Raw genomic sequence first — 106,836 nt, forward strand, 5'->3', positions numbered from 1 at the left:
GGAAGAGGGAGGGGAGGGGGGAGAGGGAGGGGGAGGGGGAGGGGGGAGAGGGAGGGGGAGGGGGGAGAGGGAGGGGGGAGAGGGAGGGGGGAAAGGGAGGGGGGAAAGGGAGGGGGGAGGGGGAGAGGGAGTGGGGGAGATTGAGGGGAGGGGGGAAGAGGGAGGGGGAAGAGGGAGGGGGGAAGAGGGAGGGGGGAAGAGGGAGGGGAAGAGGGAAGAGGGAGGGGAGGGGGGAAGAGGGAAGAGGGAGGGGAGGGGGGAAGAGGGAGGGGGGGAAGAGGGAGGGGGGGAAGAGGGAGGGGGGGAAGAGGGAGGGGAGGGTGGAAAGGGAGGGGGAAGAGGGAGGGGAGGGGAGGGGGGAAGAGGGAGGGGAGGGGGAAGGGGGAGGGGAGGGGGGAAGAGGGAGGGGAGGGGGGAAGAGGGAGGGGAGGGGGGAAGAGGGAGGGGAGGGGGGAAGAGGGAGGGGAGGGGGGAAGAGGGAGGGGAGGGGGGAAGAGGGAGGGGAGGGGGGGGAGGGGGGAAGAGGGAGGGGAGGGGGGAAGAGGGAGGGGAGGGGGGAAGAGGGAGGGGAGGGGGGAAGAGGGAGGGGAGGGGAGGGGGGAAGAGGGAGGGGAGGGGAGGGGGGAAGAGGGAGGGGAGGGGAGGGGGGAAGAGGGAGGGGAGGGGGGAAGAGGGAGGGGAGGGGGGAAGAGGGAGGGGAGGGGGGAAGAGGGAGGGGAGGGGGGAAGAGGGAGGGGAGGGGGGAAGAGGGAGGGGAGGGGGGAAGAGGGAGGGGAGGGGGGAAGAGGGAGGGGAGGGGGGAAGAGGGAGGGGAGGGGGGAAGAGGGAGGGGAGGGGGGAAGAGGGGGGGAAGAGGGAGGGGAGGGGGGAAGAGGGAGGGGAGGGGGGAAGAGGGAGGGGAGGGGGGAAGAGGGAGGGGAGGGGGGAAGAGGGAGGGGAGGGGGGAAGAGGGAGGGGAGGGGGGAAGAGGGAGGGGAGGGGGGAAGAGGGAGGGGAGGGAGGGGAGGGGAGGGAGGGGAGGGGAGGGAGGGGAGGGGGGAAGAGGGAGGGGAGGGAGGGGAGGGGGGAAGAGGGAGGGGAGGGAGGGGAGGGGGGAAGAGGGAGGGGAGGGGGGGGAGGGGGGAAGAGGGAGGGGAGGGGGGGGAGGGGGGAAGAGGGAGGGGAGGGGGGGGGAGGGGGGAAGAGGGAGGGGAGGGGGGGGAGGGGGGAAGGGAGGGGAGGGGGGGGAGGGGGGAAGAGGGAGGGGAGGGGGGGGAGGGGGGAAGAGGGAGGGGAGGGGGGGGAGGGGGGAAGAGGGAGGGGAGGGGGGAAGAGGGAGGGGAGGGGGGGGGAGGGGGGAAGAGGGAGGGGAGGGGGGGGGAGGGGGGAAGAGGGAGGGGAGGGGGGAAGAGGGAGGGGAGGGGGGAAGAGGGAGGGGAGGGGGGAAGAGGGAGGGGAGGGGGGAAGAGGGAGGGGAGGGGGGAAGAGGGAGGGGAGGGGGGAAGAGGGGGGAAGAGGGAGGGGAGGGGGGAAGAGGGAGGGGAGGGAGGGGAGGGGGGAAGAGGGAGGGGAGGGGGGAGGAGGGAGGGGAGGGGGGAGGAGGGAGGGGAGGGGGGAGGAGGGAGGGGAGGGGGGAGGAGGGAGGGGAGGGGGGAGGAGGGAGGGGAGGGGGGAGGAGGGAGGGGAGGGGGGAAGAGGGAGGGGAGGGGGGAGGAGGGGGGAGGGGGGAGGAGGGGGGAGGGGGGGGGAGGGGGGGGGAGGAGGGGGGGGGAGGAGGGGGGAGGAGGGAGGAGGGAGGGGAGGGGGGGGAGGGAGGGGAGGGGGGGGAGGGAGGGGAGGGGGGGGAGGGAGGGGAGGGGGGAGAGGGAGGAGAGGGGGGAAAGGGAGGAGAGGGGGGGGGGGGGAGGGTGTTGGGCGGGAAGGGGGTGTGGGGGAAGGAGCGGGAAGGCGGGGGAAAGGGAGGGGGGTGGGCCAGCAGACCCTCTCCCCTCTGCCAGTGTTGGTCCCCGTCTGGGCCAGAAGCCTGGGACTGGATTTGCACTGCTGTCTGTTGGAGGAGCCTAGGCCTCGGCCTCGGCCTCAGGCCCCTGCACTGATATGGCCCAGCCTACCTTTAAATACCTTGAAACATGAAACTTAAAGTACTTATAAAACATTTTTGGTAAATCTTTCTATAACATACACTTTACAACCTCACCAATCTTTTTATTAAAAAAGGGGTCCTCACCTGTCAGTGTGTTGTATCACAAACAATGGCCACCGCTTGCTTTTCAGTTGGAAAGATTAGGCCCCGCCCACACTGTTGATTGTCTGTCCCGGTCACCAGGACACGATTGGGAGCACTGAAGCCCCGCCCACTCTATGTTCCTGCACTAAGATGGCCGCGCATGCATTCTGTTACACACTGAATCAAAATGGCGTCGCACTGAAACTTTTTGCCCTCCTTGACAAAGATGGCTGCCATTAACCTGGGGCTGTCAGCAGAAGAAATTCCCTCAGCTGCAAACACAGGATCTTCAGATTATTATTCGGAGCTTGCGACATACCCCAGTTGCTTATGAAGCCTCCCCACCCATTGACCCCGTGAATGGAGCTGAGGCAGCACACCCTCTCCCCTCTGCCAGTGTTGGTCCCTGTCTAGGCTGGGAGCCTGGGACTGGAGTTGCGCTGCTGGCAGTTGGAGAAGCCTAGGCCCCGGGCCTGGAAAAACGGTGATAGGTAGGAAAATTAAAGAGCTTAGAGAAAAGATTTACAAATTAATTAACTTTTTAAAAAAACAATTTGTGTTTTAAAAGCAACTTTTTTTTGCTGGAAATGTAGATTTGAAAAGAAACACGTAGAAAGTGGGAAAAAGATATGAACAGTTTGGAATCAAGATGGCGGCCACTCACCTCAGTTCAGAACGATAAGGCCCGCCCACACATTGGTCAACCGTCATGTCACCGCAGCGTAGGATTGGTCAATCATCCTGTCACTCGACTCTAGGAGGGCTCGTCCGCACGCGCGACGAACACGCCCCCACGACGCAGCGATTGTTCGACCATCGGGTCGCTCGACCGTACGATTGGTCGACCTCGACGTCAGTCGATGCTAATGAGTGAATAATGAGTGAAATTTTCAACGTTTTTCGGATACCGCGGGCGCAATTTTTGTCCGACCGAAAAGTAAATATGCTTATGATCATTCAGGAATCGTAAGCTTTCTTTTGATTCGATGCACGTGTAGGTACGCTCAATAGCTTGAGAGTGTATAGCCGGACAGACAGACAGACAGACAGAAGGAAAGACAGATCAACCGCTTTATATATATATATATATATATATATATATATATCTATATATATATATAGATGGATGCTTGCTGGAGTGCCCGGCGGTGCCGAGGGTTTTTTGAGGGCATGCTGTTGTTGGAAGAGAGAGAGAGAGAGAGACTGTGGGAGAGAGAGATAGAGAGACTGGGGGGGAAGAGAGAGAGCAACTAGTGGGGGAAGAGAGTGAGCGACTGAGGTGGAAGAGAGAGAGCGACTGGGGGGGAAGAGAGAGAGTGACTGGGGGGGAAGAGAGAGAGCGACTGGGGGGGAAGAGAGAGAGTGACGGGGGGGAAAAGAGAGAGCGACTGGGGGGAAGAGAGAGAGCGACTGGGGAAGAGAGAGAGCGACTGGGGAAGAGAGAGAGCGACTGGGAAAGAGAGAGAGCGACTGGGGAAGAGAGAGAGCGACTGAGGGGGAAGAGAGAGAGCGACTGGGGGGCAAGAGAGAGAGCGACTGGGGGGCAAGAGAGAGAGCGACTGGGGGGCAAGAGAGAGAGCGACTGGGGGGAAGAGAGCGAGCGACTGGGGGGGAAGAGAGAGAGTGACTGGGGCTGAAGAGAGAGAGCGACTGGTGGGGAAGAGAGAGAGCGACTGGTGGGGAAGACAGTGAGCGACTGGGGTGAAGAGAGTGAGCGACTGGGGGGGAAGAGAGCGAGCGACTGGGGGGGAAGAGAGCGAGCGACTTGGGGGGAAGAGAGCGAGTGACTGGGGGGGAAGAGAGCAAGTGACTGGGGGGGGGAAGAGTGCGAGCGACTGGGGGGGAAGAGAGTGAACGACTGGTGGGGAAGAGAGTGAGCGACTTGGGGGGAAGAGAGCGAGCGACTGGGGGGGATGAGAGCGAGCGACTGGGGGGAAGAGGGAGAGCGACGGGGGAAAGAGAGAGCGACTGGGGGGAAGAGAGAGAGCGACTGGGGGGGAAGAGAGAGCGACTGGGGGGGAAGAGAGAGCAACTGGGGGGAAGAGAGAGCGCGACTGGGGGGAAGAGAGAGAGCAACTGGGGGGAAGAGAGAGAGCGAATGGGGGAAGAGAGAGAGCGACTGGGGGGAACAGACAGAGCGGGGATGGAGTGGGGGAGGGAGGGGGGAGTGAGGGGCGGAGGGAGGGGAGGGGAGGGGAGGGAGGGGAGGGAGAGGGAGGCGGAGGAGGGAGAGGGGAGGGAGGCAGGGGAGGGGAGAGAGAAGGGGGGAGCGGTGGAGAGAAGGGGGCGGGGGTGGAGAGAAGCGGGGGGGGGTGGAGAGAAGGGGGGGTGGAGAGAAGCGGGGGAGGGGGGAGAAAATGGGGAGGGGGGGAGAGAAGGGGGGTGGGAGGAGATAAGCGGGGGAGGGGGCGAGGGGGGAGAGAAGGGAGGTGGAGGGTGAGAGAAGGGGGGGAGGTGGGGAGAGAATGGGGGGAGAGAAGAGGGGAGGGGGGAGAGAAGAGGGGAGGGGGGAGAGAAGAGGGGAGGGGGGAGAGAAGGGGGAAGGGGGGGAGAGAAGGGGGAAGGGGGGGAGAGAAGGGGGGGAGAGAAGGGGGAAGGGGGGGAGAGAAGGGGGAAGGGGGGGAGAGAAGGGGGGGAGAGAAGGGGGAAGGGGGGGAGAGAAGGGGGAAGGGGGGGAGAGGGGGGAGAGAAGGGGGAAGGGGGGGAGAGGGGGGAGAGAAGGGGGGGAGAGGGGGGAGAGAAGGGGGAAGGGGGGGGAGAGGGGGGAGAGAAGGGGGAAGGGGGGGAGAGGGGGGAGAGAAGGGGGAAGGGGGGGAGAGGGGGGAGAGAAGGGGGAAGGGGGGGAGAGGGGGGAGAGAAGGGGGAAGGGGGGAGAGAAGGGGGAAGGGGGGGAGAGAAGGGGGAAGGGGGGGAGAGAAGGGGGAAGGGGGGGAGAGAAGGGGGAAGGGGGGGAGAGGGGGGAGAGAAGGGGGAAGGGGGGGAGAGGGGGGAGAGAAGGGGGAAGGGGGGGAGAGGGGGGAGAGAAGGGGGAAGGGGGGGAGAGGGGGGAGAGAAGGGGGAAGGGGGGGAGAGAAGGGGGAAGGGGGGGAGAGGGGGGAGAGAAGGGGGAAGGGGGGGAGAGAAGGGGGAAGGGGGGGAGAGAAGGGGGAAGGGGGGGAGAGAAGGGGGAAGGGGGGGAGAGAAGGGGGAAGGGGGGGAGAGAAGGGGGAGAGAAGGGGGAAGGGGGGGAGAGAAGGGGGAAGGAGGGGAGAGAAGGGGGAAGGGGGGGAGGGAAGGGGGGGAGGGAAGGGGGGGAGGGAAGGGGGGGGGAAGGGGGGGAGGGAAGGGGGGGAGGGAAGGGGGGGGAAGGGGGGGAGGGAAGGGGGGAAGGGAAGGGGGGGGGAAGGGGGGGAGGGAAGGGGGGGGGGAAGGGGGGGAGGGAAGGGGGGGGGGAGAGGGAAGGGGGGGAGAGGGGGGAGAGAGGGAGGAAGAGAAGGGGGGGAGGAGGGAGGAAGAGAAGGGGAGGAGGGAGGAAGAGAAGGGGAGGAGGGAGGAAGAGAAGGGGGGGAGGGGGGCGAGAGAAGGGTGGAGGTGTGGAGAGAAGGGGGGGAGGGGGGAAGGAGTGAGAGACAGAGGGAAGAAGAGAGAGAGGGTGAGTGGCCCATGGCCGGAAATGGAGCCAAGCCCCGGGAATAGGCATGAGCCAGCATGAGGCTGTGAGAAATGGCTACGCCCGGTTGCCAGGGTAACTCTTCCACCCCTTCTGAGCCCCCATCCTCCCGAGCACCGGCCGCGCCGCCCCATCCCGCACTCCCGATTGCCCCGCTCTCCCAGTTCCGGCCACCCTGCCCCGCACTCCCGAGATCCCCGCTCTCCGAGCCCCGGCCGCCCCGCCCTGCACTCCCGAGAGCCCTACTCTCCGAGCCCGGCCGCCCCGCCCCGCACTCCCGAGAGCCCAGCTCTCCGAGCCCCGCCCCCGCACCCGAGCCGGCTTCAAGTCCTCCAAGCGGGGAAGAGAGTGAGACATCGCATCTCAGCCGCTCCTGCTGCGCGCGCACCCTGTGCATGTCCCGTGACCCTCGCAGCCGACACCGTTGCCCCGGGTAACGTGATGGTGGGGACTGGGGGGTGAGGAGCTTACCAGAAGCCGTGGGACAGTTACCTAGCTCAGGCGTGGCTGGGCAGGAGAGGCCCAGGCTTTGAGGCCTAGGCTTTGAGGCCTTACAAAAACGGGGAATGGTAGGAAAAAGAATCATCAGGTTAGAGAAAATATTTACAAATGAAAGAACTTTTTTTAAAAACAATTTAATAAAAGCAATTTTTTTTGCTGGAAATGTAGATTTGAAAAGAAACACGCAGAAAGCGGGAAAAAGAATGGAATCAAGATGGCTGACACTAACCTCGGTTGGAAAAGATTAGGCCCGCCCACACACACACCGATTGGTCGACCGTCATGTCACCGAAGCGTAGGATTGGTCAATCGTCCTGTCACTCGACTCTAGGAGGGCCCGCTCGCACGCGCGACGAACCCGCCCCCGCTACGCAACGATTGGTCGACCGTCGGGTCGCTCGATCGTACGATTGGTCGACCTTAATGTCACTCTATACTAATGAGCGGATAATGAGCGGAATTTTGAACGTTTTTTGGATACCGCGGGCGCAATTTTTGTCTCGGCGAAACGTAAATATGCTTATGACCATTCCGGAATCGTAAGCTTTCTTTTGATGTGACGCACGTGTAGGTATGCTCTATGACTTTAGAGTGTGTAGCTGGACAGGCAGACGGAAGGACAGACAGACAGACAGACAGACAGAAAGATCGATCCTTTTATATATATAGATAGAAGATAGAAGATAGATAGATAGATAGATAGATAGATAGATAGATAGATAGAAGATACCAGCTGGGGGGGCCCGGCCGTGCCAGGGCAGTTTAGAGGGCCACGCGGTTGACGGCCAGCCGCTGCCGCTACCCCACACTGTGTCTTGGGTCGCGCGGTTGAAAGCCGGCCGCTGCAGCTCCCCCGATCTGTGTCTCGGGCCGAGCGGTTGACATGCCCGGCCCGAGTGATGCTGTGTTGGAGCTGGAGTTCCCAGGATATGGTGAGTGAGCGGGGGACGGAGAATATAAGCAATATAGAGATAAGAGGGGTGGGGGAAGGGGAGGGAGAGGGGTGGGGGAAGGGGAGGGAGAGGGGGTGAGGGGAAGGGAGGGAGAGGGGGTGGGGAAGGGAGGGACAGGGTTGGGGGAAGGGGAGGGAGAGGGGGTGGGGGGAAGGGGAGGGAGAGGGGGTGGGGGGAAGGGGAGTGAGAGGGGGTGGGGAGAAGGGAGGGAGAGCTGGTGGGGGTAAGGGGAGGGAGAGGGGGTGGGGGTAAGGGGAGGGAGAGGGGGTGGGGGGAAGGGGAGGGAGAGTGGGTGGGGGAAGCGGAAGGAGAGGGGGTGGGGGAAGGGGAGGGAGGGGGAAGGGGAGGGACGGGGTGGGGGAAGGGGAGGGAGAGGGGGTGGGGGGAAGCGGAAGGAGAGGGGGTGGGGGAAGGGGAGGGAGGGGGAAGGGGAGGGACGGGGTGGGGGAAGGGGAGGGAGAGGGGGTGGGGGGAAGGGGAGGAAGGGGAGGGAGGGGGTGGGGGGAAGGGGAGGGAGGGGGGTGGGGAGGGAAAGGGGGTGGGGGAAAGGGAGGGAGGCATGGAGGGGAGGGAGGGGTGGAAGGGGAGAGAGGGGGAAGGGGAGGGAGGGGGGCAGGGGAGGGAGGGAGGGTGGAAGTGGAGGGAGGGGGAAGGGAGGGAGGGAGAGGGGCTGGGAGAGTGGGTGGGGGAAGGGGAGGGAGGGAGGAAGGGGGGAGGGGGGGAAGGGGAGGGAGGGGCGAAGGGGAGGGAGGGGGAGGGAGGGGGAGAGAGTGAGGGTGAGGGAGGGGGAGAGAGAAAGGGGGATGGAGGGGGGTGAGAGAGAGGGCGAGGGAGGGGGAGAGAGAGAGGGGGAGGGAGGGGTGAGAGAGAGGGGAAGGAGGTGGAGAGAGAACGGGGGAGGGAGGGGGGAGAGAGCGAGGGGGAGGGAGGGGGAGAGAAAGAGGGGAGGGAGGGGGAGAGAGAACGGGGGAGGGAGGGGGGAGAGAGCGAGGGGGAGGGAGGGGGAGAGAAAGAGGGGCGGGAGGGGGAGAGAGAGCGGGGGAGGGAGGGGGAGAGAGCGAGGGAGGGGGAGGAGGGGGAGAGAAAGAGGGGCGGGAGGGGGAGAGAGAGCGGGGAGGGAGGGGGAGAGAGAGAGGGGGAGGGAGGGTGGAGAGAGAGAGGGGGAGGGAGGGGGGTGAGGGAGGGGGAGAGAGAGAGGGGGATGGAGGGGGGAGAGAGAGACGGGGAGGGAGGGGGAGATAGAGATAATGGGAGGGAGGGGGAGAGGGGGAGGGAGGGGGGAGAGAGAGAGGGGGAGCGAGGGGGGAGTGAGAGGGGGGACGGAGGGGGGAAAGAGAGAGAGGGGGAGGGAGGGGGTGAGAGAGAGGGGAGGGAGGGAGAGAGGGAGAGGGGGAGTGAGGGGGAGAGAGAGAAGGGGGGAGAGAGGGGGAGGGAGGGGGAGAGAGAGAGGGGGAGGGAGGGGGAGAGAGAGAGGGGGAGGGAAGGGGAGAGAGGAGAGGGGAGGAGGGGAGAGAGAGAGGGGGAGGGAGGGGGAGAGAGAGAGGGGGAGGGAGGGGAGAGAGAGAGAGAGTGGGATGGAGGGGGAGGGAGAGCGGGGGAGGAGGTTGGAGAGAGAGAGAATGGGAGGAAGGGAGAGAGAATGGGAGGAATGGGGAGAGAGAGAGAGGGGGAGGCAGGGGGAGAGAGAGGGGGGAGGGAGGGGGGTGAGAGAGAGGGTGAGGGAGGGGGCAGAGGGAGTGGGAGGGAGGTGGGAGAGAGAGGGGGAGGGAGGGGAGAGAGAGGGGGAGGGAGGGGAGAGAGAGTGCGGGAGGGAGGGGAGAGAGAGAGGGGGAGAGAGAGAGGGGGAGGGAGGGGGGAGGGGGAGGGAGGGGGAGAGGAGATGGGGAGGGAGGGGGAGAGAGAGGGGGAGGGAGAGGGGGAGGGAGGGGGAGAGAGAGTGGGGGAGGGAGGGGGACAGAGAGAGGGGCAGGGAGGGGGAGAGAGAGATGGGGAGGGAGGGGGGAGAGAGATGGGGAGGGAGGGGGTACTGAGAGAGGGGGAGAGAGAGGGGGAGGTAGGGGGAGAGAGGGGGAGGGTGAGGGGGGAGAGAGCAGAGAGTGGATGGGGAGGGGGGAGGGAGGGGAGGGGGAGGGGGAGAGGGGAGAGATGGGAAGAGGGGTGGGGGATGGAGGGGGGAGAGGGGGGAGAGGGGAGAGGGCGAGGAGAGAGAATGGAAGGGAGGGGGAGAGAGAAAGCAGGAGGGAGTGGGGAGAGAGAGGGGGGAGGGAGGGGGAGAGAGGGTGAGGGAGGGAGGGGTGAGAGAAAGGGGGAGGGAGGGGGAGAGAGAGAGGGGGAGGGAAGGGGAGAGAGAGAGGGGGAGGGAGGGGGAGAGAGAGAGGGGGAGGGAGGGGGAGAGAGAGAGAGAGTGGGATGGAGGGGGAGGGAGAGCGGGGGAGGGAGGTTGGAGAGAGAGAGAATGGGAGGAAGGGGGAGAGAGAGAGAGGGGGAGGCAGGGGGAGAGAGAGGGGGGAGGGAGGGGGGTGAGAGAGAGGGGGAGGGAGGGGGGTGAGAGAGAGGGTGAGGGAGGGGGAGAGGGTGGGAGGGAGGTGGGAGAGAGAGGGGGAGGGAGGGGAGAGAGAGAGGGGGAGGGAGGGGAGAGAGAGTGCGGGAGGGAGGGGAGAGAGAGAGGGGGAGAGAGAGAGGGGGAGGGAGGGGGGAGTGGGAGGGAGGGGGAGAGAGAGATGGGGAGGGAGGGGGGAGAGAGAGGGGGAGGGAGAGAGGGGGAGGGAGGGGGAGAGAGTGGGGGAGGGAGGGGGACAGAGAGAGGGGCAGGGAGGGGGAGAGAGAGATGGGGAGGGAGGGGGGAGAGAGAGATGGGGAGGGAGGGGGAGAGAGAGGGGGAGGGAGGGGGTACTGAGAGAGGGGGAGAGAGAGAGGGGGAGGTAGGGGGAGAGAGAGGGGGAGGGTGGAGGGGGGAGAGAGCAGAGAGTGGATGGGGAGGGGGGAGAGGGGAGGGGAGGGGGAGGGGGAAGAGAGGGGAGAGGGGATGGAGGATGGAAGGGGGTGGGGGGATAGAGGAGGGGGGAGAGGGGAGAGGGCGAGGAGAGAGAATGGAAGGGAGGGGGAGAGAGAAAGCAGGAGGGAGTGGGGAGAGAGAGGGGGGAGGGAGGGGGAGAGAGGGTGAGGGAGGGAGGGGGTGAGAGAAAGGGGGAGGGAGGGGGGAGAGGGAGAGGGAGAGGGAGGGGGAGAGAGAGAGCGGGAGGGACGTGGGAGAGAGAGGGGGAGGGAGGGGGAGAGAGGGGGAGGGGGGAGAGAGAGAGGGGGAGGGAGGGGGGAGAGAGAGAGAGAGGGGAGGGAGGGGGAGAGAGAGTGGGAGGGAGGGGGAGAGAGAGAGGGGGACGGAGTGGGGAGGGAGAGAGAGAGGGGGAGGGAGGGGGAGAGAGAGGGGGATGGAGTGGGGAGAGAGGGGGAGGGAGGGGGGAAGAGAGAGGGGGTGGGAGGGGGGTGAGAGAGAGGTGGAGGGAGGGGGCAGAGAGAGGGGGAGGGAGGGTGGGGAGAGAGAGGGGGAGGGAGGTGAGAGAGAGTGGGGGAGGGAGGGGAGAGAGAGGGGGAGAGAGAGAGGGGGAGGGAGGCGGGAGAGAGGGGGAGGGAGGGGAGAGAGAGAGGGGGAGGGAGGGAGGGGGTGAGAGAGAGGGGGATGGAGGGGGGACTGAGAGGGGGAGAGAGGCTGAGGCAGGGGGGAGAGAGAGGGGGTGTGGTGAGGGGGGAGTGAGGGGAGAGGGGAGGGGGAGAGGGGAGGGGGAGGGGGGAGAGAGGGGAGAGGGGATGGAGGAGGGGGAGAGGGGAGGGGGGGAGGGGTGAGAAAGAGACGGGAGGGTGGAGAGGGGAGAGGGGGAGGAGAGAGAAACAGAGGGAAGGAGAGAGAGAGGGCGAGTCCCCGGCCCACGACCACAAATGTGACCAGGCGTGAGCCGGCTTGAGGCTGTGAGAGAGGGCCCAGCCCGGTTGCCGGGTTAACCTCCCCGCCTTCCCGCCACTTGCCGGGTTAACCCTCCCCGCCTTCCCGCCCACCTGAGCCCCGCCCCCCACCATATGCCCTCCGCCCTCCCGAGCACCGGCCAGCCCCGCCCTCCCGAGCACTGCCCCCCCCCCCCCACCCTCCCAATCATCGGCCCCCCGCCCAAGCTGGCTTCAAGACCGTCGATTGCGGCTGGGCCTGCGTGCCGCGCAGGAAAAGAGAGAGAGAAGCCGCCACTCAATGGAGCGGGCTCTGTGGGTGGCTGTGAGAGACGGCCAGGCCTGGTTGCCGGGGTAACCCTTCTTTCCCCTTTCCCGCCCTCCCGAGCCCCCACCCCCGCCCTCCCGAGCACCGGCCAGCCCTGCCCCTCTGAGCACCGGCCCCACCCGTGCCCTCCCGAGCATCGGCCCCCCGCCCGAGCCGGATTCAAGACCGCCGATTGTGGCTGGGCCTGCATGCCGCGCGGGAAGAGAGAGAGAGAAAGAGGCCGCTGCTCAACGGAGCATGCTCTGTGGGTGTGGGGGAGAAGCATAAACATCGATTTTAGCTTCTAGTCATTGGCACCAGCTACTCACCGCAGCTTCCAGTCGTAGGCAGCAGTCATTTCGTTTATAGTAAACCCTCCGCCCTCCTGAGCCCCGCGATGGAGCCTGAGCGGGCTTTAGACCGCCGATTGCGGCTGGGCCTGCGGCCTAGTAGAGGGGGGGAAAACCCGAGTACCCCGGCAGCAAAAAAAGAGGGTGAACGATAGGAAAATTAATCAGCTTACAAAAAATCTTTAAAAATTAATTTACTTTAAAAAAAAAACTATTTAATTGTGTACAGTCCGGTCACTGAACTGTAGGATTGGTCAATCGTCATGTCACCCAACTCTAGGATAGCCCGCCCGCATGCAAAATGAACCCGCCCCAGTGATGCAGCGATTGGTCAACCGTCGTGTCGCTCGACTGTATGATTGGTCAACCTTCATGTCACTCAATACTAATGAGTGGATAATGAGCGGAGTTTTGAAAGTTTTTTGGATAACGTTGGCACAATTTTTGTCTGACCAAAAAGTAAATACGCTTATGACCTTTCCGGAATCATAGGCTTCCTTTTGATATAACACATGTGTAGGTATGCTCTATAACTTTTGAGTGTATAGCATACATACAGACAGATAGACAGACAGAAGAGCTATTTTATATATATATATATAAATAACTAGCTAAAGTGCCCGGCGGTGCCGAGGGTTTTTTGAGGGCATGTTGTTGTTGGAAGTGAGAGAGAGAGTGACTGGGGGGAAGAGAGAGAGCGGCTGGGGCGAAGAGAGAGAATGACTGGGGGGGAAGAGAGAGAGCGACTGGGGGGAGAAGAGAGAGACGGGGAGTAGAGAGAGAGCGACTGGGGGGAAGAGAGAGAGCGACTGGGGGGGAAGAGAGAGAGCGACTGGGGGGAACAGAGAGAGACGGGGAGAGAGAGAGAGAGAGGGAAGGAGAAAGAAACAGAGAGGGAAGGAGAGAGAGACAGAGAGGGAAGGAGAGAGAGACAGAGAGGGAAGGAGAAAGAGACAGCGAGCGAATTAGAGAGAGACAGAGAGCGAAGGAGAGAGAGAGAGAGAGGGCATGAGAGAGAGAACGAGAGGGAGTGAGAGAGTGAGGAAAGGAGAGAAAGGAGAAGGGGGGGTAGGGGAAGGGGGTAGGGAAGGGGGGGTGGTGGTACGGGAAAGGGGGGGTGGGGGAAGGGGGGTGGGGGAAGGTGGGGGTGGGGAAGGGGGGTGGAGGTGGGGGTGGGAGAAGTGGGGTGGGGGAAGTGGGAAGGGGGGGTGGGGGTGGTGGAAGGGGAGGTGGGGGATGGGGTTAGGGGTGGGGGTGAGGGAAGAAAGGGGTGGGGGGAAGTGGTGGGGGAGGTGGGGCAGGGGAAGGGGTGGGAAGGGGGTGGGTGGGGGTGGGAAAGGGGTGGGTGGGGGAGGAGAGAGGGGAGGAGAGGGGGGAGGAGGAGGGGAGAGGAGGAGGGAGGGGGAGCGAGGGGGGAGGAGGGAGGGGGAGGGGAGAGGGGAGGGGGAGAGAGGGGGAGAGGGGGGTAGGAGGAGGGGGGAGAAGGGAGATGGGGAGGGGAGGGGGGAGGAAGGGTGGTGGGGGAGGAGAGGAGGAGGAGAGGGGGGGAGGAGGGAGGGGGAGAGCGGGGGAAGAGGGGGAAGAGGGGAGATGGGGGAGGGGTGAATGGAGCGGGGAGGAGGGAGGGGGAGAGGGGAGGAGGGGGGGAGAGGGGGGGAGGGGGAGAGGGGGTGAGGGAGAGGGGGCAGGGAGGGGGGAGATGGGAGAGAGGAGGGAGGGGGGAGAGGGGAGATGGGGGGAGTGGGGAGAGGGGGGAGGGAGGGGGGAGGGGGGGAGGGAGGGGGCAGAGAGAGAGGGGAGGGAGGGGGCAGAGAGAGAGGGGGAGGGAGGGGGCAGAGAGAGAGGGGAGGGGAGGGGGAGAGGGAGGGGATGGGGCAGAGGGAGGGGGAGGGGGGAGAGGGGAGTGGGGGAGGAGAGAGAGACCCCGGGACCGGGCGCGAGCCGGCTTGAGGCTGTGAGAGAGGGCTGGGCCTGGTTGCCGGGATGACACTTCCCCTGCCCCACGCCCTCTCGAGCCCCACCCTCCCGAGCACCGGTGGCACCCCGCCCTCCCGAGCACCGGCCCCCCGCCCGAGCCGGCTTCAAGACCGTCGATTGCAGCTGGGCCTGTGCGCCACATGGGAAGAGAGAGCGAGAGAGATGGCACCGCTCATCTGCTGGCTTCTGTCTCCCTGCGATCTGTGCCTCAGGCTTGTGTTTGTCGCCTGCTGCGCGCGCACCCTGTGCCTGTCCCGTGTCCCTCGCAGCCGACGCTGTTGCCCCGGGTGACATGGTGGGGGAGACGGGGGGGGAGGAGCTTGCCAGAAGCAGAGGGACAATTGCCTAGCTCGAGCATGGCTGGCAATCAGAGGCCCAGGCTTCAAGGCCTGAGGCCTGCATGCATCAGACCTCGAGAAAAAATTACATACTGGACTCATTTATTAAACGCAAATAATATAATGAGCTAGTTGGGCTCCGAAGTACCGAATTTGTGCTGGATAAAATCCCCTCCACACGTACAGAAAGTGGGGAAAAAAATCAACTTATGAATCAAGATGGCTGACACTCACCTCAGTTCAGAATGATTAGGCCTGCCCACACATGCACCGATTGGTCAACCATCAGCTCACTGAACTGTAGCATTGGTCAATCATCATGTCACTCGACTCTAGGATGGCCGGCCCAGACGTGCAATGAACCCGCCCCCGGGACGCAGCGATTGGTCTACCGTCGCGCCGCTTGACTGTATGATTGGTCAACCTTCACGTCACTCGATGCTACTGAGCAGATAATGAGCGGAATTTTGATCGTTTTTTGTATACCGTTGGCACAATTTTTGTCTGACCGAAAAGTAAATACGCTTATGACCATTCTGGAATCGTAAGCTTTCTTTTGATGTAACACACGTGTAGATATGCTCTATAACTTTTGAGTGTATAGAGGACAGACAGAGACAGATGGAAGGAGAGTCAGAAGAGCAATTATATACATACTAGCTGGAGTGCCCGGCGGTGCCGAGGCTTTTTTGAGGGCATGTTGTTGTTGGAAGAGAGAAAGCAACTGGGGGGAAGAGAGGGAGCGACTGGGGGGAAGAGAGAGCGTGACTGGGGGAAGAGAGAGTGCGACTGGGGGGAAGAGAGAGAGCGACTGTGGGGAAGAGAGAGAGCGAATGGGGGGGAAGAGAGAGAGCGACTGGGGGGAAGAGAGGGAGCGACTGGGGGGAAGACAGAGAGCGACTGGGGGGACGAGAGAGAGCGACTGGGGGGAACAGAGAGAGACGGGGGAGAGAGAGAGAGAGAGGGAAGGAGAGAGAGACAGAGAGGGAAGGAGAGAGAGACAGAGAGCGAAGGAGAGAGAGAGAGAGAATGCATGAGAGAGAGAGAGACGGAATGAGAGAGTGAGGGAAGGAGAGAAAGGAGAAGGGGGTAGGGGAAGGGGGCGTAGGGAAGGGGGGCTGGTGGTAGGGGAAGGGGTAGTGGAAGGGGGGGTGGTGAAGTGGGGGTGGGGGAAAGTGGGGGTGGGGGAAAGGGGGGTGAGGGTGTGCGAAGTTGGGGGTGGGGAAGGGGGAGCGGGGGGTGGGGGTGGGGGAAGGGGGGTCGGGGTGGGGGAAGGGGAGGTGGGGGAAGGGGGGGTGGGGGTGAGGGAACGGGGATTGCGGGGGGGGAAGGTGTGGGGGATGAGGGGGAGGGGCAGGGGTGGGAAGGGGGTGGGTGCAAGTGGAAAGGGGATGGGTTGGGGAGGAGAGGGGGGAGGAGGAGGGAGGGGGGAGAGGAGGGAGGGGCTAGAGGGGGAGGAGGAGGGGGGAGGTGGGAGAGGGGGAGGGGGGAGAGGGGGGAGGAGGAGGGAGGGGGGAGGAGGAGGGAGGGGGAGAGGGGGGAGGAGGAGGGAGGGGGAGGAGGAGGGAGGGGGAGGGAGAGGAGGCGGGAGGAGGGAGAGGGAGGGGGGAGGAGGAGGGGGTGGTGGAGGAGAGAGGAGTAGAGGGGGAGGAGGAGGGAGGGGGAGAGCGGGGGCAGAGGGGGAAGAGGGGAGATGGGGGGAGGGGTGTGATGGAGGGGGAAGGAGGGAGTGGGAGAGGGGTGGAGAGGGGTAGGGGGAGGAGGGGGGGGAGGGAGAGGGGGGAGGGAGTGGTGAGAGGGGAGAGTGGAGGGAGGGGGGAGAGGGGAGATGGGGGAGGGGGGAGAGGGGGGAGGGAGGGGGCAGAGAGAGAGGGGGAGGGAGGGGGCAGAGAGAGAGGCGGTGGGAGGGGAGGGGGGAGAGAGTGAGGGAGGGGGAGAGGGAGGGGATGGGAAGGAAGGTGGGAGGGAGGGGGAGGGGGGAGAGGCAGGGGGAGAGTGGAGGGGGGGAGGAGAGAGAGACCCCGGGACCGGGCATGAGCCGGCTTGAGGCTGTGAGAAAGGGCCGGGCCCGTTTGCCGGGGTAACCCTTCCCCCGGCCCCACGCGCTCTCGAGCCCCGCCCTCCCGAGCAAATGCGGCCCCCCACCCTCCCGTGCACCAGCGGCCCCCCGCCCTCCCGAGCACTGGCCCCCCGCATGAGCCGGCTTCAAGACCGCCGATTGCGGCTGGGCCTACACGCCGCACGGGAAGAGAGAGAGAGAGACGCCACCTCTCATCTGCTGGCTTCCCTCTCCCTGTGATCTCTGCCTCGGGCTTGTGTGTCGCCTGCTGTGCGCGCACCTTGTGCCTGTCCCGTGTCCCTCGCGGCCGATGCCGTTGGCCCGGGTAATGTGGTGGGGGAGACTGGGTGGGGGGAGGAGCTTGACAGAAGCAGAGGGACAATTGCCTAGCTCGAGCACGGCTGGCAAACAGAGGCCCAGGCTTCAAGGCCTGAGGCCTGCAGGCATCAGATCTTGAGAACAAATTGACATACTGGACTCATTTATTAAATGCAAATAATATAATGAGCTAGTTGGGCTCCTAAGTACCGAATTTGTGCTGGATATAATCCCCTCCACACATATAGAAAGTGGGAAAAAAAATCAACTTACAAATCAAGATGGCTGACACTCAGCTCACTTCAGAAAGTTTATGCCCGCCCACACAAGCATCGATTGGTCAACCGTCAGCTCACTGAACTGTAGGATTGGTCAATCGTCATGTCACTCGACTCTAGGATGGCCCGCCCGCACGCGCAATGAACCCGCCCACGTGATGCAGCGATTGGTCGACCGTCGCGTCGCTCGACTGTATGATTGGTAAACCTTCACGTCACTCGATGCTAATGAGCGGATATTGAGCGGAATTTTGAATGTTTTTTGTATACCGTCGGCACAATTTTTGTCTGACCGAAAAGTAAATATGCTTATGACCATTCTGGAATCGTAAGCTTTCTTTTGATGTAACACATGTGTAGGTATGATCTATAACAGTTGAGTGTATAGAGGACAGACAGACAGACAGATGGAAGGAGAGACAGAAGAGCAATTATATATGTACTAGCTGGAGTGCCCGGCGGTGCCTGAGGCTTTTTTGAGGGCATGTTGCTGTTGGAAGAGAGAGAGCGACTGGGGGGAAGAGAGAGAGTGACTGGGGGGAAGAGAGAGAGTGACTGGGGGGAAGTGAGAGAGTGACTGGGGGGGAAGAGAGAGCGACTTGGGGGAAGAGAGAGAGCGACTGGGGGGAAGAGAGAGCGTGACTGGGGGAAAGAGAGAGAGCGACTGGGGGGAAGAGAGAGAGCGACTGGGGGGGAAGAGAGAGCGACTGGGGGAAGAGAGAGCGACTGGGGGGAAGAGAGAGAGCGACTGGGGGCAAGAGAGAGAGCGACTGGGGGAAGAGAGAGAGCGACTGGGGGGAGGAGAGAGAGCGACGGGGAAGAGAGAGAGCGACTGGGGGAAGAGTGAGAGCGACTGGGGAAGAGAGAGAGCGACTGGGGGGAAGAGAGAGAGCGACTGGGGAAAGGGGAGGAAGGGAAAGGGGGAGGAGGAGAGGGGGGAGGGGAGGGGGGAGGGAAGGGGAGGGGAGGGAGGGGGGAGGGGAGGGGGGGACCCAGGAATGATATAACATTATTCACAATGTTTCAGTTTATGAGTTGAATAGGGAAATAAAAGATACTATCTCAGTCATTTAGAGGTCAGTTTAGAAATCAATAGTGAACATTTATGCCAATAATAATGTAGAACAATGGAACATTTTACAATATGGTGGAGTTACAACCAAATACAGAGTGAATACGTGTCTGGTGAAGGTTTGCAAGCCCAATGGGTTTGGTACTGTACAGAGTGATTCTTTAATCAATAAAAATGTATTCAACATTACACTGTTAAATCTGTTATCTTGTAGTAAGTATGCAGCCTCTCAGAACTTGTAGAGTGCTGTTGAGTTCTTCAAGTGCCCTCTTGTGGGTCTTTGCACACTCATCCCACACAATGACTTTAGATTTTGGAAGCAGCTCAGCAGTTGCTGTGGTAATGTTACACACTGGGTGTTGTTGTCTATTCAGATGCAGAGGGAGAGGAAAGTTTGAGTGGGCAGTGCGACCTCCTTCGAGAAGAGTTGCAGCGATTCCTGATGAGGCAACAGCCAGTGGAATGAATCCCTTAGAGCGAAGGATGGCCACAAAGAGATGTCGTAGCCTTTTGGGGAGCAAGACAGAGCAGCTTCTGTCATCATTGGATGCCAACGAATGTGATCCTGAAGGAGTCCTCTGTTGCTGCAAGCTTTTACAAAGGAGGCACAGAGATGGCCAGTGAGAGTTTTGAGGTAATTAAATGAGGTTCGGCGTTTAAATGAACAGATTCCTGGATGCACCAACTCTGGAACATGCCACGTACAACTTGCCATGTGAAAAACAGGGCGTGAGTAAGTTAATGCCAGCAACCTTCAAAGTCTGCCCCTGGGCCTTGTTGATTGACATAGCAAAATAAATTCTCAGGAGGAACTGTTGCCTTCTGAATTGAAAGTGTAAGTCAGTTGGTATCATAGGAATTCGTGGAAGGAGAACATCCTCCCCTCTGGCACAGCCTGAGATGATGGTAGCCTCAATGACATGTTGCATGAGCTTTTTGACTGCCAGTCTGGTTCCACTGCACAACTTTGGTGGAGATGAGTTTCTTAGGTGCATGATGGGGGTACCTTCCTTCAGTACCAGTTCGTGAGGAGGCGTTCCTGAAGGCTCCAATGAGTTGAGAAACTCAATGAGGTAATGTACCGCATCAGCACTGTCACAAACAGTATCAATGCTTTTGTAAATGTGCTCTTGGCCAGGGAGTTTTTGAAGAAGGAGCATGTTTATGTCTTTGACAGTCTCATTCCTGGGTGCAAGTATTGACCGTTCACACAACCAGTTGTGATCTTTGAAGTGATTGAGGAGGTTTGGATACACGTTTGAGATCAAGTCATCAACTGTTTTTACTTGACTGACAAAGTCTGGAGGAATTGTGATTTGTCCACTGCTGTCAATGGGCAACTTTCCTTCTCCCAATTGTAGTAAAAGTCACGCAAAGGATTCTGACATCTCGTCACCATGCATATGAACACGCATGTTTCTCGTCAAATGGACTGTTTGCACATGTGGCCACAGATGGGATGCCTTGAGACATGCATTGAGTTCATCCGCTGCTGTTCCTCTGTGGACAACTGGCAGGATTTGACGGAAATCACCTGCCAGCAACAGTGTGATGCCACCCATCAGCATATCGTTGCCTCTCAGATCTTGAAGAGTTCTGTTGAGTGCTTCAAGTGCCCTCTTGTGGGCCATTGTACACTCATCCCACAATCGAGATTTTGAAGCATCTCAGCAGCACCAGTTCCTTTGCTAATGTTACACACTGGTTGTTCTTGTCTTGTCAGATCCAGAGGGAGAGCAAAGGTTGAGTGGGCAGTGCGACCTCCTTGCAGAAGATTTGCAGCGATTCCTGATGAGGCAACAGCCAGTGCAATGAATCCCTTAGAGCAAACCGTGGCCAGCAAAAGATTGGTCAGGAATGTCTTTCCTGTTCCACCAGGGGCATCGAGGAAGATAATGCCAGCAGTGTTGTTTTGCACCATATCGAGAACCAACCTGTAAGTCTGTTTCTGCTCTGGAAGCAATTTAGGCTCAGTGACTGTGACAAAGGAGGTCAGTTCCTCAACATTGTAGGTGGTTTCTCTGAGGACCTCTCTGCTGAGACCTGGAGAAACATTCCTATTGGGAGATGGAAGGTTCAACTGAGTCAGAGATTTGCCAGCCAATGCCAAAGTCTGGTCCTCCAAAAGGATCAATGCCTGATTGTACATCGCATCAGTGTAGTTGAGTGCCATTGTGGGGTTGGCTCTGGCGAGTTGGTGTAAGATGTCTTCTGTGAGGCTGTCTTTGTGATCTTCCCACAATTGCATTGGGTTGGAAGGTCTGCAGAGGGCAATTATAATGGCAAAGAGTTTTCGTAGCCTATTGGCGGAGTAAGACACAGCAGCTTCTGTCATCGTTGCATGCCAATGATTGTCACCCTCAATGAGTCCTCTCCTGCGGCAAGCTTCTTGAAAAGACTCACAGAGCTGGGCATCGACAGTCTTGAGGTCATTAAATGATGTGTGGCCAGCAACCTCATGGAGGAGTAGATGAAGGTGAAAGCACTCTGTGTTGTTTGGATGGACCGTGTAGACTCTACCAAGAGCATCTGATGTGTACACCCCTGTATGACCAGGAACTTCCTTCTGACCTGCTCCAGGGCGCCGAGCCCACCATGTCTTGTTTCGCTGCCATGTGTAGTACTTGGGCACCTGATGATAGAAAAGTGTCTTGGCAAAGTCATTCGTTTGGCACAACTGAATGAATGCTGTAAGTTTTGTCTTTGGAGGTTGCTCGGCACATTGGCTGGCATTTTCAGGTTGGAATAAAACCCTTTTTCCATTTTCCAAGTGAACATCCAATTTAGTGACAGTGGGGTAATGGTTGTGGATATCAAATCCAAAAGTTCGCCAGGCTGCCTCATTGCTGCACATGTAACGGCCCATCAGATGTGTGGTGATCTCATCATTTTGATTCTGCTGTCCAGCTGCTTGAAGATCAAATACAGCTTGGTCACTGCCCTTATGGAGATTTTTGCACACATATTTGATAGACTTAACTGAGTGGCAGTACTCCACATTGATGTGACATTTGAAGAGCCTGGATAGGAGTGGACAGTAAGGAACAATCCAACGGTTGTCAACTTCAAATGTCTGTCTTTGCTGTGTTTTCTGAGTTGACGGACCAGGTTGACTCGAGTGGCTAGATTTTTTAGTTTGCATTCTTATCTCAGTGCTGAAACCTCCACTCTCTTTGTCCCTTCTCCTGTACAAAGGATAGCCATCATCCCCATGCTGAGTTTCTTCGCGGAGTGGCTTTGGGTACCCTTTTGTACATGCATTGTTTTTCATGCAGGGAGAAAAAGGGTTGTGTCGCCCACAAGGACCATGAATCATATGTTTTACAACAACATCAAAGAGGATTGGATTCTGGTCCTTATCGGGTAGCTCTGCAGAAATGAAGGAATCAACTTGATTGGGGCGAATCTTTGCCTGAAGCCAGAGTAACAGATGAACATGAGGAAGTCCTCACTTCTGCCACTCAATGCTGTACATGTAGCAATTGTGTGCACCAAAAAGTTTGCCCACAGTCAGCAGTTTGAGCAGTTTATAACTTTGAGTTTGAAGACCCGTGCTATGAGCTCATGCCTTTCAGTACCAGCTTTGGATGGGAACTCCTGCCATTGGGGATTGCAAGTCATGGTGATGAAGAGGTCAGGTCTGCCATAGTTTCTGACATAGGTCATGGCATCTTGCATGTGCTCATGCATGTACCTAGGACCTCCAACGAAGGTGGATGGTAGGATGACCAGTTGACCAATGTCCTCAGTGTTGCCATCATTGGCCACAGCATCTCGTAAGTGTATATAGTCTGTGACTCTGAAATGATTTTGTTTATTCCAGAACCAATTAAGCCGCTCTCCTATTTTCGCATACATGTCAGTGAGGAACTGGTGGAGAAGTCATCCACAGTGAAGCAGGTGGTTTGAAGCAGTTTGTCGTTCCATCAGCCTGTATGAATAGAATTCCATGGCAGAAACCATCTTTTGCCTTTGGGCTGTAGGTAGCACACCAGTTTCGGGGTCAACATGTTGGATCTTGTTATAGACATCACTTCCATCTTCCCCATGGCAAAACAAAAGCGGGTATTGCAGAGGATCATATGACCTGTGAAGCTCAGAAATTCTTTTCAGTGGACCACCTCTGATATGCAAGACAATGTCCCATTGTTCATATTATTGGCCCACAATGACAATGGCTACCTCATTGGTGGTCGGAGCATTGAAGCGTCGCTCATGTTCACCTGCAGGAGTCTTGTCAGCTTTGATGACAACTTTGAGGTCTTCATTTGTTGTTTTTTCGATGGCTGTTTTGAAAGTCTTAACATATGGGTTTTGGTCAACAAGCATCCGCTGTAACTCAACCAAAGTTGTTTGCTTGATTTGGTGTTGTTGTGTGGGCAGAACAGCAGCTTCCCTGCGGCGATTGGCTTGCTCTTCGTCATCACCCAAGAAGTAGGTTTGCAGAAACTGAGGTCTTTCATTTGGGAGAGGAAGTAGTGAGCCAACTGTTTGGTACACCTGTCCATGAACTTTAAAAGTTGGGCAAAATCCTGATTCACGCACTCTGTTTGCACCAAAAGAGGTCATTGCAAAGCAGTTGTTGAACTTTCTGATGTGAGTGAGGAAATGTGTTGAAGCTGGATTTCAGCTAAAGAGAAGTGAGTGTAGGGGTTCAGGCGGAGCTGTTAGTGTTGGAAGTTTAACCTTTCCTCCATTGCAGCATATCCCAGCAATTTCTCCTTCCCACTTAAGAGCACCACAGTGAGGGCAAATGACGGTCATGTTGCCAATGACAACTGTGTGGTCTGCTTCATAATCGATGGTGGGTGTATAGGAGAAGGCTGCTTCGACCCAATAATTCCAAATGTCAGATGTGGCAATGGCGCTGCGACTACTGTCGGCTTGGCGACATGACTGAGTCTGGTCAGGAGTCTCTGATGCTTTGGCTTGGGTATGGCTCATCCGATCAAAATCTTGACGTGCCTGACACTGCTGAGGAGTCTCGGAGGCAGTGGCTTGGGCATGTCTTGCTCTGTCAATTGTAAGACGTCCCTCAGATTGTTCAGAAGTCTCAGCTGATCTGGCTTGGGCATGTCTTGCTCTGTCAGCTGTACGACATCCCTCAGAATGTTCAGAAGTCTCAGCTGATCTAGCAGCAGCATGTCTGGCCTGGTCAGCCTGAAGGCGAGCCTGTCTCTGCTCCTCAGTTTCAGCAGCTCTCTGTTCCTTTTTCCGGGAAGCATCGGAAAGTTTGCGTCCAAGTCTTGTACGTTTTCTTGGGGGCATTCTGCTATGAAAAAAGAAAAAATAATGTTTCTATATACAAATGAGTGTGTCTGTCTGTCTGTGTGGGAAGGACAGAGAGAGAGAGAGACAGAGAGAGAAGGGGAAAGGGAGGGTGGGGGGGGAAGGGAGGGTGGGGGGAAAGGGGCTGGAGGGAGGAAAGGGGGGTGGAGGGAGGGGGAGGAGGAGGGAGGGGGAGGAGGAGGGAAGGGGGGTGGAGGGAGGAAAGGGGGTGGAGGGAGGGGCAGGAGGAGGGAGAGGGAGGGAGGGAGGGGGAGGAGGGGAGGGAGGGGGAGGAGGACGGAGGGGGGAGGAGGAGGAGGGAGGGAGGGGGGAGGAGGAGGAGCAGGAGGGAGGGTGAGGAGGAGGAGGAGGGAGGGGGAGGGGAACGAGGGGGAGGGAGGGGGAGGGGAGTGAGGGGGAGACGACAGAGGGGGAGAGGACAGAGGAGGATAGGAGGGAGGGGGAGAGGAGGGAGAGGGAGAGGAGGGAGGGGGAGAGGAGGAGAGCAGAGTGAGGGAGGAGGACGGAGGGAGGGAGAGGGTGTGTGTTGTGTGAGGAGATGGAGACTCTGCGCAGCCCCGGTGGACACCATCTGAGGTGAGCCTCTCTGTCTCTCTGCGCTGAGCTAAATGTCTGAGCTCAGGCATTGATGTTGAGGCAGTAGGCCGCGGATCCCCAGCCTCCTCCCCCTCCTCTTTCACACTGAGTCTGACCTGAGCCCAACGCCCCCCCCCCCGGGTGTGTGGGGGGTGTTCTGGCTCCCCCCTGCCTCTCCCTCACCCTCTGTCCCTCTCTCTCCTTCCCCTTCACTCTCTCCCTCCTCCCCCCTTCACTCTCTCCCTCCCTCCCCTTCACTCTCTCCCTCCTTCCCCCCTCACTCTCTCTCTCCCTCCCCCCCTTCACTCTCTCTCTCCCTCCCTCCCCCCTCCCTCCCTCCACTCGCCCTCCCCCCTCCCTCCCCCTCCCTCCCTCCTCCCTCCCCTTTCCCTCCTCCCTCACCCCTCCCCCTCCCTCCCCCCTCCCTCCCCCTCTCTCCTCCCTCCCCTCCTCTCCTCCCTCCCCCCTCTCACTCCCTCCCTTTCTCTATCTCCCTCCCTCCCCCTCTCCCTCCCTCCCCACACTCCTTCCCTCCCTCCCTCTCCACCACTCACTCCTGCCCTCCCTCCCTCTCAGACCCCTCAGTCATTCTGGGCCTACTCTTCCCCCTGTCTCCCCGCTGCAGCCCGATGCTGGCGCCGCTCCTGATATCGCGCTGTGGGCCACCACCCAGGAGACCCCGTGGTCCCGGCCTGAGTCACCGGACGTGCGAGCAACAGGGAGCCGGTGGGGGGGTAAAGAAATAAAAGCTGTCGCCCAGCCTTCAGGGCGGGTGAAGAAGGCGGAGGCCTATTTGTCATGTCGGCTCTCCCACCCCTCAGTTTTCTTGGCCTCCCCCTCCCCCTCTCTCCCCGCTGCGGCCCGACGCCGGCGCCGCACCTGATATCGCGCTGTGGCCACCGCCCAGGAGACCCCGTGGTCCCGGCCTGAGTCACTGGACGCGCAAGCAACGAAAGCCTTCTGAAAGTCCAAATACACCACATCCACTGGTTCTCCCTTATCTATTTTACCAGTTACATCCTCAAAAAATTCCAGTAGATTAGTCAAGCAAGATTTACCTTTTGTAAATCCATGTTGACTTTGTCCGATCCTGTCACTGCTTTCCAAGTGGTCTGCTATTACATCTTTTTAATAGACTCTAGCATTTTCCCCACTACCGATGTCAGGCTTACCGGTCTATAATTCCCCGCTTTTTCTCTACCACCTTTTTTGAATAGTGGGGTAACATTAGCTACCCTCCAATCCATGGGTACCGTTCCAGAGACTATCGAGTTCTGGAAGATGATCAGTAATGCATCTACTAGATCTAGGGCCACTTCCTTAAGTACCCTGGGATGTAGACCATCAGGCCCTGGGGATTTATCGGCCTTCAGCCCCATCAATTTTCCTAACACCATTTTCCTACAAATACTGATTTCTTTCAGTTCCTCGCTTTCATCAGACCCTATGTTCCCCGGCATCTCTGGCAGGTTATTTGTGTCCTCCTTTGTGAAGACAGAACCAAAGTATGCATTTAGTTGGTCTGCCATTTCCTTGTTTCCCATTATAAATTTCCCTGATTCTGACTGTAAGGGACCTACGCTTGACTTCACTAATCTTTTTCTCTTCACATATCTATAAAAGCTTTTACAGTCAGTTTTTATGTTCCCTGCAAGCTTACTCTCATATTCTAATTCCCCTTTCTTAATTAATCCCTTTGTCCTCCTTTGTTGACTCCTAAACTGCTCCCAATCCTCAGGAATATTGCTTTTTCTAGCAAATTTATATGTCCTCTCCTTGGATCTTATGCTATCCCTAATTTCCCTTGTTAGCCACGGTTGAGTCACCTTTTTTGTTTTATTTTTACGCCAAACTGGGATGAACAAATTCTGTAGCTCATCCATTCGGTCTTTGAATGTTTGCCATTGCCTATCCACCGTCAACCCTTTGAGCGCCATTCCCCATTCAATCCTACCCAACTCGCTCCTCAGACCATCGTAGTTTCCTTTATTTAAATTGAGGACCCTTGTCTCTGAGTCAACTACTTCATTCTCCATCTTAATGAAGAATTCGATCATATTATGATCGCGCCAACCCAAGGGGCCTCGTACAACAAGATTGCTAATTAATCTTTTCTCGTTGCATAATACCCAGTCTAAGATGGCCTGATCTCTGGTTGGTTCCTCGACATATTGGTCCAGGAAACCATCCCGTAAACACTCCAGGAAATCCTCCTCCACAGTATTGTTACTAATTTGGTTGTCCCAATCTATATGTAGGTTAAAGTCACCCATGATGACTGCTGTGCCCTTATTGCACGCTTCTTTAATTTCCCTTTTAATGCCATCCCCAACCTCCACCTTACTGTTTGGAGGTCTATATACCACTCGCACTACTGTTTTTTTTTCCCCTTAGTATTTCTCAATTCTACCCATACAGATTCCACATCATCAGAGCTAATATCCTTCATTACAATTGTATTAATCCCTTCTTTAACCAGTAATGCTACGCCACCTCCCTTTCCTTTTTGCCTATCTTTCCTGAATATCGAATACCCCTGGATGTTGAGTTCCCAGTCTTGGCCATCCTTGAGCCACGTTTCTGTAATCCCAACCAAATCGTATTTGTTTACTTCTATTTGCGCAGCCAATTCATCCACCTTATTGCAAATGCTCCTCGCATTAAGACACAAAGCCTTCAGGCTTGTTTTTTTAACGCTCTTAGACCTATTAGAATTATTATTTACTGTGGCCACTTTTGATTTAAACCGTTGATTTCTTTGACTGCCACTTTTGTTTTTCTCCTTCCTATCTTTTGCTTTTATCCCTGTTTTCCTTTCCTCTGTCTCCCTGCTCAGGTTCCAAACCCCCTGCCATTTTAGTTTAAACCCCCCTGAACAGTGCTAGCAAACCTCCCTGCAAGGATATTTATCCCGCTCTGGTTCAGGTGCAACCCGTCCAATTTGTACAAGTCCCACCTTTCCCAGAAGCAGGCCCAGTGATCCAGGAAACTAAAGCACTCCCTCCTGCACCAACTCTTTAGCCACGCATTCATCTGCTCTATCCTCCTATTCCTATATTCACTAGCACGTGGCACCAGGAGTAATCCAGAGATTACAACCTTTGAGGTCCTGCTCTTTAATCTGCTACCTAGCTCCCTAAATTCTTGTTGCAGGACCTCATCCCTCTTCCTACCTATGTCGTTGGTCCCAATGTGAACCACGACCTCTGCCTGTTCACCCTCCCCCTTCAGTATGCCCTGCAGCCATTCAGTGACATCCTTGACCCTGGCACCAGGGAGGCAACAAACCATCCTGGAGTCACGTCTATGGCCACAGAACCGTCTATCTGTTCCCTTACGATAGAATCCCCTACCACTATTGCTCTCCCACTCTTTTTCCTCCCTTCCTGGGCAGCAGCAACACCCCCGGTGCCAGGAAGTTGGCTGCTGCTGCCTTCCTCTGGTGAGTCATCCCCCTCAACAGTATCCAAATTGTTATACCTGTTTGAAAGGGGATGGCCACAGGGGACTCCTGCACTACCTGCCTGCTTCTACTGCTCCGCCTGCTGGTCACCCATTTCCCTCCTGCCTGTGCAGCCCTAACCTGCGGCGGGACCAACTCATCAAATGTGTAATCCACGACCCTCTCAGCATCGTGAATGCTCCACAACCCATCCATCCGCAGATTCAGAGTGAACCCGTTCTTCCAGTGTGGAAATTGACAGGTATAAAGGAAAACCCACACTCATGCATCAGTAACTGACTGGTACTGAATAAAACCACTACTAGCATACCAGATATCGATGGGTACAGAATAGAACCCACATTCACAAACCAAAGACTGATTGATGCAGAGTAAAACTCACAATCACAAATCAGAAACAACCAGTTATAGCAGAAAACCCAGAATCACATTTCAGACACTGATAGATAGAGAATAAAAAATGCATTCAAATATCATAGACAGACAGACTAAAACCCACATTCACAAACCAAAGACTGACAGAAACAGAGTAAAATCCATTGTCACAGAACGGAAATTGAAAGATGCAGAATAAAACCCACACTCACATATCAGAGACTGACTTGTAGAGTAAAACCTAAAATTCACACAGCAGAAACTGACAGGCACAGGGTAAAACCCACATTTATGTACCAGGGACTGACAGGTATAGGTTGATTCAAACACTGACACAAAGTATCGGAGGGTGACAGAATCATAATGAATCCCACACACACATGCAGAACCAGAAAGTGATAGAGACACAATGAATCCCTCACTGACACTGATTATTAAAGACTGATTGCTACAGAATGAATCTCACTCTCACACAAAATCCAGAGGCTAACAGAGAATGCGCCTCACTGTCACATACAGTACTAGACACTGACAAATACAGAATCAATCACACAATGACAAGGGTTTCAGAGACAGATATACAGAATTATTCTCACTCTCACATAAAGTACTAGAGACTGAAAGACACAGAATTAATCTAATTCCAAGACAGACTACAAGAGACTAACATATATAGCATAAATCCCACTCATACATACAGTATCAGAGAATGACACATACATAGAATCGTAGAAATTTACAGCACGGAAGGAGGCCATTTTGGCCCATTGTGTCCGCGCTGGCCAACAAAGAGCTATCAACCTAATCCCACTTCCCAGCTCTTGGTCCGTAGCCGTGCAGGTTAGAGTATCCCAATTGCACATCCAAGTACTTTTTAAATGTGGTTAGGGTTCCTGCCTCTACCACCATTTCAGGCAGTGAGTTCCAGACCACAATAACCCTCTGGGTGAAGAAATTTCCCCTCAAATCCCGTCTAAACCTTCCCCTAAATACTTTAAACCTGTGCCCCTGGTTTTTGACCTCACTGCTAAGGGAAATTGGTCCTTTCTATCCACTTTATCTATGCACCTCATAATTTTACACACCTCAATAAGGACTCCCTTCAACGTCCTCTGTTCCAAGGAAAACAGACCAAGCCTATCCAGTCTATCCACATAGCTAAGATTCTCTACTCCTGGCAAGATCCTTGTACATCTGCTCTGTACCCTCTCTAGTGCAATCACATCTTTCCTGTAATGTGGTGACCAGAATTGCACGCAGTACTCTAGCTGAGGCCTAACTAGTGTTTTATACAGTTGAAGCATAACCCCCCTGCTCTTGCGTTCTATGCCACGGCTAATAAAGGCAACCATTTCTTATGCCTTCTTAACCACCTTATATACTTGGCCTGCTACCTTCAGGGACCAGTAGAAATGCATTCCAAGGTCCCTTTGTTTCTCTACACTGCTCAGTGTCCTACCATTTAATGTGTATTCCCTTTCCTTTTTACCCCTCCCTGAATGCATTACCTCACACTTCTCCGGATTGAATTCCATTTGCCACTGTTCTGCCCACCTGACCAATTTATTGATGTCTTCCTGCAGTCTACAGCTTCTTTCTTCAGTGTCAACCACACAGCCGATTTTAGTATCAACTGCATACTTCTTAATCATACCCCCTATATTCAAGACAAGATCGTTGATATATACCACAAAAAGCAAGGGACCTAGTGCTGAGCCCTGCAGTATGACTCCCACACTCACACACAGTACCAGAGATTGACAGATACAGAATTAATTTAACTCTCACACATAGTATCAGGGAGTGAAATATACAGAATGAATCCCACACTTTCATACAACACCAGAGACTGACAGATACTGAATTAATCTAACTCTCACATAGAGAATCATAGGCTGACAAAGAAAAAATGAATCACACACTAACTCAGAGAATCAGAGACAGACAGGCACATAATGAATCCCACACTCATATACAGTACCAGAAAATGATAGGGACAAAATGAATCCCAATCTGATACAGAGTATTAAAGACTGACTGATACAGAATGAATCTCACTCTCAAACATAATACCAGAGACTGACAGACACAGAATGTACCTCACTGTCACATTGAGTATTTGACACTGAGTAATACAGAATCAATCCACACTAACACAGATTATCAGAGACTGACAGGTACAGATAAATCTCACGCTCACATACTGTATCAGAGACGGTCAGATACACATAATTAATCTCACACTCAATTACATTACCAGATAGTGAGAGACAGAATTAAACTGACACTCACATGCAGTATCAGAGATGACAGATACACAGAATGAATCTCACACTCTGAAACAGTACCAAATAGTGACAGAGACAACATTAATATAAGTCACACATACAGTATCAGAGACTGAAAGGTACAGAATAAATCCTAAACTCACATGCCATAGCAGGAACTAACAGATATAGAATAAATCTCAGTCTCACATACAGTATTAGAGATTGTCAGAGAAAGAGAATTAATCTCACACTGACACAGCGTATCAGAAGGTAACAGACCCATGATTAATACACACTCGTAAACAGTACCAGTAAATGAGACACTGTTAACCCCACATTAAATACTGATTGGTGCAGAATGAATCTCACAGTAAAACAGTGCATCAGAGGGCTTGGCAGATACAGAATGAGTACACAATCACAGGCAGTACAATTAATTTGCAGAGAGGTTCATTCCCACACTCACATACAGTACCAGATGCTAGCAGAGATGGAAAGAATCTCAAACTAACATCAAGTAACAGAGACCGATAGATGTAGTACGAATCCTACTTTCATAAACCGAGTGAGTAGCATATTCATGCGGAAACCGTCGCTGAAATACAGTACGAGAGACAGACTGATTCAGAGCTAATTCGACACTAATGTACATTACCAGAGACTAACAGTTGCAGAATGAATCTCAGACTCGCATACCGTCCCAGTGACTGACAGATACAGAATGAAACACAGACTCGCACGTCTCAATGACTAAAAGATGCAGAATGAATCTCAGACTCGCACATCCCAGTGACAGACAGATACTGAATTAATATCACACACACGTACACTACCAGAGAATGAAAGATTCCGAATGAATCCCAACACTGACACACGGTACCAGAGTCTGACGGATACAGATGGAATCCCACCCTGACACATGTAACAGAGACTGAGATTGAGAATGATTCCAACAGTTACATAAATAACCAGAGACTGAGACAGAACTATTCACACACACACACACACACACACACACAGTACTAGGGACTGGCATTACTGAACTACAGTGGCACAGACCACCCCGCAAGGCTTGAATATAGAGCACAGTTTGGACATTTAAATTGCAGACCCGTGCAGCAGAAGTGCTTGGGGCCTCTTTAATGTTCTGGGAAATGGAGAATGGGAAGATGATAATTCCTCTGCGCTTGCAATGACCTTTCTGACTGTAGGGGGCGTGCTTGTGATAGAGATTCAATCTGATTGGATACATAGAGCAGCCAATCAGAGAAATACAGAACAATGGAAAAAACATCACTCTTCAGCAGCCAATCACAACCATTGCCTTCACCCATCCCTCATTAGCATAGGGCTGTGGGGGCAGCCTATTTAAGCCGGGCCCCGAGTAGGATTGCATCATTTTGTGTCTGAAATCGAGTTTGAGAATGGTTGATGAAAAGAAAACAGCGGCCAAGAAGGGCGTCAAGAAAACCGTCACTAAACCGGCAGCGAAGGGCGGCAAAAAGCGCAGAAAGTCGAGGAAGGAGAGTTACTCCATCTACATCTACAAAGTGATGAAGCAGGTTCACCCCGACACCGGCATCTCCTCCAAGGCCATGGGCATCATGAACTCGTTTGTGAAAGATATTTTCGAGCGCATCGCGGGTGAGGCTTCCCGCCTGGCCCATTACAACAAGCGACGCACCATCAGCTCCAGGGAGATCCAGACCGCCGTGCGCCTGCTGCTGCCCGGGGAGCTGGCCAAGCACGCCGTGTCGGAAGGGACAAAGGCGGTGACCAAATACACCAGCTCCAAGTAAAACTCCACGCTGTCCTGAAAGAACAAACCCAAAACACAACGGCTCTTTTAAGAGCCACCCACAATCTCTCTGAAAGAGCTACACAAACGCATTTCTATTTAGACACAATTTACTGTAATGATTTCCTGAACAAGTGTGTTTGAGAACGTTTGAATTTCCAGCTTTAGATTTAATTTTGTATTCTCAGATAAGCAGTTTCACTGACCGGATCGACCTTAGCGTCTCTGTTGAATTCCCTGTTCAGTAAACTACAAACACCATCCGCGGTCGCTATTTCCCTTTACACTCAGACGCTATTTCCAGAGCCTGCCGAAGAATTAAAAGCTTGTTTTTGGAATGAGACTCGGATTTGAGAAGGGCCGAATGGCCGTCAATGTGCTGTAATGATTCTGTAATAGATTTGAAGTGCAGAGTGCCTCCTTTAATGAATTTTAATTATATTGTCCGCCTATTGCTTTTCTGGAAAGCGAGTGGTCAGGGTCTGGCATGAACTGACTGAGAGGGAGGTGGAGGCAGACTCAATCGTCGCGTTCAACAGCGAATTGGATAAGTACCTGTAGGGAAAAACATGCAGGGCTGCGGAGAAAGGGCGGGGGAGTGGGATTAGCTGAAGTGTTCTTGCAGAGAGCCGGCACGGGCTCGATGGGCCGAATTGCCTCCGACTGTGATGTAACGATTCTATAATTCTGTAATCGATTTGAAGTGCAGCGTGCCCACTTAATTGATTTTTAATTATATATTCCGTTTATTGTTTTTCTAGAAATCCTTGATTATCAGGATTTCTCTGAAAGTGTATTTAGTTTTTGTGAAGATTTTACAGGGGATTGTAACGTCAACGTGGAGAGGTTGCTGGAAGCTCAGAGCCCTTTCTCTCTCACTCTGAATCTGTCTTCTTCCTTCCCGCTCTCTCTCCTCTCTCTCTTTCACCCCCCCTTACTTCCGCTTCACGTACAGTCTGCCTTTCTCAGCCAGGTCCGCTCAGGCTGCATAAATAAAGTTGTAAGGGAGAAAATTTTCATTCACCTACGATTTCAGTGAAGAATCAACATGACTGGACGAGGTAAAGGAGGTAAAGGACTGGGCAAAGGCGGAGCCAAGCGCCACCGTAAGGTGCTCCGTGACAATATCCAGGGCATCACCAAACCAGCCATCCGCCGCCTGGCTCGCCGTGGCGGTGTCAAGCGGATCTCGGGTCTGATCTACGAGGAGACCCGCGGGGTGCTGAAGGTTTTCCTGGAGAATGTGATCAGGGATGCGGTCACCTACACTGAGCACGCCAAGCGCAAGACGGTCACTGCCATGGATGTGGTGTACGCTCTGAAACGGCAGGGCCGCACTCTCTATGGATTCGGCGGCTGAACATCTCGACTCTTTCCACCAAACACAACACAAAGGCTCTTTTAAGAGCCACCCACCACCTCACTGAGAGAGCAGTGACCTGGGAGCGGAGATGGATTGGATTTACATTGTGATCGCTGTAGATCTATATTTTATTCCAAATCAAATTTATGTGTGGAGGTGATTTAAATCAGCATAAGCTCGATGGGTCTAATGCCCTTTACTCAGAATCGTAGACATTTACGGCACAAAAGGAGGCGTTTCGTCTCTGCCGGCCGTAGCCTTGTCGGTGGCGGCACTACTGTACCTGTCAGTTTCTGCTCTGGGCTTTGTGTGGGTGTTGATTTTACTCGTTATCTGTCACTTTCTGGGATGTGGACTACCACATCCGGTGACCAATCACGGTCTGTTTTTCCCGCCAATGAAAAGTGAGTGGAAATAACTTCTCAACAGTCAGACCGCCAATGATTTTTTAATTTCAAAAAGCCCGCCAATATTTTCCTAAACGAGCGAATTAAGTTAATAAATTCACCATTAGCCAAAGAATTCCGAACATTTTTTTGCTTCCTTTTGTCTTATTCCATCTCTCCCTTGCAAATTCCAGGCTGTTACAATCAGGATTAATTCCGCGTTCAATTTGAAACTGCAACGGGCGGGAATCAATTTCCATTGACTTTGAAACAGGACACATTCCAGCTCAATCTTTGTAAAAGTGAGGATTCACAGATTATCGATCGATCATTCGCACAGGCACTGCGGCGGGAGTGAAACCAGATCTGGGAGTCCTTCTGTAAGAAGGGAAGAGGGACAGAGTGATCAAACTGACCCCGTTCTGTTTTCTAAAATAAATCCCATTCTGGGTTGTTACACTGCAGGAAGTCTCAATTAATACACGGATGAATCACAAATGGCATTAAAACATTGGAAAGGTCTTGACAGAGAATAAAGTGACAAATCAATGTCTCGTCCCTTAAACAAGCTTTTAATTCGTCGGCAGGCGCTGTAAATGAACGGGACTGAGAGCAAAGGGAAAGAGCGGCCACGACCGTGTTTGTAGTTCTTATCAGCCGAGCACAGAGGAAACGGCCTCCGCTGGCCGAGCTGGGGGAGCGGTGCTCGCAGGGGCCATTCCCGTTGGTTTCAAAAGTGGGGGAGGGGGAGGCGTAGCTTGAATTTTAGCGCATGCTCAGACTTCTTTCTTATAACACTTAAATCAGCAAAAATGTGATAAATCCATGTTGACTTTCTCCGATCCTGTCACTGTTTTCCATGTGCTCTGCTATTACATCTTTTATAATGGATTCTAGCATTTCCCCACTACCGATGTCAGGCTTACCGGTCTGTAATTCCCCGTTTTCTCTCTACCACCTTTTTTAAATAGTGGGGATACATTAGCTATCCTCCAATCCATGGGAACTGTTCCAGATCCTATAGAATTTTTGAAGATGACCAGCAATGCATCTACTATAAACTGCGATAGGATGACCTAAACTGTGTTAACAGGAGCCTGGTTGCGATGCCTCAAATCGAACGTCAATGAACTCGCGCGAGGGAGGGCAGCGAGCCACACCACGACACAATCATCGCCCTAATTTTAAAATGTTAGACGCTGTATTTACAGATCATTCGCCATAGGCCTTTGGAGCTTCAGTCAGGACGTGTAAAACACTTTGCAATCATCTTAGACTGAACGGAAACAAGATGTTCAGGTTATTTCTCTCCAGTTTAAAATAGTTACTGATGAATGGTTTTCCTGTTGCACCACTGGCTGACGGCCAGGAGATGGCACCAAACTCCAATAGTTTGGAGAGTGCGGATTGTGTCCACACATCCAGACGGAGGTGAGACTGGTGCTGCCCGGGAGCTGGCCTAGCACGGGGTGTCGGAAGGGACAATAGCAAATAAATTTCACAACGCACTGTAAAAGCACAAAACAAAGCAACGGCTCTTTTCAGAGGAAGTCGCAGCATTAATATAGTCGAATTATTCATTCGGGATATCGTCCATTTATAGAATCACAGAACGATTCCGCACATTAGCAGGCCGAGAGGAGACTTGATTGATGTGTATATGAAGGGCCTACATAGAGTGGACAGGAAAGACCTATTTCCCTTAGCAGAGAGATCAATCACCAGGGGGTAAAGATTTAAAATAATTGGCAGAAGATGTAGAGGAGAGTTGAGCAGAACTTTTTTCACCCATAGGTTGTTGGTGGTCTGGAACGTTTTGCCTGAAAGTGAGGTAGAGGCAGAAACCCTCATCATATTTAAAAACTATATGTTACGCCCTTGAAGTGTCATAAACTGAAAAGCTAGGGACCAAGATCTGGAAAGTGGGTTTCGGCAGCATAGATATTTTTGTGCTGAATCCTTCTGTACCGTAAATGTCTACGATTCTGTGAATAAAGACCATTCAGCCCATCGTGCCTACGTTGATTTAAAACATCCACACACCAAGATATAGATCTTGGAGTAAAATATAGATCTACACCGATCACAATGTAAATCAACTGTCTACCCTTGCTCCCAGGTCACTGCTCTCTCTGTGAGGTGGTGGGTGGCTCTTAAAAGAACCTTTGTGTTGTGTTTGGTAGAAAGGGTCGAGTTGTTCAGCCGTCGAATCCATAGAGAGTGCGGCCCTGCCGTTTCAGAGCGTACACCACATCCATGGCAGTGACCATCTTGCGCTTGGCGTGCTCAGTGTAGGTGACCGCATCCCTGATCACATTCTCCAGGAAAACCTTCAGCACCCGCGGGCATGTGAGTGGGGCTTTGTCCTCTACCTGTCATTCTCTGGTATGTTAGTGGTGTTTTTTTCCTGCACCTGTCAGTTTCTGATATATGATTGGGTTTTCTTCCTGGACCTTTCAGTTGCTGGTATGTCAGTGGGGTTTTGTCATGTACCTGTCAGTTTCTGTTATGTGACTGTGGAAGTGCATTTGTCTGTCAGTTTCTGTAATGTGTGTGAGGTTTTCTCCTGTACCTGTCAGCTTCTGGAATGTGAGTGTGTTTTTGCCCTGTACCTGTCACTTTCTTGTCTATAATTTGTGTCACTATCTTGTCTGTAAGTGGTGTCTGTAAGTACTGTTCTGTTCTGTACCTGTCACTTTATAGAATGTGAGTTGGATTTTGTCCTGTTCCTGTTAGTTTCTGGTATGTAAGCGTGTTTTTTTCCTGTACCTGTCAGTTTCTGGTATGTGAGTGGTGTTTTGTGCCTTAGCTGTCAGCTTCTGGTATGTGAGAGGAATTTTATCCTGTACCTGTCAGGTTCTGTTATGTGAGTGGGGTTTTGTACTATAGCTGTCATTTTCTGATCTGTGAGTGGGGCTTTTTTCCTGTACCTGTCAGCTCCTTGTAGGTGAGAGGGATTTTATCCTGTACCTGTCGGTTTGTGGTATGTTATTGAGGATATTCATTTGCTTGTCAGTTTCTGTGATGTGAGTGAGGTTTTGTCCTGTACCTGTCAGTTTCTGGTATATGAGTTGGGGTTTCTCATGTACCTGTCAGCTTCTGGGATGTGAGTGGGGTTTTGTCCTGTACCTGTCAGTTTCTCATATGTGAACGTGATTTTGCCTTTAACCTGTCACTTTCTTGACTGTAAGTGGTGTTTTTTCCTGTACCTGTCACTTTCTGGAACATGAGTTGGATTTTGTCCTGTTTATAAGAACATAAGATGTAGGAGCAGGAGTAGGACATATGGCACCTCGGGCCTGCTCCGCCATTCAATAGGATCATGGCTGATCTGAACCTAGATTCATGCTCCCCGTAACCCCTAATTCCCTTACCAGCTAGGAAACTGTCTATCTCCGTTTTAAATGTATTTATTGTCGCAGCTTCCACAACTCTCTGAGGTAGCAAATTCCATAGATTTACTACCCTCTGAGTGAAGAAGTTTCTCCTCATCTCAGTTTTGAAACGGCATCCCATTATTCTAAGATTATGCCCCCTAGTTCTAATCTCACCCATCAGTGGAAACATCTTCCCCGCATCCAACCGATCAAGCCCCCTCACAATCTTATATGTTTCGATAAGATCGCCTCTCATTCTTCTGAATTCCAATGAGTAGAGGCCCAACCTACTCAACCTTTCCTCATAAGTCAACCCTCTCATTTCCGGAATCAACTGAATGAACCTTCTCTGACCTGCCTCGAGAGCAAGTATATCTTTTCTTAAATATGGAAACCAAAACTGTACGCAGAATTCCAGGTGTGGCCTCACCAGTACCCTGTACAACTGAAGCAAGACTTCCCTGCTTTTATACTCCATCCCCCTTGCAATAAAAGCAAAGATTCCATTGGCCTTCCTGATCACCTGCTGTACCTGCATACTAACCTTCTGTGTATCATGCACCAGGACCCCCAGATCCCTTTGTACTGTAGCACTTTGCAGTTTCTTTCCATTTAGATAATAATTTGTTCTTTGATTTTTTCTGCCAAAGTGCATAACCTCACACTTTCCAACATTATATTCCATCTGCCAAATTTATGCCCACTCACTTAGCCTGTCCATGCTCCTTTGCAGGTTTTTTATGTCCTCCTCACTCACTGCTTTCCCTCGCATCTTTGTATCATCAGCAAACTTGGATACGTTGCACTTGGTCCCACCTCCAATCGTTAATATAGATTGTAAAGAGTTGGGGCTCCAGCACTGAACCCTGTGGAACACCACGAGTTACTGATTGCCAACCCGAGAATGAAACATTTATCCCCACTCTCTGTTTTCTGTTAGATAGCCAATCTTCCACCAATGCCAGTATATTACCCCCAATCCCGTGATTTTATATCTTGTGCAGTAATCTTTCGTGTGGCATCTTGTCAAATGCCTTTTGGAAGTCCAAATACACCACATCCACTGGCTCCACTTTATCCACCCTGTTTGTTACGGCCTCAAAGAATTCGAGCAAATTTGTCAAACATGACTTCCCCTTCATAAAACCATGCTGACTCTGTCCGATTAAATTATATTTATCCAAATGTCCTGTTAATGCTTCCTTTCTGTTAGTTTCTGGTAAGTAAGTGTGTTTTTTCCCTGTACCTGTCAGTTTCTGGTATGTGAGTGGTGTTTTTTCCTGTACCTCTCAGCTTCAGGTATGTGAGAGGAATTTTATCCTGTACCTGTCAGCTTCTGTCATGTGAGTGGGGTTTTGTACTATAGCTGTCATTTTCTCATCTGTGAGTGGGGTTTTGTCCTGTACCTCTCAGCTTCAGGTATGTGAGAGGAATTTTATCCTGTACCTGTCAGCTTCTGTCATGTGAGTGGGGTTTTGTACAATAGCTGTCATTTTCTGATCTGTGAGTGGGGTTTTGTCCTGTATGTGTCAGTTTCGGTTACGTGAGTGTGGATATGCATTTGTCTGTCAGTTTCAGTTATATGAATTAGGTTTTTTCTGTTCCTGTCAGTTTCTGGTATATGAATTGGATTTTCTCATGTACCTGTCAGTTTCTGGTATGTGAGTGTGTTTATATCCTGTACCTGTCAGTTTCGGTTATGCGAGTGGGGTTATATCCTGTACCTCTCAATTTCTGACATGTGAGTCGGTCTTTGTACTGTAAATGTCAGTATCTGATATGTGAGTCGGGTTTTGTCCTGTACCTGTCTTTCAGGTTTGAGAGTGGGGTTTTGTACGGTGCCAATTAGTTTCAGGTTTGTGAGTGGGTTTTGTGCTGTATCTCTCAGTTTCTGACATGTGAGTGTGGTTGTTGTCCTGTGCCTCTCAGTTCCTGCAATGTGTGTGGGATTCTGTCCTGTACCTGTCAGTATCTGATATATGTGTCTGAATTGGCCCTGTACCTGTCAGTTTCTGGTATGTGAGTGGGTTTTGTCCTGTACCTGTCAGCTTCTGGTACGTGAGTGGGGTTTTGTCCTGTATATGGCAGTTTCTTTATGTTATTGTTCTTTTTTCCTGTACCTGTCAGTTTCTGATCTGTGAGAGGGGTATTGTCCTGTACCTGTCAGTTTCCGGTATGTGAGTGATGTTATGTCCTGTATATGGCAGTTTCTGATATGTGAGTGGGGTTTTGACCTCTTCCTGTCAGTTTCTCGTCTGTGAGTGTGGTTTTCACCTGTTCCTGACAACTTCTGATGTGCGAGTGTGGTGTTGTCCTGTACCTGCCAGATTTTGAAATGTGAGGGAGGATTTGTCTGGTAAATATCAGTTTCTGATATATGATTGGGGTTTTGTTCTGAATCTGACAATTTCTGATATGTGGGTGAGATTTAGTAATGTAGCTGCCATTATCTTGTATGTGAGTGGGATTTTGTACTGTACCTGTCCATTTCTGATATGTGAGTGGGGTTTTATCCTGTACCAGTCAGTTTCTGGTATGTGCATGGGTTTTTGTCCAGTACCTTTCTGTTTCTGGTATGTGAGTGAATTTTCCACTGTACCTGTCAGTTTTTGTTTTGTGAGGGGGATTTTGTCCTGTACCTGTCAGTTTTTGTTATGTGAGGGAGATTTTTTCCTGTGTCTGTCAGTTTCTGGTATGTGCATGTGTTTTTGACCAGTACCTGTCAGTTTCTGGTATGTGAGTGAATTTTCCACTGTACCTGTCAGTTTCTGGTATGTGAACGGATTTTGCCCTGTACCTGTCAGTTTTTGTTATGTGAGGGGCATTTTGTAATTTACCAGTCAGTTTCTGGTATGTGAGTGGAATTTTGTCCTGTACCCATCTGCTTCTCATTGGGTGTTATCTGTACCTGTCAGTTTCTGGTGAGTGACTGTGGATTTCACTCTCTACCTGTCTGTATCTGCTATGTGAGCTTCAGTTGTTGTCTATCTGTCTGTGTCTAGTATGGGAGTGTGGATTTTACTCAGTAACTGTCTATCTCTGGTAGTTGAGTGTGGGTGTTCATCTGTATCTGTCAGTCAATCTCAGTTACAGTAAGTGATTGTGATTCAATCTCAATCTGTCATTCTGTGAGTGATAATGTACTTACTGTGTGTGAGAAGGAGCTGCCTGCACTGCTCCTCCTGTTCCATGTGGAGGAAAGATCACATTTATTCTGGCTCAGTGAAGTATTTTGCTCCGAGAATTATAATATGAGAACAAAATTAGTTATACGATATGGACAGTTGTGGGTAGAATATAAAAATAAATTAATAATTAATGTGTTTGTTTATAATAACAAAGTAAAATATCTGGGGAGAGGAAACTGCGATACAAATTGTGTCATGGTCTGATCTCACTGCAATACAGCTGGACTCCGATTCTCCACAGCAGGTGTGTAGGACGGTTCTATAGTAAGTTATCAGCATCCAGACACAAACCAACCCCAGCATTGGACCATGAATGGGACGACCTTATTGCCACAGTCCAGGTTTATATCTCCCAGTCTCATTGGATTACCTATCAAATTCGACAAGGCTTCCTGGAATATAACCACAGGTACCTGGTCTGTACTAGCAATTGTTTTCAGTCTATGGAAAGAACACAGCGAGTTGTGGTAAATGGCTGTTTTTCAGACAGAAGCATAGTAGACATTAGTGTTCACCAACTGTCAGTGCTGGGGCCACTGCATTCTTTATATTTATAAATGACCTGGAAATTGGAATACAAAGTAGAATTTCCAAATTTGCAATTCACACCTCATGTGGGGGTGTGCCATAGAGTGAGGATGATACCAATCGACTGCAACAGGACATAGAAAGATTGGCAGAATGGACAGACAAGTGGCAGATGGAATTTAAACAGAGAAGTGTGAGGATGCATTTTGGCAGAGGAAACAGTGAGAGGCAATATGCACGTATTGGCACAATTATAAAGAGTGTGCAGGGACAGAGGGACCTGGCAGTTAATGGGCATAGGTCCCTGAAGGTGGCAGGACATATTGAGATAGTGGTTAGCAAAGGATATGGGATCTTGGGTTTCATAAATAGAGGTATTGAGTACAAATGTAGGGAAGTTATGCTGAATCATTATAAAGCACTGGTTAGGCCACAACTGGAGAATTGCGTCCAGTTCTGGTCACCACACTTTAGGAAGGATGTGAAGGCCCTTGAGAGGGTGCAGAGGAGCTTTATCAAAAAGTTCAGTGGATTGGGGATCTTAGTTACAAGCAAATGTTGGAGATGCTGGATTTTTTTCATTAGAGCAAAGGAGGTTGAGGGGTGATTTGATAGAGGTGTACAAGATTATAACAGGTTTGGATCGGCTAGACGGGGAAAGGCTGTTCCCACTAGTTGATGGTACCAGGACTAGGGGACACAGATTTGAGGTTTTGGGCAAGAGATGGGGCCGGCGGGGGGGGGGGGGGGGGTGGTGTGAGGAAAAACATTTTTACGCAGCGAGTGTTGAGGACCTGGAACTCGCTGCCGACGGAAGTGGTGGAAGCGGACACATTCAATGTTTTCAAGGGGAGACTGGATAGGCACTTGAGGGAAATAAACTTGCAGGGCTACGGGTTAGAGCGGGGGAATGGGACTGACTGGATTGCTCTGCAGAGAGATGGCACAGACTCGATGGGCCGAATGGCTTCCTTCTGTGCCGTTATGACTCTATGATTATGGCTCCATCATTCCATTGAAACCGAGTTGAGGGCCTGTGTAATTAACAGAATGTCTCAGAGCACGGATCCTGATGTACCGGATGTAGCGACTATGTATCTCCCAATCACCAGCAACACGTTTTTGGAGAACTCAACGCACCGAAACAAAATAACCGATTTTTGAAATGTGTTCTTTCACACTTCTCACCTGGTGCCTGCAATAGATGCACTTTGTGAAACTCCTCACATCCTCACTCTCAGGCTCCGATCCAATGTTCACTGTTCAATAACAACAGACACCGTGTGACTGGATCTGAATCAGGAATATCCACTCCTGCTTTGGGGGAAGAAAGCAGCAATGATTTAAAAGTGCGAGGTGATTTACTTTCTATGTTACCTTACACTGTACACACACAGCCCGAGAATGGCCTCTCCCTTCCCCCACTCACTCCACGTTCCGGAGCGAGTTGCTGCTCCACGCTGTCTCGTACAAAATGTCCCCGACTGCCGCTGAACATACCCCGACTCAAAGCCCATCTGCGGACACAGTCCCAATGCGATGTGCTGCTGTGAGGAGGCTGCTGTTTGCTCCCTTACTCGGGCCCGTGATATCTCCGCTCCCTGATGTGTTCAGCGATCATCAGCCGAGCACAGAGGAAACGGCCCCCGCTGGCAGAGCTGGGGGAGGGGAGCTCGCATGGGCCCTTCCTGTCGCTTTAAACACTGTGGGGAGAGAGGGAGGAGCAGGCAAGTGTTTATCACGCATGCTCAGACCTGTCTTCCTGACACTCAAATTAAATATAGCAACAACAACCACAACTTGAATATATATAGCGCCTTAAACGGAATAAATCATTCCAATGAGCTTCTCATGAGCCTTATGAAAGAAACATTGACATCGAGACTGATAAGGAGATATTAGGAGTGGAGAAAGCGACTCTGGACACACGTCAGTTGCTGCCAGTGAGTGTGAGAGCGACTCGAATCCTGTCCCTTAAGCGATTTGTCTCCCCAATACTGTGTGGAACAATGGAGAGGAACAGGCTCTGTCAATCTCTGACACTGAACTGCTGGTGAGTGGGGAGTTTAATCAGTCTCTGCCTGTCTCCGCTGGGTGAGTCGCCGACATATATGAGACAAGATCCCGGGCCTGTGTGACTGTCATGCCCTGTGTCTGTCTCTGTGCCTTGTGTTCAGGATCAATCCCCAGTCCCACTATCCCCCAGCCCTGCCTGTTATACGTGGAACGATGATGAACCTCTCAGTTTTCGGTCTAGTGAAACCGAGTTCAAGGCATGTGTGGTGAACAGAACGTCTCACTATTTCTGTGAATAATACTATCATATAAAAGCAGGCTAGGATCCACACAGACAAATTGTGACACGGTCCTGCCCCTAAATCTCGGTAACAGAGAGTGCCTGGGCCGCCTGGCTCAGAGTAGGAACATTCAGACTGATACAGTCTCTATGTCTGTCTCTCTCTCTCTCTCTCTCTGGTTGCTGTCTCTGCGTGTTGAGAATGGAATGCATCGGACACCAGTTCCTTAGTTCTGTTCTACAGTTTCAGAGAGAGAGATGGACAGAGGCTAGATGGGTGGTGAGATCATAAATCAAACATATTCCTGCCTGCGAACAATTTAATACCTTCAAACCAGATATGGGTGAACACAGCCAGAGCTGTGATTGGCTCCTGCCCCTGAATCTGGGGAACAGACACTGTGAGGACCGCCGGCCTCAGAGTGTTTAACACTGAATGAGCTGGGAAACTCCAACTAACACCGAGAATCAGCAGCACAGGCCTAGCGGAGAGGAAAACGCGATGACGCCAGCACGCAATGACCAGGGGTTGGATCGGCGCACGCCACCGCAAGGTCGAGAGCTGGAATGACAGTTTGAAGGTCGAGAGCTGGAGTGACAGTTTGAAGGATGAGAGCTGGAGTGGGACACGGTTACCAGGACGCCATGTTGGACAGTCAGGGTAATGTGCAGGCCAGGGATGTGGAAGAAACTGAGGGGAAACATCGAGAAAAACTGAGAGGAAACATCGAGAAAGACAGAGGAAACATCGAGAGAGAGAGAGGGGGCACTTTATTTAATTTAATTAATTAATTAATTAAATTTATTTAATTATAAGTTGTGAGTTCCTCACGATGCTCTCCCAGTGCGGCCACCCTATACCCAGAGATTATTCTAGAAGCCTGGGTAGAAATATCAATGTAATTACTGTAGAAATTTCTTTTTTACATTATTGCTTGTTCATTTTATGTCTTTTATTTATTTTATGTCTGCTTTATTTATATTTAAAGTATCTATGCGTGTATATGTCAGTAAGATAAAAGCATTGCACTGACTAGATTACACTTCTTGTATTTAGTTATGTGACCAATAAAATTGAAATTGAAATTGAACCTGTCCTGTGAACTGTAAATCTGGGAACAGATTGTGCTGTGAATGAGCAGAGTGAACATTGTGTCAGCGAGAGTGTGTTAAATGGGCGGGCGGATTAGACTAATGTCACTGTGTTTGTGTGTCCGCACTCATCGCCGGATTTCAGAGACCCTCTGGTGTAAAATTCAAAGATTTCCCTGTCATAGGATCGCCCTGCCCCTCTGCTCAGCCCTGAAGTCGGAATTAAACATGAAGTTTTATTTGATTTCAAATTTCAGTCAAAAAACAGAGAACATGTCGGCGATCGGGTGAGAGAGCGCGATCAGTGCAGCAATGAAACGGCTTTAAATTGAAATTGCTGCCTTGAATTCTGATGAAACTTTCTCGACAGCAAACACCCCGGTCTTCGAGACAGAAAGAGGCCAGTCTGGGAATCTGGAGTGCCCGAGTTTAATTGGAATCGGACAGTTAATGAGGAGAGAGAAACACAGAGAGGCTGGAGGGGCCGGGAGCTGACAGCAGGATGTCCGCTCGCTGCCTTTAAGTTGCTCTGTGCCGCCGCCTCTCGTTTCATTTCGGACCCAGCTCTGACTGTCAGAGAGATTTTCTACAGAGTCGCGGACATGGCTGAGACTGCAGCCGCCGAAACGGCTCCACCTGCCGCCGCCGCTCAAATCCAGTCTCCCAGCAAGAAGAAGAAGGCGGCTCCCCGCTCCAAGCCAGCCGGTCCCACGTTGGGCGAGCAGATCCTCAAGGTTGTGGCGAGTGGCAGCGATCGCAAGGGGATATCGCTGGCCGCGATAAAGAAGGCTCTGGCTGCCAACGGCGTGGATGTGCTGAAGTTAAGTTCCCAGATCAGGTTAAGTATCAAGAGGAAAGTGGAAAACGGCTCCCTGGAGCAGACAAAGGGCACGGGCGCCGCGGGTTCCTTCAGGCTCGCTAAGAAGGAATCGCAGCGGAAAGAGGGAAATAAGGTGAAGAAACCGGCAGCCAAGAAATCTCCAGCCAAGAAACCAGCAGCCAAGAAATCTCCAGCCAAGAAACCAGCAGCCAAGAAAACGATCATCAAGAAGGCATCAAAGTCAAAAAAGACAGCGATAGCGGCGTCTGGGAAAAAGGCGGCGGTGAAGAAGCCCAAGAGCCCCAAGAAGGCCACAGGCGGAAAGGTGAAGGCAGCCAAGAAGGTGGAAAAACCGAAGGCCAAGCCCAAATCAGCAAAGTCTCAGAAAGCAGCGAGCAAAAGAAAGTAAAAAGGACAACTTGTAAACATGTGAAACCAAAGGCTCTTTTCAGAGCCACCCACGTCTTTCCAAAAAGAGCTGATCGCGGAATCGAATGATCCATGTCCCGAGGCCGCGCTCAGATTCCCGATTGGAATTTTTTCAAATGAACCCCGGCTCCCTGGTGACTCGCTGACATTCGCTGCACCCACCCCTCCCCCAGTGTCTGCAATAAAACACAGAGAATGGGATGTCCCGGGCCCGCCTCACTCTAACTGGGGGGGTGTTCGGCTCCAGGCTCAGTTCATGGTCATTTTCAGTTCACAGGTTCAGGGTGAGAGTCTCTGTGAGACGGAAACACTGGCAGAGATACCCCGCGTCACAACTCAAACCGCAACACATGAGATTCTCCAAATCACCTGGAATAAGGTGTTTGTAAACTGCTGAACCCGTCTGTGTGGGGAGAAGGAATAAGGTCTGAGATTGACATGGAAGGAGACGGGTTGACTTGTGACAGAAGGGACTGTATATAGGCGGGAATATTACTGATTGTTAATTGTAACAGGACCTTATTTAAAAGATTCTGGTTTCAGAAAACCCTTGAATATGAAGTCCAAGTCTGTAAGGGTTTGTGTGGAGCGCTGTGTTTCGGTTCTACTGTCGATAAACGGTTTGAATATGACGTTTGCAGGAAGCTGGAGGTGGAGCTGGAAGATCAGAGGCCGCTCTCTGCTCTGTCTGTCACTCTTGAAATTGTCTCCTCCCCTCCCGCTCTCTCGGTTTAATCTCTCACTCTGTCTCCTCCCCTCCCCTCCTCTCTTACTCTGCGCTTTCTCAGTCAGGTCGGAGTCGGCTGTATATAAAAGCAGCCAGAAGCAGTTTGTTTTTCATTCAGCAGAAAGTTTGACTGAGGAATCATCATGACTGGACTAGGTAAAGGAGGCAAAGGACTGGGCAAAGGCGGAGCCAAGCGCCACCGTAAAGTGCTCCGTGACAATATCCAGGGCATCACCAAACCAGCCATCCGCCGCCTGGCTCGCCGTGGCGGTGTCAAGCGGATCTCGGGTCTGATCTACGAGGAGACCCGTGGGGTGCTGAAGGTTTTCCTGGAGAATGTGATCAGGGATGCGATCACCTACACTGAGCACGCCAAGCGCAAGATGGTCACTGCCATGGATGTGGTGTACGCTCTCAAACCGCAGGGCCGCACTCTATGGATTCGGCGGCTGAACATCTCGACTCTCCACCAAACACAACACAAAGGCTCTTTTAAGAGCCCCCCACCACCTCACAGAGAGAGCAGTGACCTGGGAACGGGAGCTGGGGTAGATTGTTCTCAAAAATAGATGGTGCTCAGAAATATTATTAACATGTGAAGTGTTCTTTAATATTTGAATTTCGCTTTCGGTTGCACCAGGTTTATGGAGAGAGTTATTTCCTCAGACGGAACATTCCCACTCGGTGTAAAGCCACATCGCGTCTACACATTTGTTCATTGTGCAGTTATACTGTAACGATTCTAATTTTAATAATTAGCCGGCTGGTCGGGCACAAGCCGTTGAATGGGTTACTGAAAAGAGTCCAACTTGTGAATTATTTGCAGCCAGACGGTGGTGTCCGGCACTGATACTGACAGGGTTTGTGAAATTGTGAAATTTCAGTTCAATCATTCGGGGACCTGAAATTCCCGCAGTTTGAGCCGCTCTAACCCGACCTTATTTCTGATTGGGGATCCGCCTCACAATCCCATTTCTTAACCAATCACAGAGCCACAGATTAGAAAGTAAGCACATCATTGGTTGAAATTGTCGACCAGCCGAATAGTTTGAATTTCTTTTAGAAAAAGCCCGCCAATTCCAGTGCCGTAAAGAAGTGAATTAATCTAAAGTCTAATTTCAAGGGAACGATTTTAAAATCTCGGTCCTTTTGTTCTGTTATTTTGCGTTCACCGTCAGTAATTCCTGGCGCTGTTCTACGAACAGGTTTAATTTGTCAGCCTCTTATCTGTAACCGGCGGCAATAAGTTTCCATTCAGCAATCTAAAATGTGCCCAGCATCAGATCGCTCACTGCACAGTTCCCGAATGACAGATTATTGGCCAAGCCCTTCTCACAGGCTCCACGGGGACAGAGAGAAGCGACTGAATTCTGATCCTCTCCCCTGAAAGCGGCGACTAACGTCACAATGGGACGGGCGGAGGGAAATTCTGAATGGGCTGGAGAGGAGAGGTGAGAGGAATCGAGTGGAAGAGCGGGAGATTGGCGCGGGTCCCTTTCCCCGCTCCTGTCAGCATCAACAACCCAGAGTGCGGGCAATGGGATGGGCCCTAAAGCACCAAGCCCAGCAAGTTACATTTAAAATGATTCTTGCAATGGTCCTTTCAATACGTGCAGAATAAAATCGATTTGTTTCAAAACGGTTATTTCCTGCACTAAAGCTGGCGGGCTTTTTGAAATGGGCGATTAATCTTGGCTCAGCCAATCGGGGACTGAGCATCCAGCGTTTCATTGATTGGTCAAAGTTGGGTTTAAAACGGCTGGGCGCAGGTCTCCAGCCAATCACTGCTCGGGGCGGGCCTTCACTGAGTATAACAAGGCGGACACACAGCACACTCCGCATTAACAGTCCGTGTGTTCTAAATTGCGCTGAGATCCGTTAAAAAAATGGCAGACAGCGCGCAAATCGACCGGATCGAAAGCTCCTCGCAAACAGTTGGCGACCAAAGCGGCCCGGAAGAGCGCTCCAGCCACGGGCGGAGTGAAGAAACCCCATCGCTACAGACCCGGCACTGTGGCTCTGAGGGAGATCCGCCGCTACCAGAAATCCACCGAGCTGCTGATCCGCAAACTGCCCTTCCAGCGCCTGGTGCGGGAGATCGCTCAGGACTTCAAGACCGACCTGCGCTTCCAAAGCTCGGCCGTCTTGGCCCTGCAGGAGGCCAGCGAGGCTTACCTGGTGGGGCTCTTTGAGGACACCAATCTGTGCGCCATCCACGCCAAGCGAGTCACCATCATGCCCAAAGACATCCAGCTGGCCCGCCGCATCCGCGGGGAGCGCGCCTAAACTCACCCTGCCTGGCTCCAAACTTTAGCACCAAATACAACAACGGCTCTTTTAAGAGCCACCAAATCAGCAAAGAAGAGAGTTGCGATCTCTGCCAATCAGATTTGGCTCAGCACACACTGCAGGTCTTGTAGTGTTACTGTAACTGGGGATTTATAAACTTGGGCATTGAATATCTGACGGTGCGTTTATGCTCTAGGTTGAAATGTGAGTGAGCTGCCCAGTAGATTGAATAATCTCGCCCAGTGTGAGTCGGAAATTATAAGTGGCAGTTATGATAGTAAATTGATCCAACTCCACATACCGAGGTGCCTGAAGTCTGAATCTCACCTTTAAAACCAGCTCTTAATGCGGGGACAGGTGGGAACTTCAGTTACTATTTGGAATATTTGAAAATTAGCCAGAGATGTAATTCTGGTTCGATCCTGTCTGCCAATTAAAAGGGGAAATGTTTGTATGATTCCGGATGTATATAATTCTCCCTATGGAATTATTGTCCCAATAAGGAACGGTAAGCCCAACAACCGCGCTCTCACTTTATACTCGGTTCTAAACATCGGTTCATATTCGGCTCTCCCAGCAACGTGCTCAGAGTGCCGGTCTCCCGTTAGGGTTCCGTGTGTATTGTTTTTCGCTGAAGCCAGACCTATATATTGAATCACTGATCAGAATATTCGCTAACTGCAAGCCCGCTGCAGTGTTTGTGGATCTAGATTTCTACATGCTCGACAGACAGCTTACTGAAAATGGCTAAATAGTAAGCAACCCTTTCACAGATAAAGTGGGTGGCTCTGAAAAGAGCCTTTTGGTTATTAGATTGAATCTTGTGTACTTTACTTGCTCTTGGAGCTGGCAGTGCTGGTTTGCTTGGGCAGCAGCACCAGCTGGATATTAGGCAGCACCCCGCCCTGAGCGATGGTCACCTTTCCCAGCAACTTGTTGAGCTCCTCGTCGTTGCGGATGGCCAGCTGCAGGTGTCTGGGGATGATGCGGGTCTTCTTGTTGTCCCGGGCCGCGTTGCCGGCCAGCTCCAGGATTTCAGCGGTCAGATACTCGAGCACAGCAGCCATGTGCACCGGGGCTCCGGCACCCACACGCTGAGCGTAGTTGCCCTTTCGCAGGAGTCTGTGAACACGACCCACAAGGAACTGCAGTCCGGCCCGGGATGAGCGAGACTTGGCCTTGGCCCGAGCTTTACCGCACGTTTTTCCTCTTCCAGATAGCTCCACAATTCACTCATTCAGTTAAATAATGAGAAGCTCCTCCCACATCTGCACTTATACCTTCTGGAGGAATGAAGACAGCGAACTTGTGATTGGTCGCTCTGTGGTGAATTTCATTGGTGTCTTCCGTTGACCAATCACAGTCTGCTTTTCCACCAATGACAAGTTAATGGAAATAACTGTTCTCAACAGTCAAACCGCCAAAGAATTTTTAATTTCAAAAAGCCCGCCAATATTTTCCTAGACCAGCGAATTAAGTTAATAAATTCACTATTAGCCAAAGATTTCCGGACATTTTGTTATTCCTTTTGTCTTATTCCATCTCTCCATTGCAAATTCTAGGCTGTTACAATCAGGATTAATTCCGGGTTAAATTTCTAACTGTATCGGGCGGGAATCAATTTGCATTGATTCTGTAACGGGAGACATTCCAGCTCATTCTTTGTAAAAGTGAGGATTCATAGATTATCGATCGATCCTTTGCACAGGCGCTGCTGCGGCAGTGAAACCAGAACAGGGAGTCCTTCTGTAAGAAGGGAAGAGGGACAGAGTGATCAAACTGCCCCCGTTCTGGTCTCTGTACGAACTCCCATTCTGGGCTGTTACACTGCAGGAAGTCTCGGGTTAACAAATGGGTTGACTCCCAACTGGCATTATAAAAAAAATTAAAAGGTCTTGACAGAGAACGAAATGACTGAAATCCAAGTCTCATCCCTAAAACAAGCTTTTAATTCGTCCGGTCTGAGTAAAGACAACGAACGACCATGGATCGTGTTTGTAGTTTGCTGGGAAGGAAATTCAACAGCGACACTCATGTCGAAACAGACCATGAAAATGCTTATGAGAATTCCAATCTAAATCTGCATCCGAAACTTGAAAAAATGATCTCAAAAACATTTGGTCAGGAAATAGCAGCAAATTGTGTCGAAAGGGACACGGGTTTGAGTAGCTCATTCGGGGAGGTTGTGGGTGGCTCTTAAAAGAGCCGTTGTGTTTTGGGTTTGTTCTTTTAGGACAACGTGGAGTTTTACTTGGAGCTGGTGTATTTGGTCACCGCCTTTGTCCCTTCTGACACGGCGTGCTTGGCCAGCTCCCCGGGCAGCAGCAGGCGCACAGCGGTCTGGATCTCCCGGGAGCTGATGGTGCGCCGCTTGTTGTAATGGGCCAGGCGGGAAGCCTCACCCACGATGCGCTCGAAAATATCGTTCACAAACGAGTTCATGATGCCCATGGCCTTGGAGGAGATGCCGGTGTCGGGGTGAACCTGCTTCATCACTTTGTAGATGTAGATGGAGTAACTCTCCTTCCTCGACTTTCTGCGCTTCTTGCCGCCCTTCGCTGCCGGTTTAGTGACGATTTTCTTAGCGCCCTTCTTGACCACTGTTTTCTTTTCATCAACCATTCTCAAACTCGATTTCAACACAAAATGACCCAAACCGGCTCCGCGCTCGGCTTAAATACGCTGCCCCCACAGCCCTATACTAATGAGGGATGGGTGAAGGCAATAATTATGATTGGCTGGTTAGGAATAATGTCAGTTTCCATTGTTCTGCATCGCTCTGATTGGTTTCTTTATGTATCCAATCAGATTGCGTGTTTGCCACCAGCGCGCCCACTGCAGTCAGAAAGGTCATCCAAGGAGCAGAGGGAGATTCATCTCCCCATTCACCAATTCCCACACCATTCTGCAATGCCCCAAGCATATCAGACGGGTCAGCAATTTAGATGTACTTCCTCCAAACTGTGCACCCTATTCACGCCTTGCGGTGTGGTCCCCGCCACATTAGTTCAGTATCTGCCAGTCTCGAGTAATTTGTGTGTGGGAGAATAGTTCTGTGTCACTCAATCTCTGGTGATACATGTAATTGTGGGAATCATTCTCAATCTCAGTCTCTGTTACAGTATGTGAGTGTGGGATCCATTCGTTTCCTGTCCTTCACCGATATCACGTGTCAGGGTGGGATTCCATCTGTATCCATCAAAATCTGGTACCGTGTGTCAGTGTTTGGATTCATTCAGAATCTGTCATTCTCTGGTAATGTACGTGTGCGATGTTAATTCTGTATCTGTCTGTCACTGGGATGTGCGAGTCTGAGATTTATTCTGTATCTGTCAGTCTCTGGTACTGAGTGTGAGTGTGGGATTCATTCTGTATCTGTTAGTCTCTGGTACTGAGTGTGAGTGTGGGATTCATTCTGTATCTGTCAGTCTCTGGTACTGTATGTTAGTGTCGGATTAGTTCTGAATCAGTCTGTCTCTCGCACTGTTTTTCAGCGAAGGATTCTGCATGAATATGCTACACACTCGGTTTTTGAAAGTAGGATTCGTACTGCATCTATCAGTCTCTGCTACTGGATGTTAGTTTGAGATTCCTTACATTTCAGCTAGTTTCTGGTACTGTATCTGAGTGTGGAACTGAATCTATCTGTAATTAATTGTAATGCATGTGATTGTGTAGTCATTCTGTATCTGCCAGGCCCTCTGATGCTCTGTGTTGCTGTGAGATTCATTCTCTGTCTGTCAGTCTCTGTTCTGTATGTGAGTGTTAGAGTAGAGTCATAGTCATAGAGTCATACAGCACAGAAAGAGGCCCTTCGGCCCATCGCGTCCGCCCCAGCCATCAAGCCTTGTCTAATCTAATCCCATTTTCCAGCATTTGGTCCATAGCCTTGTATGCTATGGCATTTCAAGTGCTCATCCAAATGCTTCTTGAATGTTGTGAGGGTTCCTGCCTCTACCACCCTTTCAGGCAGTGAGTTCAGATTCCAACCACCCTCTGGGTGAAAAGGTTTTTCCTCCAATCCTCTTAGATAATTAGATATCTTTCAATCTCTGGTACTTTATGTGAGATTAAGATTCATTCTACACCAATCAGTCTTTAATGTGGGGTTAACTGTGTCTCATTTACTGGTACTGTGCACGAGTGTGTATTAATACTGGGTTTGTCATCGTCTGATACTCTGTGTCAGTGTGAGATTCATTCTCTTTCTGTGCCAATCTGTGATACTGTATGTGAGATTGAGATATTTTCTATATTTGTCAGTGCCTGGTATGGCATGTGAGTTTGAGATTTATTCTTTACCTGTCAGTCACTGATATTGTATGTGAGAGTTAGATAAATTCTCTCTCTGTCACTATCTGGCACTTTATGAGAGTGTGAGATTAATTCTGTATAACTGTCTTCTCTGATACAGTATGTGAGCCTGAGATTCATTCTGTACCTGTCAGTCTCTGATAATCTGTGTCAGTGTTGATTATTCTGTATGTGAATGTGGGTTTTATCTTGTACCTGTCAGTCTCTGATGAGGGAGTGTGGGTTTTATTCTGCATCTTTCAATTTCTGTTCAGTAAGAATTGTTTTTATGCTATTTCTTTCAGCCTTTGGTCTGTGAATGTGGGGTTCAGTCTGTGTCTGTCAATGGTATTTGAATGCATTTTTTATTTTCTATCTGTTAGTGTCTGAAGTGTGAGTGTGGGTTTTATGCTACCAGTGGCTGTTTCTGATCTGTATTTGTGAGATTTAATCTGCATCAATCAGTCTTTGGTTTGTGAACGTGGGTTCTATTCTGTTGATCTCAATACACTAGTACTGGTTTTACTCAGTGCCAGTCAGTTTCTGATACATGAGTGTGGGGTTTCCTATCTAACTGTCAATTTCTGCTATGGAAAAAAAGTTTCACTCCAAATCTGTAAGGTTCTGGTTCGTGGGTGTGGTTTTTCTTCTTTATCTGTCAGTCTCTGCCATGTGAGTGTCTTTTTCACTCTCTTAATTTTCTGTTATGCAAAGGTGTGCTTTATTATGTACCTGTTAGCTTCTGGTATGTGAGTGTGGGATTTTTCTGTATCAGTCAGTCACAGTTGAATGAGTGTTTGATTATTCTGTCTCTGTCAGTTTCTGGTATCAGTGTGTGCATTTTTCTTTGTACCTGTCAGTGTGTGAATTGTGAGGACGGACATTATTCTGTACATTTTGGTTTCTTGTATGTGTGAGTAGGTTGTATTCTTTACTTTTTAGTTTCTGTTGTATGTGTGAGGATTTGAATCAATACCTGCTTGTTTCTGGGATGTGAGTGTGAGATTTACTCTGTGTCTGTTAGACTCTGGTATGTGATTGTGGGACTTACACTTTATCTCACAGTCTTTTGTGTGTGAGTGTGGGTTTTACGCTGTATATGTCACACTCTGGGATGTGAGTGTGGGTTATACTCTGTAAATGTTATACTCTGGGATGTGTGTTAGGGTTTTACTCTGTAAATGTCATAATCTGGGATGTGTGGTGGGGGTTTACTCTGTATATGTCATAATCTGGGAGGTGTGGTGGGGCGTTTACCCTGTATCAATCATACTCTGGGATGTGAGTATGTTTGTTTCTCTGTATCTGTCATACTCTGGGATGTGTTTGTGGGTTTTGCTCAGTATCTGTCATACTCTGGGATGTGTGTGTGGGTTTTACACTATATCTGTCATACTCTGGGATGTGTGTACGCGTTTTACTCTGTATTTGTTAGTCTTTGGTGTGCAAGGGTGGATTTTACTCTATATCTGTCAGTTTCTGTTTTCCGAGTGCCAGGTTTTAATCTTTACCTGTCAGTTTCTGGCATGGAAGTGTGTGTGCTCATTCTGTACCTGATAGTGTATTTTGTGTGAGTGTGGCTTTATTCTATATCTGTGAGGCTCAAGTAACTGTATGACCTATTGGTGCTTCTAATGCTTATATCTCTGGGATGTGTGTATGGGTTTCTGACTGTAATATTCAGTTTCTGCCACGTGTGTGTGTGTTTTACTCTGTACCTCTCTGTCCCTTTGATGTGAGTGTGATTTTTTTATTTGTAACAGTCAGTGTCTGGTATCAAAATGTAGGCTTTATTTTGTACCTGTTTATACTAGTATGTGTGAATGTGTTGTATTATATATCTGTCAGTTTCTGTTATATGATTGAGGATTTTACTCTATTACTCACTGTCTCTGGTATGTGAGTGTGGGTTTCTCTCTGTTCCTATTCAGAGGGATTTGAGTGTCCTTTTACTCGAATCAGAGAAAGTTATCATGCAGGTACAATTATAATGGTAAAATGTATATTTGCATTTATTGCAAAGGTGTTGCAGTAACAGTATAAGTATGTGTTGCTGCAATTTTATAGACATTTGGTTATACCATAACTGGAGTACTTTGCACAATTTGGACTCCTTATCTAAGGCAGAATATACATGCTTTAGATGGGGTGTATCAAATGTTCACGAGATTGATTCCTAGGCTGTCCTATTAGGAGAGATTGATGATAATAGGCATATATTCTCTGGAATTTAGAAAAATGAGAGGTGATCTCATTGAATCATTTCAAATTCTTAGTGTGTTTGCCAGGGGTAGATGCAGCGAGGCTGTTTCCACTGGCAGGAGGGTCTAGAAATAGGGTTCATAGGCTCATGATAAGGCATCGGACAATTAGGAATGAGTTGATGAGAACTGTATCCACTCAGAGTGTTGTGAATCTTTGGAATTCTCTACTGCATGGGGCTGTGGATGCTCAGTCGATGAGTGTATTCAAGACTGAGATAATATATTTTGGGGCAATAAGGGAATCAAGGGCTATAGGGATAGGATGGGATATTGGAGTTGTGGCAAAAGTTCAGATATGGGCCCAGAAATTCGGGACACCACGCATGAGTGCTGAGCATGCATGGGAAACCGACACTTCTGTTCCCCTGAAAGAAGGGGTTCAGAGTTGGAACGCGTGCGTGGGAGAGGCTGCGTGTGCGCATCGAACTTAGTTTTTTTTTGCAGGTTTTCCCAGGAGGGTAAGTTGCCAGAAGTTACACATGTAAAAAGCAGGCGTAGGGCCTGCTTTTTACAAGGTAAGTGGTGAATTAATAAAATTAAAACATTTTTTCCACAGGTTTATTATTTTTAAACACTTTAAAGCAAGGTAAGTTTATTTTTAGCCCCATTAGAAAATAAAATTATTTTTTTCAAAAATTTAAATTATTGTAAAAATAGTTATTTCATGTAATTTATCGTTTATTTAAAAAATGTGATTTAAAAAAAAAAATATTTGAAGATTTAGTGCTGTTTTGGGGCCGTAGTATTTATAAGCCTTGACAGCTCTTCCTGTCAATCTTATGAATGGAGCATTCCCTGCTCTGATTGGCTCCCCGTGGCCCACGTGATCCCGGGGACGCATCGAACTAACTGCGCTCCTGGGATACGCAAGCACTGCGCGCCGGCAGCTGGACCAGGCCCAGGATCGGAATTCTATGGGGGCCCACAGCTCAACGGCCGGCGCGCAAGCTAAGTGCAGGTTGGGGGCTTGCACCCGCGGGAAGCCCCCGACCCGAATTTCTGGGCTATAATCTTATTCAATGTCGGAGCAAGCTTGAGCGGCTTTATAACTATTTCTTACTTTCTTATAGCTGACTGTCTCTTGATGTGATTGTGGATTTTATTCTGTTTCTGTCAGTCACTTGAATATGAGTGTTGTGTTATTTCACTATCTTCAGTTTCTGGTATGGAAATGTTGGATCTTTAATGCACCTGTGATCTTCTGGTATGTGAGTTTCACTCTGTATCTGACAGTCTCTGGTATGTAAATTTGAGTTTCACTCTGTATCTGACAGTCTCTGGTATGTGAGTGTGAGTTTCACTCTGTATCTGACAGTCTCTGGTATGTGAGTGTGAGTTTCACTCTGTATCTGACAGTCTCTGGTATGTGAGTGTGAGTTTCACTCTGTATCTGACAGTCTCTGGTATGTGAGTGTCAGTTTCACTCTGTATCTGACAGTCTCTGGTATGTGATTGTGGGTTTTATGCTGTACCTGTCAATTTCTGTTGTTAGAGTAAGGGTTTTGTTCAGTACCTGTCAGTTTCTGGGATGGGAGTAAGGAATTTAGTCTGCATCTGTAAGTCACTGGTTTGTAAGTAATGGCATTAATCCCTAGCTGTTATTCTCTGGTGCCTGAGTTTTTTGTCCCCTTTATCATTCCGAGTCTGGAATTTGTGTGTGGTCTTTACTCCGTAACTGTCAGTCTCTGGGATTTTATTCTTTATCTGTCAGCTTCTGCTGTGTGAGTATGTGTTTCACTCTGTACCATTCTGTCTATTGTATGTGAGTGTGGTGTGATCTCTGTAAAAGTCAGTTTCTAGTATGTGAGTGGGGATTTATGCTGCATCTGTCAGTTTCTATTATATTAGTAAGGTTTTAATCAGTCACTGCCTGTTTCTGGTATGGGAGTGTGGATTTTAGTCTGTATCTGCCCGTCTATGCTTGTGTGTGTGGTTGTCACCCTGTACGAGTCACTCTCTGGGATGTGAGTGCAAGTTTCACCCTGTACCTGTCACTCTCTGGTATGTGAGTGAAAGTTTCACTCTGTATCTGTCAGTCTCATTTAATTGAGTGTTGATTTTATCTATAGCTGTCAACCTGGTATGCGAATGTACGTTTTACTCTATAGCTATCTGTCTCTAGGATGTGTGTGTGGATTTTACTCTAACTCAGTTTCTAGAATATGGATGTAATGTTTTGTCTGTACCTGTCAGTTTCTGGTGTGATTGTGGATTTTTCTTTATACCTGTCTGTCTCTGCTTTGTGAGTGTAGGCTTTATTCTGTAGCTGTCAGTTCTGCTACTGTTTGTGAGTGTGGGATTGACCCTGTATCTCTCATACTGGTAATGTATGTGAGTGTGAGAATTATTATGTAATTGACAGTCTCTTGTATTGTACTATTCTTGCTCTGTGTTAACTGTTGGATTCCATTCCTTCTCCACCTTGTGCAGGCCAATGCTAGTTTGAGATTATCTGTGACTGCCTCAGGAGGAGGTTTGTTGCAGTCCATTACCTCGGATTCTCTGCTCTTGTATGTTAGTTATTGGGGTTGACTGTCCCTGTACAGCCAGCAGCGAGGATTGACACCGTATCAGTGTCTATCTGTTTGTGTGTGTGAGTAAGGGTGTGAAAATGGATCTGCCTATCAGTGCAATGTGTTTGGGCTTTGAAACAACATGTTATTCAACTGTTGCAAGTTACTGTAAGGTTCATAATGTAACACTGGAAATTCGGATCACTGTGGGACTGACTGCTTCTGTTGCCTGTTATCATAGGATTGAGGCCAGTTCGGTGTCTCTGCGCTCTGTGAGTGATAATGTTCTTACTGTGAGTGAGAAGGAGCTGCCTGCACTGTTCCTTGTGTTCCGGGTGGAGGAAAGATCCATTTATTCCAGCTCGTTGAAGTATTTTGCTCTGGGAATAACAAGGAGAACAACATTAGTTGCAGGATATGGACAGGTGCTGGGAGACTATAACAATAAAGTAATAATTAACGTGTTTGTTTATATAAAAGTAAAGTATCTGGAGAGGGGAAACGGCGATACAAACAGTGCCATTGTTTGACTTCACTACAGTACAGCGGCACTCAGATTATCCACACCAGGGGTGTAGGACGGTTCTACAGTAAGTTATCAGCATCCAGACAAAACCCAAACCCCGCACTGGACCATGAATGGGACATCCGATTGGCACACTCCAGGTTTATATCTCCCACTCCCACGGGAGCAGGTGTACAGTGCTGAATCGCTTCCTGGAATAATTCCATAGGTAACTGGGCTGCACATCTATTTTTTGCAGTATATTGAAACCGAGTTGAGGGCCTGAATAGTTAACAGAGTGTCTCAGAGCCTGGATGCTGATGTATCTGAGGGAGCCACAATGTATCTCTCGATCACCAGCAACACGGTTCTGGAGAACTCAAAGGAAATAACCGATTTTTGAAATGTGTTCTTTCACACTTCTCACCTACTGCCTGCAATCGATGCACGTTGTGAATCTCCGCACATCCTCACTGTCAGGCTGTGTTTCCTTGTTCACTGAACAATAACAACAGACACGGTGAGATTGGAACTGAGTCAGGAACATTCACTGCTGATTTGGAGAAAGCAGCAATGATTTGAAAGTGCGAGGTGATTTACTTTCTATGTTACCTTACTCTGTACACACACACAGCCCGAGAATGGCCTCTTCCTTCCCCCACTCACTCCATGTTCCGGAACTAGTTCCTGTTCCAATCTGTCTCTTACAGACAATCCCCGGCTTCCGATGAACTTACCCCGACTCAAAGCCCATCTGCGGACACAGACCCAATGAGATGTGCTGCTGTGAGGATGATGCTGTTTGCTCCCTTACTCGGGCCCGTGATATCTCCGCTCCCTGATGTGTTCAGCGATCATCAGCCGAGCCCAGAGGAAACGGCCCCCGCTGGCAGAGCTGGGGGAGGGGAGCTCGCATGGGCCCTTCCTGTCGCTTTAAACACTGTGCGGGGAGAGGGGGAGGTGCAGGCAAATATTTCAATGCTGAAGCCTGAAAGCTGGAGGCGGAGCTGAAGCTCAGAGGACGCTGTCTCTGCTCTGCCTGTCACTCTGATTCTGTCTCCTCCCAGCCTCTCTCACACTCTGCTTTTCTCAACCAGATCCGGGCTGGCTTCATAAATACATCAGGACGGCGAGAGTTTATCATTCAGTTTATATTCCTGTGAGGAATCGTCATAACTGGAAGAGGTAAAGGAGGCAAAGGACTGGGAAAAGGCGGAGCCAAGCGCCACCGTAAAGTGCTGAGTGACAACATCCAGGGCACAAAACAAAGGCTCTTCTTAGAACCCCACACCGCCTCACAGAGAGAGCAGCGCCCTAGGACCGGGAGCGGGGATATATTGGCGTGATATCAGAATTGTAAGGATTATGGGGTTACAAGAGACTCTTTGGGCCGGACCCTCTATTCTCCCCTCACAGTGAAAGGCTCTTTTAGTCTTCCTGGGTGTCCATGCGCTCAGTGTTCTGTTTCCATTCAGTTTTTATATATCAGACAGATGGTGTGACGGGGAACCGGAGCTTTCCACCTCACAATAGGTTAAACCGAGCTTCTATGACAAGAGGCCAACTTGTGAGATTTTTCTCCTTCTGAAGTTTGCTTCCTGCACAGATACTGTCGGGGATTGTGAAATTCAAGGGTTTAAGTAAAGTCCTTGGATGGACTGTAATGTCTCCAGTTCCAACTCTCGGAGCCCGCTGTAACCTGAGGCTACTTGGGATTGGTCGCTTGATTTGAATCCCATTTCCTTAACAGAATAAACTATTGGCCTCAATTGATCAATTTTAAAATTAAGTTTGAAACATTCCACCAAATTCGAAAAAGAAAGATTTTATTTATAACTATTAAATTCAACCGAGACAGACATTAAATTGGGGCAGTTTCACTAATTTTCTGATCATTTCCTCACCAGATTGACAGGACTTTAGCCGGAATGAATAAACTGACGAAATCAGTGCATTAAACAGGCGGCTCCTTCAGAGAGGCTGTGGGTGGCTCTTAACGGAGCCGTTGTGATTTTCATATTTCTGTCAGTAAATTGTGGAGTTTTACTTGAAGCTGGCATTCTTGGCCACCCCGTGCTTGGCCAGCTCCCCGAGTAGCACCTGACTCACGGCGGTCTGGATGTGTTTCCACAATCCGCACTCTCCAAACTATTCGACGTCTTTGTCATCTACTGGCTGAAAGCGAGTGCTGTAACAAGTGACAATGATTCAGCAGAAACCATTTTGATTTCGACAGATACCTCAGCACTGTGTTTATGTTCCGCTTAAAACCATTGCCAAGTACTTTATTGGTCAAGCTGAAAACTCCAAACAACCATTAAAAGCAGATGGACGCGCTCACCCGATTCTAGTGTGAACAGTGTCGTTGATCATTGAGTGTGGGATAGACACTTCCTCTGTCAATCTGGTACTATGTGGCAAGGTGAGACTCACTGCTATATATGGGACAGATACTGTATCTGTCACTCTCTTGCAGTGTGTTAGTGCGGGATTGACAAAAGTGCATATGATGTCACTCTGCATTGTTAGTGGCAGATTGGCTGGCGAAAAACGACAGATACTCTGTCTGACACTGTCTAGTACAACGTGACATTTTTACATTGTTTGGTGAAGCTACACCAGATACTTTATCTGTCACTCTCTGGTACTGTGTCAGTGTGGGATTGACAGGTGAGTATAGGAAAAGCACTACCACTCACTCATTAGTACTGCGTGTGAGTGAGGGAATATTCGTTCATACAGGGTACCAATTGTATCTGTTGCTCTGTTACGGTGTGGCTGCGTTTCATTGTCAGGTGAGTGGTGGATAGATAACTTAATCGACAAATCTGAGAATTTCAAAGTAGAATTTAAGACTTAACATGTTAATTTAGATCTGAGATAATTGCGACCCATGGAACAGAACAGTAACCAGCCCTTTCAAAGCTAATGTGGGTGGCTCTGAAAAGAGCCTTTGGGTTATTAGATTGAATCTTGTGCGCTTTACTTGCTCTTGGAGCTGGCAGTGCTGGTTGTCTTGGGCAGCAGCACCGCCTGGATATTAGGCAACACCCCGCCCTGAGCGATGGTCACCTTTCCCAGCAGCTTGTTGAGTTCCTCGTCGTTGCGGACGGCCAGCTGCAGGTGTCTGGGGATGATGCGGGTCTTCTTGTTGTCCCGGGCCGCGTTGCCGGCCAGCTCCAGGATTTCAGCGGTCAGATACTCGAGCACAGCAGCCATGTAGACCGGGGCTCCGGCACCCACACGCTTAGCATAGTTGCCCTTTCGCAGGTGCCTGTGAACACGGCCCACAGGGAACTGCAGTCCGGCCCGGGATGAGCGGGACTTGGCCTTGGCCCGAGCTTTACCGCCGGTTTTTCCTCTTCCAGACATTTCCACAATCGGCACATTCAGAAAAAGAATGAAAATCTCCTCCCACATCTGCCCGTGTTATACGTTCTGGAGGAATGCAGATAGCGAACTTGTGATTGGTCGTTCTGTGGTGAATTTCATTGATGCTTTCCGGTGACCAATCACAGTCTGCTTTTCCCGCCAATGAAAAGTGAGTGGAAATAACTTCTCAACAGTCAGACCGCCAACGATTTTTTAATTTCAAAAAGCCCGCCAATATTTTCCTAAGCGAGCGAATTAATTAATAAATTCACCATTAGCCAAAGATTTCCGAGCATTTTTTTCTTCCTTTTGTCTTATTCCATCTCTCCCTTGCAAATTCCAAGCTGTTACAATCAGGATTCAATTCGCGTTCAATTTGAAACTACAACGGGCGGGAATCAATTTCCATTGACTTTGAAACAGGACACATTCCAGCTCAATCTTTGTAAAAGTGAGGATTCACAGATTATCGATCGATCATTCGCACAGGCACTGCTGCGGGAGTGAAGCTAGATCTGGGAGTCCTTCTGTAAGAAGGGAAGAGGAACAGAGTGATCAAACTGACCCCGTTCTGTTTTCTAAAATAAATCCCATTCTGGGTTGTTACACTGCAGGAAGTCTCAATTAATACACGGATGAATCACAAATGGCATTAAAGCATTGGAAAGGTCTTGACAGAGAATAAAGTGACTGAAATCAGTGTCTCGTCCCTTAAACAAGCTTTTACTTCGTCGGCAGGCGCTGCAAATGAACGGGTCTAAGATCAAAGGGAAAGAGCGACCACGACCGTGTTTGTAGTTCTTATCAGCCGAGCACATAGGAAACGGCCTCCGCTGGCCGAGCTGGGGGAGCGGTGCTCGCAGGGGCCCTTCCCGTCCGTTTCAAAAGTGGGGGAGGGGGAGGCGTAGCTTGAATTTTAGCGCATGCTCAGACTTCTTTCTTATGACACTTAAATCAGCAAAAATGTGATTGTTTCACAAATCGCTTTTATCATTCATTAAATGGGCCACATGGAGACGCTGTTCATTATCATCCGAATTACTGATAAAACGAGTGTGTGACCCGGACACTGGAGTGGGAGTTCCTGAACAGGTTCACACATTCCGTCAGTTGAGATTTTATTTTCACCCACAGGGTGGTGGGGGTCTGGAACTGTTTTGCCTGAAAGGGTGGGAGAGGCAGAAACCCTCATCGCATTTTTAAAAAGTACTTGGATATGACCATAAGTGCCGTAAACTGCAAGGCTACGGACCAAGAGCTGTAAAGTGGGATTTGGCTGGATAGATTGTTTATGGCCGACAGACACGATGGGCCGAATGGCCTCCTTCTGTGCCGTAACTTTCTATAATATTATGCATCGTAGAGACAGAGAGCTAGAGTAGACACACTCACATACCAAACCCTAAGAAATACGCAACATGTCACATCCCAGAAAGTGACATATCGAGTAAAATCAACACCCACATAAATCCCAGACCAGAAACTGACAGGTACAGAAGTACCGCCACCGACAAGGATACGGCCGGCAGAGACGAATAGTCTCCTGTGCCGTAAATGTCTGCAATTCTATGAGTAAAGGATATTAGACCCATCGAGCTTATGCTGATTAAATCACCTCCACAACTAAATTTGATTTAGAATAAAATATAGATCTACAGCGATCACAATGTAAATCCACAATCTATCTCCGCTCCCAGGTCACTGCTCTCTCAGTAAAGTGGTGGGTGGCTCTTAAAAGAGCCTTTGTGTTGTGTTTGGTGGAAAGAGTCGAGATGTTCAGCCGCCGAATCCATAGAGAGTGCGGCCCTGCCGTTTCAGAGCGTAAACCACATCCATGGCAGTGACCGTCTTGCGCTTGGCGTGCTCAGTGTAGGTGACCGCATCCCTGATCACATTCTCCAGGAAAACCTTCAGCACCCCGCGGGTCTCCTCGTAGATCAGACCTGAGATCCGCTTGACACCCCCACGGCGAGCCAGGCGGCGGATGGCTGGTTTGGTGATGCCCTGGATGTTGTCACGGAGCACTTTACGGTGGCGCTTCGCTCCGCCTTTGCCCAGTCCTTTGCCTCCTTTACCTCGTCCAGTCATGATTGATTCTTCACTGAAATCGTCGCTGAATGAAAATTTCTTGCCGCATAACTTTACTTATGCAGCCTGAGCGGACCTGGCTGAGAAAGGCAGACTGTACGTGAGGCGGAAGTAAGGGGGGGGGGGGTGAAACAGAGAGAGGAGAGAGAGCGGCAAGAAAGAAGATAGATTCAGAGTGAGAGAAAGGGCTGTGAGCTTCCAGCAACCTCTCCACGTTGACGTTACAATCCCCTGTAAAATCTTCATAAAAACTAAATACACTTTCAGAGAAATCCTGATAATCAAGCATTTCTAGAAAAGCAATAAACGGAATATATAATTAAAAATCAATTAAGTGGGAACGCTGTACTTCAAATCGATTGCAGAATCATAGAATCGTTACATCACAGTAGGAGGCAATTCGGCCCATCGTGCCCGTGCCGGCTCTCTGCAAGAACACTTCAGCTAATCCCACTCCCCCGCCCTTTCCGTAGCCCTGCATTTTTTTCCCTACAGGTACTTATCCAATTCGCTGTTGAACGCGACGATTGAGTCTGCCTCCACCTCCCTCTCAGTCAGTTCATGCCAGACCCTGACCACTCGCTTTCCAGAAAAGCAATAGGCGGACAATATCATTAAAATTCATTAAAGGAGGCACTCTGCACTTCAAATCTATTACAGAATCATTACAGCACATTGACGGCCATTCGGCCCTTCTCAAATCCGAGTCTCATTCCAAAAACAAGCTTTTAATTCTTCGGCAGGCTCTGGAAATAACGTCTGAGTGCAAAGGGAAATAGCGACCGCGGATGGTGTTTGTAGTTTACTGAACAGGGAATTCAACAGAGACGCTAAGGTCGATCCGGTCAGTGAAACTGCTTATGAGAATACAAAATTAAAACTAAAGCTGGAAATTCAAACGTTCTCAAACACACTTGCTCAGGAAATAATTACAGTAAGTTGTTTCTAAAGGGAAATGCGTTTGTGTAGCTCTTTCAGAGAGATTGTGGGTGGCTCTTAAAAGAGCCGTTGTGTTTTGGGTTTGTTCTTTAAGGAAAGCGTGGAGTTTTACTTGGAGCTGGTGTATTTGGTCACGGCCTTTGTCCCTTCCGACACGGCATGCTTGGCCAGCTCCCCGGGCAGCAGCAGGCGCACGGCGGTCTGGATCTCCCGGGAGCTGATGGTGCGCCGCTTGTTGTAATGGGCCAGGCGGGAAGCCTCACTCGCGATGCGCTCGAAAATATCGTTCACAAACGAGTTCATGATGCCCATGGCCTTGGAGGAGATTCCGGTGTCGGGGTGAACCTGCTTCATCACTTTGTAGATATAGATGGAGTAACTCTCCTTCCTCGACTTTCTGCGCTTCTTCCCGCCCTTCGCTGCCGGTTTAGTGACGGTTTTCTTGGCGCCCTTCTTGGTAACTGTTTTCTTTTCATCAACCATTCCCAAACTCGATTTCAGACACAAAATGACACAATCCCGCTCCGGGCCCGGTTTAAATAGGCTGCCCCCACCGCCCTATGCTAATGAGGGATGGGTGATGGCAATGGTTGTGATTGGCTGCTGAAGAGTGATGTCATTTTCCATTGTTCTGCATCTCTGTGATTGGCTGCTTTATGTATCCAATCAAATTGAATCACTGCCACAAGCACGCCCCCTGCAGTCAGGAAGGTCATTGCAATCGCAAAGGAATTATCATCTTCCCATTCTCCATTTCCCAGACCATTAAAGAGGCCCCAAGCACATCTGCTGCACGGGTCTGCAATTTAAATGTCCAACCTGTGCTCTATATTCAAGCCTTGCGGGGTGGTCTGCGCCACTTTAGTTCAGTAATGCCAGTCCCTAGTACTGTGTGTGTGTGAATAGCTCTGTATCAGCCTCTGGTTATTTATGTAACTGTTGGAATCTTTCTCAATCTCAGTCTCTGTTACATAGAACATAAGAACATAAGAAATAGGAGCAGGAGTATGCCAATCGGCCCCTCGAGCCTGCTACACCACTCAATAAGATCATGGCTGATCTGATCCTAACCTCAAATCTTCTATCACTCTGCATCCACCCGAACCCATGTGATCTCCCAGGAGAGGCGAAAAACCAGATAAAGACCCAATGGCCAATTTGGGAGAAAAAAATCTGGGAAATTCCTCTCCGACCCATCTAGGCGATCGAAATTCTTCCAGGAGATCACTCTGTCCCTATATTTTCTACAGTACTTACCTTCTGTAAAGGCGATCTCCACCCCAGCCAGGAACAGGAATAAAACCATCTCCTGAAATCTAACAGAATTAGAACACAGTAGGAGCAGAACAAGGCTACACGGCCCCTGGGCCCGCTCCACTGCCCACAGGGCCATGACCATTCCGAACCCAGACTCATGTCCAATTTCCTGCCCGCTCCCCGTAACCCTTAATTCCCTTTACTTCTAGGAAACTATCTATTTCTGTTTTAAATTTATTTAATGATGTAGCTTCCACAGCTTTCTGGGGCAGCAAATTCCACAAACCTACCACCCTCTGAGTGAAGAAGTTTCTCCTCATCTCAGTTTTGAATGAGCAGCCCCTTATTTTAAGATTATGCCCCCTAGTTCTAGTTTCATCCATCATTGGGAACATCCTCACCGCATCCACCCGATCAAGCCCCTTCACAATCTTATATGTTTCAATAAGATCGCCTCTCATTCTTCTGAACTCCAATGAGTAGAGTCCCAATCTACTCAACCTCTCTTCATATGACCACCCCCTCATCCCCGGGATTAACCGAGTGAACCTTCTTTGTACTGACTCGAGAGCAAGTATGTCTTTTCTTAAGTATGGACACCAAAACTGTATGCAGTATTCCAGGTGCGGCCTCACCAATACCTTGTACAACTGCAGCAATACCTCCCTGTTTTTATATTCCAACCCCCTAGCAATAAAAGCCAACATTCCATTGGCCTTCTTAATCACTTGCTGCACCTGCATACTAACTTTTTGAGTTTCGTGCACCAGGACCCCCAGATCCCTTTGTACTACAGTACTTTCCAGTTTCTTGCCATTAAGATAATAACTCGCTCTATGATTTTTCCTGCCAAAGTGCATAACCTCAGACTTTCCAGTATTGTATTCCATCAGCCAAATCTCTGCCCACTTACTTAGCCTGTCTATGTCCCTTTGCAGGTTTTTTATGTCCTCCTCACTCACTACTTTCCGTCCCATCTTTGTATCATCTGCAAACTTTGATATGTTACACTCGGTCCCCTCCTCCAAATCGTTAATATAGATTGTAAAGAGTTGGGGACCCAGCACTGACCCCTGCGGAACACCACTAGTTACTGGTTGCCAATCTGAGAACGAACCATTTATCCCAACTCTCTGCTTTCTGTTAGAGAGCCAATCCTCCACCCACACCAGAATATTACCCCCAATCCCGTGATTTTTTATCTTGAGCAATAATCTTTTGTGTGGCACCTTGTCAAATGCCTTTTGGAAGTCTAAATACACTACGTCCACTGGTTCCCCTTTATCCACCCTGTATGTTACTTCCTCAAAAAACTCAAGCAAATTTGTTAAACGTGACTTCCCCTTCATGAAACCATGCTGAGTTTGCCCTATTAAATTATGTTTATCCAAATGTCCCATTACTGTCTCCTTAATAATGGACTCTAACATTTTACCAACCACAGATGTTAGGCTAACAGGTCTATAGTTTCCAGCATTCTGCCTACTACCCTTTTTAAATAAGGGTGTTACATTTGCAGTTTTCCAATCTGCCGGGACCTTTGCTGAGTCCAGTGAGTTTTGGAAAATTATTACCAATGCATCCACAATCCCTACCGCTACTTCCCTCAAGACCCTGGGATGCAAGCCATCAGGTCCAGGGGATTTATCTGCCTTGAGTCCCATTATTTTACCAAGTACCACTTCCTTAGTGATTTTAATTGTATTTAGTTCCTCCCCCGCTAGAGCCCCCTGTTTGTCCAGTGTTGGGATATTCTTAGTGTCCTCTACTGTAAAGACTGATACAAAATAATTGTTCAGTGTTTTTGCCATCTCCATGTTTCCCACCATTAATTTCCCGGTCTCATCCTCTAAGGGACCAACATTTACTTTAGCCACCCTTTTCCTTTTTATATAACTATAGAAACTTTTACTGTCTGTTTTTATATTTTTTGCTAATTTACTTTCATAATCTATCTTCCCTTTCTTAATCAATCTTTTTGTTATTTTTTGCTGTCTTTTAAAGACTTCCCAATCTTCCATCCTCCCACTAGATTTGGCTACCTTATATGCCCTTGTTTTTAGTCGGATACTATCCTTAATTACTTTACTTAGCCACGGATGGCTATCTTTTCTTTTACACCCTTTTTTCCTCAGTGGAATATATTTTTTTTGGAAGTTGTAAAACAACTCCTTAAATGTACACCACTGGTCATGTACCGTCTTACCCTTTAATCTATATTCCCAGTCCACTCTAATTAATTCCGCTCTCATACCTTCATAGTCTCCTTTATTTAAGCTCAGCACGCTTGTTTGAGATCCAACCTTCTCACCCTCTAATTGAATATGGAACTCAACCATGTTATGGTCACTCATTCCAAGGGGATCCTTTACTAGGACATTTTTAATTAATCCTGTCTCATTACACAGGACCAAATCTAAGGTTGCTTGCCCCATGGTCGGTTCAGTTACATGCTGCTCAAGAAACCCATCCCTAATACACTCAATGAACTCTTCCTCAAGGCTGCTCTGCCCAATTTGATTTGTCCAGTTAATATGATAATTAAAATCCCCCATAATTATAGCTGTTCCCTTATTACAAGCCTCAACTATTTCCTGATTAATACTCCGTCCAACAGAGTTGCAACTGTTCGGAGGCCTATAGACTACACCCACTAGTGTTTTTTTCCCCTTATTATTCCTTACATGTGTCAGTGTGGGATTCCATCTGTATCCGTCAGACTCTGGTACCGTGTGTCAGTGTTGGGATTCATTCGGAATCTTTCATTCTCTGGTAGTGTACGTGTGTGTGATATTAATTCTGCATCTGCCTGTCACTGGGATGTGCGAGTCTGAGATTCATTCTGCATCTCTTAGTCATTGAGACGTGCGAGTCTGAGATTCATTCTGTAACTGTTAGTCTCTGGTAATGTACATTAGTGTCGAATTAGCTCTGAATCAGTCTGTCTCTCGTACTGTATTTCAGCGAAGGTTTCCGCATGAATATGCTACTCACTCGGTTTCTGAAAGTAGGATTCGTACTGCATCTATCGGTCTCTGGTACTTGGTGTTATTTTGAGATTCTTTCCATCTCTGCTAGTATCTGGTACTGTATGTGAGTGTGGGAGTGAACCTCTCTGCAAATTAATTGTACTGCCTGTGATTGTGTACTCATTCTGTATCTGCCAGGCCCTCTGATGCACTGTTTTACTGTGAGATTCATTCTGCACCAATCAGTATTTAATGTGGGTTTAACTTTGTCTCTATCATTTGCTGGTACTGTGTACGAGTGTGTATTACTTCTGGGTCTGTCACCGTCTAATACGCTGTTTCATTGTGAGATTAATTATCTTTCTCTGGCAATCTCTAATACTGTATGTGAGACTGAGATTTATTCTATATCTGTTAGTTCCTGCTATGGCATGTGAGTTCAGGATTTATTCTCTACCTTTCAGTCTCTGATACTGTATGTGTGAGTTAGACTAATTTTGTCTCTGTCACTATTTGGTACATTTTCAGAGTGTGAGATTCATTCTGTCATCTCTGATACTGCATGTGAGTGTCAGGTTAATTCTGTCTCTCACTGTCTGGTAATGTAAGTGAGTGTGAGATTAAATATGTGTATCTGACCATCTCTGATACAATATGTGAGCATGAGATTTATCTGTACCTGTCAGTCTCTGATAATCTGTGTCAGTGTGGATTGATTCTGTATTATTCAGTGTCAAATACTCTATGTGACAGTGAGGTACATTCTGTGTCTGTCAGTCTCTGGTATTATGTTTGAGAGTGAGATTCATTCTGTATCAGTCAGTCCTTAATACTCTGTATCAGACTGGGATTCATTTTGTCCCTATCATTTTCTGGTACTGTATATGAGTGTGGGATTCATTATGTGCCTGTCTGTCTCTGATTCTCTGAGTTAGTGTGTGATTCATTTTCTCTTTGTCAGTCTATGATTCTCTATGTGAGAGTTAGATTAATTCAGTATCTGTCAGTCTCTGGTGTTGTATGAATGTGTGGGATTAATTCTGTATATGTCACTCCTTGATACTGTGTGTGAGAGTTAAATTAATTTTGTATCTGTCAGTCTCTGGTACTGTTTTTGAGTGTGGGAGTCATACTGCAGCGCTCAGCACTAGGTCCCTTGCTTTTTGTGGTACATATCAACGATTTTGTCTTGAATATAGGGGGTTTGATTATGAAGTATGCAGTTGATACTAAAATCGACTGTGTGGTTGATACTGAAGAAGGAAGCTGTGGACTGCAGGAAGACATCAATAAATTGGTCAGGTGGGCAGAACAGTGGCAAATGGAATTCAATCCGGAGAAGTGTGAGGTAATGCATTTAGGGAGAGGTAAAAAGGAAAGGGAATACACATTAAATGGTAGGACACTGAGCAGTGTAGAGAAACAAAGGGACCTTGGAATGCATGTCTACAGATCCCTGACGGTAGCAGGCCAAGTATATAAGGTGGTTAAGAAGGCATAAGAAATGGTTGCCTTTATTAGCCGTGGCATAGAACACAAGAGCAGGGGGGTTATGCTTCAATTGTATAAAACACTAGTTAGGCCTCAGCTAGAGTACTGCGTGCAATTCTGGTCACCACATTACAGGAAAGATGTGATTGCACTACAGAGGGTACAGAGCAGATGTACAAGGATCTTGCCAGGAGTAGAGAATCTTAGCTATGTGGATAGACTGGATAGGCTTGGTCTGTTTTCCTTGGAACAGAGGACGTTGAGGGGAGTCCTTATTGAGGTGTGTAAAATTATGAGGTGCATAGATAAAGTGGATAGAAAGGACCTATTTCCCTTAGCAGTGGGGTCAAAAACCAGGGGCACAGATTTCAAGTATTTAGGGGAAGGTTTAGACGGGAATTGAGGGGAAATTTCTTCACCCAGAGGGTTATTGTGGTCTGGAACTCACTGCCTGAAAGGGTGGTAGAGGCAGGAAACCTAACCACATTTAAAAAGTACTTGGATGTGCAATTGGGATACTCTAACCTGCAGGGCTACGGACCAAGAGCTGGGAAGTGGGATTAGGTTGATAGCTCTTTGTTGGCCAGCGTGGACACAATGGGCCAAAATGGCCTCCTTCCGTGCTGTAAATTTCTATGATTCTATGTATGTGTCATTCTCTGATACTGTATGTATGAGTGGGATTTATGCTATATATGTTAGTCTCTTGTGGTCTGTGTGGTAAACCACTGTATTGTATATTGCCACCTCTGGGTGGCGCTGTGTATGGAGGCATGCCTCAGCTGACTCCACACACCACTGTGTGGGTTTCGTTCAGACTTGTTCAGTCACTCACGAAGAAGCATGGTCTCTTCTTAGCTAATAAAAGCCTTATTCATCTCTTCTTTCGACTCATCATCTCTTCTTCGACTCATCACCTTTTATGAAGTAATTGATAAGCGTATCAATTTTATTAGCTAAAAGTTAAATGGCGACACCTGAGGAGCAACAACAGCAACGGATACAGCAGACATTGCTGAGAGCCCTCAGACCACCACGCCTGGACCTCGACCCTCAAGATGTGGGTGCATCAGCCAAGTTTGAACACTGGCTGAGCTGCTTTGAATCCTTCCTCGCAATCTCACAGGTTACAGAGGAGGATCACAAACTGAAAATTTTGACCGCCCAGGTGAGCCATCAAGTATATATGCTAATCCGGGACTCTAATACGTACGTGGCGGCCCTCGAGCTACTAAAAGGGCAATATACGCGCCCAGTGAACACAATTTACGCCCGACACTTCTTGGGATCCCGCAGGCAGCAACCGGGAGAATCGGTAGGGGCATTTGCACGGGCGCTACTGGCACTCTGCAGAGACTGCGATTGTAAAGCGGTAACGGCTGTGGAGCACGCGCAGGGACTCGCCTGTGATGCCTTCGTCAGGGGCCTCCAGTCAGACCACACCCGGCAGAGACTGCTAGAAAGCAAGGAACCCGACCTGAAGACGGCCATTGCCCTTGCGCTCTCGTTAGAGGAGGCCCACCGAAACCTCGAGGCATACCCCCGTAACGGCGCCGAGACATGGCAATCGAAACCGTGGGACACGGGACCGCCGCCCCCGGCACCAACCGCTGCAGCGACCCAACCAAGACAGCAGCCTCCGGTAAGAACTGCTTCGATGCCCAGTAACCAGGCCCAAAAATGCTATTTCTGTGGCCAGTTAAAACATCCCAGAGCGCACTGCCCAGCTAAGACAGCTACCTGCTCGGGCTGCGGGAAGAAAGGCCATTACGCTAACGCCTGCAAGGGGAAGCCAGCCAGCAGCGCAGCGTGCGGGCCGTGGGAGCAGCCATCTTATCCGCCATTTTGTGTACCCCCGGCCGCATGGCATCCGCCGCCATCGTATCCAACGCACTCAACCGCCATTTCGTCACCGGAACCGACCACCGTCTCGGCGGATGACTATAGTGACTCACTAAGCCACATACTGGCCTCCGTGACACTGGATCAAGGCCACCCTCACCATCTATCCAGCTCCATGATGGATATCGCGGTAAACGGCCGCGCCACCAGTTGCCTGATCGACAGCGGGAGCACAGAGAGTTTCGTCCACCCCGACACGGTACGTAGCCACTCCCTCACGATTCTGCCAACGCACCATCGCATTTCTATGGCGTCCAAGTCCCAGTCAATGGACATCAGCGGCTACTGTGTGGTGACCCTGTCAGTAGGGGGCACTGAATATCAAAAATTTAAACTGCTAGTCCTGCCCCGTCTTTGCGCTGCCGTCCTGCTAGGGTTGGATTTTCAGTGCCACCTTAAGAGTGTCACACTAGCATACGGTAGACCCCTCCCCCCACTCACAGTCTGCAACCAACAACTTTTAAATCGCCCGCTGCAAACCACCTGCAGCCTTTCCACATTAAAAGTCCACCCCCTCCCCTGTTCGCTAACCTCACCCGCGACTGTAAACCCATCGCTACCAAAAGCAGGCGGTACAGTGCCGGGGACAGAGCTTTTATCAGCTCTGAGGTGGAGCGGCTCTTGAAGGAGGGCATTATCGAAGGTAGCACTAGCCCCTGGCGAGCCCAGGTTGTAGTCGTTAAAACCACTGCAAAACGCCGCATGGTAATCGACTACAGCCAAACCATAAACCGGTACACCCAGCTGGACGCGTACCCCCTCCCTCGCATATCTGATATGGTCAATCAGATTGCGCAATACAAAGTATTCTCCACCATCGACCTTAAGTCAGCGTACCACCAGCTGCCCATCCGCCATGAGGACCGCCAGTATACTGCCTTCGAGGCAAACGGCCGCCTCTACCACTTCCTTAGGGTCCCCTTCGGCGTCATCAACGGGGTTTCGGTCTTCCAAAGGGAGATGGACCGAATGGTTGACCAGAACGCGCTGCGGGCAACCTTCCCCTATTTGGATAACGTCACCATCTGCGGCCACGACCAGCAGGACCACGACGTTAATCTAGCAAATTTCCTCCGTACGGCCCGACGGCTGAACCTAACGTACAATAAGGAAAAATGTATGTTTCACACCAAGCGCCTGGCCATCCTCGGCTGCGTGGTGGAGAACGGAGTCATCGGGCCCGACCCCGACAGAATGCGCCCCCTAATGGAGCTACCCCTTCCCCACTGCCAAAAAGCACTGAAGAGATGCCTGGGGTTTTTCTCCTACTACGCCCAGTGGGTGCCCCTCTATGCAGACAAAGCCAGGCCCCTCATCAAAGCCACCTCCTTCCCCCTGACACCAGAGGCGTGTGCAGCCTTCACTCTTATCAAGAACGATATCGCGAAGGCCGCAATGCACGCGGTGGATGAGTCCATCCCCTTCCAAGTGGAGCGCGATGCCTCCGACTTCGCCCTAGCCGCAACCCTTAACCAGGCGGGCAGACCCGTGGCCTTTTTCTCAAGGACCCTCCAGGGCCCCGAGACGAGACACTCCTCCGTCGAAAAGGAGGCCCAGGCTATTGTAGAAGCGGTGCGTCACTGGAGGCATTACCTGGCCGGGAAATGATTTACCCTGCTCACTGACCAGCGTTCAGTAGCTTTTATGTTTAATAATAAGCAGAGGGGTAAAATCAAGAACGACAAGATCTTGCGGTGGAGAATCGAACTCTTCACCTACAATTATGATATCTTGTATCGGCCAGGGAAACTCAATGAGCCCCCAGATGCCCTATCACGTGGTACATGCGCCAACGCGCAGAGTGATAGGCTGCAGTCCCTCCACAATGACCTCTGCCACCCGGGGGTCACCAGGTTTTTCCATTTTATCAAATCCCGTAACCTGCCCTACTCCATCGAGGAGGTCAGGACCATGACCAAGAGCTGCCAAATCTGCGCCGAGTGCAAACCGCACTTCTATAGGCCGGACAGAGCAAGCCTGATCAAGGCCACCCGCCCCTTCGAACGCCTGAGCGTCGATTTTAAAGGGCCCCTCCCCTCCGCTGACCGCAATGTTTACTTCCTCAACATAGTTGATGAGTACTCCCGTTTCCCCTTTGCCATCCCTTGCCCAGACATGACCAGTACCACGGTCATCAAGTGTCTGAATGACATCTTTGCTCTGTTCGGGTTCCCCAGCTATATACATAGCGACAGGGGCTCATCGTTCATGAGCGACGAACTTCGGCAGTACCTGCTAACAAGAGGTATCGCCACGAGCAGGACCACCAGTTACAACCCCCGGGGGAACGGCCAGGTGGAAAGGGAGAACGCGACGGTTTGGAAGGCAGTCCTCTTAGCACTAAAATCTAAGGGCCTTCCGACCTCCCGCTGGCAGGAGGTCCTCCCTGCAGCGCTTCACTCCATTCGGTCACTGCTTTGTACTGCCACTAATGCGACCCCTCATGAGAAAATGTTCGTTTTCCCCCGGAAGTCTACATCGGGAACCTCGCTACCGGCATGGTTGACTTCTCCTGGGCCCGTCCTACTGCGGAGGCACGTGAGGACGCATAAAACGGACCCCCTGGTCGAGCGGGTGCACCTCCTACACGCCAACCCCCAGTATGCCTGGGTGACATACCCAGACGGGCGGGAGGACACAGTCTCCATACGAGATCTCGCACCCTCGGGTACCCCTGAATTACCACCGTTATCCCCCTTACCACCGTTATCCCCCTTACCACTGTTATCCCCCACCACCCCTCCCAACCCAACCCCTGCAGACGGCATGCCAAAGCCCCAGGAATCTTCGCCAACCACCCAGACACCAGACCCGACGTCGGATGCTGCAACACCACCGCCGCCACCACGACGATCAAGACGTCAGACAAGGCCTCCTGATAGACTTAACTTGTAGTACCCTTCACCCCGCCGGACTTCACATTAAACAAGGGGTGAATGTGGTAAACCACTGTATTGTATATTGCCACCTCTGGGTGGCGCTGTGTATGGAGGCATGCCTCAGCTGACTCCACCCACCACTGTGTGGGTTTCGTTCAGACTTGTTCAGTCACTCACGAAGAAGCATGGTCTCTTCTTAGCTAATAAAAGCCTTATTCATCTCTTCTTTCGACTCATCATCTCTTCTTCGACTCATCACCTTTTATGAAGTAATTGATAAGCGTATCAGTCTGTCTTGGAATTAGATTAATTCTGTGTCTTTCAGTCTCTAGTACTTTGTGTGAGAGTGAGAATAATTCTGTATATCTGTCTCTGAAACTCTTGTCATTGTGTGATTGATTCTGTATTTGTCAGTGTCTAGTACTGTATGTGACAGTGAGGCACATTCTCTGTTAGCCTCTGGATTTTGTGTGAGAGTGAGATTCATTCTGTAGCAATCAGTCTTTAATAATCGGTGTCAGTAAGGGATTCATTGTGTCTCTCTCACTTTCTGGTTCTGCATGTGTGTGTGGGATTCATTCTGATTCTGTCACCCTCCGATTCTTTGTGTCAGTGTTTGAATCAACCTATACCTGTCAGTCCCTGGTACGTGAGTGTGGGTTTCACCCTGTGCCTGTCAGTTTCTGCTGTGTGAATTTTAGGTTTTACTCTACAAGTCAGTCTCTGTTATGTGAGTGTGGGTTTTATTCTGCATCTTTTAATTTCCGTTCTGTGAGAATGGATTTTACTCAGTTTCTGTCAGTCTCTGGTTTGTGAATGTGGGTTTTAGTCTGTCTGTCTGACTATGATATTTGAATGCATTTTTTATTCTCTATCTAGCATTGTCTGAAATGTGATTCTGGGTTTTCTGCTAAAACTGTCTGTTTCTGATTTGTGATTGTGAGTTTTACTGCATCAATCAGTCTCTGGTTTGTGAATGTGGGTTCTAATCTGTACCCATCGATATCTGGTAAGCTGGTACTGGTTTTATTCAGTACCAGTCAGTTTCTGATACATGAGTGTGGGTTTTCCTTTCTACCTGTCAATTTCCACACTGGAAGAAAGGGTTCACTCTGAATCTGAAAGTTTCTGGTTCGTGAGTGTGGGTTTTCGTCTTTATCTGTCAGTCTCTGATATGTGAGTGTCTTTTTCACTATCTTCTTTTTCTGCGATGCAAAGGTGTGCTTTTTTATGTACCTGTCAGCTTCTGGTTTGTGAGTGTGTGTTTCTTCTGTATCAGTCAGTCACAGGTGAGTGAGTGTGAGATTATTCTGTCTCTGTCAGTTTATGGTATCAGAGTGTGTGTTTTTCTTTGTACCTGTCAGTGTCTCATTCGTGAGAATCAGATTTATTCTGTACATTTTGGTTTCTTGTATGTGCCAGTGGGTTCTATTATGTACTTTTTAGTTTTTGTTGTATGTGTGGACTTAAATCAGTACCTGTTAGTTTCTGGGATGTGAGTGTGAGTTTTACTCTGTCTGTTAGTCTCTGGTATGTGAATGTGGGACCTACTTTGTATCTCAGTCTTTGGTGTATGAGTGAGCACTTTATTCTGTATCTGTCTGTCTCTGGGATGTGAGTGTGGGTTTTACTCTGTAAATGTTATACTCTGGGATGTGTGTGGGGGTTTTACTCTGTATATGCCATAATCTGGGATGTATGTGGGGGTTTTACTCTGTATCTGTCATACTCTGGGATGTGTGTGCAGTTTTTACTCTGTATATGTTAGTCTTTGGTGTGTGTGTGTGAGTTTTAATCTATACCTGTCACTTTCTGCTTCAGAGTGCCAGGTTTTAATCTTTAATTGTCAGTTTCTGGCATGGAAGCGTGCATGGTCATTCTGTGCCTGACAGTCTCTGGTGTGTGAGAATGGATTTAATCTGTATCTGTGAGGTTTGAGGAGCTGTATGGCCTGCTCCTGTTTCTAATTTTTATATCTCTGGGATGTGAGTGTAGGTTTTTGACTGTAATATTCAGTTTCTGCCACGTGTATGTGTGTTTTATTCTTTACCTCATTGTCTCTGGGATGTGAGTGTGGGTTTTTCTTTGTACCAGTCAGAGTATGGTATGTATATATGGGCTTTGGTATGTGAATGTTGGTTTACTTCTGTCAATATTCAGAGGGATTTGAGTGTCCTTTTACACGAAACGCAGAATGTTGTCATGTAGGTAAAATAATCAATTAGGAAGGTAACGTATGTTAGCATTTATTGCAAAGGGGTTGCAGTAAAGCGTAAGTATGTGTTGCTGCAAATATATAGGCCTTTGGTTATACCATAACTGGAGTACTTTGCACATTTTGGACTCCTTATCTAAGGCAGGATATACATGCTTTACAGGGGGTGCATCAACTGTTCAAGTGATTGATTCCTGGGATGAGAGGGCTGTCCTATGAGGAGAGATTGAGTATAATGGGCCGATATTCTCTGGAGTTTAGAAGAATGAGAGGTGATTTCATCGAAAAATTTCAAATTCTTAGCAGGCTTGACAGGGGTAGATGCTGCAAGGCTGTTTCCCCTGGCAGGAGAGTCTAGAACTAGGGTTCATAGTCTCACGATAAGGCGTCGGAAAATTAGGACTGGTTGATGATAAATGTATCCACTCAGAGTGTCGTGAATCTTTGGAATTCTCTACTGCATGGGGCTGTGGATGCTCAGTCGATGAGTGTATTCAAGACTGAGATCATAGATTTTTGGGCACTAAGTGAATCAAGGGATATAGGGATAGGGTGTGATATTGGAGTTGTGGTCGAAGTTCAGCCATGATCTTATTGAATGTCAGAGCAGGCTTGAGGGGCTTTATAATCTACAAGCTGGAGTGCCCGGCAGCGCTGAGGGTTTTTTGAGGGCATGTTGTTATGAAAAAAGTAGAGGAGAGAGACGGGGGGAGGAGAGAGGGGGGGAGGAGAGAGATGAGGGGGAGGAGAGAGGGTGGAGGAGAGAGGGTGCGAGGAGAGAGAGGGGGAGAGAAGGGGGAAGAGGGGGGAGAAAGAGGTGGGGGATGGGGGAGGGGGGGAGGAGAGGGGGGAGAGGGGGAGAGGTGGAGGGGGGATGGGGGAGGGGGAGCGTGGCGGAGGGGAGAGGGGGAGGGAAGGGGGGAGGAGAGGGGGAGGAGAGAGGGTGGAGGTGAGATAGGAGAGAGGAGGGGAGGAGAGAAGAGAGGGGGAGGGGGGTGGAGAGAGGGGGAGGAGAGAGGGGGAGGAGAGAGTGGGGGAGGAGAGAGGGGGGAGGGTGGTAGAGAGAGATGGGGGGAGGGTTGTGGGAGGAGAGAGAGGGGGGTGGGAGGAGAGAGAGGGGGTGGTGGGAGGAGAGAGGGAGAGGCCTTGGTGGCCTGGAGCCCCCGTGGTAGCGACGCCACCGTTGACCTGCGCGGTTTCGGTCGGGCTCTCAGGCCACACGGTTGACGTTGAGAGAGGCCCAGGCCCAGTTGCCAGGGTAACCCTCCTCCCCCCCCCAACCTGAGCGGCTACAGGCTGTGAAAGAGGCCCGGGCCCGGTTGCTGGGGAAAACTTTCTTCCCCACCCTCCTGAGCGGTTACAGGCTGTGAAAGAGGCCTGGGCCCGTTTGCCGGGATACACTCCTCCCCCCCTCTCTGCCCCCTGAGCAGCCACAGGCTGTGAGAGAGGCCCGGGCCCGTTTGCCGGGGAAAACCTTCTTCCTCCCACCCCCGCCCTCCTGAGCGGCTACAGGCTGTGAGAGAGGCCCGGGCCCGGTTGCCGGGGTAACCCTCCAAGGTTGCGGCACCCGGCGGAGGCAGCGAGTCAAGAGCAAAAAAAGAGGGTGAAAGCCAGGAAAATTAATGAGCTTAGAAAAAATATTTACAAATTAATGTACTTTAAAAAAACTATTTTATTGTGTTGAAATTGGGAGAAATAAACACACAGAAAGTGGGAAAAATAAAGCAATAGTTAGGAATCAAGATGGCGGCCACTCACCTCAGCTCAGAAGGATTAGGCCCGCCCACACACGCAATGAAATGTCCCCCGAGATGCACCGATTGGTCTACAATCAGGTCACTCAACTGTAGGAGTGTCCAATCATCACATCATTCAAAGCTATCCGCTGTACGTTTGGTCAACCATCACGTCACTCAACGCTATCCCCTGTACGATTGGTCAACCATCATGTCACTCAACGCTAATGAGCGGAGTTGTCAATTTCTTGAACGTTTTTTGTATACTGTCCGAACAATTTTTGTCCGACCAAAAAGTAAATATGCCTATGACACTTCTATAATCATAAGCTTTCTTTTGATATAACATATGTGTAGGTACGCTCTATAACTTTTGAGTGTATAGAGGACATACAGACAGACAGACAGACAGACAGATAGATGAACCGCTTTATATATATAGATATAGATATATATAGATTCCTGCTACTATTTCTTATTTTCTTATAGCTGACAGTCTCTTGGATGCGAGTTTGGATTTTATTCTGTATCTGTCAGTCTCTGGAATGTGAGTGTAGTTTTATTTCACTATCTTCTGTCTCTGGTATGCAAGTCTTGGATTTATCATGCACCTGTGATCTTCTGGTAAGTGAGTGTGAGTTTCACTCTGTATCTGACAGTCTCTGGTATGTGAGTGTGAGTTTCACTCTGTATCTGACAGTCTCTGGTATGTGAGTGTGAGTTTCACTCTGTATCTGACAGTCTCTGGTAAGTGAGTGTGAGTTTCACTCTGCATCTGACAGTCTCTGGTATGTGAGTGTGAGTTTCACACTGTATCTGACAGTCTCTGGTATGTGAGTGTGAGTTTCACTCTGTATCTGACAGTCTCTGGTATGTGAGTGTGAGTTTCACTCTGTATCTGACAGTCTCTGGTATGTGAGTGTGAGTTTCACTCTGTATCTGACAGTCTCTGGTATGTGAGTGTGAGTTTCACTCTGTATCTGACAGTCTCTGGTATGTGAGTGTGGGCTTTACTCTGTACCTGTCAGTCTCCGGGATGTTATTCTGTATCTATCACCTTCTGTTGTGCAGGTGTGGATTTCACTCTGTACCTTTCTGTCTCTTGTATGTGATTGTGGTGTTATATATGTAAATGTCAGTTTCTAGTACGTGAGTGGGGTTTTATTCTGTACCTGTCAGTTTCTGTTATATGAGTAAGGGTTTTAATCAGTTACTGCCTGTTTCTGTTATGGAAGTGTGGAGTTTCTGCCAGTCTTTGCTTGTGGGTGTGGGTGACAGTGTTTGGGATGTGAGTGCAAGTTTCCCCTTGTACCTGTCACTCTCTGGGACCTGAGTGCGAGTTTCACTCTGTATCTGTCAGTCTCTTTTAAATGTGCATTGAATTTATCTATAGCTGTCAACCTGGTATATGAATGTGGGATTTCGCCTAGCAATATCCGTCTCTATGATGTGTGTGTGGATTATCCTCTAACTCCGTTTCCAGTATATAGATGTAGTGTTTTGACTGTCAGTTTCTGGTGTGATTCTGTAATTTACTATGCACCTGACTGTCTCTGCATTGTGAATGTGGGCTTTATTCTGTGGCTGTCAGTTTTTGCTACTGTTTGTGAGTGTGGGATTGATTCTGTATCTGTTAGACTGGTAATATATGTGAGTTTGAGAATTATTATGTAATTTACAGTCTATTGTACTGTACTATTCTTGCTCTGTGTGAATGTTGGATTGCATTCCTTCTCCACCTGTGTAAGCTAATGCTAGTTTGTGATCATAAGTGGCTGTCTCAGGATTTGGTTCAGTCCATTACTTCCGATTCTCTGGTCTTGTATGGTAGTTGTTTCGTTTGATAGTCCGTGTACTGTCAGCAGCGAGCATTGACTCCATATCAGTGTCTATCTGTTCGTGTGTGTGAGTAAGGGAGTGAAAATGGATCTGAGGGTGAGGCTGTGTTTCCACTGTTCACTGTCCTAGAACAACAGACATGTTGAGATTGGAACTGAATCAGGAATATTCACTGCTGATTTGAGGAAAGAAAGCAGCAATGATTTGAACGAGCGAGGTGATTTGCTTTCTCTGTATTCTCCCCTCACAGTGAAAAGCTCTTTTTGTCTTCCTGGGTGTCCATGCGCTCAGTGTTCTGTTTCCATTCAGCTTTTATATATCAGACAGATGGTGTGACAGGGAACCGGAGCATTCCACGTCACAATAGGTTAAACCGAGCTGCTGTGACAAGAGGCCAACTTGTGAGATTATACTCCTTCAGAAGTTTGCTTCCTGCACAGATACTGTCGGGGATTGTGAAATTCAAGGGTTTAAGTTGTTATGTATTGTGTGTTCTCCTCCCACCTGTGGCGGCGCTGTCACAGGAGATAAATGGTTGGGTGTTCTCGGTTAAGTTTAGCTCTCTTTGTTCGGAACTTCCCAGAACTTCCTTTCCTTCCAATAAAGCACTTCATGTTTGAATCTCTGAGTTCTGAGTCCTAAATTGTGTCTAGGTTGAAAGGTACCAACACAACATAAGTAAAGTCATTGGATGGACTGTAATGTCTCCAGTTCTAACTCTCGGAGCCCGCTGTAACCTGAGGCTACTTCGGATTGGTCGCTTGATTGAAATCTCATTACCTTAACAAAACTAACTATTGGCCTCAATTGAAGAATTTATAAATTAATCTTGAAACAATCCGCTAAATTCAAAAAAATAAATACTTTTATTTATAATTAATAAATTCGACAGAGACAGATTTTAAAATGCGGCAGTTTCCCTATTTGTCTGATAATGTCATCACCAGATTGATAGGACGTTAGCCGGAATGAATAAACTGACCAAATCAGTGCATTAAACAGGCGGCCCCTTCAGAGAGGCCGTGGGTGGCTCTTAAACGAGCCGTTGTGTTTTTTTTTGTTTTTTTTAATCAGTAAATTGTGGAGTTTGACTTGGAGCTGGCGTTCTTGCCCAACCAGTGCTTGGCCAGCTCCCCCGGCCATCACCAGACTCACGGCGGTCTGAATGTGTGGACACAATCCGCACTCTCCAAACTATTCGAGGTTGGTGCCATCTACTGGCTGACAGTGAGTGCTGCAACAAAAACAATGATTCATCAGAAACCATTTTGATTCCGACAGATACTTCAGTACCCTGTCATTCTGGTACTATGTGCCAATATGGGATTCAGTCAGTGTTGGATTGACAAAAGTGCTTATGATAGACAACGCCTCTGTCACTCTCTGTATTGTCAGTGGCACATTGGCTGTTGAAAAATGATACTGTATCTGGCAGTCTAGTACAGTGTGACATTTTTAAATTGTCTGGTGAGGCTACACTAGATATTTTATCTGTCACTCTCTGGTACTGTGTCAGTGTGGGACTGACAGGTGAGTATAGGAAAAGCACTACCACTGACTCACTGGTACTGCATGTGAGTGAGGGAGTATTCGTTCATACAGGATATTAGTTGTATCTGTCACTCTGTTACTGTGTGGCAGCGTTTGATTGTCAGGTGAGTGGTGGATAGATAACTTAATGGACAAAACTGTGGCAAATTATTTTAAATGAGGATTTTAAGATTTAACATGTTAAATAAGATCTGGTATAATTGTGACCCACAGAACAGAACAGTAACCAGCCCTTTCAAAGCTAATGTGGGTGACTCTGAAAAGAGCCTTTGGGTTATTAGATTGAATCTTGTTCGCTTTACTTGCTCTTGGAGCTGGCAGTGCTGGTTTTCTTGGGCAGCAGCACCGCCTGGATATTAGGCAACACCCCGCCCTGAGCGATGGTCACCCCTCCCAGCAGCTTGTTGAGCTCCTCGTCGTTGCGGACGGCCAGCTGCAGGTGTCTGGGGATGATGCGGGTCTTCTTGTTGTCCCGGGCCGCGTTGCCGGCCAACTCCAGGATTTCAGCGCTCAGATACTCGAGCACAGCAGCCATGTAGACCGGGGCTCCGGCACCCACACGCTCAGCATAGTTGCCCTTTCGCAGGAGCCTGTGAACACGGCCCACAGGGAACTGCAGTCCGGCCCGGGATGAGCGAGACTTGGCCTTGGCCCGAGCTTTACCGCCGGTTTTTCCTCTTCCAGACATTTCCACAATCAACACGGTCAGAAAAAGAATGAAAATCTCCTCCCACATCTGCCTTTCTTACACCTTCTGGAGGAATGCAGACAGCGTACTTGTGATTGGTCGCACTGTGGTGAATTTCATTGGTGTTTTCCGGTGACGAATCACAGTCTGCTTTTCCCACCAGTGAAAAGAGGGTGGAAATAACTGCCTCAACAGTCAGACCTCCAACGATTTTTGAAATTTCAAAAGCCCCGCCAATAATTTTTAAATTGAGGATTATGTTAATATATTAACCATTAGCCAAAGATTTCCAAGAACGTTTTATTCCCGTTTGTCTTATTCCATATTTCCCTTGCACAGTCCGGGCTGTGGCAATCAGCCTGTTTAATTGCAGAATGTAATGGGCGGGATTCAACCCCCATTGATTCTGTAAGCGGACACATTCCAGCTCAATCTTTGTAAAAGTGAGGTTTCAATAATTGTCGATGGATCCTTTGCACAGGCGGGAGTGAAAACAGAACCGGGAGCCCTGTGAAAAGAGAAGAGGGACAGTGTTCAAACTGCCCCCGTTCCGGTCTCTGCTAGAACTCCCATTCTGGGCTGTTACACTGCAAGAAGTCTCGGGTTAATAAACCCCCAACAGTTATTTTTAAAACCTGAAAATGCCTTGAGAGAGAACGATGTGACTGGAATCTGAGTCTTACCCGTAGAACAAGCTCTTAATTCGTCGGCAGGCGCTGTAAATGAACGGGTCTGAGAACAAAGGGAAACATAGAAACATAGAAGATAGGAGCAGGGGTAGGCCATTCGGCCCCTCGAGCCTGTTCCGCCATTTAATGAGATCATGGCTGATCATCCAAATTCAGTACGCTGTCCCTGCTTTCTCCCCATATCCCTTGATCCCTTTAACCTTAAAAAACACAGCACGGTGGCATAGTGGTTAGCACTGTTGCCTCACAGCGCCAGAGACCCGGGTTCGAATCCGGCCTCGGGCGACTGTCTGTGTGGAGTTTGCACATTCTCCCCGTGTTGGCGTGGGTTTGCTCCGGTTTCCTCCCACAGTCCAAAGATGTGCGGGTTAGGTTGATTGGCTATGATAAATTGACCCTTAGTGTTAGGGGGATTAAATACGTGGGGTTACAGGGATAGGGTGGGATATGTGTTGGTGTAGGGGTTACGGGGATCAGGTGGGATATGTGTCGGTGCAGGCTCGATGGGCTGAAATGGTCTCTATCTGCACTGTGGGGTTTCTGTGATTCTGTGATATCTAACTCCTTCTTGATTATATTTAATGAATTGGCCTCAACTGCCTTCTGTGGTAGAGAATTCCACAGGTTCACCACTCTCTGGGTGAAGAAATTCCTCCTCATCTCAGTCCTAAATGGCTTACCCCTTATCCTTAGATTGTGATCCCTGGTTCTGGACTCCCCCGCCATCGGGAACATACTTCCTGCGTCTAGTCCTGTTAGAATTTTGTAAGTTCCAATAAGATCCCCTCGTTCTTCTAAACTCTAGCGAGTATAAACCTAATCGACCCAATCTCTCTTTATACGTCATTCCTGCCATCCCAGGTATCAATCTGATGAATCTCCACTGCACTCTCTCCATGGCAAGAACAGCCTTCCTCAGATAAGGCAACCAAAACTGCAAACAATACTCAAGGTGCGGTCTCACCAAGGCCCTGTACAACTGCAGCAAGACATCCTTGCTCATGTACTCGAATGCTCTCGCTATGAAAGCCAACATACAATTTGCCTTCTTAACCACCTGCTGCACCTGCATGCTTGCCTTCAGCGACTGGGGCACAATGATCCCCAGGTCTCGTTGCACTACCCCTTCTCCCAATCTATTGCCATTCAGTTAATAATCTGCCTTCCTGTTTTTGATACCAAAATGGATAAGCTCGCATTTATCCATATTATACTGCATTTGCCATGCATCTGCCCAATCACCCAACCTGTCCAAATCATACTGGAGTTTCTCTGCATCCTCCTCACAGCACACGCACCCACCCAGCTTTGTGTCATCTGCAAACTTTGAGATATTACATCCAGTTCCCTCGTCTAGATCATTTATATATATTGTGAATAGCTGGGGTCCTAGCACCGATCCCTGCAGTACCCCACTAGTCCCTGCCTGCCACTCGGAAAAAGACCCATTTATTCCAACTCTTTGCTTCCTGTCTGCCAACCAGTTCTCTATCCAAGACACTACCTTCCCCCCAACCCCATGTGCTTTAACTTTGCACGCTAATCTCTTATGCGGGACCTTATCGAAAGCCTTCTGAAAGTCGAAATACACCACATTCACTGGTTCTCATTTATCTATTCTAGCAGGTACATCCTCACAAAGTTCCAGTAGATTAGTCAAGCACGATTTACCTTTTGTAAATCCATGTTGACTTTGTCCGATCCTGTCACTGTTTTCTATGTGCTCTGCTTTTACATCTTTTATAATGGATTCTAGCATTTCCCCACGACCGATGTAATTCCCCATTTTCTCTCTACCACCTTTTTTAAATAGTGGGGATACATTAGCTATCCTCCAATCCATGGGAACTGTTCCAGAGCCTATAGAATTTTGGAAGATGACCAGCAATGCATCTACTATAAACTGCGATAGGGTGACCTAAACTGTGTTAACAGGAGCCTGGTTGCGATGCCTCGAATCGAACTTCAATGAACTCGCGAGGAAGGGCAGCGAGCCACACCACGATACAATCATCGCCCTAATTTTAAAATGTTAGACGCTGTATTTACATATCATTCGCCATAGGTCTTTGGAGCTTTAGTCAGGACGTGTATAACACTTTGCAATCATCTTAGACTGCACGGAAACAAGATGTTCAGGTTATTTCTCTCCAGTTTAGAATAGTTACTGATGAATGGTTTTCCTGTTGCACCACTGGCTGACGGCCAGGAGATGGCACCAAACTCCAATAGTTTGGAGAGTGCGGATTGTGTCCACACATCCAGACCGCGTGAGCCTGGTGCTGCCCGGGAGCTGGTTCATGCACGGGGTGTTGGAAGGGACAATAGCAAACAAATTTCACAACGCACTGTAAAAGCACAAAACAATGCAACGGCTCTTTTAAGAGGAAGTCGCAGCATTAATATAGTCGAATTATTCATTCGGGATATCGTCCTTTTATAGAATCACAGAACGATTCCGCACATTAGCAGGCCGAGAGGAGACTTGATTGATGTGTATATGAAGGGCCTACATAGAGTGGACAGGAAAGACCTATTTCCCTTAGCAGAGAGATCAATCACCAGGGGGTAAAGATTTAAAATAATTGGTAGAAGAAGTAGAGGAGAGTTGAGAAGAACTTTTTTCACCCATAGGTTATTGGGGGTCTGGAACGTTTTGCCTGAAAGTGAGGTAGAGGCAGAAACCCTCATCATATTTAAAAACTATATGTTACGCCCTTGAAGTGTCATAAACTGAAAAGCTAAGGACCAAGATCTGGAAAGTGGGATTCGGCAGCATAGATATTTTTTGTGCTGAATCCTTCTGTACCGTAAATGTCTACGATTCTGTGAATAAAGACCATTCAGCCCATCGTGCCTATGTTGATTTAAAACATCCACACACCAAGATATAGAACTTGGAGTAAAATATAGATCTACACCGATCACAATGTAAATCAACTGTCTACCCTCCCTCCCAGGTCGCTGCTCTCTCTGTGAGGTGGTGGGTGGCTCTTAAAAGAGCCTTTGTGTTGTGTTTGGTGGAAAGGGTCGAGTTGTTCAGCCGCCGAATCCATAGAGAGTGCAGCCCTGCCGTTTCAGAGCGTACACCACGTCCATGGCAGTGACCGCATCCCTGATCACCTTCTCCAGGAAAACCTTCAGCACCCCGCGGGTATGTGAGTGGGGCTTTGTCCTCTACCTGTCATTCCCTGGTATATTGGTGGTGTTTTTTATCCTGCACCTGTCAGTTTCTAATATATGATTGGGTTTTTTTCCTGGACCTGTCAGTTTCTGCTATGTCAGTGGGGTTTTGTCCTGTACCTGTCAGTTTCTGTTATGTGAGTGTGGATGTGCATTTGCCTGTCAGTTTCTGTTATGTGAGTGAGGTTTTCTCCTGTACCTGTCAGCTTCTGGGATGTGAGTGTGATTTTGCCCTGTACCTGTCACTTTCTTGTCTATAATTGGTGTCACTACCTTGTCTGTAAGTGGTGTTTTGTTCTGTACCTGTCACTTTCTTGTCTATAATTGGTGTCACTACCTTGTCTGTAAGTGGTGTTTTGTTCTGTACCTGTCACTTTATAGAACGTGATTTGGATTTTGTCCTGTTCCTGTTAGTTTCTGGTATGTAAGTGTGTTTTTTTCCTGTACCTGTCAGTTTTTGGTATGTGAGTGGTGTTTTGTCCCTTAGCTGTCAGCTTCTGGTATGTGAGAGGACTGTTAACCTGTACCTGTCAGGTTCTGTTATGTGAGTGGTGTTTTGTACTATAGCTGTCATTTTCTGACCTGTGTGTGCGGTTTTGTCCTGTACCTGTCAGCTCCTTGTAGGTAATAGGTATTGTATCCTTTGCCTGTGAGTTACTGTTACGTGAGTGGGGATGTTTCCTGTACCTAACAGTTCCAGGTATGTGAGTGGGGCTTTGTCCTGCACCTGACATTTCCTGGTATGTTAGTGGTGTTTTTTTCCTGTTCCTGTCAGTTTCTGATATGTGAGTGGGGTTTTGTACTGGACCTGTCAGTTTCTGCTTTGTGAGTGTGGTTTTGTCCTGTACCTGTCGGTTTGTGGTATGTTAGTGTGGATATGCATTTGCCTGTCAGTTTCTGTGATGTAAGGTTTTGTCCTGTACCTGTCAGTCTCTGGTATGTGAATGGGGTTATATCCTGTACCTGTCAGTTTCTGGTATTTGAGAGGGCTTTTGTCCTGTACCTCTCAGTTTCTGATATGTGAGTGGGTCTTTGTCCAGTAAACGTCAGTATCTGATATGTGAGTCGGGTTTTGTCCTCTCCCTGTCTGTTTCTGGTTTGAGAGTGGGGTTTTGTACTGTACCAATTAGTTTCAGGTTTGTGAATGGGTTTTGTGCTGTATCTCTCAGTTTCTGATATGTGTTTGGTTTTTTTTCCTGTACCTCTCAGTTTCTGAAATGTGCATGGAATTTTGTCCTGTAACTCTCTCATATCTGATATGTGAGTCAGATTGGCCCTGTTCCTGTCAGTTTCTCGTATGTGAGTGGGGTTTTGTCCTGTACCTGTCAGTTTCTGGTACGTGAGCGGGGTTTTGTCCAGTACCTGTCAGTTTCTTTATGTTTGTGTTCTTTTTTCCTGTAGCTGTCAGTTTCTGGTACCTGAGTGGGGGTTTGTTCTGTACCTATCAGTTCCTGGTAAGTGAACGGGGCTTTAACCTGTACCTGGCAGTTTCTTTATGTTAGTGTTCATTTTTCCTGTAGCTGTCAGATTCTGATACGTGAGTGGGATTTTGTCGTTTACTTGTCAGTTTCTGATCTGTGATTTGGGTTTTGTCCTGTACCTGTCTGTTTCTGGTATGTTACTGGGCTTTTGTCCTGTACCTGTCAGCTTCTGGTATGTGAGTGGGGTTTTGCAATATAGCTGCCATTTCCTGATCATGAGTGGGGTTTTGCCCTGTACCTGTCAGTTTCTGGTATATGAGAGTGGCTTTATCCTTTACCTGTCAATTTCTGGTATGTGAGTGGGGTTGTTTCCTGTACCTATCAGTTCCAAGTATGTGAGTGGGGCATTGTTCTTTACCTGTGATTTTCTGCTATGTTAGTGGTGTTTTTTCCAGCACCTGTCAGTTTCTGGTACGTGAATGGTTTTTTTTCCTGGACCTGTCAGTTTCTTGTATGTCAGTGTGGTTTTGTCCTGTCCCTGTCAGCTTCTGGGATGTGAGTGGGGTTTTGTCCTGTGTAAGAATTCGCGATGATTTACAATTCTGAAGATTCATGTTTTTGATTAAAGTATCCCTGGGCAATGTGCTTTTTAAATTTCCAGGGATAAAATGGCAGTCACCACATGGCCGAGACAAAGAGGTTTGGAATGCAGCTTTCTGTGTCTGGAAGTAAGGTTCAATGAAGACAAAGGACAATGCTTTGTTTACAAAGCAACTGAATGCTATTAGCATTTGTTTAGATACACCTGAAACTGCAGAAGAGACGTTTGCACCTTGAATGGGAAGCGTTAACTTTAAATGGGTTTCCAACCATCCAGTACTGGACTATAGAGCAGATGTATCTCCCTTTTGTTTCAGCAAAGGGAGCTCTGAAAATCACATTAACTCAATCTAACCACTTTCAGTTAGCCTATCACAGCTTTGGGGTTAATTTTGCACACAGCCCTTGCAAGGCACGGATGTGAGGGGCTCACCAGGTATAAAAAAAGGGCTGAGCAGCCAGCTCGCTCTCTTGGCTCTTGGCTCTTGACTCTTGACTTCCTGGGACGATAAGGTGAGCTCTCTCTCTCTCTCTCTCTCTCTCTCTTCGCTGGACCATGTGAGCAGAAATTTTCTGACTCTCAACAAGGCAACCTAGCAGGAGTTAAGGGGGGGGATGGTGATTTAAGGGAATTGCTAAGATTGTTTAAACAACATTGTAGCCATTGTACCCCTCGTTTTTGCCGTGTGTACCCCCTTGATATATAGTTTTACAATTTTACTGTGTTCGTGTGGGATAGTTTGATATTGTGGTTGTAGTTTCTTTTAGTTAATAAAGCTTGATAATTTTATCTCATCCAAACCACATGTTCCGTTTTAATATCATTAATTATAAGTACCTCCACTCAGAACTAAAGGAGGGGTAGCGATTAGAAATGACTGTTTTAAAATTGGTTTTATTGGAATTGGTCTGATGTGCAGGCAAAGGCTGCAAGACCAGGAAAATTGCTTTAAACCAGTTTAAACGAAGCCCCCGAAATCCTTACAATGGCGAGCCAGGTAGGAGTGGAGGCAGTTTTTGATTTAATAAGTGGTCTGGATCTGGTGAAAGCATCAGCTCTTGTTTCTCTCGTTTTCAGTATGTGGGTAGCCCTGCGAATGTTAGCAGCAGCGTGTAGGCTCACCTATCGGGGTATAGGTGGCTGGGTTAGGAAGGGTGTGATGGGAGAGCAGGAGGAGTTTAAAGAGGCCAGAGCTAGTGGTATGAGGGTGCGGGAAGAGAATGCACGCCTCACACTAGAGGTCACGAAATGCCAGGCATTTATAGAGCACCTTGTGCAGGAAGTCACAGAGGCGAGGGACAGTGAGATGAGACTGCGGGAAGAGAATGCCAGGTTTGGTGAAGCAGATCATGGCCCCTGTAGGGCAGAGATAGAAAGTCTTAACGTGGCTTTAAAGGCAGCAAGGGGAATGATTTGCATGATCAGCCCGAAGGCAGGTCAGCTGGATTTTACTGGCAGCGCAAATCAAACCGCCCCACAGGCAACACCCAGGGAAAGGCTGGCTAGGGAATTAGAGATCCCAAGTCAGCAGCCCACAGCTCCGGGTTTTGAGGAGCTCTGGCAGCAAGGAGGGGTGGACAATGGGGTGGTAGGAGAACGCCAGCAGGTCCCGCTAGGCAGGTGGGGACCAGGACCAGTGTACCCCCTCCGACAACGGAGGTACGGTCAGCCCGTGAATAATAATGACCCAGGGGCTGTTCAGAATACCTATCTGGTCCCTTATGATACCCCACAGCTCAGGGGTATGGTGAAACATATTCCCATGCTCTCTGAAAAGGGAGACCCCTCACTGCACTTCCAACAAGTAGACCAGGCAGCCGGTGTTAACGGCTGTGATGATCAAGAGAAAGCCAGAATGTTGCTTATCAGACCCTTTCGGTTGAGGCCAAGAGAGGAGAAGAGGGTTTTGAGGACCTGAAGGAGGAAATACTGGAAGCCATGGGTGCAAACGACGGCAATCCGTTCGATCGCGTAGGGAGAACCCTGCAGCAGGAAGGGGAGACTCCACAGGCATTTGCAGACAGGCTGTGGCCAGTCTACAACCGTGCATGTACAGGGGGACAAGATCGGGCACAGCTGAACCAGCAGCAGCAGACCCAATGGCTTCGTTGCCTGGTGTACATTTGCCTGCCCCAGATAAGAGCAAAGGCCAACGCATGGTTTGACCCCCGAGACCCCCTAGTAACCGAAGAGACTGTAATCCAGCAGCTCATGGTGGATTGGTGGTGTGGATGGGAGGAATGGTGAGAGCCCCCAGCAGAAGGGTAAAGTCCACGAGGTTGAACCTGGGGCTCAGTATAAGAAAGAGTGGCACCAGGAGGGGAACAGTCCCTCCCAGGCATGGTTAAATTGCTATGGGTGTGGGAAAGATGGTCACTGGAGAAAAGACTGTAAGAATTCCTGGAAGAATAGCAAGGGAAAGAATCCCCCAGCCCCAGCCCAAAGAGTAGAGACAGGAATCTCCCCCGCCTCAGTCGAGTCGCTACTGGAAGCAATGCGGTCTCTCCTGACCAACCAGGGAAAGGTAGCAGCCATCAATGGTGCTGCAACCCCCTCGCCCACCTCTGCCTCCCCACAATGACTGGCCGGTATGCTGGTCAAAGAGAGTGCACGTGCAGGCACTTTCTGGGACCCATATGGGTCCTGGCCAGTGGCAGTGATTACAGGCAGGGATGGGGCACAGAGAAATTCAGACAAATTGTACAAGGCAAGTTCAAGTTCACCGCCTGTAAAGACAGGCACTGTGGCCTATTTAAAGGAGCCAGCTTCCCAGCCCGCTTCTAGAGGGGTCCCCCCCATGATGTGGGACACTGCGGGGGCAGGGATAGCAATCCCTCTTGCAGGAGACATAGGGAGGGAGCTGACACCAGGTTTTAAACATGGGGAGGAAAATTTCCAGCCACCAGCAGCGGGTGGTGAGATTATACCTGCCCCCAGCACAGGTGTGGGCAGGAAAGAGCAGACAAACCCAGAGAGAGATTTGCACCGGCAGGCTGCCAGGTACATTATACAGTGCGGGCTATTTGGACATGGGGGAGAAGGTTCCCAGCCAGCTGGGGCTGTGACCCAAGCTCAGGGTCCGCCAGCCAAAATTTCCCCCGTAGAGACACCCCTCAGAAGGTCTCAGCGGGTGCCCCAGCCTAAGAAAGCATGGTCACCCACTTTACAGTGGAGTAGGGCGGACTCCCGAGCCGGGGAGAAGCCAGAGAACAGAGGCCCCCACTCAACAGCCATAAGCTGCGAGGGACCAGAGACAGAAGGCAGTCCAGCTTTGCTGCAGTCAGCAGCAATCTGCGACAGTGCCAGAGATTAGACTGGCTGTCCGGAGACGGGCGGCATTTGTATTATAGCTATGTGTGTGTATATAGCTTGCTTTAAGGTGTATTTTAAATTTTGTTGATTTAACTAGTTTATTACGTATGTTTAAAGAGTTTAAGTTTACATGTGTGCCGAATGTTTGTATTTTGGCCCGAGGTCGAGGGACCTGACCATGTCTCTACCTAAGGCAGCAGGTCAGTGAGACCTGGCTGCATGTCCCTTTTAAGTTTTTGCAGGAGATGGGAAAATGAAGCAGCCATGTTCGCCCAGCCCGAGCTGGACATCGAATGAAGATACGGAATGTTGGGGATCACCTCGCCACTGGACGAATCCAGGAGACCCCGCAGCGATCTTCGGGGAAAACCGGACAGAGTCTGGAGGAACTTGCCTACTCCTCCTACGGGGAGGAGATGGCCCCAGCTGGGTGGGGCACGGCCCCCAACCCAGCACTATCCTGACTGAAGTTCACGTGCGGGAGACCTCGCTGTTGAGGAGTCACGATGGGGATGCGCGGGCGCCTTGTGATAGGGACGCGTTCCCCGGGGGTGGGTGGTGATGGCCCAGGAATGATTGTATAGAGGAGGGGGAGACCCAAGAGTCGCGTGGCTGTGGTCGGGGGAGGGAGGAACTCACCCGGGGGCCCACGGGCAAAGAAGATAAGTTGTGACTGGGAAGGATGAGTGGGTGGCCGGATCAGTGTGGGGCCAGAGAGTGCCGCCACACAGGCACCCATCATTTTCTGCAGCCAGTCGAGGGAAGACGGGAGGGGGAGGGACTGGGAGTCATGAGATCCCATACTCCCCGGTCTTGGTCTGTGCCAAGGTAAATTTTAAACGTGAGGGGTACCCCACCTCCACAAAAGGACAAGGGAACGGCTCGGGGCTGTCGGAGCAGGCTGGCCACTAAATGCATTCTGCCTGTTTTAAAGTTTAAGCCGATCAAAGGGGGGTGGAAGGTACTTTTATGCCCGAGTGGGAGGAGCAATACCCACTCGAATTTCGTGACCCATCATCGGCCCGTGATGATCGGGGTTCATAAGCATGTTGTTTAATGATTTTTTGTATTTTGTGTTGCGGCCCCAAGTTGAGCAAAGGCGTGAGGTCCTCTCCGTGCTTGGGACCAGTTTGTGACAACTCCAAGTTGAGCAGAGGCGTAGGACCCTCTCCGTGCTTGCGATAATTTTTGAGTACATTGTGTAACTAAGATTGCAACATTTTGTAATAACTTATGATGCAAAAAAAAAGGTGATTGTAAATTTGGTTTACACTGTATAATTTTACAAGCGTGTAGGGGTATGAGACCCCTTATTGAAAACTGAAGTATCTGTAAGATGCCTACCGTACCATGGTTTTTTTCTTGAATTTAAGGGGAATAGACGGGACGGGGATCAGTGGCAGATAGCTATTAGGTAAATACAGGGGATGGTTGTTTGTGGGGGGTCAGAAATCATTGCTCATTTCTTCAAGAGGATACTACAAGCAAGCTGGAAGTATCCAAGGGCGGACTGTAAGAATTCGCAATGATTTACAGTTCTGAAGATTCATGTTTTTGATTAAAGTATCCCTGGGCAATGTGCTTTTTAAATTTCCAGGGATAAAATGGCAGTCACCACATGGCCGAGACAAAGAGGTTTGGAATGCAGCTTTCTGTGTCTGGAAGTAAGGTTCAATGAAGAGAAAGGACAATGCTTTGTTTACAAAGCAACTGAATGCTATTAGCATTTGTTTAGATACACCTGAAACTGCAGAAGAGACGTTTGCACCTTGAATGGGAAGCGTTAACTTTGAATGGGTTTCCAATCACCCAGTACTGGACTATAGAGCAGATGTGTCTCCCTTTTGTTTCAGCAAAGGGAGCTCTGAAAATCACATTCACTCAATCTAACCACTTTGAGTTAGCCTATCACAGCTTTGGGGTTAATTTTGCACACAGCCCTTGCAAGGCACGGATGTGAGGGGCTCACCAGGTATAAAAAAAGGGCTGAGCAGCCAGCTCGCTCTCTTGGCTCTTGGCTCTTGACTCTTGACTTCCTGGGACGATAAGGTGAGCTCTCTCTCTCTCTCTCTCTCTCTCTCTCTTCGCTGGACCATGTGAGCAGAGATTTTCTGACTCTCAACAAGGCAACCTAGCAGGAGTTAAGGGGGGGGATGGTGATTTAAGGGAATTGCTAAGATTGTTTAAACAACATTGTAGCCATTGTACCCCTCGTTTTTGCCATGTGTACCCCCTTGATATATAGTTTTACAATTTTACTGTGTTCATGTGGGATAGTTTGATATTGTGATTGTAGTTTCTTTTAGTTAATAAAGCTTGATAATTTTATCTCATCCAAACCACGTATTCCGTTTTAATATCATTAATTATAAGTTCCTCCACTCAGAACTAAAGGAGGGGTAGCAATTAGAAACCGCTGTTTTAAAATTGGTTTTATTGGAATTGGTCTAGTTCCTGAAAGTGCAGGTACAGAGACCAAAACATCACTTACAGTCAAGAAAGTGACAGGTTAAAGTAAGAAATTACATTCATGTCAGTTTCTCGTATGTGAATGTAATTTTGTCTTTAACCTGTCACTTTCTTGACTGTAAGTGATGTTTTGTCCTGTACCTGCCACTTTCTGGAATGTGAGTTGTATTTTGCCCTGTTCCTGTTAGTTTCTGGTAAGTAAGTGTGTTTTTTTCCCTGTACCTGTCAGTTTCTGGTATGTGAGTAGTGTTTTGTCTTTTACCTCTCAGCTTCAGGTATGTGAGAGGAATTTTATCCTGTACCTGTCAGCTTCTGTCATGTGAGTGGGGTTTTGTACTATAGCTGTCATTTTCTGATCTGTGAGTGGGGTTTTGTCCTGTACCTGTCAGCTTCTGGTATGTGAGAGCAGATTTATCCTGTACCTGTCAGTTACTGTTACGTGAGTGGGGATGTTTCCTGTACCTAACAGTTCCAGGTATGTGAGTGGGGCTTTGTCCTGTACCTGTCAGTCTCTGATATGTGAGTGGGATTTTCTACTGGACCTGTCAGCTTCTTGTTACGTGAGTGTGGATATGCATTTGCCTGTCAGTTTTAGTTATCTGAATTAGGTTTTACCTGTTCCTGTAAGTTTCTGGTATATGAATTAGGTTTTCTCATGTATCTGTCAGTTTCTGGTATGTGAGTGGGGTTATATCCAGTACTTCTCAGTTTCGGTTATGCGAGTGGGGTTATATCCTGTACCTCTCAGTTTCTGACATGTGAGTCTGCCTTTGTCCTGTAAATTTCAGCATCTGATATGTGAGTCGGGTTTTGTCCTGTACCTGTCTTTCTGGTTTGAGAGTGGGGTTTTGTACTGTGCCAATCAGTTTCATGTTTGTGAGTGGGTTTTGTGCTGTATCTCTCAGTTTCTGATATGTGAGTGTGGTTGTTGTCCTCTGCCTCTCAGTTTCTGAAATGTGTGTGGGATTTTGTCCTGTACCTGTCAGTATCTGATAGGTGTGTCTGATTTGGCCCTGTACCTGTCAGTTTCCAGTATGTGAGTGGGTTTTGACCTGTTCCTCTCAGCTTCTGGTATCTGAGTGGGGTTTTGTCCTTTATATGGCAGTTTCTTTATGTTATTTTTCTTTTTCCTGTAGCTGTCAGTTTCTGATCTGTGAGAAGGGTATTGTCCTGTACCTGTCAGTTTCCGGTATGTGAGTGATGTTTTGTCCTGTATATGGCAGTTTCTGATATGTGAGTGGGGTTTTGACCTCTTCCTGTCTGTTTCTCGTCTGTGAATGTGGTTTTGACCTTTTCCTGACAACTTCTGATATGCGAGTGTGGTTTTGTCCTGTACCTGCCAAATTTTGAAATGTGAGGGAGGATTTGTCCTGTAAATATTAGTTTCTGATATATGATTGGGGTTTTGTTCTGTATCTGACAGTTTCTGATATGTGGGTGAGATTTAGTAATATGGCTGACATTATCATTTATGTGAGTGGGATTTTGTCCTGTACCTGTTCATTTCTGATATGTGGGTGGGGTTTTTCCTGTATCAGTCAGTTTCTGGTATGTGCATGGGTTTTTGTCCAGTACCTGTCAGTTTCTGGTATGTGAGAGAATTTTCCACTGTACCTGTCAGTCTTTGTTATGTGTGGGGGATTTTGTCCTGTACCAGTCAGTTTCTGGTATGTGAGTGAGGTTTGGTCCTGTGTCTGTCAGTTTCTGGTATGTGAGTCGAATTTTGTCCTGTACCCTTCAGCTTCTCATTGGGTGTTATCTGTACTGTCAGTTTCTGGTGAGTGACTGGATTTCACTCTCTAGCTGTCTGTATCTGCTATGTGAGCTTCAGTTTCTGTCTATCTGTCTGTGTCTAGTATGGGAGTGTGGATTTTACTCAGTAACTGTCTATCTCTGGTATTTGAGTGTAGGTCTTCATCTGTATCTGTCAGTCAATCTCAGTTACAGTAAGTGATTGTGATTCAATCTCAATCTGTCATTCTGTGAGTGATAATGTACTTACTGTGTGTGAGAAGGAGCTGCCTGCACTGCTCCTCCTGTTCCGTGTGGAGGAAAGATCACATTTATTCTGGCTCAGTGAAGTATTTTGCTCTGAGAATTATAATATGAGAACAGAATTAGTTATACAATATGGACAGTTGTGGGTAGAATATAAAAATAAATTAATAATTAATGTGTTTGTTTATAATAACAAAGTAAAGTATCTGGGGAGAGGAAACTGCGATACAAGTTGTGTCGTGGTCTGATCTCACTGCAATACAGCGGGTCCCAGATTCTCCACAGCAGGTGTGTAGGATGGTTCTATAGTAAGTTATCAGCATCCAGACACAAACCAACCCCAGCATTGGACCATGAATGGGACGACCCTATTGCCACAGTCCAGGTTTATATCTCCCAGTCCCATTGGGCTACCTATCAAATTCTGCAAGGCTTCCTGGAGTATAACCACAGGTACCTGGTCTGTACAAGCAATTGTTTTCAGTCTATGGACAGAAAACAGCGAGTTGTGGTAAATGGCTGTTTTTCTGACAGAAGGATGGTAGACAGTAGTGTTCACCAACTGTCAGTGCTGGGGCCACTGCATTCTTTATTATATTTATAAATGACCTGGAAATTGGAATATGAAGTAGAATTTCTAAATTTGCAATTCACACCTCATTTTGGGAGGTGGTGCCATAGAGTGAGGATGATACCAGTCGACCGCAACAGGACATAGAAAGGTTGGCAGAATGGACAGACAAGTGGCAGATGGAATTTAAACAGAGAAGTGTGAGGTGATGCATTTTGGCAGAGGAAACAGGGAGAGGCAATATACACGTATTGGCACAATTGTAAAGAGTGTGCAGGGACAGAGGGACCTGGGCGTTAATGGGCATAGGTCCCTGAAGGTGGCAGGACATATTGAGATAGTGGTTAGCAAACGATATGGGATTTTGGGATTCATAAATAGAGGCATTGAGTACAAACGTAGAGAAGTTATGCTGAATCTTTATAAAACGCTGCTTAGGCCATAACTGGAGTATTGCATCCAGTTCTCGTCACCACACTTTAGGAAGGATATGAGCACCCTTGAGAGGGTGCAGAGGAGTTTTTGCAAAAGGTTCTGCGGATTGGGGATTTGAGGTTTTGGGCAAGAGGTGGGGCGGGTGTGGGGGAGGGGGGTGTGAGGTAAAACATTTTTACTGAGCGAGTGTTGAGGACCTGGAACTCGATTATGACGGAAGTGGTGGAAGCGGCGACACTCATTGTTTTCAAGAGGAGACTGGATAGGCACTTGAGGGAAATAAACTTGCAGGGCTATGGGGATAGAGCGGAGGAATGGGACTGACTGGATTGCTCTGCAGAGAGTCGGCACGGACTCGATGGGCCGAATGGCTTCCTTCTGTGCCGTTATGAATCTATGATTATGGCTCTATCATTCCATTGAAAGCGAGTTGAGGGCCTGTGTAATTAACAGAAATTCTCAGAGCACGGATCCTGATGTACCTGATGTAGCGACTATCTATCTCCCAATCACAAGCAATATGGTTCTGGAGAACTCAATGCACCAAAACAACATAACAAATTTTTGAAATGTGTTCTTTCACACTTCTCACCTGGTGCCCGCAATAGATGCACTTTGTGAAACTCCTCACATCCTCACTCTCAGGCTCCAATCCAATGTTCACTGTTCAAGAACAACAGACACCGTGTGACTGGATCTGAATCAGGAATATCCACTCCTGCTTTGGGGGAAGAAAGCAGGAATGATTTGAAAGAGCGAGGAGATTTACTTTATAAGTTACCTCACACTGTACACACACAGCCGAAGAATGGCGTCTCCCTTCCACCACTCACTCCACGTTCCGGAGCGAGTTGCTTCTCCACGCTGTCTCGTACAAAATGTCCCCGACTGCTGCTGAACTTACCCCGGCTCAAAGCCCATCTCCGGACACAGTCCCAGTGCGATGTGCTGCTGTGAGGAGGCTGCTGGTTACTCCCTTACCCGGGCCCATGATATCTCCGCTCCCTGATGTGTTCAGCGATCATCAGCCAAGCACAGAGGAAACTGTCCCCGCTGGCAAAGCTGGGGAGGAGAGCTCGCATGGGCCCTTGCTGTCACTTTAAAAACTGTGCGGGGAGAGGGGGCGGAGAAGGCAAGTGTGTATCACGCATGCTCAGAACTATCTTCCTGACACTCAAATTAAATATAACAACAACAACAACTTGAATATATATAGCACCTTAAATGGAATAAATCGTCCCAATGAGCTTCTCATGAGCATTATCAAAGAAACATTGACATCGAGACTGATAAGGAGATATTAGGAGAGGAGAAAATGACTCTGGACCCACATCAGTTGCTGCTGGTGAGTGTGAGAGTGACTCGAATCCTGTCCCTTAAGCGATTTGTCTCCCCAATATTTTTTATTTCAATTTTATTTGTCACATAACCAAGTACAACAAGTGAAATCCAGTCAGTGAAATGTTTGTTTCTTAACGAGCCAAGCGCACCAAGCATCAAAGGACACTTAGCTGCCTGGTACGCACGGAGCCCGCAAGGATGGCAGCCATCTTCATCGGCACCATCACAATCGGGTCCGCTCTCACCTCGCTCCACCTTTCCTGCACTCCTGCCCGACAATCTTCAGCCGCCGTGGTACCGACATCCCGGGGCCTGCTTCTCCCTGGCTCTCCTTCCACCCGGTCTGACCTCCGAGCCACCCGCGGTTTCCGACCTTCCAGGGCCTGCTTTTCCCGCCCTCAGTCCGCTGGCCGCCTCCCCTCCTATCGTTTGACCTCTGAGCCTCCCGCCGAGGAGCTGCCGGCCGCCGTTCTACAGCGGGTCATTGTGGCCTCCATCACTACTTCTGCCTTCCCGCCGACTCGCCGAACTCATCGGCGCCAATGCACAACATCTGTAGCGGGAGTTGGCCGACCGACTCAGGGAGAGTGCTACCCTGCGACCGCCACGGACGCCAATAATGTATGGAACAATGGAGAGGAACAGGCTCCGTCAATCTCTGACACTGAACTGCTGCTGAGTGGGGAGTTTAATCAGTCTCTGCATGTCTCCGCTGGGTGAGTCGCTGACACATACGAGAAAAGTTCCCGGGCCTGTGTGACTGTCACCCCATGTGTCTGTCTCTGTGTCGTGTGTACAGGATCAATCCCCAGTCCCACTATCCCCAGCCCTGCCTGTTATACCTGGAACGATGCTGAACCACTCAGTTTTCGATCTATTGAAACCGAGTTCAAGGAATGTGCGGTGAACAGAACGTCTCACTATTTCTGTGAACCATACTATAATCAAAAGCAGGCTAGGATCCACACAGCCAAAGTGTGACTCGTTCCTGCCCCTAAATATAGGTAACAGAGAGTACGTGGGCCGCCTGGCTCAGAGTACGAACATTCAGACTGATACATTCGCTCTCTCTGTCTCTCTCTCTCTCTGGTTGCTGTCTCTGGGTGTTGAGAATGGAATGCATCGGACATCAGTTCCTCAGTTCTGTTCCACAGTTTCGGAGAAAGAGATAGACAGAGGCTAGATGGCTGGTGAGATCATAAATCCAGATATATAAAGCGGTTGATCTGTCTGTCTGTCCTCTATACACTCAAAAGTTATAGAGCGAACCTATACATATGTTATATCAAAAGAAAGCGTATGTTTATGAAAGTGTCTTAGGCGTATTTACTTTTTGGTCAGACAAAAATTGTTCGGACGGTAAAGAAAAGCGTTCAAAAAATGGACAACTCTGCTCATTAGCGTTGAGTGACGCGATGGTTGACCAATCGTACAGGGATAGCCTTGAGTGACGTGATGGTTGACCAATCGTACAGGGGATAGCGTTGAGTGACGTGATGGTTGACCAATCCTACAGTTGAGTGATCTGATGGTTGTCCAATCGGTGCATCACGGGGGGCGTTTCATTGCGTGTGTGGGCGGGCCTAATCCTTTAGAGCTGAGGTGAGTGGCCGCCATCTTGATTCCTAAACTTCGCCCCCAATTTTTAATGCCGAACGCGGGTACCCGCTGCATTAAGTGACACAAGGCGCCGCAACCTTGGAGGGTTACCCCGCCTGCAGGCCTCGAAGCCTCGGCCTCTCCTCACCAGCCACGCCCGACCTAGGCATCGCCCATCCCGCTGGCCCTGATTACAAACAAGCGGCCCGCGATCGCCACCATCTTCGTAAAGGCTGGCGGGGCGATACTGAGATACGCGGAGCCATTGCCTCAATTTCCTAAAGGCTGGTGGGGTGGAACGGAGGCTAGGGTCATTCGCCGCCGGGCCTGACGGCTATGCCACCCACTGGACCTCCGGCTCACAAAGGCCGTGCTCCCTCCCTCTCTCTCTCTCTCCCTCCTCACCCCCTCTCCTCCCCCCGCCTCTCCTCCTCCCCCACTCCCCCCCACTCCTGCACCCCTCCTCCCCCCTCCTCTCTCCCCCCTCTCTCCTCCCCCCTCCTGCCCACCTCCCTGTCTCCTCTACCCCCTCCCAATCCCCTCTCTCTCTCCTCCCCCCTCCTCCCCTCCCTCCCCCTCTCTCCTCCCACCCTCCCTCTCACCACCCCCCCTCCCTCACCCCCTCTCTACACCCCCCAGCACACCCCACCACCCCTCCCACCACCACCCTCCCTACCCCCCCATCCGCACCTCTCTCCTCCCCTCCTCCCTCCCCACACTCTCTCCTCCCACCTCCCTCCGACCCCTCTCTCTCTCCTCCCCCCTCCTTCCCCCCGCTCTACTCCCCCCCTCCCTCCCCCCTCTATCCTCCCCCTCTCCCTACCCCCTCTCTCCTCCACCCCCAACCACCCCCACCTCTCTCCTCCCCCTCTCTTCTCCCCCCCTCCCCCTCTCTCCTCCCCCCTCCTCCCTCCACTCCTCCCCCACTCCTCTCTCTCCTCCCCCCTCCTCTCCCCTCTCCCCCCTCCCCCACCCTCTCCTCGCCCCCACTCCCCCCCTCTCTCCTCCACCCCACTCCCCCCTCCCTCCTCCACCCCTCCCCCTCTCCTCCATCCCCCTCCCCCCTCCCTCCTCCACCCCCCCTCTCTCCTCTCCCCCCTCCCCCTCTCTCTTCCCCCACACTCCCCCCTCTCTCCTCCACACCACTCCCCCCTCTCTCCTCCACCCCCTCCCCCCCCTCTCCTCCAAACCCCTCCCCCTCTCTCCTCCACCCCTCCCCCTCTCTCCTCCCCCCTCCCCTCCCCCCTCCCCCTCTCTCCTCCACCCCCTCCCCCCTCTCTCCTCCACCCTCTCCCACCCACTCTCATCCCCTCTCCTCCCCCACCTCTCCTCCCCGCCTCCCCCCTCTCCTCCCCCTCCTCTCTCTCCTCCCCCCCCTCTCCTCCTCCCTCTGCCTCCCACCTCACACCCCACACCTCCCCCCCTTCCCCCTCCCCCCTCTCCTCCACCCCTTCCCCCCTCTCCTCCCCCCTCCCCCCTCTCTCGTCCCCCCCTCTATTCTCCCCCCTCTCTCTCCTCCCCCCCTCTCTCTCCTCTACTTTTTTCATAACAACATACCCTCAACAAACCCTAGGCACCGCCGGGCACTCCAGCTAGTTATTATTATTATTATCTTTATATATAAAATAGCTCTTCTGTCCTTCCATCTGTCTGTCTGTCTGTATGTCCTCCATACACTCAAAAGTTATAGAGCGTACCTATCAAAAGAAAGCTTATGATTCCAGAATGGTCATAAGTGTATTTACTTTTTGGTCCGACAAAAATTGTTCAGACGGTATCCAAAAAACTTCCAAAATTCCGCTCATTAGCCGCTCATTAGCATTGAGTGATGTGAACGTTGACCAATCATACAGTCGAGCGACCCGACGGTCGACCAATCGCTGCATCACGGGGGCGGGTTCATTGCGCATGCGGGCGGGCCATCCTAGAGTCGAGTGACGTGACGATTGACCAATCCTACTGTTCAGTGACCTGACAGTTCACCAATCGGTGCGTGTGTGGGCGGGCCTAATTATTCTGAACTGAGGTGAGTATCAGCCATCTTGATTCCTAAGTTGATTTTTTTCCCACTTTCTGCACACAATTAATTAGTTTAAAAAAAAAGTCAATTAATTTCTAAAGACATTTTGTAAGCTGATTAATTTTCCTATCTTTCACCCTCTTTTTTTGCTGCCCGGGGAGTCGGGATTTCCCCCCTCTACTAGGCCGCAGGCCCAGCTGCAATCGGCAGTCTAAAGCCCACTCAGGCCCCGTCCCGGGGCTCGGGAGGGCGGAGGGTTTTCCATAAACGAAGTGACTGCTGCCAACGACTGGAAGCTGCGGTGAGTGACTGGTGCCAACGACGAGAAGCTGATATCGATGTTTCTACTTCTCCCCCACACCCACACAGCCCACTCCGTTGAGCGGTGGCGTCTCTCTCTCTTTCTCTTCCCGTGCGGCTTGCAGGCACAGCCGCAATCGACGGTCTTGAAGCCGGCTCGGGCGGGGGGGCCATGCTCAGGAGGGCGGGGGGTCCGATGCTCGGCAGGGCGGGGGGGGAGGCTGATGCTCGGAGGGCGGGGGGGATCGATGCTCGGGAAGGCGGGGGGGCCGATGCTCGGGAGGGCGGGGGGGGGCCGATGCTCGGGAGGGCGGGTGGGGCCGATGCTCGGGAGGGCGGGGGGGACGGTGTTTGGAAGGGCGCGGGGGCGCGGTGCTTGGGAGGGCGGGTAGGGGGGAGAAGGGTTACCCCGGCAACCGGGCCCAGTCCTCTCTCACAGCCTCAAGCCGGCTCACAGCCTGGTCCCAGCTCCATTTGCGGCCGCGAGCCGGGGACTCACCCTCTCTCACTCCTTCCCTCTGTCTCTATCTCCTCCCCCCTCCCCCTCTCTCCTCCACCCCCTGCCCCTCTCTCCTCCCCCCCTCCCCCTCTCTTCTCCACCCCTCCCCCTCTCTCCTCCACCCCCTCCCACCCCCTCTCCTCCCCTCTCCTCCCTCACCTCTCCTCCCCGCCTCCCCCCTCTCCTCCCCCTCCTCTCTCTCCTACCCCTCTCCTCCCCCCTCCGCCTCCCCCTCACACCCCACTCCTAGCCCCTTCCACCTCCCCCCCTCTCCTCCACCCCTTCCCCCCTCCCCCCTCTCCTCCCCCGCTCCCCCCTCTCTCGTCCCCCCCTCTATTCTCCCCCCCTCTCTCTCCTCCCCCCCTTTCTCTCCTCTACTTTTTTCATAACAACATACCCTCAAAAAATCCTAGGCACCGCCGGGCAGTCCATGCTAGTTATTATTATTATTATTATTATTATCTATATATATAAAATAGCTCTTCTGTCCTTCCGTCTGTCTGTCTGTCTGTATGTCCTCCATACACTCAAAGGTTATAGTGTGTACCTACACGTGTGTTATATCAAAAGAAAGCTTATGATGCCACAATGGTCGTAAGCGTATTTACTTTTTGGTCCGACAAAAATTGTTCAGACGGTATCCAAAAAACGTCCAAAATTCCGCTCATTATCCACTCATTAGCATTGAGTGATGTGAAGGTTGACCAATCATACAGTCGAGCGACCCGACGGTCGACCAATCGCTGCATCACGGGGGGGGGGGGGCAGGTTCATTGCGCATGTGGGCGGGCCATCCTAGAGTCGAGTGACATTACGATTGACAAATCCTACAGTTCAGTGATCTGACAGTTCACCAATCGGTGCGTGTGTGGGCGGGCCTAATCATTCTGAACTGAGGTGAGTATCAGCCATCTTGAGCCCTAAGTAGATTTTTTTCCCACTTTCTGTACACAATTAATTAGTTTAAAAAAAAAGTCAATTAATTTCTAAAGACTTTTTGTAAGCTGATTAATTTTCCTATCTTTCACCCTCTTTTTTTGCTGCCCGGCGAGTCGGGATTTGCCCCCCTCTACTAGGCCGCAGGCCCAGCCGCAATTGGCGGTCTAAAGCCCGCTCAGGCCCCGTCCCGGGGCTCGGGAGGGCGGAGGGTTTTCCATAAACGAAGTGACTGCTGCCAACGACTGGAAGCTACGGTGAGTGACTGGTGCCAATGACGAGAAGCTGATATCGATGTTTCTACTTCTCCCCCACACCCACAGAGCCCGCGCCGTTGAGCGGCGGCGTCTCTCTCCCTTTCTCTTCCCGCGCGGCTTGCAGGCCCAGCCGCAATCGACGGTATTGAAGCCGGCTCGGGCGGGGGAGCGATGCTCAGGAGGGCGGGGGGCCCGATGCTCGGGAGGGCGGGGGGGGGGGGGGGTCGATGCTCGTGAGGGCGGGGGAAGGGCCGATGCTCGGGGAGGGCAGGGGGGGCCGATGCTCGGGAGGGCGGGGGGGGGCCGATGCTCGGGAGGGCAGGGGGGGGCCGGTGTTTGGAAGGGCGGGGGGGCGTGGTGCTCGGGAGGGCGGGGTTGGCCGGTGCTTGGGAGGGTGGGAAGGGGGGAGAAGGGTTACCCCGGCAACTGGGCCCGGCCCTCTCTCACAGCCTCAAGCCGGCTCACGCCTGGTCCCAGCTCCATTTGCGGCCGCGTGCCGGTGACTCGCCCTCTCTCACTCCTTCCCTCTGTCACTATCTCCTCCCCCCTCCCTCCCCTCTCCCCCCCTCCCCTCTGCGTCACGGGGGCGGGTTTATTGCGTGTGTGGGCGGGCCATCCTAGATTTGACTGACGTTATGACTGACCAATCCTACAGTTCAGTGACCTGATGGTTCACCAATCGGTGCATGTGTGGGTGGGCCTAATCATTCTGAGCTAAGGTGAGTGGCCGCCATCTTGATACCTAACGATTTTTTTTCCCACTTTCTGTGTGTTTATTTTTCCCACTTTCTGTGTGTACCCCATTAGGTTCTTTTGTGCAGTTGTCTTCTTAACTATGGGGTGCTTAAAAACCTGTGCCTAGAAATTCAGTCTAGCCACTTTTGGGGCGGTAAAGTCGGGCGGGCGCTAAAGTTAGCGCCCGCCGGAAAGTGGAGGCCACTTCGCCGACATTCAGTAGCTTTGGCCAAGGAGTTTGGGCGAGCGCTGAAACTGGCGTTGCACTCCTCTCTTTAGGCGCTAAGCCGGCGGTGCGGACTGATAACGCCGAGGCCGGGCGCCGCGCAGGTGCGGTCATGTTTTGATTGACAGCAGACACCCTGATGCCGGCCAGCTCTTAAAGGGGGAAGGGTCGACTTTGTCTGCTGCCACGCCCTGGATAGTGGAGCCCTGCAGCTAGGCCTGAACACTGCTGGTGGACCCAAATAGCGCCTGAAGCCATGCAGAAGGCCCGTGAATGAGCGCAGTGCTTCTCAGAGCATGCTTTGAGGGTGCTGCTTAGGGGGTTGGAAAAGAACAGAGAGATCTTGTGCCAGGACAGTGGCAAGAAGGCTCCCAGGACGCAGTACAGGAGAGCCTGGAGGGAAATCGCCCTGAGGGTGTCAGCCAACAGCGATGTCCCCAGGATTGGTGACCAATGCCGCAAGAAGTACAACGACCTCACTCGGTTGGTCAGGGTGAGTACCCTTTCCAGTGTCCTCCTCATCCTTGCATGTGCACCTCACATTATGGGCAAAGGGACCTCAAGGGCCTAATGGCCAGCCCTCCTCCTGCAGCTATGGCACTGGCATGATCATCAATAGCACTTTCTGCACTTTACACACTGGCCAAGCTATTCAACCATGGGAGGCAGTGCACGCAACAACAGGGCACCACACTGTACTTAGAGGCCATCCTTTCTCTTGCAGGCCAAGCTGGTGCAGAATCTGAGGAGCCGGACTGTCACCGGGGGAGGCCGTGCCCAGTTCCAGGAGCTCAGTGACCTGGAGGAGCGCGTGGCTCGACTCATGCGTGCCCGGGTGGTTGGCCCCGTTGCTATTGGAGATGCCGACCCTGTGCTGGGCCCCAATGGTAAGGACATGACCGTTTGCACCTCTCTCGTTCCCCTTGCGCTTCAGATCTACATCCTTTGCCACTGTCCGACCAATGCGCATAATGCCACCAATCATGCCTCCCTCGCTGACGCCCTGTCCTCACTCTAAAGCTACTCTTGTGCCTTCCTGCTTTCAGCTGGTGAGGAGGAGGTCCCTGAAGCTGAGAGTGCCAGTCCCTCGGAAGAGGAGGATGACGAGGACCAAGAGGAAGGCGGCACATCGGGGGAACCCTCATCCGCGCCAGGGGATGGCAATGGAGGGGACACGTCTTGCCTGGAGGAGAGCCAGGGGGAAGTGTTGCAGGGGGGTGCAGCTCCTGGGCCCAGTGGCATCCAGGCACGCGGGAAGGGTCGGGCAGCACGGCGGCCTTCTCCCCAGAAGGGGGAAGTGTTGCAGGGGGGTGTAGTTGCTGGGCCCAGTGGCGTCCAGGCACGCGGGAAGGGTCGGGCAGCACGGCGGCCTTCTCCCCAGAGGGGGGAAGTGTTGCAGGGGAGGGCAGTTGCTGGGCCCAGTGGCGTCCAGGCACGCGGGAAGGGTCGGGCAGCTCGGCGGCCTTCTCCCCAGAGGGAGAGGCCAGCCTCCAGTCCAGAGACGGTCCTCGCCCAGGAGGTGCGCCTCCTTGA

General features: G+C 50.1%; 6 protein-coding genes and 1 pseudogene across 6 annotated transcripts; 2 read left to right on the forward strand and 5 right to left on the reverse strand.

Annotated features, from left to right (window-relative positions):
• Window positions 1-17,948: 17,948 nt before the first annotated feature.
• On the reverse strand, window positions 17,949-42,241 carry LOC147098345 (uncharacterized). Its single transcript, XM_085970101.1, is given in 4 exon segments — window positions 17,949-19,595; window positions 19,598-23,213; window positions 41,746-41,871; window positions 42,058-42,241. Coding segments are annotated over 2 exon segments (1,947 nt in total). The 5' UTR covers window positions 21,261-23,213; window positions 41,746-41,871; window positions 42,058-42,241; the 3' UTR covers window positions 17,949-19,311.
• LOC147098346 (histone H2B-like) lies at window positions 31,318-32,201 on the forward strand. Its single transcript, XM_085970005.1, has one exon. The coding sequence runs from the start codon at window positions 31,342-31,344 to the stop codon at window positions 31,714-31,716; it is 375 nt and encodes a 124-aa protein (XP_085826131.1). The 5' UTR covers window positions 31,318-31,341; the 3' UTR covers window positions 31,717-32,201.
• A 2,306-nt stretch (window positions 42,242-44,547) lies between the features above and the next one.
• On the forward strand, window positions 44,548-45,198 carry LOC147098347 (histone H1-like). Its single transcript, XM_085970006.1, has one exon. The coding sequence runs from the start codon at window positions 44,548-44,550 to the stop codon at window positions 45,172-45,174; it is 627 nt and encodes a 208-aa protein (XP_085826132.1). The 3' UTR covers window positions 45,175-45,198.
• Window positions 45,199-49,040: 3,842 nt separating this feature from the next.
• Window positions 49,041-49,560, reverse strand: LOC147098348 (histone H2A type 2-C-like; annotated as a pseudogene).
• An 11,182-nt stretch (window positions 49,561-60,742) lies between these two features.
• Window positions 60,743-61,157, reverse strand: LOC147098349 (histone H2A type 2-C-like). The gene has a single exon (XM_085970007.1). It carries the CDS (start codon window positions 61,155-61,157, stop codon window positions 60,768-60,770), a length of 390 nt encoding a protein of 129 aa, XP_085826133.1. The 3' UTR covers window positions 60,743-60,767.
• A 3,097-nt stretch (window positions 61,158-64,254) lies between these two features.
• Window positions 64,255-64,679, reverse strand: LOC147098350 (histone H2B-like). The gene has a single exon (XM_085970008.1). The coding sequence runs from the start codon at window positions 64,665-64,667 to the stop codon at window positions 64,293-64,295; it is 375 nt and encodes a 124-aa protein (XP_085826134.1). The 5' UTR covers window positions 64,668-64,679; the 3' UTR covers window positions 64,255-64,292.
• A 17,593-nt stretch (window positions 64,680-82,272) lies between these two features.
• LOC147098351 (histone H2AX-like) lies at window positions 82,273-82,711 on the reverse strand. Its single transcript, XM_085970009.1, has one exon. The coding sequence runs from the start codon at window positions 82,709-82,711 to the stop codon at window positions 82,322-82,324; it is 390 nt and encodes a 129-aa protein (XP_085826135.1). The 3' UTR covers window positions 82,273-82,321.
• Window positions 82,712-106,836: the final 24,125 nt, after the last annotated feature.

This window comes from Somniosus microcephalus, chromosome 29, assembly GCF_052327205.1.
Source record: "Somniosus microcephalus isolate GS21.2 chromosome 29, FLI_Smic_1.0, whole genome shotgun sequence".
In the NCBI taxonomy this organism is placed as follows: domain Eukaryota; kingdom Metazoa; phylum Chordata; class Chondrichthyes; order Squaliformes; family Somniosidae; genus Somniosus; species Somniosus microcephalus.

What these genes read in the sequence shown, in the direction of transcription:
- LOC147098346 (XM_085970005.1), top strand. Translation starts at nt 31,342, where the DNA reads ATGGTTGATGAAAAGAAAACAGCGGCCAAGAAGGGCGTCAAGAAAACC.
- LOC147098347 (XM_085970006.1), top strand. Translation starts at nt 44,548, where the DNA reads ATGGCTGAGACTGCAGCCGCCGAAACGGCTCCACCTGCCGCCGCCGCT.
- LOC147098349 (XM_085970007.1), bottom strand. Translation starts at nt 61,157, where the DNA reads ATGTCTGGAAGAGGAAAAACCGGCGGTAAAGCTCGGGCCAAGGCCAAG.
- LOC147098350 (XM_085970008.1), bottom strand. Translation starts at nt 64,667, where the DNA reads ATGGTTGATGAAAAGAAAACAGTTACCAAGAAGGGCGCCAAGAAAACC.
- LOC147098351 (XM_085970009.1), bottom strand. Translation starts at nt 82,711, where the DNA reads ATGTCTGGAAGAGGAAAAACCGGCGGTAAAGCTCGGGCCAAGGCCAAG.